At 28.8% G+C, this 144,179-nt stretch overlaps 2 protein-coding genes across 2 annotated transcripts; one reads left to right on the forward strand and one right to left on the reverse strand.

Moving 5' to 3' along the window:
- Positions 1 to 25,219: 25,219 nt before the first annotated feature.
- Positions 25,220 to 107,170, forward strand: LOC135961139 (uncharacterized). Its single transcript, XM_065512635.1, has 12 exons — positions 25,220 to 25,654; positions 76,119 to 76,460; positions 91,589 to 91,750; positions 99,509 to 99,679; positions 99,825 to 99,986; positions 100,133 to 100,294; positions 100,654 to 100,815; positions 100,966 to 101,136; positions 101,251 to 101,415; positions 106,334 to 106,504; positions 106,664 to 106,822; positions 106,962 to 107,170. The coding sequence occupies exons 1-12, from the start codon at positions 25,579 to 25,581 to the stop codon at positions 107,168 to 107,170; spliced, it is 2,112 nt and encodes a 703-aa protein (XP_065368707.1). The 5' UTR covers positions 25,220 to 25,578.
- On the reverse strand, positions 92,849 to 95,299 carry LOC135959689 (piggyBac transposable element-derived protein 3-like). The gene is made up of 4 exons (XM_065510697.1): positions 95,070 to 95,299; positions 94,524 to 94,783; positions 93,213 to 94,462; positions 92,849 to 92,914 (listed from the first exon to the last, which is right to left on the reverse strand). Exons 1-4 carry the CDS (start codon positions 95,078 to 95,080, stop codon positions 92,849 to 92,851), a joined length of 1,587 nt encoding a protein of 528 aa, XP_065366769.1. The 5' UTR covers positions 95,081 to 95,299.
- Positions 107,171 to 144,179: the final 37,009 nt, after the last annotated feature.

Genomic DNA, 144,179 nt, shown 5'->3' on the forward strand with positions numbered 1-144,179 from the left:
GTGTTTCACTGTTCTACCGATTCTACAATGGAATATTCTCTTTAGAAATTAGGGAACTTGTTCCCGAAATTCGTAGTTTTTTAATGAGAGGTGCCACGCTCACTAATCCAATACCACTCATTTCAGCCAAACTATGTAAAATGATAAGGCTGCTATTCGGACAAAGTTTGAATTTACTTTGTATCAATTTACAGTGATAAAAAATTGATTCGTATCACAATTAAAGTTCTGCAGATATTCGAAAATAACTATTTCTTTGTGACACCACCCACCGCGCGTATTTATACAATCCCGATCATTTTCCGGCAAGCAGCTCACAATGGTACTGGATAGTTCGTTCACCAGCTTTGCCAAAATAACTATTTGAGGAGCCGCAGAACAAAAGGTATTTTTTGGAAAATTTAAAAATTTTGGGAAATTGATTTTCTCTAGAAGATTTCAACACAAATATTATAAAAATACCAAAAAATCAACACAGAAAAAACAAAAATTCAAATCCAATCACAAAATTCATAAAGTCAATTGAATATTTTATTGAAATGGGACCTATCACAAAAATCACAAAATCAAACAACAAAATTTGTAAATATTTTATTGAAAAAAAAATTTTTTTTTTCTTATTAAAATATTTTAACTATCAATGAAACATTTATATGAAATTCCACATAAAATCAAACAATATTTTTAATAAAACCATAGAAACAAATAATTGGTTTTGACTAGATATTCAAACAATATTTTTTATTAAATCAATTAAAATATTAATAACATTTAAATTCAAAATCAATAAATATTTTAATTATATATTATAATATAATATTATAAACAATATTTTCTATATAAACTACTGATATACACAATATTTTCTAAAGAAAATACTGTTTTACACAATAGTTTCTAAAGAAAATACTGTTATACACAATATTTTCTATAGAAAAACACTGTTATACACAATAGTTTATAAAGAAAATACTTTATACACAATAGTTTATAAAGAAAATACTTTATACACAATATTTTCTAAAGAAAATACTATTATACACAATATTTTCTATATAAAATACTGCTATAGACAATATTTTCTATATAAAAATACTGTTATACACAATATTTTCTAAAGAAAATACTGTTATATACAATATTTTCTAAAGAAAATACTGTTATATATAATAGTTTCTAAAGAAAATACTGTTATACACAATATTTTCTATAGAAAATACTGTCATATAAAATATGAACTAGTTTCTCCCACTTACGGACTATCCAGCAAACGGGAATCCAAGTTATATGGATATTGTTCACCTGTGGGAAGATAAACCAGTTTTCACATTCATCTTAATGAAAATCAATCGTCTTACCAATTATGTCGTATTCTCCCAAATTTCTGTCATAGGAAGCTAACAACGTCTGCAATTATACCGGAATATTTAACAATGATATAATAAAGAATTTTAAGTTCATACATACTTACCAATCTTGAAACGTGAGGAGTTATTGAGCCCTTGAACTCCTAGTCTGTTTCATGACGACCAAAACTTAAAAATTGTGTACATATGTAAATATTTTTTTTCAAAATATATGTATAATTTATTTTTATTTTACAGCTGTTTGTCAAAATTCACTATAAATTTGTTTTTGTTTCAAAGTAAACAAACATTTTTTCAATAATTTAAAAAATTGTTTGAGTTTATAAAAAAATTCAAACAAAATTTTAATAAAGAAAATATTTTGTTATGTACAAGTGTTGTCTATTATTTTGAATATTATAAAAATGTATCACAAAATGAAAACGTACTTGATTTTAAGTACATTATGTTAAAATATTTACAAAACAAATAGACGTTTCTCATTATTAAAAAAAGTTGTTAGCATTGTTAACCATCAAATTTAAAACCAACTAAAATATTTATGAAACCAAATAAAATAAATAATAAAATACAAATCTGATTTCAAACATGCATTTGTTTGAAAATATTTTTGTCATAATTTTTTCTGTGAATTTGTAAAAAAAAATCGAAAAAGTACCTTTTGTTTTGCGGCTCCTCATTTATTTTGTATGAGAGGTGACACGCCCAGTTGTAATTTTAAAGTAAAAATAATACGCGAGGAGATCAAGTACTCCAGTATTAACTAAAAACTAAAACTATTGAATCATCCAAATACTCTTGTAATGGAGCTTTTATCTTTTTAGAAGAAGAGTGGAAACTTTGGACCTAGCTAGATGATGATACTCGTGAACTAATAGGATTGGATATTGCAGTGGCAATAACAACATTTATTATATTTTAGGTTCAAATTTCAATTCTTATTAAATAGAATCAGTGATTATTTGGCAATAAATTAGGTTATCCCAACCAAAACTATTTACTCTGTGTGAAAAAACTAGAAAAATATTAATTTAATTCAAGAAAATTATATTTTTTAGAAGGTCGATCTCATAAAGGAATTATTAAGTTGCTTAACATTAAAACTTTTAAGGATATTAATATTTAGTAAAAACAAGTAAGAGAGCAATATTCGGCTGTGCCGAATTTTGTATACCCTTCATTAAATTATACTTCAAAATACAAATTTTAAATATTTTTAGGTAAACAAAAATTTTTTTTCCAAAGTTCTTTTTTTCATTTTAATTTTTTTTTAAATTTTAATTTCAATTTTATTTTTTAAATATAAATTTTTATTTTTTTGAATTTAAATATAAAAAAATTTAGTTTTTTTATTTTTAAAATTTTTTTTTGTTTTTAATTTTTTAAAATTTTTTTTTTTAATATTAATTTTTTTTTTAAATATAAATTTTTATTTTTAATTTTAAATTCTTTTGTTTTTTATTTTTTTTTTGGTGAAAAAAAAAATTCGGATTTTTTCCGATTTTGGCCCATTGCAGGTCCAACTTACTTTGGTCTTATATACGTCGTTGCAAAGGTCTTTGAAATAGCTATCATTAGATATCCATATTGCCTATATTAATGACTTAGTAATCCAGATATACAGTGGTTGACAAAACAATGGAAACTTTTCCAAATAATCCATAGCCAGCCCAAAATTTAAAATATTTTTTTAATATAAATTAACTGAAAAACAAACAACATAATTAATTATATTCTGAAAAAAAAGGAACAAAATTAAAAATATTCACTATTTCGCTACTGACAAAACAATGGAAACTTTAAAACTTCTGCAAGAAAGAAGTGTAAAACGAAAATAATATTTAAAAGAACCATGTAAAAAGCATCCTGTTTACAGTTACTCAACATTTAGGTGGAAGACCTCGTAAGACTACTTCTGGACAAGATAATATAATAGCGAGAGAGTTCAAGAAATTCCCAAAAATAACTCCTCGAGATGTTGTTAATAGCCTAAAATTAGAAATAAGTACCCGAACAGTTAGTCACAGGGCAAATGAGGCTGGTCTTGGTTGCTATCGTCCTGTGAAAAAACCACTCATTTCTAGAAAGAACCGTTCTGCTCGCCTACAATTTCCCTGGGATCATTTAAACTGGTCGATACAGAAATGGAATACTGTCATCTTTTCCGACGAATCCAAATACAATTTAAGAGGCAGTGATGGGAGAACATTTGTAAGACGACCAAAGGGAAAAAGATTAGATCCAAAGTACACAAATAAGACTGTAAAGTTTGGAGGTGGCAATATTATGGTATGGGGATGTTTTTCAGGGCAAGGTATGGGACCAATTCATATTGTTACGAAATTGTACTTGAATTCAAATATAACGATTTTAAGGGCTGATTTAAAAGTAGCTTAATGCTTTCAAATAACAGTGCTGTAATAGCAAACTGTAACATATCTGTGGGCATTATTAAATAAAAGCTTTCAGTTGATTTGATCGTAAGTTGGCAACGCTGTATTCGAATTCGAATATTCAGTTAAAGAACATTGTAGAAAGTACACCACAGATGGCGTATGTATTAGTAAGATCTAGAATATTCGAATTTTGACAGTTAAAGAACAATCTAGAGTGCAGATGGCAGTGTTATAAATAGTGGCAGAGGTTGCAGTCGTGAGTCAGTTTATCAGAGACGCTTTTCGAATAAACATCAACTGAGTGCCTTAAAGTGTGTTGTGTTTTTCAAGTAAATTCGTGTACATTATAAATTGTGCCTGTATTTCTGAGAATTTACAAAGGTGTATAAAAAACATTGAGTGACTATTTAATTCTGTTTTTGTTGTACATTTGAATAAATAAAGAGTTGTTACCATTTTCAAACTACTAAACGGCTTTTATTTGCAATCAAAAGTATCCGGTTTATTTAAAGGAAATAAACTAACGTTTTGAAAAGTTTAAAACGTAACAATATTATAAAAGATACCATGACAGGTATAGGATACAGAACCATATTAAACGATGTTATGTATCCATACGCTGAGGAAAATATGCCCCTAATTTGGAGATTCCAACATGACAACGACCCGAAACACACCTCTAGGCTTGTAACCGAGTGGTTACAATCCAACGAGGTACGTGTTTTGAAGTGGCCTGCCCAATCGCCAGATCTCAATCCCATAGAAAATCTATGGGAAATTGTAGATCGTAAAATAAGGACCCAAAATTACACCAGGAAGGAAGATTTATCGGAGGCGGTTATAAGGGAATGGCAAAATATTTCAAAGCAGACCATTGACTCTTTAATTGGTTCAATGCATCGTCGATGTGTAGCAGTTATAAAAAATGAGGGATACCCAACAAAATATTGAGTTATTGCAAAGTTTAGACCATATTTGTTAAAATAATACCTAAGTTTCCATTGTTTTGTCAATGCCGTAATAAAGAAATCTTTTAATTTTGTTTTCTCATTTTTAGAATTTAATTAATTATGTCCTTTGTTTTTTGTTAAATTAAGTTAATAAAACTATACAAATAAAATACTACAAAATTGTTAAAATTTTTTAAAAAATTATTTCAGATTTTAGGCCACTAATGAAATATTTGGAAAACTTTTCATTATTTTGTTAACTTCTCACGAAGGTGAAGGGTATAATAATTACAATAATATTTGTTTAAATTTGTTGTTTACCTTCTGAATTAAAAAAGTTATCTTTTTCTAAAAGAATTGCGCATTGGTATTTCCAGATTTAACTTATTCACAACTGATTTTTAATAAAAGTATATTAATTATTAAATTATGACCGATTATTTGAACAAATTTATAATATTTTTTATCCAAAGATTCCCGGGAGTGCACTGATTTCTTTTAATATGTACCGGCAATGGAAATTAGGAACTGTAGATGTCACATATTTTCCCAGTTTATTCTAGGCATTTTTAATACAAAAACATTTTTAATTTATTCATAACAAACACTTTCACTATTTTACAAATTCCCTTTTGAAAAAATTACTAAAGTTCATGCTCTAACAAATAAATTCTAACTGCTTAATAATTCCAATATGTTTTAAATTCCTTATTTCTCCAGCAACAGGTGTTTTCTTGCCTGCTATTAAATTTAAATCCTCTCCCCTCACCAACTAAAATGAGCATAAACAAAACAAAACTCATACTAAATTACCGTAATCAAAACAAAACACTCAACAATAACCAAAATATCCCAAATTTCCCCTGCCAGTCTAACAACAACCACACACAGGGTAATTTTAGGTCTGCTAAAGATTTAATGCGACGCTAGTAAACAGTCATCGTTTAGACGTTGTGCGGTACGTTTGCTTTTTATTGGAAGCTCATTCACGTCACTAGTGTAAGCGTTAAGCAAAAGTGTGTAAAAATTATATTTGCCATAGTTAAACCAAAGAAAACCGGTCGGTTAAACGTGGGTGCTAAAAAAAAATTCATCAACAAAAAAAACAAAACAAGTGTTTTAATTAATTCATCTAATCGTGAATTAAAAAATATAAAACTAAAGCTGCAGTTAAGCAGGCTTTAGTACAAATTAAAAAAAAGTATTTATAAAAAGGTGATATATTTATTAAAAGCAAAAAATAAAAAAGAAGCCAAGAAATTTTGCAAAATCATTATAGAAAATTTTAGCCACCCCCCAGGATTAGTGGCTGGTTTTCTTAATAATATTTTGCAAAATTTAAAGTGTTTACACAGTGTGTGTGTTTTAATTTATGTTTTTTTTAAAAGAAAATTATAAATTTATTAAAGTTTTGCTGCTGCTTGTTAAATTAAAAGAGAAAAAAAGGTAAGCCAGACAGTTTAAAATTCATCATCTTTTGTTGTAATTTGTTGGATTTTTTTCTCATTCCTTGCTTCGTCTTTTTCTTCTTCTTCCAACATCATTGCTTTTTGCTACTGCTGTTGTTGTTAGTGTTGGTGGTTGTGTTGTTGTTGTTGTGCTTTTGTGTAACTTAACTTCATTTAAGGGTGGCAGGGATGAATTATTGTGGATTTAGTAACATTTGTGCCAAAAAAAAGTACTTTTATGTAGTAAAAGAGATTTTACTGGGGATTTATGCAAGGAATAGGTATTTATATTAAATTAAATGTGTATTTTAAGTAAAAATAAAGGATTATTATTAATTTATATTTTAAATGTGTTATTTCTAATAATATATACTAGTTTACAAGGTTTTTGATCATGATGTGAAATATATTTATATGGTTTTGTTATTTTGGGCCGTCTAGTTTTGGGAAAATAAATGAAAAAAATCCAGGACGTAAAACTTTTGAAATATTTATTAAGAAAGAAAATAGTTACTAAAATTCACATTAAAATTGGAACAAATTATTAAAAATTTATAGTTTTTTTTTATAAATATTTTCATTAATACTAAATTAAGCCAAAAACCAGTATTTTTTTAAATAAACATCTAAAATTCAATAATGTATGTATATTAGTGTCCCTTAGAATTAAATTTTTTGAAATGTTGAAACGGTACCCGCTGAAAACATTCGTAATGATCTAAAATACCTCCAAAAAAATTTAGCTTGTTCTAAGAAGGGCAACCCGTGCCGATTTTCGATTTAGTTTTGAGGTGCATTTACAAATGCATTTTTTTGAGTTTTTTTTTTAAATTTTTGCCATTAAATAATTACTTTTGCAATTTAATTTAAAATAATCAAAATGTGCACGTAATTGTCGTCCTAATAAGATATAAAACACAAAAATTGGTAAACAAATGTTAAAGTTATTAAAAAATCGCCAGGCCACTAGAACAAGAAATATAGGAACCATATCCATATTTACTTGTATATGAGTTCTTATATTCATAGGATACAGTTAACCTATTCGAAGGTATAAACAAAAAAAAAAATATTTTTTTAACGGCAGTTTCAAAACTCCAATTTCAAATTTTTAAAAATGTTGTTAAACAAATTTCAGAATTTTTTGATCATCACATGGGGATTTATTTACAACATAATAAGGAATATAAATGTGAAAAAGTATGTTAATACCTCCTATAGTTTTTCCGTACCTGCGATATAAATTTTGTGATTTTCGAGAAAAACAATTTTTTTGGTCATATTTTGGCGAATGAACCCAATTTCCTTACTGTTATTAATTTTAAGTAAAATCTGTTCAGAATATTATAGTCCAGGTAATTTTAAATATAGTCTGAAAGTTTTCCTAAAATCGGAATACGTTAACCCTTAAATCGTGAAGGTCAAAGGTCAAATTTTTCAATATTTGGAATTTCTAATGGAAAGATAGCGAAATATTATATATTTTTGGGCCGATTTTGATGAAACTTAAGAAAAATATAAAATGACGTCTAGTTTTTACAATAACAGCACAAAAATGGAAATTAACCCTTAAGAGCACTTGGGGTCCAAATGACCCTGAACTTTTAAAATCACGAAAAACCTAAAATTTTGACCCCAATTGCTCTTAAAAAAATAAAACTTTTTCAACGATTTAAAGCCTTGGCCCTCAAGGGGCTAAGTCGACTTACTAGAAATGTTAGACCCATTTCACACTAGGCAATTTAGTTGCGCAAGTCTCTTGTGTTTGTAGATGCCAGAGGTAAGTCGGGATTTTGTCACATAGAGAAAATAGTTTTAGTTGTGATAACCGAATTTATTGCTAATCGAATAATTCAGCCTAAATAACCGAATTTTTCTGTTGTGGCTGAAAAATTTGAATTGGTGTGACAAAAATTAGGTTATTTAAATCGTAATTCTTATACAGTTAATATCGAAAAAATCAATGGATATAAACGAATGATTTAATTGACAATAAATTACAACAAATCTGTTTTATCGTAGTGAAATATTATTTTAACTTTAAAAAGAAAACTTATAAAAAATTTTGCGAAATTTCCCGACAATTTTCTAAGAAATATTCTGGGGAAATTTTTCCCGATTAGGAACCCTATTCACGACACTCCAATAGCATATGCTGACCGTAAAAACCTTGATAATTCCATTTAAATCCGGAGCAGTGGGCAGAAATGTTATAATAAATCTGTCTATTCTAAACTACTGGTCCTATTGCAAAATGATGTGCAAACAAATCGTACAGAAGGACTAAGATATGAGACAATTAAATTTGTGGCCACCTTATTAGAACACATCTTGAAATACAGGGTGTCAAAGTGGAGCTCCTTTAGTGTGAAAAGTTACTTGTACTAATACGGACTGATATATTAATGAATTTTCATTATAAAGCAATTATGATAATAAAAAAATACTGTTTATTTCACTAATTTATCTCAAATAAAAGGGTGGATCAATAAGTCCATGACTATTCTAATGAAACGCAGGAAAAAAATCCCCTTTAAGCTCTATCTTCTTCGTGCAACGGTTATCCTATTTAGTTATCCCTTCCAAAAAAAAATATTTGTCGAGGTCATTAAAAATAGGTATTTGAGATAATTTCATCGTTGAAGTCAAATCTCTTTTCGCCATGCCATTTCTTCAGCTTTGGAAACAAGAAATATTCACTCGATACTAAATCCGGAGAATAGGTTTAATGAGGGATCAATTTGTAGCCTAATTCATTAATTTTTGCCATTGAAAATGCACACTAAACTGTGCAGCCTAGCATTGTCCTGGTGAAAAAGAACCTTTTTCTTGGCCAAATGGGTATTTTTTTCAAATGCTTATTAAATAGAGCCAATAATTTGGCATAATATTCGCCATTGATTGTTTTAGGTTGTATCCCAAAATCCTCCTTGGCCTTCTTTGGCGCCGATTCACCCCGATAAACCGACTGGTTTTACAGCTGTCTGGTCTGTGGTGTGTTGTGGTGGATACACGATTACGAAACCTCCCTATAACTGTTGAACAAAGGCAAACACTCATGCGAAGTTGTCACACGATTCCGTTTGTGGTCGATTATGAACAGCCATCTTGGGGAAATCTTTCTCATACCCAAGTGCGCATTCAAAATTGAAACCACAATCTCTCGCACTTTCAATCTCCGATTGACCAACACCATATCGTAATTTTTTTCAATTGTTTCGTTTGTACAGACCTCAACTGAGCATCCAGAACGTTCGGCATCTTCTCTGCTTGTAAGGCCTCAACGAAATGCAGTAAACCACTTTTTTACCATTGAAATTAATGGTGCAGGGTTCCCATAGTCTTTATCAAGCTTAGCCTTGGTTTGATTTGATTTGAACTTTACTTTTTCCAATTTATCCTTAAATCACTAACTATTCTGCTATTAATGGCTGTCAAACACAAATTAAACAAGTAAGATAGCTATATTCGGCTGTGCCGAATCTTATATACCCTTCACAAAATTATATTTTAAAAAATTTTGTTTAAATATTTTTAGGTAAACAAAATTTAATTATTTTTTTAATTTGTTTTTCAATTTTTTTTCCAAATTGTTTTTAAAAAGTTTTTTCGAATTTTTTTTTTAAAAAAGTTTTTTTCCAAATTTTTAAAATTATTTTTAATTTAAAATTTTTTTTTTTTTTGAAAAAGAATGTATGACAAAAAAAAAATTTTTTTTATGAAAAAAAAATCGGTTTAAAAAATATTTTTCCCGATTTTGACCCATTGTAGGTCCAATTTACTATAACCTTATATACATCGTTGCAATGGACTTTGAAATATCTATCATTAGATATCTATATTGACTTAGTAATCCAGATATAGATAAAAAAATAGAGCAAACATCGAGGTTGTTCTGGTTTTTTCCTTATATCTCAGTGGGCCGATTTTGTCGATTTTAAATAGCAATCGAGCAGGAAGAATTCCCGATATATTGATATATGAATCATGTATGCAGGTAAGTTATTTGGGGGTTACCGAAAGTTGATTTAAACATACAGACGGACACGGGTATATCGACTTCGCTATCTATAACGATCCAGAATATATATTGTTACGAAATTGTGCTTGAATTCAAATATAACGATTTTAAGGGCTGATTTGTAATGCTTTCAAATAACAGTGCTGTACTGGCAGACATATCTGTGGGCATTATTAAATAAAAGCTTTCAGTTGACCATTGATCGTAAGTTGGCAACGCTGTTTGAATTCGAATATTCAGTTAAAGAACATTGTAGAAAGTACAGCACAGATGGCGTATGATCAGAATATTCGAACTTTGACAGTTAAAGAGCAATCTAGAGTGCAGATGGCAGTGTTATAAATAGTGGCAGCGGTTGCAGTCGTCAGTGAGTTTATCCGAGACGCTTTTCGAATAAACATGAACTAAGTGCCTTAAAGTGCGTTGTGTTTTTCAAGTAAATTCGTGTACATTATAAATTGTGTCTGTATTTCTGAGAATTTATAAACGTGTATAAAAAAACATTGAGTGGCTATTTAATTCTGTTGTTGTTGTGCATTTTAAAGAAATAAAGAGTTGTTACAATTTTCAAACTACTAAACGGCTTTTATTTGCAATCAAAAGTATACTGTTTATTTAAAGGAAATAAACCAGTGTTTTGAAAAGGTTAAAACGTAACAATATATTTTGTGGGGTCGCAAATGAAAAATGTTTATGGCAAAGGGTATAAAAAAGAGCCGTTATATATAGCAGAGTCGATGATTCCATGTCCGGCTGTTGAAATCAACTTTCAGAAGACTCAATTTAACTTTCATACTTGATTGATACGTCAATATATTCAATTTAGTTTCACTTAAGTTGCTATTTAAAATCGAGAAAATCGACTGAGATATAAGCACAAAACCGCGACTACCTCTTCACCTATTTTCACCAAATTTTTTTTTCTACCAAAAGTTTTTTTTACCAATAATTTCTGTTCTGTTTTTAAATATTTATCTTTAAGTATACTTTGATAAAGGGTATATAAGATTCAATACAGTCGAATATAGCACTCTTACTTGTCCTACGAATTTTTTCCAGATTAATTGTAAAGGAGAGAGATTCTCCTTTACAATTAATCTCAAAAGGTTTTCTTAATTTCTTTAGCCATAATTGGCCTTATTTGTCCTTTCTTCTAAGAACTAGAATGTAATTTTTTTTATTTAAAATCCTTATTTTCCTTTAAAATTATTATATTTCCTTAAAATTATAATAATTAAATATTATAAATATTATAAATAATTTTATCCTCTTAAATTCTGTTTTCCCCATAAAATCTTTAACAAAAAGTACCATTTCTACTCCCTTTTTTTGTTTGGCTCTCACAAAATTGTATGCATAAAAATTTCATTCAACAACAACTCATTTTTAGGGTGGTGTTTTTCCGTTAGTTTTTGTTTCTCTATTAAACTATTACATATTTTTGTTGTTGTTCATTACTTTGTATTGTTTTTTTGTAACAATTGTATTTTATAGATGCTGTCTATGTGTTGGTAAATAGATTTGCATTTCCTTTTTTCTTTAATTATCCTTTAATTTTTGTTATTTTTTAATAAAAATACAACTTAAATTTAATTAAAATTTAATTTCCCTTACAATAAAGCCACATTTTCCTTAAAATCTTGTTATTTTTATTGATTTTTCTTATATTTTTCATACTTTTCTCTGGTGTTTTTTTTTTATTTTGTTGTTTTTGCTTCTTCTCTATATAAATTTGCGTTTGGGTTTGTTTAAATGCGTGTTTGGGAGAGTGTGTTTGTGTGCAAACCCACCCCCCTGTGCAAAAGGGTGTGTACAGGGTGAATTTGTTCTTGTTTTTTTGTTGTTGTTCGTAAAGTGCGCGAGAGCCAACCGTATTCACTACTACACGTTGTTGTTTTGATGTAGTTAGTTGTTGTTGTATACATTTGTTACACTCGTTTTATCGAAACAAGGAAACTGTAAAATTTATTTTTGTATGATTCATGTCCATGTGGCTGGCTGGCTCACTGACAGAGACTGACTGTGAGGAGCAGCACATTTGGGTGAATTGAAATTAGGCATTAGAGACTTCAAAGGGAAACTACATTTATCAGCTAAACACTGTAAGATGAGTATTTGAACTGGAAAACACCTCGTTTGTCGTTGGATCTATCGAATGACTTCAATAAAGTATGTCAGACCTGCCTCTTCTTTGAAGCTGCTGAAAATTATTGATAACTCTCTTCTGTTCTAGTTCTGTTCTAGTTCTGTTCTGTTCTAGTTCTGTTCTAGTTCTGTTCTAGTTCTGTTCTAGTTCTGTTCTAGTTCTGTTCTAGTTCTGTTCTAGTTCTGTTCTAGTTCTGTTCTAGTTCTGTTCTAGTTCTATTCTAGTTCTGTTCTAGTTCTGTTCTAGTTCTGTTCTGTTCTAGTTCTAGTTCTAGTTCTGTTCTGTTCTAGTTCTGTTCTAGTTCTGTTCTAGTTCTGTTCTAGTTCTGTTCTAGTTCTGTTCTAGTTCTGTTCTAGTTCTGTTCTAGTTCTGTTCTAGTTCTGTTCTAGTTCTGTTCTAGTTCTGTTCTAGTTCTGTTCTAGTTCTGTTCTAGTTCTGTTCTAGTTCTGTTCTAGTTCTGTTCTAGTTCTGTTCTAGTTCTGTTCTAGTTCTGTTCTAGTTCTGTTCTAGTTCTGTTCTAGTTCTGTTCTAGTTCTGTTCTAGTTCTGTTCTAGTTCTGTTCTAGTTCTGTTCTAGTTCTGTTCTAGTTCTGTTCTAGTTCTGTTCTAGTTCTGTTCTAGTTCTGTTCTAGTTCTGTTCTAGTTCTGTTCTAGTTCTGTTCTAGTTCTGTTCTAGTTCTGTTCTAGTTCTGTTCTAGTTCTGTTCTAGTTCTGTTCTAGTTCTGTTCTAGTTCTGTTCTAGTTCTGTTCTAGTTCTGTTCTAGTTCTGTTCTAGTTCTGTTCTAGTTCTGTTCTAGTTCTGTTCTAGTTCTGTTCTAGTTCTGTTCTAGTTCTGTTCTAGTTCTGTTCTAGTTCTGTTCTAGTTCTGTTCTAGTTCTGTTCTAGTTCTGTTCTAGTTCTGTTCTAGTTCTGTTCTAGTTCTGTTCTAGTTCTGTTCTAGTTCTGTTCTAGTTCTGTTCTAGTTCTGTTCTAGTTCTGTTCTAGTTCTGTTCTAGTTCTGTTCTAGTTCTGTTCTAGTTCTGTTCTAGTTCTGTTCTAGTTCTGTTCTAGTTCTGTTCTAGTTCTGTTCTAGTTCTGTTCTAGTTCTGTTCTAGTTCTGTTCTAGTTCTGTTCTAGTTCTGTTCTAGTTCTGTTCTAGTTCTGTTCTAGTTCTGTTCTAGTTCTGTTCTAGTTCTGTTCTAGTTCTGTTCTAGTTCTGTTCTAGTTCTGTTCTAGTTCTGTTCTAGTTCTGTTCTAGTTCTGTTCTAGTTCTGTTCTAGTTCTGTTCTAGTTCTGTTCTAGTTCTGTTCTAGTTCTGTTCTAGTTCTGTTCTAGTTCTGTTCTAGTTCTGTTCTAGTTCTGTTCTAGTTCTGTTCTAGTTCTGTTCTGTTCTAGTTCTGTTCTAGTTCTGTTCTAGTTCTGTTCTAGTTCTGTTCTAGTTCTGTTCTAGTTCTGTTCTAGTTCTGTTCTAGTTCTGTTCTAGTTCTGTTCTAGTTCTGTTCTAGTTCTGTTCTAGTTCTGTTCTAGTTCTGTTCTGTTCTAGTTCTGTTCTAGTTCTGTTCTAGTTCTGTTCTAGTTCTGTTCTAGTTCTGTTCTAGTTCTGTTCTAGTTCTGTTCTAGTTCTGTTGTAGTTCTGTTCTAGTTCTGTTCTAGTTCTGTTCTAGTTCTGTTCTAGTTCTGTTCTAGTTCTGTTCTAGTTCTGTTCTAGTTCTGTTCTAGTTCTGTTCTAGTTCTGTTCTAGTTCTGTTCTAGTTCTGTTCTAGTTCTGTTCTGTTCTAGTTCTGTTCTAGTTCTGTTCTAGTTCTAGTTCTGTTCTAGTTCTAGTTCTGTTCTAGTTCTGTTCTAGTTCTGTTCTAGTTCTGTTCTAGTTCTGTTCTAGTTCTGTTCTAGTTCTGTTCTAGTTCTGTTCTAGTTCTGTTCTAGTTCTGTTCTAGTTCTGTTCTAGTTCTGTTCTAGTTCTGTTCTAGTTCTGTTCTAGTTCTGTTCTAGTTCTGTTCTAGTTCTGTTCTAGTTCTGTTCTAGTTCTGTTCTAGTTCTGTTCTAGTTCTGTTCTAGTTCTGTTCTAGTTCTGTTCTAGTTCTGTTCTAGTTCTGTTCTAGTTCTGTTCTAGTTCTGTTCTAGTTCTGTTCTAGTTCTGTTCTAGTTCTGTTCTAGTTCTGTTCTAGTTCTGTTCTAGTTCTGTTCTAGTTCTGTTCTAGTTCTGTTCTAGTTCTGTTCTAGTTCTGTTCTAGTTCTGTTCTAGTTCTGTTCTAGTTCTGTTCTAGTTCTGTTCTAGTTCTGTTCTAGTTCTGTTCTAGTTCTGTTCTAGTTCTGTTCTAGTTCTGTTCTAGTTCTGTTCTAGTTCTGTTCTAGTTCTGTTCTAGTTCTGTTCTAGTTCTGTTCTAGTTCTGTTCTAGTTCTATTCTAGTTTAACATTTCATTTAACTCACCAATATTGCCGTTCTTAGAATTGTATCTCCTCGTTTAAATACACAAAAGAAAAGTTCTTCTTTAAACAATAATGGGTAGTGGTCATTGCTCTTTACATGAGAAAACTAAAACTATTTGCATAAAAGACAAAACTTTTAAAAGTATTGACAAATTTTAAACAAACCTCTGCAAATTAAATAAGATTTCTTTAAATTCTAGGCAACAATTTTAATATTCCACATCCTTATTAAAGGAATTTCTTTTCAATTCTTTTATTTTTTTTGTGTACGAATACATATTTCTAGTTGTTGTTGTTTGTTTTTCATCTTCCTTTTTTTGAATGTATCAATTATTTAATGCGCATGTCACTGAACTGTCAAATGTTATTGTAACAACTGTCAAACTGAGAAGAACATGATGATTGTGGTAACGAAGAAGCAGAAGCAGCAGTAGCTGAGGTAGAAATAATAATAATGTGTTATTTTCTAATGCTTTAGTTGTCCTTCTTTATTACATTTCAAATTACCACTCACTTTTCATTGAGCCAGCAGCATACACTATATTGCTAAACATATCTTAGTTACACACACTTCGTGTAACTAGTAGTTGAAAGATTCTAGGAATTTTTAAAGGATCAAATTAAAGGCTCATAAATAGTGCTCTAGCATTGTGATGAGTTTTTAAGTAGGTTCCATGTTTTACTGAACAGTTTATTAAAATTCTTAAGAATGTTCATGGAGCATTTGTGATGAACGTGTCCTGTTGATTACTTTTTTTTTAAACATGTGGGTTTTGTTTCGTTCGTATCTGTTACTTCCTTCTTTTCTTTTTTTTTGCTTTTTATCTGTAACAGCATCCTTATTAAGTTGTATTCCTTTGGGGTGTTTCGACATCATCGTATCTTATTTTAATGGGTTTTTTTTTCATGTTTAAACATGTTTGCTGTATTGTTTGTCGTTAGCGTTGTTGTTGTTGATTTTCTTGTTCTATTTTACAAAACTCAGGACATTGCAGGCTGTGTATTTATTGTTGTTTCTCTTATTATCTTTCGTTCTTGCTCTCCCTCCCTCTATCTCTCTTCTTGAATATTATGTATTTTATATTAGGATATTAACCTCTCGCTATAATATGTATTTTCTATATAAAAATTACTATTTGCTTGTTGTTGTTATAGTTTTTAGTTTAGTTGTTGCTATTTTTTAAGGTTGTTGGTTTTGTTGCTACAGATGTTTATCATGCTCATCATGTGTTGATATTAAATTCTTTTTTAGAGTAATGTTTCCTTTAGAATGCTGTAGGAATACAGTTGAGGACTAAACTATGTTTATATAGGAATAGTTTTTTTTAGATTTATTCCCTAATGTCAGGTTTTATTCCCCAAATTCCCAAATGACTTCTCAACAACATAAAAAATTTGTACTAAACATTAAAACATGTGAAGAGAACTAGAACAGAACTAGAACAGAACTAGAACAGAACTAGAACAGAACTAGAACAGAACTAGAACAGAACTAGAACAGAACTAGAACAGAACTAGAACAGAACTAGAACAGAACTAGAACAGAACTAGAACAGAACTAGAACAGAACTAGAACAGAACTAGAACAGAACTAGAACAGAACTAGAACAGAACTAGAACAGAACTAGAACAGAACTAGAACAGAACTAGAACAGAACTAGAACAGAACTAGAACAGAACTAGAACAGAACTAGAACAGAACTAGAACAGAACTAGAACAGAACTAGAACAGAACTAGAACAGAACTAGAACAGAACTAGAACAGAACTAGAACAGAACTAGAACAGAACTAGAACAGAACTAGAACAGAACTAGAACAGAACTAGAACAGAACTAGAACAGAACTAGAACAGAACTAGAACAGAACTAGAACAGAACTAGAACAGAACTAGAACAGAACTAGAACAGAACTAGAACAGAACTAGAACAGAACTAGAACAGAACTAGAACAGAACTAGAACAGAACTAGAACAGAACTAGAACAGAACTAGAACAGAACTAGAACAGAACTAGAACAGAACTAGAACAGAACTAGAACAGAACTAGAACAGAACTAGAACAGAACTAGAACAGAACTAGAACAGAACTAGAACCGAACTAGAACCGAACTAGAACAGAACTAGAACAGAACTAGAACAGAACTAGAACAGAACTAGAACTAGAACAGAACTAGAACAGAACTAGAACAGAACTAGAACAGAACTAGAACAGAACTAGAACAGAACTAGAACAGAACTAGAACAGAACTAGAACAGAACTAGAACAGAACTAGAACAGAACTAGAACAGAACTAGAACAGAACTAGAACAGAACTAGAACAGAACTAGAACAGAACTAGAACAGAACTAGAACAGAACTAGAACAGAACTAGAACAGAACTAGAACAGAACTAGAACTAGAACAGAACTAGAACAGAACTAGAACAGAACTAGAACAGAACTAGAACAGAACTAGAACAGAACTAGAACAGAACTAGAACAGAACTAGAACAGAACTAGAACAGAACTAGAACAGAACTAGAACAGAACTAGAACAGAACTAGAACAGAACTAGAACAGAACTAGAACAGAACTAGAACAGAACTAGAACAGAACTAGAACAGAACTAGAACAGAACTAGAACAGAACTAGAACAGAACTAGAACAGAACTAGAACAGAACTAGAACAGAACTAGAACAGAACTAGAACAGAACTAGAACAGAACTAGAACAGAACTAGAACCGAACTAGAACCGAACTAGAACAGAACTAGAACAGAACTAGAACAGAACTAGAACAGAACTAGAACAGAACTAGAACAGAACTAGAACAGAACTAGAACAGAACTAGAACAGAACTAGAACAGAACTAGAACAGAACTAGAACAGAACTAGAACAGAACTAGAACAGAACTAGAACAGAACTAGAACAGAACTAGAACAGAACTGGAACAGAACTAGAACTAGAACAGAACTAGAACAGAACTAGAACAGAACTAGAACAGAACTAGAACAGAACTAGAACAGAACTAGAACTAGAACAGAACTAGAACAGAACTAGAACAGAACTAGAACAGAACTAGAACAGAACTAGAACAGAACTAGAACAGAACTAGAACAGAACTAGAACAGAACTAGAACAGAACTAGAACAGAACTAGAACAGAACTAGAACAGAACTAGAACAGAACTAGAACAGAACTAGAACAGAACTAGAACAGAACTAGAACAGAACTAGAACAGAACTAGAACAGAACTAGAACAGAACTAGAACAGAACTAGAACAGAACTAGAACAGAACTAGAACAGAACTAGAACAGAACTAGAACAGAACTAGAACAGAACTAGAACAGAACTAGAACAGAACTAGAACAGAACTAGAACAGAACTAGAACAGAACTAGAACAGAACTAGAACAGAACTAGAACAGAACTAGAACAGAACTAGAACAGAACTAGAACAGAACTAGAACAGAACTAGAACAGAACTAGAACAGAACTAGAACAGAACTAGAACAGAACTAGAACAGAACTAGAACAGAACTAGAACAGAACTAGAACAGAACTAGAACAGAACTAGAACAGAACTAGAACAGAACTAGAACAGAACTAGAACAGAACTAGAACAGAACTAGAACAGAACTAGAACAGAACTAGAACAGAACTAGAACAGAACTAGAACAGAACTAGAACAGAACTAGAACAGAACTAGAACAGAACTAGAACAGAACTAGAACAGAACTAGAACAGAACTAGAACAGAACTAGAACAGAACTAGAACAGAACTAGAACAGAACTAGAACAGAACTAGAACAGAACTAGAACAGAACTAGAACAGAACTAGAACAGAACTAGAACAGAACTAGAACATAACTAGAACAGAACTAGAACAGAACTAGAACAGAACTAGAACAGAACTAGAACAGAACTAGAACAGAACTAGAACAGAACTAGAACAGAACTAGAACAGAACTAGAACAGAACTAGAACAGAACTAGAACAGAACTAGAACAGAACTAGAACATAACTAGAACAGAACTAGAACAGAACTAGAACAGAACTAGAACAGAACTAGAATAGAACTAGAACAGAACTAGAACAGAACTAGAACAGAACTAGAACAGAACTAGAACAGAACTAGAACAGAACTAGAACAGAACTAGAACAGAACTAGAACAGAACTAGAACAGAACTAGAACAGAACTAGAACAGAACTAGAACAGAACTAGAACAGAACTAGAACAGAACTAGAACAGAACTAGAACAGAACTAGAACAGAACTAGAACAGAACTAGAACAGAACTAGAACAGAACTAGAACTAGAACAGAACTAGAACAGAACTAGAACAGAACTAGAACAGAACTAGAACAGAACTAGAACAGAACTAGAACAGAACTAGAACAGAACTAGAACAGAACTAGAACAGAACTAGAACAGAACTAGAACAGAACTATATTTGAATTCGAACAGAACTAGATTTGAATTAGAACCACAATTGAACTGGCTTTTCTATTTAAAGAATTGCGTTACTTATAAGTCGTTTTGCTCCTTACTGTACACATTTAAGATTTATTATTTAGTTTTTTTTTTGAGAGGATGTATTTTTTTATTCTGTTTTTTGAGAGGATGTACTTTTTTTTTGTTGATTCCCATTTCCAAGCACATTGTTGTTGACATTCATGACATATCCAAATGTATTGAAACTAAAAAAAACTTTTTTTCTTTTCATTTGTTGCCAAGTGCAAAATTGTTTTTGGGGTTAAACGAAAATAAATCGATACTTTTAAATTAAACATAGTTTTGCTCAAATGTGCAAACAATTTAGTAGATATTACTAAAAATGCAAAAAAAAAAATTCAATAGAAAGAAATTTAAATGAATTATCAATAAAAAATTAAACTTTTGAAATGCTTCCCAAAAATACCCAGCCCAAATAGCTGTAGCCATTTTAACGGTCAATCATCACTTGATACATTTTTTTGCCTGTTTCTTTTTATTTTATTTAAATTTTTGTGTAAAAATTTAATAAAAAGGGGGAGAATGCAGACACTGAGGAACAACAAATAATGTTGCTGAATAAATTCAAAAGAATTTTTATGCCACCAAAAATAATGAATAAATAAAATGTGTGTGAAATATGTTTAAAGCACCACTTTTAGAAAATCGAATATAAACTGTATATTTTAAGGAATTTTGTAAATTATCTTTATCAATTCCATTAAAAAAACTGCATAAATTTAGGGTTTAAGTTTCTCACCAAATAAAGTGCATAAATTTAAGGGTAAAAATTGTGTCCTTGGGAGAGTTTAGGGGTCAAATTTTCTTTAGGAAATGTGTCTCAATTTGAGAGAAATTTTCTAGAGAAAATCTGTGTCAATTTTGAGAGAAATTTTCTAGAGAAAATCTGTCTCAGTTTGAGAGAAATTTTCTAGAGAAAATCTGTGTCAATTTTGAGAGAAATTTTCTAGAGAAAATCTGTGTCAATTTTGAGAGAAATTTTCTAGAGAAAATCTCTGTCAATTTTGAGAGAAATTTTCTAGAGAAAATCTGTGTAAATTTTGAGAAAAATTTTCTAGAGAAAATTAGTCTCTATTTGGGAGAAATTTTCTATAGAAATTGTGTCTCACAGTGAGAGAAATTTTCTAGAGAAAATCTGTCTCACTGTGAGAGAAATTTTCTAGAGAAAATCTGTCTCACTGTGAGAGAAATTTTCTAGAGAAAATCTGTCTCACTCTGAGAGAAATTTTCTAGAGAAAATCTGTCTCAATTTGAGAGTAATTTTCTATAGAAAATCTGTCTCAATTTTGAGAGAAATTTTCTATAGAAAATCTGTGTCAATTTTGAGAGAAATTTTCTAGAGAAAATGTGTGTCAATTTTGAGAGAAATTTTCTAGAGAAAATGTGTCTCAATTTGAGAGAAATTTTCTAGAGAAAATGTGTCTCAATTTGAGAGAAATTTTCTATAGAAAATGTGTCTCAATTTGAGAGAAATTTTCTAGAGAAAATGTGTCTCAATTTGAGAGAAATTTTCTATAGAAAATGTGTCTCAATTTGAGAGAAATTTTCTAGAGAAAATCTGTGTCAATTTTGAGAGAAATTTTCTAGAGAAAATCTGTGTCAATTTTGAGAGAAATTTTCTAGAGAAAATCTGTGTCAATTTTGAGAGAAATTTTCTAGAGAAAATCTGTGTCAATTTTGAGAGAAATTTTCTAGAGAAAATCTGTCTCAATTTTGAGAGAAATTTTCTAGAGAAAATCTGTCTCAATTTTGAGAGAAATTTTCTAGAGAAAATCTGTCTCAATTTGAGAGAAATTTTCTAGAGAAAATCTGTCTCAATTTGAGAGAAATTTTCTAGAGAAAATCTGTCTCAATTTGAGAGAAATTTTCTAGAGAAAATCTGTCTCAATTTGAGAGAAATTTTCTAGAGAAAATCTGTCTCAATTTGAGAGAAATTTTCTAGAGAAAATCTGTCTCAATTTGAGAGAAATTTTCTAGAGAAAATCTGTCTCAATTTGAGAGAAATTTTCTAGAGAAAATCTGTCTCAATTTCAGAGAAATTTTCTAGAGAAAATCTGTCTCAATTTGAGAGAAATTTTCTAGAGAAAATCTGTCTCAATTTGAGAGAAATTTTCTAGAGAAAATCTGTCTCAGTTTGAGAGAAATTTTCTAGATTTTTTTTTTCTAGAAATTTTCTGGAGAAAATGTGTCTCAATTTGAGAGAAATTTTCTAGAGAAAATCTGTCTCAATTGAGAGAAATTTTCTAGAGAAAATCTGTCTCAGTTTGAGAGAAATTTTCTACTAGGACCATCTCTTTCCGTAGCGGTTAACTGGAAATGTTTTCAATGAACATAATTGGACTGTCAAATACTTTTCTACTAATTGTTTTTAACAAGAATTCATTTCAATTAGAATTTTCTCTAGATACCTTTAAATACACACAGCTTTAAAAGATCATTAATACCCACCCTGGTCACGTGCAAATGTCATCTCATGTCAACAACAACCCTCAAAATGTTAAAATTAAAATTTAACTTTAATTAGAAACCTTAACGCGTTTCAAACTCTACAAATTATAACGTCTTTTTTTTAAACACACATTTTAAAAGGGGTGTTTTCTTTTTGTTTTAAAGATCATTGATCTTTTTTATTTCTCCAATTTTATACTCCCACTGGTGTTCCCATACGATCAATTAAAATGTTTGAATAAACATTTATTATTTATTTGTAGATTCCCCCTTCTCTCTAATATATTTTGACATTCTTTTTGATAATTTGGCGTGACTTCTTAAGAAACCAACGAAAGCAATTTAACAGCTCTATAAATTGTGGGGAAAATGGAACATTAAAAATCTGATTTTGTAAAATAAATGCATTTCCATCATAGAAATTCATTCTTACACAATTTTGTAAAACTGTGGGCGCATGAGAAACAAATTTTTATGGGCCACCAAAAATAGATTGGAGAAAAAATATCAAATAACCATAAATTATTAAGAACAACAAGGGGAATGAATGGCAATGGCTGTGAGTGAGTGTTATGATGGAGGAGAGACCACCAAATTGACGGGTGTTAAATAAACGTTAATGGTTTTGGTTACCAAAATAAATGCTTTAAAAAATATACATAAATATTGGTTTCTTTAACCCCTTCCTCCCCTAAAATTTATAATCATAATCCCTTTAAAGAATTTACCATTTATTCATAAGTCTTCTAAATTTCAAATATCACATTACTTATTGTGCATTCCTATAATATGTATTTACCTCTCAGCCAGTCGTCGTTTATTTATTCATTCATTTATTTATTGTTCATTTCTTTTCTTTAAATGCCCCTTAATTTTCCACTTTATTGGAGTTTCGAATATCCTTAACATCCTCAACATCATGCCGTTTTAAACATAAGTTTTATTCTTACCATCGTGCTTTCTTGCTCAATATTATTCTATTGTTTTAAGCAAAAGGAAGCCGAAGCAAATTTAGCATAGATTTATTTGAGTTTAAGTGACAACACAATCTTCAGTTGACAGACCGAACGAAAACAACAACGACTGTAGAAAATAAAATAAATAAACCCTTTTGTTGGTTGTTTTTTTTTAAACGAAGTTGTTAAGGGTGGAAGTTTGGTTTTTATTTCTACAAATTAAGAGGATTTTTTTTTCTGTTAAATGTGGTTGAAGTTTATAAATGTTTTTGTTCAAACAAATATTAGCTCTAGGGAAAAGAACAGAAGTAATATTTCTATGTCTAGCCCATGTCTTGGTCTATGTCTTGGTCTATGTGTTGGTCTATGTCTTGGTCTATGTCTTGGTATATGTCTAGGTCTATGTCTTATTCTATGTCCTGGTCTATATCTTGGTCTATGTCTTGATTTGTGCCTTGGTTTATGTCTTGGTCAGTGTTTTGGTCTATGTCTAGGTCGATATCTTGGTTTATGTCTAGGTCTATGTCTTGGTCTATGTCATCGTCTATGTCTTGGTTTATGTCTTGGTCTATGTCTTCGTCTATGTCTTCGTCTATGTCTTGGTTTATGCCTTGGTCTATGTCTTGGTGTATGTCTAGGTCTATGTCTTGGTCTATGTCTAGGTCTATATCTTGGTCTATGTCTTGGTTTATATCTTGGTCTATGTCTTGGTTTATGTCTTGGTCTATGTCTTCGTCTATGTCTTGGTTTATGCCTTGGTCTATGTCTTGGTCTATGTCTTGGTTTATGTCTTTGTCTCTGTCTTGGTCTATGTCTCATTCTATATCTTGGTCTATGTCTTGGTCTATGTCTTGGTCTATGTCTTGATTTGTGCCTTGGTTTATGTCTTGGTCAGTGTTTTGGTTTATGTCTTGGTGTATGTCTAGGTCGATATCTTGGTTTATGTCTAGGTCTTGGTCTATGTCTTGATCTATGTCTTGGTTTATGTCTTCGTCTAGGTCTTGGTCTATGTCTTGGTTTATGTCTTGGACTATGTCTTGGTCTATGTCTTGGTCTATGTCTTGGTCTATGTTTTGGTTTATGTCTTGGTCTATGTCTAGGTCTATGTCTTGGTTTATGTCTTGGTCTATGTCTTGGTTTATGCCTAGGTCTATGTCTTGGTCTATGTCTTAGTCTTAGTCTTAGTCTTAGTCTTAGTCTTAGTCTTAGTCTTAGTCTTAGTCTTAGTCTTAGTCTTAGTCTTAGTCTTAGTCTTAGTCTTAGTCTTAGTCTTAGTCTTAGTCTTAGTCTTAGTCTTAGTCTTAGTCTTAGTCTTAGTCTTAGTCTTAGTCTTAGTCTTAGTCTTAGTCTTAGTCTTAGTCTTAGTCTTAGTCTTAGTCTTAGTCTTAGTCTTAGTCTTAGTCTTAGTCTTAGTCTTAGTCTTAGTCTTAGTCTTAGTCTTAGTCTTAGTCTTAGTCTTAGTCTTAGTCTTAGTCTTAGTCTTAGTCTTAGTCTTAGTCTTAGTCTTAGTCTTAGTCTTAGTCTTAGTCTTAGTCTTAGTCTTAGTCTTAGTCTTAGTCTTAGTCTTAGTCTTAGTCTTAGTCTTAGTCTTAGTCTTAGTCTTAGTCTTAGTCTTAGTCTTAGTCTTAGTCTTAGTCTTAGTCTTAGTCTTAGTCTTAGTCTTAGTCTTAGTCTTAGTCTTAGTCTTAGTCTTAGTCTTAGTCTTAGTCTTAGTCTTAGTCTTAGTCTTAGTCTTAGTCTTAGTCTTAGTCTTAGTCTTAGTCTTAGTCTTAGTCTTAGTCTTAGTCTTAGTCTTAGTCTTAGTCTTAGTCTTAGTCTTAGTCTTAGTCTTAGTCTTAGTCTTAGTCTTGATATTGATCTTGATCTATATCTTGGTATATGTCTAGGTCTATTTCTTGATCTAAGTCTTGCTCTGTGTCTTGATCTATGTCTTGGTCTATGTCTTGGTCTATGTCTAGTTTATGTCTAGTATATGCCTTAGTTTATGTCTAGGAAACTACTTATGACATATTAAAATGCTACATTTATTGTTTTGGTAGGACAATATGTAGAATATATTGTTTGAATTAGGAAACAAATGTTTTATGGCTGGGTTTAAGTGCTTAAAACTATGAATGACTGAATCCATTTTATGTAATTTTTCATATTTGGGGTTGCTGTAGTATAATTTGTCTAAAATAAAAGCTGCATGCATGCATACAGCCATCATCTTTGTTTATTCAGTTATGAAAAATGTGAATATTTTTCTTTTAAAGAGGGTGTATTAAAGTTTTTGTTTACCATTCCATTGATAGAGGGGAATATGTCGGTATGTTAACATAAATTATGAAACAATACAATGTTATTCTAATGTTTATGACATATAAAAACGGAAATATTTCCGGTTTTTAGAAATTTCCATTTAACTTTTTTTTGTAGTAAAACAAAGGACCTTTATAATGGCATTTCGTTGAATTGAAACTAATTTACATTTTATTTTTAATTAATTACTAAACAAACAAAAAAACAAATTGAATTTATTATAATTATTGTATTTTTCTCTTCTCTTTTTAGCACTCCACTGGTGTCGCTTTTTTCTCTATTCTATTCTATTTTATAAAAGTGCTATTCTAACGCGTTTGGACAACATTAAAATTTTTGCTTAACGCATTTCATTCTTTAATTTTTAGGGTGGTTTTTTGTGTAAACTAAACAAAATACATAAGTTTTGTGTCTGAAGCGAAAAATAACGATCGATATTATTGTGTAAAACGTGTTAAATATTTAAATTAACGTGCAATTCATTCAAATCAAATTAAACTACAAATTCTGTCGTAAACAGAATACAAAAAAAAACAAACACCAACGAATAGAAAAATCTCCACAACCTTCGTGCCATTCACAAGTGTGGTTTTCAAATTGAAAATTTTGAATTTGTTCTCCTCAATCGCCGAAAACAAACAGCGCATGATACAAGCCAAGATGGGACTATTTACAAATATAATCAAATGGCTGACATTGTTGGCTGTGGTAACAGATTTTTGTAAGTACCTATTTACTATTTAAATATTTATATTACATGTTGTTTTTTATAATAGAGTATTTTATAATATTTTATTAAATAATTAACAAATGTTCTTAGATAACTAAGTGATTTTATTTGAGTGTTGCTAAATGATATTGAATGATATGATTTTAATAGTCAATGTCATTGTCAAGTTTGAATTGTGTAATCAAAGTTGATTAAATGTCAGGGCAAAAGGTTTGGTTGGTGATCTTTTACATACATATCTAGATGAAGAGTATGATGATATAGAAGAGGAGACCAAGAGAACAAGACATAGACCAAGACATTGACCAAGACATAGAACAAGACATAAACCAAAACATAAACCAAGACATAGAAGAAGACATAGACCAAGACATAAACCAAAACATAAACCAAAACATAGACAAGACCAAGAAATAAACCAAGACATAAACCAAGACATAGACCAAGACATAGAACAAGACATAGACCAAGACATAAATCAAAGCATAAACCAAGACATAGAACAAGACATTGACCAAGACATTGACCAAGACAAAGACCAAGACATAGACCAAGACATAAACCAAGACATAAACCAACACATAGAACAAGATATAGACTAAGACATAAATCAAAGCATAAACCAAGACATAGACCAAGACATAGAACAAGACATAGAACAAGACATAGAACAAGACATAAACCCAGACATAGAACAAGACATAGACCAAGACCTAGACCAAGACATAGACCAAGACATAGAACAAGACATAGACCAAGACATAAACCAAGACATAAATCAAAGCATAAACCAAGACATAGACCAAGACATAGAACAAGACATAAACCCAGACATAGAACAAGACATAGACCAAGACATAAATCAAAGCATAAACCAAGACATAGAACAAGACATAGAACAAGACATAGACCAAGACATAAACCAAGACATAAACCAAGACATAGAACAAGACATAGACCAAGACATAAATCAAAGCATAAACCAAGACATAGAACAAGACATAGACCAAGACATAGACCAAGACATAAACCAAGACATAAACCAAGACATAAACCAAGACATAAACCAAGACATAAACCAAGACATAAACCAAGACATAAACCAAAACATAGAACAAGACATAGAACAAGACATAGACCAAGACATAAATCAAAGCATAAACCAAGACATAGAACAATACATAGAACAAGACATAGACCAAGACATAGACCAATACCAAGACATAGACCAAGACCAAGACATAGACCAAGACCAAGGCATAGACCAAGACATAGAACAAGACATAGACCAAGACATAAACCAAGACATAGAACAAGACATAGACCAAGACATAAACCAAGACATAGAACAAGACATAGACCAAGACATAAATCAAAGCATAAACCAAGACATAGAACAAGACATAGACCAAGACATAGACCAAAACATAGACCAAGACCAAGACATAGACCAAAACCAAGACATAGACCAAGACATAGAACAAAACATAGACCAAGACATAAATCAAAGCATAAACCAAGACATAGAACAAGACATAGAACAAGACATAGACATAAACTAAGACATAAACCGAGACATAGACCAAGACATAGACCAAGACATAAATCAAAGAATAAACCAAGACATAGAACAAGACATAGACATAAACTAAGACATAAACCAAGACATAGACCAAGACATAAACTAAGACATAAACCGAGACATAGACCAAGACATAGACCAAGACATAAATCAAAGCATAAACCAAGACATAGAACAAGACATAGACCAAGACATAGACAAAGACATAAACCAAGACATAGAATAACACATGGACCAAGACATAGAACAACACATAGACCAACACATAGAACAAGACATAGACCAAGACATAGAACAAGACATAAATCAAGACATAGAACAAGACATAGAACAAGACATAGAACAAGACATAGACCAAGACATAAACCAAGACATAAACCAAGACATAGACCAAGACATACAACAAAACATAACACATGGACCAAGACATAGAACATGACATAAATCAAGACATAAACCAAGACATAGAACAAGACATAGACCAAGACATAGAACAAGACATAGACCAAGACATAGAACAAGACATAGACCAAGACATAGAACAAGACATAAATCATGACATAGAACAAGACATAGACCAAGACATAAACCAAGACATAGACCAAGACATAGAACAAGACATAAATCAAGACATAGAACAAGACATAGAACAAGACATAGACCAAGACATAAACCAAAACACAAAAAAAGACATAGAACAAGACATAGACCAAGACATAGAACGAGATTTAGACAAATATTAAGACAGAGATATGGACCATGCCACAGACGAAGACAAAGATTAAGATAGATACATAAACATCGACCAAGAAATATATGAGTTATTGAAGAAGACATAGACCAATACCAAGATTAAGGCATAGTTTAAGACAGAGATCAAGCCACAGACCAAGACGGAGACACAGATACCAGGATATAGACCCAGAAATACACCAAGACATTTAATAATCTGTTAATTTAGATTATTTTTATACCCTTCAGCTTCGTGAGAAGGGTATATATAAGTTTGTCATTCCGTTTGTAATTTCTACATTTTTCATTTCCGACCCTATAAAGTATATATATTCTGGATCCTTATAGATAGCGGAGTCGATTAAGCCATGTCCGTCTGTCTGTCTGTCTGTCTGTCTGTCTGTCTGTCTGTCTGTCTGTCTGTCTGTCTGTCTGTCCGTCTGTCTGTCTGTCTGTTGAAATCAGTTTTCTGAAGACCCCAGATATCTTCGGGATCCAAATCTTCAATAATTCGGTCAGACATGCTTTCGAGAATTTTGCTATTTAAAATCAGCAAAATCGGTCCACAAATGGCTGAGATATGAGGAAAAAACCAAGACAACCTCTATTTTTGACCTATTTTTTACCTATATCTGGATTACTAAGACATTAATATAGACAATATGGATATCTAATGATAGATATTTCAAAGACATTTGCTACGACGTATATAAGAATATAGTAAGTTGGACCTACAATGGGTCAAAATCGGGAAAAAAAATTTTGAACCCGAATTTTTTTTTTTTTAAAAAAAAAAATTGAAAAAACAAAAAAAAAAATTTTTAAATTTTAAAAAAAAAAATTTTTAAATTTAAAAAAAAAAAATTTTAAAATTTAAAAAAAAAATTTTAAATTTAAAAAAAAAAATTTTAAATTTAAAAAAAAAAAATAATTAAATTTAAAATAACAATCGAAATTTTTTTTTTTTCAAATAATTCAAAAAACAACTGGAAAAAAAATTAAATTTTGTTTACCTAAAAATATTTAAAATTTTGAAGTATAATTTGGTGAAGGGTATATAAGATTCGGCACAGCCGAATATAGCACTCTTACTTGTTCTCTTTCAGTTTCTTTTTAAAAAAGTAACGTTTACATTTATTCAATAGAAATTCTAAAAATACTTTCCAAAAATATTTTAGCAATATTTAAAAGAATATTTGTTTAATAATGTTGTTTTTGTGTTATCATTTATTGAGTGGGGTCATCATTCAATTAAAATTGATTAAATGAATAAATGATTTGGAGCGTATAATTTACTACTGTGTATTTATATCCACTATGTAGTTGTAGTAAATTATTATGATTTATAGTCAGTCAGTTATACAGATCTCTATGTACGTACAGGCGAACTATATGTTTTGATGGCAAGCCGACATCGCAAATTAAATTGACAATGACCATATTTTATATGGAATATTTGAGATTATTTAAGTTGTTTAAGAGAAAAAACAAAACACTTTAAATAGGAAAATTGTTTAAAAAAAATGTATGAATATTTTCCCAGATTATCAAAATCCCGCCTTAACAAAATTTATTATCTTTTAGGAAAATGTTTTCATTTTCTGTTTGAAGTAAAGCAAACAAAATAGAAAATGTTTTATTTGAAAAAAGGTTTTTATTTAACAAGTGCATACAATTTAAATGTCAACACATTTTGATATTTTTTGTAGATATTGTGGTTTAGTTTTCTTTAAACCAACTAAATTATATGTTTGAAATGTGTGTGAAAATGCTCTAGTTATTATTTTTATAAGTAAAGAAAATATTGTGTTTTTAACTCAGGTGAAAATGGAAAGGGGGCGTGTCTCTTTACACCCATAATGTTTTTCATTTAATTTCGTTTTGGGAAAATAATTTTAAATTGTTTTAGGTTTTAGGAAATTTGTATTGAAACTTAATTATGACATTAGCTTGCTCGCTTGCTGTCATTAAACTCTTTTCAATACCCACTTATTAGCTTTTTATATGGTCAACAGTCCTTGTCCCCCCCCCCCTTTTTACAAATAAAGATCCCCATGCCATTTTAAAACTACTTCCTCCTTGTCTTTAAATTAACCATTTATAGTTAGACCATTTTGTAATTAAAATTCTTTTCATAACTATTATTTGTTAAGAGCTTAAGAAAAAAGTTAAAACCATAGAAAAATATGTGTAAACTGTTTTTTTCAACAACCAATTTTGTGTTCTTTTTAACGATAATAGTGAAGACATTAACAGAATTTTAATTGAAAACAATTCCAAGCAAATACAGAAACCTAACACGTTTTTGATTTCTATATTAATTGTTTATGAAACCAAAATAGATTAATGACTTTAGCTAAATTTTATTAACAAAGTAGTATAGTAAATAGTAGTAGAATAGTACTATTTTGTATTTTAGTATTTAAATAAATTCAAGTGTTTTTTTTTTCTTCTCTCTAAGTTCAAGTTTGCAAAGAATTCTCAAACAAATTTACAAATTTCTTAGGATTTTTACAATTGGTTTTTATCTTGTTATTTTTTGTATTCGTACATACATATGTGCAATTATTTTTGAAAAAAATAAATTACACTTGAATGGAATGAATGTTTTATTTCAGCTGTGAGTCATACCAGGGTAACTTGCTCAAACACTGAGAGAAATTATGGTTAATAATAATAAAAAAAGAAAGAAATGTTTAACATTATAAAACGATACGACTTAGACTACGGCTAAGACTATGACTAACACTAAGACTAATTTTACAAAAGAGATTTGGTGAAAATTAAGTAAAATAACGAAAAAGTACCTTTTTGGTACTTTTATTAAAAAGAGTAAAATTTGGTACTTTAACTAAAAAATGCTTAAAAAGTAAAATTTTCGTATTTAAAAACAATATTTGATGGAAATTAAGCAAAGTAACAAAAAAGTACTTTTTTGGTACTTTCATTAAAATGGAAAAAATTTGGTACTTTAACTAAAAAGGTAAAATTTTCTGATTTTTAAACACTATTTGGTAAAAATTAAGCAAAGTAACAAAAAAGTACTTTTTTGGTACTTTTATTAAAAAGGGTAAAATTTGGTACTTTAACTAAAAAATACTTAAAAATCATAAATTTCCTATTTCATAATACAATTTGGTGAAAATTAAGCAAAATAACAAATAAGTACCTCTTTGGTACTTTTATTTCAAAGGGTAAAATTTGGTACTTTAACTAAAAAATGCTTAAAAGGTAAACTTTTCGTATTTAAAAACAAAATTTGATGAAAATTAAGCAAAGTAACAAAATAGTACTTTTTTGGTACTTTCATTAAAATGGAAAAAATTTGGTACTTTAACTTAAAAGGTAAAATTTTCTGATTTTTAAACACTATTTGGTGAAAATTAAGCAAAGTAACAAAAAAGTACTTTTTTGGTACTTTCATTAAAATGGAAAAAATTTGGTACTTTAACTAAAAAATGCTTAAAAGGTAAAATTTTCGTATTTAAAATCAAAATTTGATGAAAATTAAGCAAAGTAACAAAAAAGTACTTTTTTGGTACTTTCATTAAATGGAAAAAATTTGGTACTTTAACTAAAAATGTAAAATTTTCTGATTTTTAAACACAATTTGGTGAAAATTAAGCAAAGTAAAAAAAAAGTACTTTTTTGGTACTTTTATTAAAAAGGTTAAAATTTGGTACTTTAGCTTGGTAACTGTTCGTCATTGCCCCTTTTTGGTCCTAAAGTGGCCCGCTTTAATGTAGATGGGATGATGTTCAGTGCTGTCGTTGTGCTTGATTGGACTGATCTCCACAAAGGAAAAGCAAACCTGGCTGGTGGTGTAAAGTTAGCTTGGTCGATGATTTTTCAATTTTATTTTGTATATAAAATTAGCTTGCCAAAGTAACTACAGATTAAAATTGTTTAATTTGTATATTATATTCTACTTTTTAAGCCAAATGTCGAGGTCGTTTTGGTTTTAGTTGTTACATTGTTTTATTTATTCACCAAATAAATCAATACAAACTGTCATTGACTAAAGTAATGTTGGCTAATTTTACATGCAAGTTAAATTATTTTGTAGGTTATTTTTAGATTTTTCAAGAAAATAAAAATACATAGGTTTAATTTTGTGATAAAATTCAAACAAAATCTGTGTCATAAGATAAAATATGATAATGGCCATTGGTTGAAATATAATATGGGGGTGGTTTGTTATACCTGTGAGGATCGTGACAGTATTTTCCGGATAATATTTATATAGTTTTTTGCTTAATTTTCACTAAATTTAATTTTTTGGTTAAAATACCAAATTTTACCCTCTTCTGTAAAAGTACCAAAAAAGTACTTTTTCGTTATAGTGCATAATTTACACAAAATAGTAATTTAAAATAGATAATATCTCTTTTTTGAGTATTTTTTACCCTTTTTTATAAAAGTACCAAAAAAGTACTTTCTAATTATTTTGCATAAAATAAATTTGTTAAGTATTTCTTAAAGCTTTTCAATAAAAATACCCTAAAGTACTTTTTCATTATACAATTTCCTTAATTTTAAAGTATTTTTTTTAGTTAGTTTCTCAAATTTAATCTTTTTTTAAAAAAAAGTACCAAACAAGTACTTTTTCATTATTTTGCTTAATTTTCCTATTTATAAGAAAATTTTACCTTTTAAGCTTTTTTTAGTTAAAGTACCAAATTTTACTTTTTCTTTATTTTGCTTAATGATCATTAAATTGTTTTATAAATTAGGAAAATTTTATTTTTTAAGTATTTTTTGGTTAAAATAGCAAATTTTTATCTTTTTTGTAAAAGTACCAAAAAAGTACTTTTTCGTTATATTGCATAATTTACACAAAATAATAATTTAAAATAGGAAATTTCTATTTTGAGGTATTTTTTAGTTTAATTACCAATTTTTCCACTTTTTTATAAAAGTACCAAAAACGTACTTTCTCATTATTTCTCATATTACCCGTTGCAATAAAAGTACCAAAAAATACTTTTTCATTATTTTGCTTAATTTTCACCAAATTTTATTTATAATAGATAAATTTTATTTTTTAAAAATTTTTTAGTTAAAGTACCAAATTTTCCCCGTTTTAATGAAAGTACCAAAAAAGTACTTTTTCATCATTTTGCTAAATTTTCACTAAATAGTGTTTTAAAATAAAAAAATTTTACTTCTTAAGCATTTTTTAGTTAAAGTACCAAATTTTAACCTTTTTAATAAAAGTACTTTTTCGTTATTTTGCTGAATTTTCACAAACATTTTTTTTATAAAAAAGAATAAATTTGATTTTTAATTTTTTTGTAAAAGTACCAAAAAAAAGTACTTTTTGTTATATTGCACAATTTACACAAAATAGTAATTTAAAATAGATGAATTCTATTTTGTTAGTAATTTTTAGTTAAAGTACCAAATTTTAGTCATTTTAATGAAAGTACCAAAAAAGTACTTTTTAAATTTTTGGCCTAAGATACGTTTTTGAATAAAATATAAGTACCGTAATACCATTTTTTAGTTAAAGTACCAAATTTTACCCTTTTAAATAATAGTACCAAAAAAGTACTTTTTCGTTAATTTGCTGGATTTTCACAGAATAGTATTTTAAAATTGGAAAACTAACTTTTTCAGTAGTTACCCTTTTTAATGAATGTACCAAAAAAGTACTTTTACGTTATTTTGCTTAATTTTCACCAAATTGTGTTTTAAATAGAAAAGTTTTACCTCTTAAGAATTTTTTAGTTAAAGTACACTTTTAATAAAAGTACCAGAAAAGTACTTTTTCGTTATTTTGCTTAATTTTCAATTTTAACATGGTTTAAAATAGGAAAACTTTACCTTTTAAACTTTTTTAAGTACCAAATTTTAATAAAACTACCAAAAAAGTACTTTTTTTTGTTATTTTGCTTAGTTTTCACCGTGTTTTAAAATATGAAAATTTTACCTTTTAAGCATTTTTAAGTTAAAGTACCAAATTTTACCCTTTTAAATAAAAGTACCAAAATTAACTCTTTCTTTATTTTGCTTAATTTTCATTAAATTTTATTATAAAATTGGATACATTTTATTTTTTAAGTATTTTTTAGTTAAAGTACCAAATTTTACCCTTTTCAATAAAAGTACCAAAAAATACTTTTTCATTATTTTTCTTAATTTTCACCAAATAGTGTTTTAAAATAGAAAAGTTTTACTTCTTAAGAATTTTTTAATTAAAGTACCAAATTTTACCCTTTTTAATAAAAGTACTTTTTCGTTATTTTTCTGAATTTGCAATTTTAATGTGTTTTCAATAGGAAAAATTTATCATTTAAACTTTTTTTAGTTAAAGTACCAAATTTTACCCTTTTAACAAATGTACCAAAAAAGTACTTTTGCGTTATTTTGCTTAATTTTCACCAAATAGTGTTTTAAAATAGAAAAGTTTTACCACTTAAGAATTTTTTAGTTAATGTACACTTTTAATAAAAGTACCAGAAAAGTACTTTTTCGTTATTTTGCTTAATTTTCAATATTAATGTGTTTTAAAATAGGAAAAATTTATCTTTTAAACTTTTTTAAGTACCAAATTTTAATAAAACTACCAAAAAGGTAATTTTTCATTATTTTGCTTAATTTTCACCAAATTTTATTATAAAATAGGATAAATTTTATTTTTGAAGTATATTTTAGTTAAAGTACCAAATTTTACCTACCCTCCTATTGAAAGACCAAAAATAGTACTTTTTTTGTTATTTTGCTTAGTTTTCACCGTGTTTTAAAATAGGAAAATTTTATCTTTTAAGCGTTTTTGAGTTAAAGTACCAAATTTTACCCTTTTAAATAAGAGTACCAAAATTAACTTTTTCGTTATTTTGCTTGATTTTCACCAAATTTTATTATAAAATAGGATAAATTTTATTTTTTAAGTTAAAGTACCAAATTTTTCCCGTTTTATTAAAAGTACCAAAAAAGTACTTTTTCTTTATTTTGCTTAATTTTCACCAAACAGTGTTTTAAAATAGGAAAATTTTACCTTTTAAGCGTTTTTATGTTAAAGTACCAAATTTTTTCCGTTAATAAAAGTACCAAAAAAGTACTTTTTCTTTATTTTGCTTAAATTCCACAGATGCCTTATTTTGCTGCAAGACAATACTATTCTTAGATCATTTTGTTTAGTTTCTACCTTTTCTTTTGTACTGACAGCTGATATGTGACATTTGTCATTATGTTATTTGAATGAATCTTCCTCTATTTCTATAGAGATCTATTCATGGAGCCAAATTTATAACTAAAAATTTAAAATTTTAAACTATTAATATCTTTCAAGGAATATCTCTGTCATATATCATGTTTAGACATTACACATGTCTAAGATTTATGTTTTTGTAAAGGGGTTAGACAATTAAATCTTTCTCTTTTAGGCTACATTTGTTAATATCATTTAATTTTTCATATTCCATCAACAGTTTTGAGGATTACGAAAATGAAACAGACTACATACATATGTACATATGTATGTTGCCAGTAAAAATTTGTTCTTTGAACAAATTATTTTCAGTTTTCCCAGTGCTGATGTGTGTTTTGAAAGTGAGGAAAAAAACACATTTAGTCATTAGAAGTTTTTAATGCACTCTAAATAATGACAGTTTTGTTCTTTGTTCCAAAGCTCTTTAGACTCTAAACAGAAACTAAAATTTATTGAATTGTTTTTAGAGTGACATTTTCGTGTCTTGTTGTAAATAACATTGCATGAAGTATAATAATAAATTACTAAAGCAGAAATAAAACGGAAATATTAGAATAAAATAATCTGTATAACAAATCCTCCTCTCAGCTCCCCCTCCCCCTTAACTTCCTGCCTTCAGCTACAGTTTACAAATATGTATGTTTCAGTATATTTAAATTTTTCAACATACTGACACTCTTCTCATACGGTCGAAAGTGCGTGACATGCGTGCTTGTGATACAAACAAAAAAAGAAAAACAGAAGCATTAATGAGCTTCAGTTCTAGACACATAGATAGACTGGCAGTCAGTCATACTGTGTAAAAATATTTATTACACAGCATTCGCTTATATACGATTACAGACAAAAGTTCAAACGAAATGTGTTACAGCTGGAAATAGGAATATTTATCTTTCAATACTTGTATTGTATTGGATATCCACTGTGTGTGTTTCAATTTAAAATGAGTTTAAATTTAAATACACTCGCTCGATTTAATCTTTTTAACATACTTTTTACATACATATATGTATTTTTTATTATTATTTTAATTTAACTGAAACTAAACTTTGTGTCATATAATTTGAATTTAAATATTTTGAAAACTAGTTGGGGCATCACAAATTTCACTTGACATATTTAAGCTTTAGCTTCATTCACATTAAAATTTAAAATATGTTTTTAATAAATAATATTAAGCTATAAAAATATGACATTTTTTATGATGGAAATAAAATGAGACCACATATGTTATGCCATAATAAGTCTTAACATTTTTATGTCTTGCACATGACATGTTTTAAATTTATAACTTTTCAAGTTTTTTCCGAGATATTGAAAATAAAACAGCTGTCATTTTTAACAATTCCCTGTAAATAAAAGTACAAAAGATACTAAATTTTACCCTTTTTAATAAAAGTACCAAAATAGTACTTTTTCATTATTCTGCTTAATTTTCTTAAAATGCGACAGTTGGTAGAAGTTTTTCATTATTTTGCTTAATTTTCACAAAAGGTACTAAATTTTACCCTTTTTAATAAAAGTACCAAAATAGTACTATTTCATTATTCTGCTTAATTTTCTAAAAATGGTATTCTAAGATCGGAAAATACAATTTTGAAGTATTTTTTAGTTAATGTACAAAATTTCAACCCTTTAAATAAAAGTACCAAAGAAGTACTTTTTAAATATGCTACTATTTTTCTCTAAATTATTTAAAAAACCAGTTGGTAGTAGTTTTTAATTATTTTGCTTAATTTTCACAAAAGGTACTAAATTGTACCCTTTTTAATAAAAGTACCAAAATAGTACTTTTTCATTATTCTGCTTAATATTCTTAAAATGCCATTCTAAGATCGGAAAATGCAATTTTCAAGTATTTTTTAATTAATTTCATTCCTTTAAATAAAAGTACCAAAAAAGTACTTTTTAAATATTCTGCAAATGTTCACAAAATTATTTAATAAAACCGGAAATACGACATTTGGTACTTTTTATCAAAAGTACCAAAACGTACTTTTTAATTATTTTGATTAATTTTCACAAAAGGTACTTAATTTATCCACTTTTTAATAACAGTACCAAAATAGTACTTTTTCATTATTCTGCTTAATTTTCACAGAATGATATTCTAAGATCGGAAAATGAATTTTTAATGTATTTCTTAGTTAATTTCTCCCCTTTAAATAAAAGTACCAAAAACAGTACTTTTTCCGACATTTGGTACTTTAAGTACCGAAACTTACTTTTTCATTATTTTGCTTAATTTTCACAAATTAATTTTAACCATTTTAATAAAAGTACCAAAATAGTACTTTTTCATTATTCTTCTTAATTATCTAAAAATGGTATTCTAAGATCGAAAAATACAATTTTGAAGTATTTTTTAATTAATGTACAAAATTTCAACCCTTTAAATGAAAGTACCAAAAAAGTACTTTTTAAATATGCTACTAATTTTCTCTAAATTATTTAAAAAACCAGTTGGTAGTAGTTTTTCATTATTTTGCATAATTTTCACAAAAGGTACTAAATTGTACTCTTTTTAATAAAAGTACCAAAATAGTACTTTTTCATTATTCTGCTTAATATTCTTAAAATGTCATTCTAAGATCGGAAAATGCTATTTTCAAGTATTTTTTAATAAATTTAATCCCTTTAAATAAAAGTACCAAAATAGTACTTTTTAAATAGTCTGCTAATTTTCACAAAATTATTAAAAAAAAACAGAAAATACGACATTTGGCACTTTTTAACAAAAGTACCGAAACGTACTTTTTTAATATTTTGTTTAATTTTAACAAAAGGTACTAAATTTTACCCTTTTTAATAAAAGTACCAAAATAGCACTTTTTCATTATTCTGCTTAATATTCTTAAAATGCCATTCCAAAGATCGAAAAATACAATTTTGAAGTATTTTTTTGCAAATGTTCAAAATTTTACCCTTTTTAATAGAAGTACCAAAAAAGTACTTTTTAAATATTGTGCTAATTTTCACAAAATTATTTAAAAAACCGGAAAATACTATTAAAAGTACTAAATTTTACCCGTTTTAAAAAAAGTACCAAATTTAGTCAAATTACCAAATTTTAACCTTCTTTAAAAATGTACCAAAAGTACTTTTTAATTATTTTGCTTAAATTTCACAAAATAATATTTAAAAAACCGGAAAATAAAACATTTAAGTATTTTTTAGTTAATGTACCAAATTTTGCCCTTTTTATAAAAGTACCAAAAAGTAACTTTTCTTTATTTTGCTTAATTTTCACAAAATATTATTTGAAAACTCGGATAATACAACATTTTACGTATTTTTTAGTTAAAGTACTAAATTTTACCCTTTTTAATAAAAGTACCAAAAAATTACTTTTCATTATTTGGCTTAATTTTCATAAAATATAAAAATTTGGAAAATAAAACACTTTTTTAGTAAATGTAACAAATTTTACCCCTTTTAATTAAAGTACCAAAAAAGTACTTTTTTTTATTTTGCTTAATTTTCTCCAAATAGTATTCTTAAATCGAAAAATACAACATTTTAAGTATTTTTTTAGATAAACTACCAAATTTTACCCAAAATAGTATTATTTCCCTACTAATTTTCCCTCCTTTGTAACTTTTGTTTTCTCTTATTTCCAAATATAACATTTAAACTTTCATCAAAATTTCAGAATTTAATTGAACTAAATGTGCAGACATTTGCTGTATATTAAACACACATATCTAAACAACAAAAACTACAATATGTACAACAAAAAAAAAAAAACAAAACGTCCGATGCATCATTACAAAATTACTGCACAATCATTTACAATCTATGTCGGTCTGTTCTTTCTGTCTGCCACAGTTTCAGTTTATCTCTCCAGACCCGCGAATAAAAGGGGAGGTGTACGAAAAAAATTACATTTAATCGGAAGAGGGGTCATGTACAAAAAAACAATGTGTGGTACTTTGGTAGTGATCGGCAGCAGTAGCAATACTGCTGCTACATAAAGACAAAAATATTCATTCAAATATATATATATTAGAGAGACAGACACACAGTGGCAAAGTCTGTCTATGTTTAAATGTTTGAGTTGTTAACTTGCCACCACATACCAAATCATTTTGTACTAAACAGGAAATAAACAATTTAAATGCGTGCGAATAAGTATATGAAGAATGAAATAATAAAATAATCGTTCAAAGACAAAGAAGAATTAAATGAAAATTCATGTTTAAACTCAATAATGAATTTGTTTGGAAAATTGTAAATTATTTATGTGTAAAACTACACTTGAAATTCCTTTTAAATATTTTTATTAAATATTGCTTTTAAAACCACTTTCCGGGGAATATGTTGGCGTATGAAGTTTTCGTTTATTAGTCATATTAATTTGGCTAATTAATTTATTTTTTGCCAGGAATTTTGCTTGCGGAAATGGGTGTTAGATGGGAGAACATTAGTATTCGTTGAAAGGCTTTTAAAATTGTTTAAATATTAGGTGAAATCGTATTTAGTGCAGTTCTATTCTAGTTCTGTTCTAGTTCTAGTTCTGTTCTAGTTCTGTTCTAGTTCTGTTCTAGTTCTGTTCTAGTTCTGTTCTAGTTCTGTTCTAGTTCTGTTCTAGTTCTGTTCTAGTTCTGTTCTAGTTCTGTTCTAGTTCTGTTCTAGTTCTGTTCTAGTTCTGTTCTAGTTCTGTTCTAGTTCTGTTCTAGTTCTGTTCTAGTTCTGTTCTAGTTCTGTTCTAGTTCTGTTCTAGTTCTGTTCTAGTTCTGTTCTAGTTCTGTTCTAGTTCTGTTCTAGTTCTGTTCTAGTTCTGTTCTAGTTCTGTTCTAGTTCTGTTCTAGTTCTGTTCTAGTTCTGTTCTAGTTCTGTTCTAGTTCTGTTCTGTTCTAGTTCTGTTCTAGTTCTGTTCTAGTTCTGTTCTAGTTCTGTTCTAGTTCTGTTCTAGTTCTGTTCTAGTAGAGTTCAAAGGTCAAATTCATAATTCTGTGGCCAGGTTTTAAATATTTAAGTTCCTGGTAATTGGGATTCATAAACTTTTCTCTTTTGTGACTTCAAATTTTCGATATTCAAAAAAATATTTTTCTCAAATAATTTTTAAAAGGGAAATTTACCCTTTTCTTAAATTATTGGTTCATAAAAACATATCTTTCGATTCCAAGTACCGTTAGTTATTTTTAATTTATGATGACAACTTAATCAATACCCTGTCATAAAGTGTCTCTATGATAATCTAGGCTTTACAAAGAATTTTTAATTAGAAATTCTCAAAAATTTCTTATTGCTTTATATTTGTACAATATATAAATGTAGCTTTGTTTCCAGGAATTACCATTTATGATTTGTCTTACAAATTACCTGCATTTTAAACTAAAATAAACCTCTGACTTTATATAATATTTATGCACCTTATCACACATAATCTCACTCCCTCTCCCCTACCTGGCTACACTGTAACTAAAAATAAATCCATTTTAATAAAATATGACAACAAATCTCTCACCCACACTGAATGAATAAATGAAAGACTGAGTGACTGACTGACTGAATGACAATCAGAATAAACGTAAAAAACGAAACAGCAAACAAACAACATTAACAATACACACTTACAAAATGACAGCAAGACTGTCAACAACACCAACATGTCACACATGTAGTTAAAGCTAAAGAAACAATCTTCGAGTTGACAAACAGACAGACAGACATAAACATTGAGAAGAAGAAGAGGGAATTACCAGAAAAGGAGAGTGTGTAAAGAGAGAATCCACAAAAACCTCATAAACTAACAACAAACAATGTTCAAATTACAAGAAAAACAAATAAAAAATATGTATGTAATGTTATAGCAACAACAACTAGCTAGTGAAGGCAAAGAAGAAGAAGAATAAAAAAGTAAACATGAATAAAAAGAAAAAAAAAGAATAAGAAGAGGAATAAGTAGAAGTTTGATGTAATGCTCTTATGGCCAAAGATAACAAACATACAACTGCTAACATATTCAAATACAAATTTGTGGTTTGTAAAAGGTATTCCTTTTTACAATAACAACAACAATTCCATCTAAATACAACAAACAAATTTAAAGAGGTGTCTTACCGTATTTGTAAATAAACTTTAACCAATTTGTTCTTTCCCCTACTTAGTTATACAATATAAAGTGCAAAGTGATTGCAGGCTTGGTAAATGAACTCTCTTTCTGTCTGTGGTTCTTGCGCGCTGCGTCTGTCTATGCCGATGTAGGTGACACTGTTAAGAATTTAAATTAGATAAATAAACAAACAAACACACAAAATTGATGAAAGAACAACATTCTAATGGCAAATGTTTAATAGTCAGCTGCGACGACATGATGTCCTACAGACATTCTGGCTGTGACTTGCATTATCAAGTGTGTTTTACATTCTGATTAGAGGGAATTTTGAGTTGAAATGGGAAAATTTAAAGTGTTTGGATTAAAGTCTAGTTGGTATTTGTGATCACGTGAGTTTTGAGTTTTATGGAATGGGAAATGAATACTTAGGAATAATTCAGAAGAATGCAGAATGAAGTTTTGGAATCAGTGATCAATCTATTATTGAAATGCTTCCAATGACTATTCATTGGCGCTATTCACTAGGCTACAACTACTGAGGAATTAATTCAAACAATGTAAAGAGTCCTTCAATAAAGACTTCCGAACTTTGCATGTTGACAGTGGTTATATTGTTGAAGATACATCTGTTGAATTGGCTGCCATTTATTCAGTTTGTTCTGTTCGGGCAATATTCCCATTTTGCAGTGAGTCCCATTTCTGAATGAATTCGAACGTCAATAAAACAAAATTTTCGAATTTGGGACGATACCAATCCACATGAGATCAAAGAGCGTCCAATGCATCCCTACAAAATCACTGTTTGGTGTGGATGTAGCTCTGTCGGCGTCATGGGTCCATATTTCTTTGAGAACGACGGCAATCGCTATAGGTCTATGATTACCAATTTTTTTTTGACGAGAATCGGATGATATGGATCCAAATGGTTTCAACAGAACGGCGATACGTGCCACACAACTCATGACACATTGGAGATTCTGCACTAGCGATATGAGGGCATGGTCATATCACGTGAAGTTGATGCGAACTGGCTATCAAGATCGTGTGATTTCATCTCGTTAGATTTTTTCATCTGTGGGGTTTTCTTAAGGCGCTTGTTCAATTCTGTTGTATGGGGCTGCTGTTGAAGAATAAGCTATAATGATTATGGTAACGGGATCTCTTGGAAAGACCCCATCCAAGTCAAGAATATTAAACATCCTGACATTTAAACTGAATGCCAATGGAAAATTAAACACTTGAATATTAGGCAGGGATATTCTCATCTTTACTGATTAAATACCTAGATAATGTATATATCACTTCAGGGACATTATCGGGGTTGTCATAGAATCCAATCTTTGTCGGAATCGGTTTGGAAAACGACAAAGCAACGTTGCCAAATTTCATGTTCTAAAAAAAAGCTCATACTTATATTAGTACTTAAAGAAAATTTAGTGGGGATAGTAGATAGAAGCAATTTGATGAAAATTGTGTCAATTTTATAAAAAAAGCAACGTTGCCAAATTTCATATTCATAGAAAAACTTGTATGCCTGCATTAACAGTGTGTTTGTATAGATTCCCATGCAATTTTAAGTGAATGGCGAAAATCTTTTAAAAAAGCAACGTTGCCAAATTTAATATCCTTAAAAAAAGCTTAAAAATGCTTAAAAATACTTAAAAATAATTATGTTTTTGTAGTTTCCTATGCAATTCAAAAATAATTCAAGAAATTGTGCATAAAAAGCTATGTTTCCAAATTTCATATTTTTAGTAAAAACATTTATACCTAAAAGAACTTGCATTAAATAATGGTTATAAAGTAAAGTCCCTGATGCAGTTTAAAGGAAATTCTGAAAATTTTCTAAAAAAAACAATGTTGCCAAATTTCATATTTTTAGAAAAAAAAACTATGCAAAAGCAAATAATGTTTGTATAGTTTCCTATGCAATTTAAAGTGAATTCTGGAAATTTTCTTAAAAATTGCAACGTTGCCAAATTTCATATTCTTAGAAAAAGCTTTTATATTCAAAAATAATTTACAATAATTATGTTTTTGTAGTTTCCTATGGAATTCAAAGAGAATTCTGGAAATTTTCTAAAAAAGCAATGTTGCCAAATTTCATATTTTTTAGGAAAAGCATTTATACCTAAATGAACTTGAAGTTAATAATGGTTATAAAGTGTCTAAAGCAAATTTAAAGTAAATTCTGGAAATTTTCTAAAAAAGCTATGTTGCCAAATTTCATATTTTAAGGAAAACAACTTTTATAAATTAAATTTAGTACTTAAAGGAAATAATGTTTGTATAGCAAAATTTGTATGCAATTTAAAGCGAATTGTTAAAATTTTCTTTAAAAAAATGCAACGTTGTCAAATTTCATATTCTTAGGATAAGCAGTTATACCTAAAAGTACTTAAGGGAAATAGTGGCTGTATAGTGTCTAATGCAATTTAAAGTAAATTCTGAAATTTTTATAAAAAAGCAATGTTGCCAAATTTCATATTTTTAACAAAGATTTTAAGTAAATTCTGTAAATGTTTATGTTTCTGATGTCATTCTGTTGATTTTATAAAATAAGCAATGTTGCCAAATTTCATGTATTTACAAAAAAATTTTACTGAAAGGAAATAATGTTTGTATGGGTAATGAAATACGAGTTTGTAGGGCTTCAAATGCAATTTTAAATAATTTTTGGCAATTTTATAATTAAATTGTAACGTTGCCAAATTGCACATCTTTAGCAAATGCTTATATAGCTAAACGTTTTAAAAGAAAATCATATTTGTATAGTTTACATTGCAATTTTAAGTAAATTCTGGCAATTTTTAAGTTTCTAATGCAATTTTAAGTGAATTCTTAGAAAAAACAACTTTGCCAAATTTCATATCTTTACGAAAAGCATTTACTTAAAGGAAATTATGTTTGTATAGTTAATGAAATACGAGTTTGTAAAGTTTCAAATGTAATTTTAACTAGATTTTGGCAATTTTATAAACAAAATGCAACGTTGCCAAATTGCATATCTTTAGCAAAGGCTTATATATCTAAAAGTTTTTAAAGAAAATCATATTTGTATAGTTCACAATGCAATTTTAAGTAAATTATAATGTAATTTTAAGTGATTTCAGTCGATTTTATAAAAATTGCAACGTTGACAAATTTCATTTCTTTACGAAAAACATTTATACTTAACCATAGGTAAAAAAAATTAAATTTCTATAGTTTCTTATGAAATTACAAGTGAATTCTGTAAATTTTTTAAAACAAGCAACGTTGACAAATTTCATTTATTTACGAAATGCTTTTATACTTAACCATACTTAAAGGAAATTAATTAATTATAGTTTCCTAGTCAATTTAAAGTAAATTTTATAAAAAATGCAATGTTGCCAAATTTCATATTTTTTTTAAAAAATCTTTTGGATACTTTAGCAATTTATTTTTTATGCTTTTAAAGCGACGTTTTAATACATATTAAATGTTTTAAAATTTCCTTTGCAATTTAAAGAAAATTTTATAAAAAATGCGATGTTGCCAAATTTCATTTCTTTTTAAAAAGCTCTTGACTACTTTAGCAATTAAGTTTTTTTACTTTTCAAACGAGTTTTTAATATGTAATAAATTATGTTTTTAAATTTCATGATTTTTTTAATATTAAGAGTAATTATTTTTTTTATATTAAATTTTTTTTTATTAAATTAGCGTGTTGTAAAATTATAAATTACCTTTTTATATTTTCCTGACATATATATGACTATGAAATTTTTGTTTATTTTTTAGTAATGATATTCCTTATATGCATATCTTAGATTTTAAAGTAACAGCGGCAACGACATCAACATTTAATAATGCTTTATGTAAATATATAATCGTGTTTGTTTTATTTAATTAAGTCTTGCTCATAAAACAGAAAAAAAGGTTGTTCTTTTTCGGCTTTAAAATAAAATTTACTTAAAGACCAAACTGTTTTGTTTTATTATTATTTTCTTAAAACAAATAACAAAGACAGACTACTTCTTATGACAGTTTTTTTTTATAATTTATTTACAAAAGAATTCCTTTTTTAAATAACTTTAAAACAAAATTCAAGAAATTTTATAAATTCCAACCAAAAAGTGGTTAAACGTTGAAATATTTGTTAAGGCTGGAATATATTAAATAAGTGGCACCAGTGAGTCATGAGAAACACCTTAATTTTAATTTTTTTTTTATTTAATAAAAACATAAATTGTTTGAAATCTTTTATTAAATCTAGGATTTCTTGTAATTACTTCGTTTTGGGAAATGTGACAACAGTGTGCAGGTTTTCGCATTTAACACATGACTTAAATTTACTCTCGCAATTCCTTTTTTTTTCCTTTGCTCGCTCATATTTTATTACAGCATCAAACAAAACCTTGTTTTGATGCACTACAAGAAAAATGTACAGGCGAAAAAAAAGCAAAAAATGTAGGAAAATGTTACTCTATGAGGAAAAGTACCATAGCTACCACCCTTTTTGTGTGTGTTTTATTTAAAATATTTTATTATTCTTTTTATTGTACAACACATAGACATTAGTTACACATACATACAGCCTGACCTGTTATATCCCAGCAATTCTGGGTGACTCTTCCGAACTAGTATTGACCCAACATAGATTACAAGTAGATAGTCTAGTAAATAGAGTCAGTTACTTTAACTAAGTGGTTACTTGATAAGTTAAGGACATGTTGAAACCACTAATCACGTAGCTACATATTTATGTAACTAGTGGTCTCCCGAAATGATAGCTAAAATCATTAATTCGAAACAGTTACTCAGAACTGCTGGGAAATTTTCTTACACACACACATATATATACTTTTCTTTATAACTGAAACTCTCTAACAAAATATATATTTTTTATAATCTCCCCCTGTCTCGGTTTTATAGAAATGGTTACAGAAATATCCCTTGTTTGGCTGAAAGAAAATCTATGTGTTTTCTCTAATGTATTGTGTTTTTTGTTACCCTTAATAATTAAATACAACTACTATTACACACACACACATATTGTTACTTACACACATACATACATATCCATACTATTAATACAAGTACCCACTTCCTTTTATTGTTTAGAAATCATTTTTAAAGCATACTTTTATTTTGATAATCCTTCAAACGTGGTTATCCTTGCTTTTCAAAGATGTTTGCTGGCACTTGGATTTATAAAAATAATAAATGATACAGTTTATTTGTTTAAAAAAAAAGAAATCAACAAAGTAAACAAAGATTTAAAGGACATTTTTATATTAAAATTAAATAAATTTAAAGAATTTTTAAAAAAAGCCAGTTTGACAAATTTCATATTTTTAAGAAAATTTTATAATATGAAAAAAATTACAAGTGTCTTTTATGTGTTAAGCGATTTTAAATTAAATTCTTTAGTTTTTGTAAAAAAACATTGTTGCCAAATTTCATAATTTTTCAAAAAAAATAAAAATTTAATAAAAAAATGTTTTTATTAAATTTTGTTGAGCATTTTTAAACAAATCGAAATAATTGAACATAAAACCTACATTTTTATTAATTTCTGTGGCAACTTTTTAATAAATTGTAGATTTTTTGTAAAAAGCAACGTTGTCAAATTTCATATCCCTAAGAAAATCACTGATAAAGATTAGTAATTATAAAACATTACGGTTTAATAGTTTCTAAAGGAATTTTGACAAAAATACTGGAATTTTTTTATAAAGCAATGTTGCCAAAATTCATATTTTTAGTTAAACCTCATATACCTAAAAGTTCTTAAAAGAGATAATGTCTAAATAGTTTTCAATGCAATTAAAAGTGAATTCTTTAAGTTTTCTATAAAACAGTAACGTTGCCAAATTTCATATTCTTGAGAAAACCTTATAGCTCCATAAAGTTCTTAAAGGAAATTATATTTGAATAGTTTTCAATTTATTTTAAATTGAATTCTGGTGATTTTCTATAAAAAAGTAATTTAAAGTGAATTACGTATTTTTTTTATAAAAAATCAATGTTGCCAAATTTCATATCCTTAGAAAAACTCATATTCCTAATAGTACTTAAAGGAAATGATGTTTGTTTAGTTTCAAATTCAAATTAAAGTGAATTCTGGAAAAATTTTCTATAAAAAAGCAATGTTGCCAAATTTCATATTCCTAAAAAAATCTCTGATACTTCTAAGTATATTACAAAATTATCTTTATAGGTTTTTAATTAAATTTTAGGTAAATACTGACATTTTTCAAAAAAAAGCAACGTTGCCAAATTTCATATCCTTTGAAAAAGCTAATCTGCTTAAAGATACTTAAATAAAATTGTATTTATATAGTTTCCAATGCAATTTAAACTGAATTCTGAAAATTTTCTAAAAGAAAGCGACATTGCCAAATTTCATTTCCCTATGAAAATCTCTGATACACTTCAGAAAATTATATTTTAAGAATTTTTAATGAAATTTTAGGTATATACTGGCATTTTTGAAAAACAGCTACGTTGACAAATTTCATATCCTTGGAAAAAGCTAATATGTTTAAAGATACTTAAAAAAAATTATATTTGTACAGTTTTCAATGCAATTTAAAGTGAATTCTGGAAATTTTCTATGAAAAAGCAACGTTGCCAAATTTCATATCATTAAGAAAACCTCATATACCTAAAAGTTCTTAAAAAAATTACAGTTGTATAGTTTTCAATGCAATTTAAAGTGAATTCTGTAAATTTTCTATAAAAAGGCAACGTTGCCAAATTTCATATCATTAGCAAAACCTAATTTAGCTACTATCACTTAACGGAAATTATGTTTGTTTAGTTTCCAATGCAATTTTAAGTGATTTGTATAATTTTTTATAAAAAAGCAGCGTTGAAAAAATTTCATATTTTTAGGAAAACCTCATATAGCTAAAAGTTCTTAAAGAAAGTTATTGTTTTATAGTTTTCAATGCAATTGAAAGTGAATTCCGGAGATTTTCTATAAAAAAGCAACGTTGCCAAATTTAATTTTCGTAAGAAAAGCTGTGATACACCTAAGTACTTTAGAAAATTTAGTTTTAAAGGTTTATAATGCAATTTTAGGTAAATTCTGGCATTTTGAAAAAATAGCAACGTTGCCAAATTTCATATCCTTGGGACAAACTAATATGCTTAAGGGAACTTTAAGAAAATTATATTTAAATAGTTTCCAAAGCAATTTAAAGTGAATTATGTAAATTTTCTATAAAAAAGCAATATTGCCAAATTTCAAATCCTTAGGATAAGTTTATATAAAAGTACTTAAAGTAAACGATGTTTGTTTAGTTTCTAATGCAATTTAAAGTGAATTCTGGAACTTTTCTTTAAAAAAAAGCAACGTTGTCAAATTGCATATTCCTAAAAAAGGCATTAGGTCTTATAAAAAATAAGGTTTTTATAGTTTCTAAAGTAAGTTTAAGTAAATAAAGCTACTTTGCCACTGTTTTCTGGATTCTAATGTTATGTCAATTTAAAGAAAATTCTGCATTGAACTATTGTTCAATATATAGAACTACGATTGAGACTAAATTGAAGCTAGAATTATTCAATATATATAACTACTTTTGAAGCTAGAATTGTTTATTATATAGAACATCGTTTGAAATTAGAATGGAGCTACTAGTGTTCAATTAAAATAACTATGATTGAGGCTACATTGAAGCTAGAATTGTAAAATAAATAGAAATACGATTGAGGGTACACTGAAGCTAGAATTGTTCATTATATAGAACTACGATTGAGATTACATTTAAGCTAGAATTGTTCATTATATAGAACTACGTTTGAAGCTAGATTAAAGCTACTAGTGTTCAATAAATTGAACTACGACCGCGGCTATATTGAAGCTAGAATTGTTCATTATACAAAACAACGATTCAAACATGAATTATTTAATAAACAAAACTACAATTGAGAATATATTGAAAAAGCGATGTTGCCAAATTTCACATTCATTAGAAAATCTGATATATATTTAATGATATTGAAGCTTTAATGCTTTCGAATATATTTTGAAGTAGATTCTAGTGATTTTTTAAAAAAAATAGTTTGGCAAATTTGATATTTTTAATTTCAAGTTGCCAAATTTCGTATTTCTTATAAAACTTCAATATGTTTAAAGAAACTTAAGTTTTAATTGTTTCAAAGTTTATTTTAAATAAATATTGTTTCAAAAAACAAACAAAAACTGTAAATAAGTAAAAATAATCGATTTTTTGTAAAAAGCAATGTTGCCAAATTTCATATTTTTTAGAAATGTTTATTATAATTAGAGAAAAATATCATGTACTGGTGGTTAAAGACATCTTCTAGGTAAATTTGCTAGAATTTACTTAAAATTATATGTGCAACTATAAAAATGTAATTTGGAATAAGATATTCTAAAGAATTGAAATTTGGCAATGCTACTTTTTCAAAAATATAGCTAGATTTACTTAAATATACATTGGTAAATATAAAAATGTTTATTCCTTTAATATATCAAGCATTTCTAAGTTAATTGAAATTTGGCAACACAGCAAATTCATAAAATAATGAGAAAATTTTACAAGAAATTTACAGAATTTACTTACAATTGCCTGAGAAACTATAAAAACCTAATTTAATTTTAATATTTATGAGATTTTCCAATGAATATGAAATTTGGCAACATTGCTTTTCCTAAAAAATTGTTGAAATTTACTTAAATTTACATTGGGATATGTAAAAATTGCAATTCTTTTAAATATAACAAACTTTTCTAAGGAAAATGAAGTTTGGCAACATTGTAGCTTTATAAAATAACCAGAAATTGCTTAAATAATATGCATGTGAAATTTGGCAACATTGATTTTATATAAAATCGTTTGCATTGCCTTAAAATTGCATTGGAATTTATAAAAAGGTAATTTGATTTAAATATTACAAATAAAAATCCAAATACCCTGTTGCCATATTTCATTATTTTTTCCTAGTAATAAAATTAATTAGAATTTGATTTCAATATGGTGGGAAATTTATTAAATAATAAATTAATTCTAAACAAAATATCAAAGATTTTAAGTTTATTATATTCCAATTAAAATTTTTTAATTAATTCATTAGATGTTGAAACAACTATTAATTATTTATTTTACCAAATTATTTAACTTTCTAATGAGTTTATTTTTTTGTTTGTTAAAATTCTAATTAAAACACCCTGGTAATTAAATATCAATGACATGTTCGTTTTCTTTGAAAGTTTTATAAAAACCAACACCTTTTTTACGGTGCGTTTTAACCAACACCCACCCCTTTAGTTACCCCAAGGGTAACTAACTAATCATCAGCATACATCCATGACCAATAAACTATTGCCCTAGAATTGACCACAATACAGCAATTAATTACAAATTATATATTTATAGGTTTTTAAACAAATACAAATATAAACAAACAACTTAATTCTTAACAAACTTTTGTAGTTTTCTTGGCTTGCGTGTTTGAATTTATTTATTATGATGAGTTGGGTGCTGATGTTCATACGACACGTGATGCTTTCTAAAATATTTTGTCAATAAATAAAATTACTGGCTTTTCTAACACCTTCTCTAAAGCCTGAACAAGGTGTTGGAGCGCAAACTACTTATAATTCCCTTTAGACAGGAAATCTATAACTTTATTTTAATAACTTCCGTTAAGGCCTTAACAGTTTTTATTTTAAGCCCTTAAGTTTTTTAAGAATTTGTTCATTATTAAAACCAATTTCGTTTTCAATTTTAACATTAAGAATTTGTTTAAAACAAAAAACCATAATATTATTAAACATTTTGAAGAAACAAAAACAAAACAAAACATGAATGACCGGTTTATGGCATCTGCTTTTTAACCATGAAGTCATTGAAGTCGAACATGACATACAACCAGCCAGTAGACGCTGAAAATAATAAAAACAAATATAAATAAATTAATACTAAATCAGACGAAACATTGTAGTTTTCAAAGTAATAACAATTTAGAGGTTTTTTTCCAGTTTTGTAGTTGTTAATAAATTAATAATAATAAAAAAACATTTCAATAAAAGAAATTATTTAAGCTTTAATGCTCAAAAAAGAAGAAATTAAACTTTATAGCATTATTTTGAATATTTCGAATTTAAATTCGAATTTTCGATTATATTTTAAAAAGCTTATATTCTGAAACTATATTTAAAATACTTAAAAATGCATGAAATATTGAAATTATATTTTCAAAATTTTTAATTTCGAAATTCGAAAATATATGAAATCGTCCAGAAATGACTCTGAAATAATTTTTTTAAGAATCCTCATGATTAGGAGTTTATTTTAAATGTTTTAAATTATTATCGAACATAAGTTCGAAATTTTTTAATTTTATTTTGAATTTTCAAACATCAGGTTTAAGTAGGATCTAGAGATTATTTTATTATTAAAATTTTTTCGAATATAAATTCGAATTTTCGAAAATATTAGAAATCGGCCTCAAATGAAACTGAATTATTTTCGAATATAAGTTCGAAATTTTCAAATTTTATTTTGAATTTTCGAACATCTGGTTCAAGTAGGATCTAGAGATTATTTTATTTTATTACATTTTTTTCGAATATAAATTCGAATTTTCGAAAATATAAGAATCTGGCCTCAAATGATTAAGAGTATATTTTAAAAGTCCTAAATTATTTTCGAACATAAGTTCGAATTTTCCAATTTTATTTCGAATTTTCGAACAAAATATTGAATTGTCATCTGGTTTATTTATGCAGGATCTAGAAATTATTTTAACAGTTTTTAAATTTTTTCGAACATATGTTCGAATTTTCGAAAATATAAGAAATCGGTCTCAAATGAAACTGAAATTATTTGTTTAAGAATCCTCATGTTTAAGAGTTTATTTTAAAAGTCCTAAATTATTTTCGAACATAAGTTCGAATTTTCCAATTTTATTTCGAATTTTCGAACAAAATATTGAATTGTCATCTGGTTTATTTATGCAGGATCTAGAAATTATTTTAACAGTTTTAAAATTTTTTCGAACATAAGTTCGAATTTTCGAAAATACAAGAAATCGGTCTCAAATGAAACTGAAATTATTTTTTTTAAGAATTCTCATGATTAAGAGATTATATTAAAAGATTTAAATTATTTTCGAACATAAGTTCGAATTTTCGAAAAAAAATATTGAATTGTCAACAATTCAATATTTTTTATTGAATTATTGACAATTATTTTAACAATTTTTCGAACATAAATTCGAATTTTCGAAAATATAAGAAACTGGCCTCAAATGAAATTGAATTGATTTTTTTAAGAATCCTCATGGTTGAAAGATTATTTTAAAGGTTTTAAATTATATTCGAACATAAGTTCGAATTTTCAAATTTTATTTCGAATTTTCGAACAAAATATTGAATTGTCATCTGGTTTATTTATGCAGGATCTAGAAATTATTTTAACAGTTTTAAAAATGTTTCGAACTTAAGTTCGAATTTTTGAAAATATAAGAAACTGGCCTCAAATGAAATTGAATTGATTTTTTAAGAATCCTCATGATTAAGAGATTATTTTAAAAGTTTTAAATTGTTTTCGAACATAAGTTCGAATTTTCGAAAAAAAAAGATTGAATTTTCGAAAAAAAAGATTGAATTTTCAACAGATAGCTGGATGTAGAGCTTATTTTAAAAATTATTCGAACATAATTTCCAATTTTCGAAAATATATGAAATAGGCCTCAAATGAAACTGAAATATTTGTTTAATAATCCTCATGATTAAGAGTTTATTTTAAAAGTTTTAAATTATTTTCGAACATAAGTTCGAAATATTCAAATTTTATTTCGAATTTTCGAACAAAATATTAAATTGTCATCTGGTTTTTTTATGCAGGATCTAGAAATAATTTTAACAGTTTTAAAATTTTTTCGAACTTAAGTTCGAATTTTCGAAAATATAAGAAATCGGTCTCAAATGAAAATTTTCGGAAAAAATATTGAATTTTCAACAGTTATGCACGATGTAGAGGTTATTTCAAGAGTTTTAAAATTTTTTCGAAGATAAGTTCGAATTTTCGAAACTATAAGAAAGCATCCTCAAATGAAACTGAATTTATTTTTTTTTTATTAAAAGTTTTAAATTATTTTCGAACATATGTAAGTTCGAATTTTCAAATTTTATTTCGAATAAAATATTGAATTGTCATTAGGTTTATGTAGGATCTAGAGATTATTTTAAGAATGTTCAAATTTTTCGAACATAATATAATTTTTGGAGAAAAAAAATGTAGGAGAAAAAATTTGTTGGTGAAAAAAAAAATTTGGTAAAACAAAATTTTGATGAACAAAAATGGTAAACAAATTTTTATAAATTATTAGGATTTTTTTTCAAATTTTTAGCTTTTATTTTGAAACATTTGTACAATATAAATTTATTGAAAGTACATATTGGCCATTGTTAGTGACCTTGGAAATAATGAAGGAATCAAGCCAATTTCGGATACTCTGTTCCGAAGTGAAGCGGATCCCAAATGTAGTCGGCCACGGTCTGTACTATAAGTCCGGTGAGGCACAACTCCCCTTGTTATTATTGTATTTGTTTGTTTCTTCAAATTTCTACTTTTGTTCACTAATTATAACTTGTTTTATTTTAATATACAATAGTTAGCATCACTGCTTGCTTTGTTTATGTTTTAATTTTCGTGTATAATTGTTTTTGTTTTTCTGGTTTTGTTTGTTTGTTTTGTTTTAGTTTAATTCATTCACTGTGCTTCTTCATCTTTCCAATATTCAATACAATTACATGCATACAAACATACAAACTACACCAGAGATAATGACGCAAATGTGCTCTTTGTGTAAATGAGCTAGAGAGCAAAAGCGTTTATTCGCCATTTTCCATTGCTAAAAATGTAAACAAATCAGTTATTTGTGAGGAAAGAACAGCTCAGTTTTTAAGACGTTTTAAACAAATTATGTATAACATTTTAATTGCAAAATATTTATTAATTGAGTTAATGAATTACTAGCCTACATAATCATCATGCAATTCAATCAAAGAAAATTTGGTTTGAATTCGCTGACAATTAAAGAAATTCGCCACTAAGTGATATTGTCGCCATTATAGTCTTACACGATTTTTTCGATAGTTGTATGAAAAATTCGATGACAATTTCAACTGACTGTCCCTTTTTAATATCGTCTATATAGTAGTTGATTTGACTATATTTTCACCCATATATGAATATTGAAAATAAACTTCTGTATGGGAGAAACTATAGCTATTGTTGTCCTCTAAAATTTTTACGACATTTGTTTGAAATTGTAAATAATATTTTCCACTTGCCTTCCTGTTTTCTACTGTCGCTTAAATAATTGTTGGGGACATGGTCGCTCTTGTTGTCGCTCCTTAATATTGTCGCCAATATAATAGTTGCATTGACGACGATTTTCTCGATATTTGCTTGAAATTGTCGAAAGACATTTTCCACTGTATGTCCTCCTTGATATTGTTGCTTATAGAATCGTTGGCGACAAAAGAGGAAGCAGATAATCTGTTACGTAATATTTGGTCTAAAAACAGATCCATGATTAATGACGGTACCACGATTGGAGTTAACGTTGGTCTTCTAAAAGATTGACGATTGGTCCTTTAAAAGGTTTTCAATTGGAGTTAAAGTTAGTCCTCTAAAAGATCCACGATTGGAGTTAAATTTTGTTCTCTAAAACATCCACGATTGATGTTAAAGTTGTTCTCAACGATTTACAATTTTAGTACAATTTTTTTCTCTAAACGATTAAAGTTGTCCTCCAAAGATCCACGATTGATGTTAAAGTTGTTCTCAACGATTTACAATTTTAGCAACATTTTTTCCTCTAAACGATTAAAGTTGTCCTCTAAAGATTCACGATTGAAGTTAAATTTTGTCCTCTAAAAGATCCACGATTTGAGTTAAATTTTGTCCTCTAAAAGATTCAAGATTGGTCCTCTAAGAGATCCACGATTCGTGTTAATGTTGGTCCTCTAAAAGATCCACAATTGATCCTCTAAAAGATCCACGATTGATCCTCTACAAGATCCACGATTCGAGTTAAAGTTGGTCCTCTAAAAGATCCACGATTGATCCTCTACAAGATCCACGATTCGAGTTAAAGTTGGTCCTCTAAAAGATCCACGATTGATCCTCTACAAGATCCACGATTCGAGTTAAAGTTGGTCCTCTAAAAGATCCACGATTGATCCTCTACAAGATCCACGATTCGAGTTAAAGTTGGTCCTCTAAAAGATCCACGATTGATCCTCTACAAGATCCACGATTCGAGTTAAAGTTGGTCCTCTAAAAGATCCACGATTGATCCTCTACAAGATCCACGATTCGAGTTAAAGTTGGTCCTCTAAAAGATCCACGATTGATCCTCTAAAAGATCCACGATTGATCCCCTTAAAGATCCACGATTGATCATCTACGAGATCCACGATTGATCCTCTAAAAGATCCACGATTGATCCCCTTAAAGATCCACGATTGATCATCTACGAGATCCACGATTCGACTTAAAGTTGGTCCTCTAAAAGATCCACGATTGATCCTTTAAAAGATCCACGATTGATCCCCTTAAAGATCCACGATTGATCATCTACGAGATCCACGATTCGACTTAAAGTTGGTTCTCTAAAAGATCCATGATTGATCCTCTAAAAGATCCACGATTGAACCTCTAAAAGATCCACGATTGATCCTCTAAAAGATCCACGATTGATCCTCTAAAAGATCCACGATTGATCCTCTAAAAGATCCACGATTGATCCTCTAAAAGATTCACGATTGATCCTCTAAAAGATCCACGATTGATCCCCTTAAAGATCCACGATTGATCCTTTACGAGATCCACGATTCGACTTAAAGTTGGTCCTCTAAAAGATCCACGATTGAACCTCTAAAAGATCCACGATTGATCCTCTAAAATATCCACGATTGATCCTCTAAAAGATCCGCGATTGGTCGTCTAAAAGATCCACGATTGATCCTCTAAAAGATCCACGATTGATCCTCTAAAAGATCCGCGATTGGTCGTCTAAAAGATCCACGATTGATCCTCTAAAAGATCCACGATTGATCGTCTAAAAGATCCACGATTGATCCTCTAAAAGATCCGCGATTGGTCCTCTAAGAGATCCACGATTGGTCCTCTAAAAGATCCACGATTGATCCTCTAAAAGATCCACGATTGGTGCTCTAAAAGATTCACAATTGATCCTCTAAAAGATCCACTATTGGTCGTCTGAAAGATCCACGATTGATCCTCTAAAAGATCCACGATTGATCGTCTAAAAGATCCACTATTGATCCTCTAAAAGATCCGCGATTGGTCCTCTAAGAGATCCACGATTGGTCCTCTAAAAGATCCACGATTGATCCTCTAAAAGATCCACGATTGGTGCTCTAAAAGATTCACGATTGACCCTCTATAAGATCCACGATTGGTCTTCTAAAAGATCCACGATTGGTCGTCTAAAAGATCCACGATTGATCCTCTAAAAGATTTCTCCTCTAAATTGGAGCTGAAGTTGGTCCTCTAAATTATCCACGATTGACGTTGAACTTGCTCAACTAAATGATCCAGAGTTCTTATTTTCCTACAAAATAGGTCCTTCGAAGAAAATCTCTAAAATTCTAAGAATAAGTCGCTTTAAAAGAATGCATATCGCAGTTTTAAATTGTTTAGTTGTTTATTAATTTTATCATTCTCTATACTATATAAATAATTGTACATAATCTTTCAGCATGATCACATTACGGACACCAGACCTCAAAATACACACTATACTTTTCTTCAATCAAATTGTTGTCTAAAGAAGAACACACTTATATATGTTTTGTATGGCCAGTAAAAAATTAATTTGTAACTAACTACATTTGTGAGCATGAATTTATGAATATTATTTTCAATTTATTTAAATTAATATAAATGAAATCATAACATAGTGTGTTAGTTATTTATTAAAACATATTTTGTATGATTTTACATAACTTGCAGCTTGTGAGAATATTTATAAGACAATTTTTTTTTCTATTAAATTGGGTGATAAGGTCACAAGTAAATGAATAATTTTGCTTTACAAATTGCAAAAAGCAATAATATTTTGCAGTTTTAATAAAAAAAAAATTAGCTTATCTTGGAAATGTTACTAAATTTGTGTAGAGATTAGTTAAATAACTAGGAAATAAGTGATCATAGTTTTGCAATGTTGTCAATTTTCGCGGGGGAAAAATGAAATTAAAATTAATTATAGCAATCCACAGTTTAATTAATAATAAAGTAGTAGTTTCACCCCTCCTAACCTCCTGATGTACGACTACCACCACTTTAGTTTTTACTACAAAAGTAAGCAGCCGCGCCAAAAATTCAAATTTGACATCTGACAGTCGGATAGACAGTTAGGCGAGAGTATAAATAGAAGAAGAATGAATACATTCTTTGCATAAACATCTGGTTGGTTGGAGAACAAAGCGTAAGCAGAGTGCGTGTTTGTTCTCAGTGGAACGTGCTTCGGCATTAATACTCCTCTTTTTTTTTGCACAATTTTCTTCATCATTTTATTTGTTTATTTATTATTTGCCTATGTTTTTCTATGGTATTTTATGTTTATTTGAGCAGTTTTGTTTATTTTTATGCTGTAAATGTGCGTTTCTGTTTTATTAGGGCAAAGTACACTAGTATGTAGTGCATGTTTGTGTTGTAATATTCATTACAATAATCAAGAAAAAGTGAAAACTTTTCTTGATAATTTTCTTTTTATTTATAAAAAATAGAATATTGCACAAATGATTAGAATAGATGAAAGTTGTGGTAAAGAAAAAAAGAAAGAGGAGGGTTGGGAACAAAGTGAGAGGAAATTGTGATGTTTAAAATCTAGGACTTTTGTCTTTTAACATCTTATGTTTTTATTTGGGTAAAAAAGTGTCTACACGTTGCCAAATTTCAGAAAATGTGCCGCACACAGTGAGTGCTATAAAGGTATGCTGATCGCATTCTAGTGTTAAAAAGTGATCCGTGATTGATGGCTGCTCAACGTAGCTCTAATATCAGGCTGGAAAATGTCTGTTCATTTTCATTCCATGTAAGTGTCTTCGAAACGCCAACAGAATTCTTGAATTTGACAGATGTGACTGCTGTTTAAAAAAGGAGTCATTTGATGTCGAATGCCTGTTCTATTCGGAATGATACATCACCTGTTGTTAGTCAGAAGTTTTTAGAGCAATAAGGTATAGAATCTTCAAATAGTGAAGAGTTGTGTTGAAATGACCAATAGTCACTATTTGAAGATTCTATTTCCTTATTGCTCCAAAGTCTTCTGACTAACAAAAGCTATATTGATGATTTACTGAAGCAGTCACTAAATGATACACTATTGGAGTAAAATATCCAAGATTTTTGTTATACTGGCCCATAAAAATAACTATGATTTAAGTTAAAATAGGTCTACAGAAAGAACTACATTTGGTGTGGATTATTGTACTAAAAAAAATCTGCGATTGGTCTACTAAAAGATCTATGCTTGAAATTGAAATTCATCTAATACAAGATCCACGATTGGGCTACTAAAAGATTCACGATTGAAGTTGAAATTCATCTAATACAAGATCCACGATTGGGTTACTAAAAGACTCACGATTGAAGTTGAAATTCATCTAATACAAGATCCACGATTGAAGTTGAAATTCATCTAATACAAGATCCACGATTGAAGTTGAAATTCATCTAATACAAGATCCACGATTGAAGTTGAAATTCATCTAATAGAAGATCCACGATTGGGTTACTAAAAGACTCACGATTGAAGTTGAAATTCATCTAATGCAAGATCCACGATTGAAGTTGAAATTCATCTAATACAAGATCCACGATTGGGTTACTAAAAGATCCACGATTGAAGTTGAAATTCATCTAATACAAGATCCACGATTGGGCTACTAAAAGATCCACGATTGTTCTGATAAATCATCCACGATTGTGCTACTAAAAGATCCACGATTGAAGTTGAAATTCATCTAATACAAGATCCACGATTGGGCTACTAAAAGATCCACGATTGGGCTACTAAAAGATCCACGATTGAAGTTGAAATTCATCTAATACAATATCCACGATTGGGCTACTAAAAGATCCACGATTGTTCTGATAAATCATCCACGATTGTGCTACTAAAAGATCCACGATTGAAGTTGAAATTCATCTAATACAAGATCCACGATTGGGCTACTAAAAGATCCACGATTGGGCTACTAAAAGATCCACGATTGAAGTTGAAATTCATCTAATACAAGATCCACGATTGGGCTACTAAAAGATCCACGATTGTTCTGATAAAACATCCACGATTGGGCTACTAAAATATCCACGATTGGTCTAATAAAACATCCACGATTGGGCTACTAAAAGATTCACGATTGGGCTACTAAAAGATTCACGTCTGGTCTAATAAAACATCCACGATTGGTCTAATAAAACATCCACGATTGGGCTACTAAAAGATCCACGATATTTCTACTGAGCGATCCACGATTGGTCTAATAAAACATCCACGATTGGTCTACTAAATAATCCACGATTGACCTAATAAAACATCCACGATTGGGCTACTAAAAGATTCACGATTGGGGTACTAAAAGATCAACTATTGGGCAACTAAAAGATTCACGATATTTCTACTGAGAGATCCACGATATTTCTACTGAGAGATCCACGATTAATCTACTAAAAGATCCACGATATTTCTACTGAGAGATCCACGGTTGGTCTACTAAAAGATCCACGATTGGGCTACTAAAACAACCACGAATGGGCTACTAACAGATCCACGATTGAAAAAGACAAACGATTGGTCCACTAAAAGATCCACGATTGCTCTACTAAAATATACACGATTGTTCTCCTAAAGGATTCACGATTGGTCTACTAAAAGATCCCCGATTGGTCTACTGAAAGATCCACGATTGGTCTACTGAAAGATTCATGATTGGTCTACTAAAAGATCCATGATTGGTCTACCGAAAGATCTATGATTGAAGTTGGAATTCATTTAATAAAATCGGGAAAAAAAAATTTTAACCAGAATTTTTTTTTTCATCAAAAAAATTTTTTTTCATACATTTTTTTTCACTAATAAATTTAAAAATAACTTGGAAAATAAATTAAAAACCTATTTCGAAAATTATTTCTGAAAGATTTTGAAATTTTTTTTTTAAAAATTTGGAATTTTTTTTTTTTTAAATTTGGAAAATAAATTAAAAACCAATTTCGAAAATTATTTCTAAAAAATTTTGAAATTTTTTTTTTTGTTAAAAATTTGGATTTTTTTTTTCAAATTTGAAAAAATGCCTAAAAATATTTAATGTATAATATAGTGAAGGGTATATAAGATTCGGCACAGCCGAATATTGCTCTCTTACTTGTTTTTCTTAATATAAAATTTTGGGGCTTTACTTCATTATCGATTTTGAGGACTTAGTTCGTAGCGGCGTCATAGATATTAAGTATTTACCTTGTCATATGATTCAATAACGGTATTTGTGACTTTTAGGTTATAAAGTGAAGTTGGCTGCAGTTTATTTTCAATATATTAACTGAATTGTTATTTGTCCCCCCTTTTAAACATGAAACAAAGAAAACCATTGTTAGATTTTTGTAAAAATAAAACTAAAGCATAATACGAGTACAACAATATACTATTTATTGTTTTATATTTCAAAATAAATAAATACACAAATACACCATTAATTATATTGTGTGTACTCCACTTACAAACATATTTATCATAAAATGTCATATTTATCTATAACAGCAACAAATAATAATAATAAACAAAAAGAAGTCATTTAAAATCACTTAATACAGTTTCGGGTGATTAGTCAGAAAAGGCGCGCATTTCATAATAAACATCAGTAGCTTGCTACTGTTTTCATTTTATTTTATTTACTACTTAAATAAAGAATTGCTTATTTTTTTTTTAAATAAAAATAAAAAATTAAACTGATAAAATGCTAGTGTCAACAATTTAATTTCAACATTTCAAATACAAATAGTAGTTTTACAAATTCCTCCCGCATATTGTACAATAATAAAAAAAATTGTCTCTCATTTTAAGCTGAAACTAATTAAAACCAATTTTTTATATCCATCTAAACTAGATCAAAGACCGGCCTTCTCTCATATTTTTTTTTGCGTTCACATATAGATAATTGACTGTTTCAATTCAATTCATGTAGAATATTAAATACATACAATACGTTTATAATAGAAATACAAATAAGCCAACAAAATATGACTTAATACATGATTTCAACATGTTGTTCTCAAAAAAAAAATAGAAGCAATTAAGCAGCTGTATAAAAATAGAAATAAAATGAAAGCAAATTAACGAACTTTCAAAACCCCTACTTAAGCCTTCGAATCATTATTTTATAGATTTAAATAGATCGCATGCTTTGTTAAACAGTTGCTCAACTTTAGTGCCAAATTAAAATCAACTATCCCTCTCAAATCCCCAAGATCTATTTGAGGGAAACCTACTTGTAGCTGTTCTTCAATTTGCAGATGGCTAGCAACTGGTGAGATGGGCTCAGCTCTTCCCAGAAACTCTTAATAATCGTATAGGACTTTTGCCTGCAGATTCGATACAATTTGCGTAACTCCACCCAACCAGAATTTCCCGCCTCATAACTGAAAGGGCAATACTGCTCCTATCATCATTCATCTGTCAGTTGACTCTTGTCAAAATTTGAATAAGCTGCGTTATTTAGTTTATGTTTGACAGCCATTGATAAGAGACTACCTCGTTACTTGAGGAGAATTTGGAAAAAAGTGAATTTCGTCTGCTCATTAAGCATTAGATTTTGTTGAAAAACCCATCACCCAAATAAATGCTAAGCTTGATAAATACTATGGGTGCTCTGCACCATCAATTTCAATAGTAAACAAGTAAGAGTGCTATATTCGGCTGTGCCGAATCTTATATACCCTTCACCAAATTATACTTCAAAATTTTAATTATTTTTAGGTAAACAAAATTTAATTTTTTTTTTAATTTTTGTGAAAAATTTTTTTTTTCCGATTTTGACCCATTGTAGGTCCAACTTACTATGGTCTTATATACGTCGTTACAAATGTCTTTGAAATATCTATCATTAGATATCCATATTGTCTATACTAATGTCTTAGTAATCCAGATATAGGTCAAAAATCGAGGTTGTCCTGGTTTTTTCCTCATATCTCAGCCATTTGTGGACCGAATTTGCTGATTTTAAATAGCAAAATTCTCGAAAGCATGTCTGACATAATTATTGAAGATTTGGATCCCGAAGATATCTGGGGTCTTCAGAAAATTGATTTCAACAGACAGACGGACAGACAGACAGACGGACATGGCTTAATCGACTCCGCTATCTATAACGATCCAGAATATATATACTTTATAGGGTCGAAAATGAAAAATGTAGAAATTACAAACGGAATGACAAACTTATATATACCCTTCTCACGAAGGTGAAGGGTATAAAAAGTGATTTACTGAATTTCGTTGTGGCCGGAGCACCTAGGATCCCGAACGTTCTGGACGAACAGTTGAGGTCTCTACACCCGAAACAATTGAACAAAATCATCAGCCAACACCGATCGGAGTTTGAAAGTGCGAGAGATTGTGGAAGACATAGTCATCTCACATGGTTCAGTGGTTTCAATTTTGAATGATCACTTGGGTATGAGAAAGCTTTCCGCAAGATGGCAGCAGCGTTTGCTCACAATCAGATGCAGTAAAAGGTACAGTTTCCATGGCTGAAAAATTCTCGATGCGTCTACTAAAAGATCTATGATTGAAGTTGGAATTCGTCTAATAAAAGACCCACGATTGGTCTACTAAAAGATCCACGATTGGTCTACAGAAATATCCTGGATTGATCTACTAAAAGATCCACGATTGGTCTACAGAAATATCCTGGATTGATCTAATTAAAGATCCACGATTGGTCTACAGAAATATCCTGGATTGATCTACTAAAAGATCCACGATTGGTCTACAGAAATATCCTGGATTGATCTACTAAAAGATCCACGATTGGTCTACAGAAATATCCTGGATTGATCTACTAAAAGAACCACGATGGTTTTACTAAAATATCCACGATTGTTCTACTAAAAGATCCACGATTGGTCTATAGAAATATATTGATCTACTAAAAGATCCACGATTGGTCTTCAGAAATATCCAGGATTGATCTACAGAAATATCCAGGATTGATCTACTAGAAGATCCTCGATTGGTCTACAGAAATATCCAGGATTGATCTACTAAAAGTTCCACGATTGGTATAATAAAAAATCCTCGATTTGTCTACTAAAAAATACTCGATTGACAACTGAAAGATCCTCGATTGGGCAACTAAATGATCCTCGATTGAACAATTAAAAGTTCCAAGATTGGTCTACTAAAAAATCCACGATTGGACCACTGAAACATCCACGATTGGTCTACTAAAATATCATCGAGTGGGCTTCTAAAACATCCACGATTGGTCTACTAAAAGATCCACAGTTTCCATGGCAAAAATTCATGAATTAGGCTTCGAAATGCTTTCTCTTCCGCCCTGTTCTACGGATTTAGCCATGAGTGATTATTTCTTGTTTCCTAACCTGAGGGAATAACTCGGCGGAAAGAGATTTGACTTCAACGATGAAATCATCTCACAAATATATCTATTTTGATGACCTCGAAGAATCTTATTTTATAGAAGGAATAAAAAAAAAAAAATTGGCGAAACGTTGGACAAAGTGCTTAGAGCTCAAAGGAAAAATTAAAATAATTTTGTATCCAAAAACTTGTGGACATTTGACCCACCCTAGTATCATAGGCATATGGCCCAGTCTATTATCAACGCAGACCTTTGGACTCGAACTAATCAAAAGCCAGCAGATATAGAAATCAAAGGTCATATATTTCGAAGACCTTGACAAAATATAGCTCGACAAGCATTAAGGTTGGAAGCGACAAGGTATTCAGCGACCTGGTGCTTCCGCTAATACCTGAAGGAGAATCATTGACGATGAGTTGAATTCTGGAAATAATAATTGGAGTGACATCGCCCGAGAATCCAATAATAGAGTGAAATACATAAGAATAGTAGAGGTCCTATGATCTAGTGGGAGAGAAGGATGACAGAAGAAGAAGAATGCCTCTTTTATACAGCTTTATTGAATTCGGATCATCCGTCTAGATATTTCATATTTATTTCCATTTTTCTTAAAATCGTTTAAAATCGAATTTTTATGGCATAAATTAAAATATTCATGTCAGAGCTTTTAATATCTGCACATTTAATGTCCATGGCATATAAATAAATTTAGACAAATTTAAAATTTCAATTGGACCACGCCCACACCCTTTGCCCACTAAATGGGAAGGTATACAAACTGAACTATTTTTTTATATGTAAAAGAAAATTAAAAACATTTTGTTTTATTTAATTTTTTTTTCGTTAATATTCAGATTTTTATTGATTTTTTGAAGAACCCACTCTATTATTTTTATACCCTTCACCTTTGTGAGAAGGGTATATATAAGTTTATCATTCCATTTGTAATTTCTACATTTTTCATTTCCGACCCTATAAAGTATATATATTCTGGATCCTTATAGATAGCGGAGTCGATTAAGCCATGTCCGTCTGTCTGTCTGTTGAAATAAATTTTCTGAAGACCCCAGATATCTTCGGGATCCAAATCTTCAATAATTCTGTCAGACATGCTTTCGAAAATCGGTCCATAAATAACGGAGCTATGAGCAAAAAACCGCGACAACCTCGATTTTTGACCTATTTTTTATCTATATCTGGATTACTAAGTCATTAATATAGACAATATGGATATCTAATGATAGATATTTCAAAGTCCATTGCAACGATGTAGATAAGGCTATATTAAGTTGGACCTACAATGGGTCAAAATCAGGAAAAATATTTTTTAACCCAAATTTTTTTTTCATCAAAAAATTTTTTTTGTCATAAATTTTTTTTTAAAAAAAAAAATTTTTAAAAAAATTTGGAAAAAACTTTTTTAAAAAAAAAATATTGAAAAAAAAATTTTGAAAAAAAATTAAATTTTGTTTACCTAAAAATATTTAAAAAAAATTTATTTTAAAGTATAATTTGGTGAAGGATATATAAGATTCGACACAGCCGAATAGAGCTCTATTACTGTTTTTTTTTTTTTTTTAATTTTTGCCAAAAAAATCGATTTTGAATCATTGGTCGGCATAAGGAGATTGTGGAAAATGGATTTTAATAAAGTGTTGTGGACTCTCTTTTTCCTTGATGTAATCTAACCTGTGATTTTTGTTTCTTATTTCATAATGAACTTCCTAGATATAAGACGAAGTTCGCTACTTTTTATCTTAGAGAGCCGACCTCTGGTTTAAATTAAACACTAAATTTGCTAAGATTTCTTTCTAGTCAACAAAACGTAAGTTTTGTTAAACCATTTATAGAAACCTTAAAGTTTATCTGTCTTAATAAATCTTACAAAAAAACCTGATTTCTTTCGCAACAAAGTTGCCCCTGTAAACATTTACTGACTCACTCACAATGACATAGTTGCCATATTTAGTGAAACGCATAATTTCATTTATTTATTGTTATTAATCACTTGTCTCATAATTACTTTCGCATTCATAGAATAGAATATTGTATAACAAAAATATTTAGAACATTTCCGTTGATCACAAATAAATGCACACATGTCCATAAATATGTAATTGAAAAGAATTATTAATTTGTACACTTGTTTATTTAACAATTGATATGTATGACAAAAATATTTCTTTATGCCCGCCTATGGGTTTACACGTTTGATGCATTTTCTATGTAAAATGCTGATCGTGTTTGATTGAAAGGCTTTAAAATTTACATTGTTAACAATTAGTTTTAATTTAAATTATAAAAGACAACACAATGAGCTACTTGCTAAAACATGAAATGTTAAATAATATTTCAGAGAGACAGACAGATTGTTTTGTATTTAAATTTCCACAAATATAACAAACAGTAGTTGCTGATTGAATTGAAAGACAATACATAATGTTAAGTATATTTAGTTTTTGTTTATGATGTCAGTTTTTATATATTTTTGTTGCTGACTGTGTAATTCAATATAACAGTGAGTAATTGAACTTTTTTCAATGGAAGGGGTTAATGAGGTTTCAAGGGGGTTTATAATTTATAATAAAGAGGTTTATAAACAAATCATTAAGAGAGATTATACGTCATCCGAATTGGTCGAACAGCTTTTAAGGAGATAGCGAGATATTCCATACTTGAACTCGAAGATAAAGAGTTGGCTTCTGAGATGTGAAATTGGAAATAGAACTTTCGAATTCTATCCGCTAGATTATTCGTGAGACTTCTAGTAGAATAAAAAAATATCATCATGATGACTTCTGTAGAAGTTGTCGGAAAAGGAAAGAGGGGGGAGATAGCCATGCATCTTCATTGTTTCTATTCGAACTTAGACTATAGGAGTTTCGATTGAATCTTTAAGCACGACCTAGCGGATATATGGGAGATGAAATTGAAAAGTATAAATGACTTTGTTGGTGCAACTAAATGCTTTGGATAAGCAAGTATTACGTGCGAACGGGATACCGATTTAGTATTCCTTCACGATCCTTTCCTGCCAGGTATCACAATGAGTATTTTTTTGATAAATCGTATAAATATTCGATGCGACAGTAACTTTGGTTGGTAAAACTGTAAGATTTATCTCAATTTGACTGTTAGAAATGAGAATTTTGGGTAGTTAAAAGAATCTTCAGTAAAATGGACTAAATACAACATATTTAATAAATTGTTAATTATTTGTGTATTGGTCATTACGTGGTAACGGGAGCCATATGAAATAACCACAGTTCAATGGAGACATGTCAGTAGACCTACAGTTACAGTTGTATATAAATGCCATTTGAAGCAACATTTTCTTAAAGACAATCGATCGACGAACGATGCATCAAGGGCGTCATTCCATCGCGATGACATCACATTAGCGTCGAAAGTCTATCTATGTGTCGGTTAATTGGATTCTGCATCAAAATCTGATGGTTGGGGAACTGTCTGGCCAACAACACATAATGCTGCCTGACCGATAGGAACCAGCTTGGCTCTCACTATCCGATATCGCCGGCGGATGTTCGTTCAGGACTCTGTTGCCTCTATAGTCTTTAATGGATTCGAAAAACGCTATTTGATGCAACGTTTTCTAAGCAAGTTCCTTAAGACAATCAATGAACGTAGGATAGGTTAGCTCAGGATGTGTTGAATCTCCTGGTTTGGGTTGACAAGCCAACAGGAACTGTCTGGCCAACAACACATACTGTTGTCTGACCCGATCTCATGAAGATGATCCATTCGATCATCTTTATATAGCCGGTTGCGATACGCTGAGTCGCTGAGGAGTGTGATCCATATTGGCGCAGCTTAATTAATAAAGAGAGCGAGCAATTGTCTTTTACATCGCTACTTTTATCGTCTCATTGTTTAAGCCCCAATCGGTGACAGCTTTTTGCACTTTATTTCGGTTTATCACCATTTGGTTGATGACCGACAGCATCCTGGTCTCCTCATAAAAATAATTCACATTCGCCTTCTTGCAGGATCAGATTTTGTCTTCTTATCAGAATCCTTTCAGATTCGTCTTCTTGTCAGAAACCATTTGGGAGGAATGAAGTTCATATTGGGGCAGCATTATTGAGAATAGAACAACCAATTGTCTTTTATGTTGCTACTATAGTCTCCTTGTTCATGCCGCAATAGGAGCCGGCTTTCAGGGCCTTATTTCGGTTTCTCACCATTTCGTTGATGACTGACAGCATATCCTCCTCATAAAGATGATCCACATTCGTGTTCTTGTCAGGATACGATTGCGACATGGACTGCACCAAGTAGGTTGCAGTTTTGGGACTTTATTTTGGTTTCTCACCATTTCATCCTGGTCATAAAGATTCTCCATAGTCGTCGGTTACGATTACTGGGCGATTTGAAAAAATCTCCATTGGGAGGAATGTTTTTCTTTTTTCACTTTTTTGGTTGCTATGTCAAAGCCATTGGGAGTCGCATAATTAGTCATTCTCATTACGTTCTCCGACGTTAGCGTCGGAAGTTCATCCGTATGTGTTGGGTAATTGTATTCCGCATCAGAATCTGATAGTTTTGGGTGACAAGCCTGAAAACCGTGAACTTTTAGAAACTTATTTCGTGTGAGGAGAATTCAACATTTGAAGAATTCAAGATTTGTTTAATAGTGTCCTTACTTGCTTGGTGCAATAGTTGAAAACGGACACTGTGGATTTCGAAGTTGATAAAACGTTCCTGCGGAATGTTGGAGATATCTTGGAGAGTTGCAGGATGCCTTGCATGATATCTATACATTGCAGAGCGTTGGTGAAGATATTCTTCCTTATGGCAGTCAATTTTTAGATTTCTGTCGTCTGAACTCAACAACATAGATATTTGGCGATAGTTTAACGTTTTAAATCTACAATTACCTAGTTAGAAGTAACTTAGAGCTACAGTCAGAACCAACTAGATTTTGAGGTTGAAGGTTTTGGTTGGAGATATCTCAGAATCATGGGAAATATCCTCTAAAAACCTGTTGAATTGTGTTGAGCAGTAACTTGAGGACCAAGAGTTTTTTAGGGTTTTGAGTTGGAGTAAATGTTCTCAACTTCAAGGAGAGTGATGGAGTAGTGCTCGGAATCACGAAGAAGATAACACTTTTGGTCGAGCTCTGCAGAATTGTGTTGCGCATTACATAGCATCTGTATGTTCCATTAACTTCCGGACCAAGAGTTTTTGAGTTGGAGTAAATGTTCCCAACTTCACGCAGAGTGAAGGAGTAGTGCTTAAAATTGTTTCGTACTTCAGAACTTTTGTTTGGGCTCTGCAGGACCTGCAGAATTGTATTGCTCATTACCTAGCATCTGTAGCAATATCTTACATCTCTTTTTTAATTCATATCATTAATATTTTACTTAAATTCTCACGTGTACAACTGATTTATCAGACATGTTTTTTTATATTTTGTATAAAAACATGAAATTTATTCAACAATCGCTTCCAACTTCTTCATGAAACGCTTTTTACAATACAAATCCACATTTTGAAAACAAGAAATATCATTTTATCTACCTGTATTTCATTCATAATAACAATAACACCAACCAAACATATAATACGGCTAAAAAATACACCTGCCACTTAATTATACCACAAAACTAAAACCCATTAAAGATTTTTTTGAAAACAAGAATGAAAAAAAAAACATAAAAGAGAGAAAAAAAGATAAAGGATTTAAACAGACATTTTTAAATAAACCACAACAAAGTATAAAGGTTTGTTTTTGGGGGAATAAAGGTCAAATTTGTTTGAGGAAAACCAGTATTTCTTTAAATGCAAAATAATTCATTTGAATTTGATGTCAAAAAAAACTTAAATGTTAAAAATGTGGTGGTGATTTGCTATAACTGAATTACTTACTTTTCAAGGACTGCTACATACCGTCTGCATTACTTAGAACAAGTTTAATAATGACTCATTTATTAGCTGATTACAAGTACTTACATTTACAAGAATAAATAACTAATATAATTCTCATTCAGTTTAAACTATTTTAAGCTATAAGTAGTTCTGATTTTGCCTAACTCCTAGAAGAGATTAAAATCAGTCATCTCATGATTCGTTAGCGTATCGTAACGTATTAACTAAACTGGTATTCACATTGTACTGTACTTTTTCGTGTAACTAAAAGGTGTTCCAAAATGCACGCAAGATTTCGTTATAAAATTTAATATAAAATTTTACAATTTTCATTATTGAGTTGCCTTGCTTCCCCTTTAATATAGCGTCTATTTCTGTTTCCAAAAGCTACTTCAGCAGCAGCAGATGTTCAACAGCTGCAAAATAAATTTATGTTCATTTCTCCCTCCTCTCAGTAGTTTTCAGAGTTTTATGCAGCAGCAATACTTTTTTCTTCTTACTGTTCAACCATTGAATATTTGATTTGATCTTGTTGGGTTTTAGAAGACAACAAAACCAACAACAACGACAGCAGTATTTGGCAAACACAAAATTCGCGCTGTATTCTTTGGTTTTGAAAAACAGATGAAATGGAAACCACAACTTTTTTGAAAAAAAAAACAAAATAATGAAATAAAAGAGATCGATTTAGAGCGAACCAAAAATGCCCTGCAAAGATAAATTTTAAAATTAAAGTAACAAAAAGGGTCCTAAATTATTAAAAGTGAAAAATATCTAAATTTTATTAATTCCCAAAAACTTTTTGAAAATCCCAAATTCCGGGGAAACATTAAAACATGCGGAAATAAATATGAAAACAATAAAACTTAAAATAAACCATTTTACTATAAAAATTTGGTAATTTAATAGATTCCCAAAAACTTTTTAAAAATCCCAGCTTCCGGGGAAACTAGAAAATCAACGTAAATAAATTTTGAAACTAATAAAAGTAAAAAATATCAGAAATAAAATATACTACTATAAAAAAATCGTGGTTTTAAAAATTCCCAAAAACTTTTTGAAAATCCCAAATTCCGGGGAAACATTAAAACATGCGGAAATAAATATGAAAACAATTGAAAGTAAACAAAACTTAAAAGAAACCATTTTACTATAAAAATTTGGTAATTTAATAGATTCCCAAAAACTTTTTAAAAATCCCAGCTTCTGGGGAAACTAGAAAATTCACGTAAATAAATTTTGAAACTAATAAAAGTAAAAAATATCAGAAATAAAATGTTCTACTATAAAAAAATCATGGTTTTAAAAATTCCTAAAAACTTTTTGAAAATCCCAAATTCCGGGGAAACATTAAAACATGCGGAAATAAATATGAAAACAATTGAAAGTAAATAAAACTTAAAATAAACCATTTTACTTCAAAAATTTGGTAATTTAATAAATTCACAAAAAATTTTTGAAAATCCCAAATTCCGGGGAAACATTAAAACATACACAAATAAGTATAAAAACAATTGAAAGTCAATAAAACTTAAAATAAACAATTATACTATAAAAAATTCGTAATTTAATAAATTCCCAAAAACTTTTTAAAAATCCCAGCTTCCGGGGAAACTAGAAAATCAACGTAAATAAATTTTGAAACTATTAAATTTTTATATAAACCGAATTAAATCATTCTACTATAAAAAAAACGTAATTTAATAAATTCCCAAAAAGTTTTTTTAAAATCCCATTCCCGGGGAAACTAAAAAAACTACACAAATAAGTTTCAAAACATTAACAAAGGAAGAAATTCGTTAATAAACCATTTTACTATAAAAAATCGTAATTTAATAAATTCCCAAAAACTTTTTTAAAAATCCCAATTCCCGGGGAAACTAGAAAAACTACAAAAATAAGTTTCAAAACATTTACAAAAGAAGAAATTCAACAATAAACCATTTTACTATAAAAAAAATCGTTATTTTATAAATTCCCGAAAACTTTTTTAAAAATCCCCATTTCCGGGGAAACTAGGAAAACTGCACAAATAAGCAGCAAAACATTTACAAAAGAAGATAAACGACAATAAACCTTTTTACTAAAAAAAATCTTAATTTCATAAATTCCCAAACAAAAATTTAAAAATTCCCCTTCCCGGGGAAACTAGAAAAACTACACAAATCAAATTCAAAACATTTAAAAAAGAAGAAATTAGAAAATAAACAATTTTACTATAAAAAATCTTTATTTTATAAATTCCCAAAAACTTTATAAAAATCCCCATTGCCGGGGAATCTAGGAAAACTACATAAATAACATTCAAAACATTTAAATACAATAAGAAATTCGTTAATAAATACTTTAACTATGAAAAACTCGTAATTTATTAAATTCCCAAAAAAAATTGCAAAATCCCCATTCCCGGGGAAACTGGGAAAACTACACAAATAAGTATCAAAACATGGTAAAACGAAGAAATTCGAAAATAAACCATTTTACTACAAACAAATTGTAATTTTATAAATTCCCAAACAAAATTTAAAAATCCCAATTTCCTGGGAAACTGGGAAAACTACAGAAATAAGTTTAAAAACATTTACAAAAGAAGAAATTCGATAATACACCATTTTACTATAACAAAATCGTAATTTATTAAATTCCCAAAAACTTTTTAAAAATTTCCATTTCCGGGGAAACTAGGAAAACTACACAAATAAAATTTAAAACTATTTAAACCAAATTAAATCATTTTACTATAAAAAAATCGTAATTTATTAAATTCCTAAAAACTTTTTAAAATTCCCGGGGAAACCTGAAAAGTTACACAATTTAATATTAAAACATGAAAATGGACGAAAGTTGTTTATTTAAAGATTTTACTATTAGGAAATCGTAATTTTTTAAATTCCCCTACACTTCCCGCTGCGTATAAATCGTTTTCTTTTCTGGTAACACTTACTTCCCCGGCTAATTAATGTCTTTGTTTAATTTACATTTTCACACCCTTAAACCAATTAAAAATTGCCTCTCTAACAATCTTTAACATTTAAAAATCTTCATAACATTATTAAATTCTTCTTCCCAAGGCTTAGACAACTGTCATCAGTTCTCCCTTCTCCCTTATTTACACAGCGACCTCCTTTATTTTTCATCTTTTAAATTCAGTTTTCTTCATGGCGTTATTGTTTTTCTTTTTGAAGAGTATTTTTACCCTGAGGTCGTCTCATGATGCGAATTCTATTCATAAAGCAAAATAAAATCTAAGCAAACGTGTTCCTAGCTGTAGGTGACATCACTGTAATAACTTCTTTATAGGCAGGAGGAGTTGTTGTAAGATTGCTTGTGGATGAAGGAGCGTAGTGCAGTTTCAAAGGGAAAGTGTTAAGAAACATGTATGAAACGATGCGTTAAAATGACAAAAATATAAAGAAAAAATAAAAAACCAAACAAAGCAAGAATGTAATGAGAAATGACAAAAATGGTCTTATGTAGGGCACACTTCCTTGAAAATTTTCGGTCATGTGGATTTTTATAAGAGGTTTGTAATGGGATAATCTTTTCGTTATTGTACCTATAAGTGATTCCGTTGAATATCATCAATTCACGGTTGGTGGTGGACTTGTTGGCATAGAGCTTTGACTTCAAGATTCTGGTCTATTAGATTTTGGTTTATTAGACTCTGGGCTCTTAGATTCTGGTCTATTAGACTCTGGTATATTAGACTTTAGTTTCTTAGACTTTGGTTTCTTAGACTCTGGTTTCTTTAAGACTGTGGTCTAGTAGACCCTGCTCTCGTAGACTCTGGTATATTAGATTCTGTTCTATTAGAATCTGGTCTCTTAGACTCTGGTATATTAGACTTTGGTCTCTTAGATTCTGGTCTATTAGGCTCTGGTTTCTTAGACTCTGGTTTCTTAGGCTCTGGTCTATTGGGCTCTTGTCTCTTAGACTTTGGTCTCTTAGACTCTTGTCTCTTAGACTCTGAGCTCTTAGACTCTGGTCTCTTTGACTCTGGTCTCTTAGACTCTGGGTTCTTAGACTCTCGACTCTGGTCTATTAGACTCTTGTCTCTAAGACTCTGGTTTGTTAGACCCTGATCTATTAGGCTCTGGTCTATTAGGTTCTGGTCTCTTAGGTTATGGTCTCTTAGACTCTGGCCTATTAGACTCTGGACTCTAGTCTATTAGTCTTGGATATATTTGACTCTGGTCTAGTAGACTCTGGTCTATTAGACTCTGGTCTCTTAGACTCTGGTCTATTAGGCTCTGGTCTATTAGACTCTGGTCTATTAGACTCTGTTCTATTAGACTCTGGTCTATTAGACTCTGATCTATTAGACTCTGGTCTATTAGACTCTGGTCTATTAGACTCTGGTCTATTAGACTCTGGTCTATTAGACTCTGGTCTATTAGACTCTGGTCTATTAGACTCTGGTCTATTAGACTCTGGTCTATTAGACTCTGGTCTATTAGACTCTGGTCTATTAGACTCTGGTCTATTAGACTCTGGTCTATTAGACTCTGGTCTATTAGACTCTGGTCTATTAGACTCTGGTCTATTAGACTCTGGTCTATTAGACTCTGGTCTATTAGACTCTGGTCTATTAGACTCTGGTCTATTAGACTCTGGTCTATTAGACTCTGGTCTATTAGACTCTGGTCTATTAGACTCTGGTCTATTAGACTCTGGTCTATTAGACTCTGGTCTATTAGACTCTGGTCTATTAGACTCTGGTCTATTAGACTCTGGTCTTTTAGACTCTGGTCTATTAGACTTTGGTCTCTTTGACTCTGGTCTCTTAGACTCTGGTCTCTTAGACTGTGGTCTCTTAGACTCTGGTCTCTTAGACTCTGGGCTCTTAGACTCTGGTCTATTAGACTCTGGTCTATTTGACTCTAGTTTATTAGACTCTAATCTATCAGACTCTGGTCTATTAGACTCTGGTCTATTTGACTCTAGTTTATTAGACTCTGGTTTGTTAGACTCTGGTTTATTAGGCTCTCGTCTCTTAGACTCTAGTCTCTTAGACTCTGCTCTATTAGACTCTGGTCTATTAGACTTTGGTCTCTTAGACTTTGGTTTGTTAGACTCTGGTCTATTAAGCTCTGGTCTCTTAGACTCTGGACTCTTGGACTCTAGTCTATTAGACTCTGATCTCTTAGACTCTTGTCTATTAGGTTCTGGTCTCTTAGACTCTGGAAGCTTAGACTCTGGTCTCTTAGACTCTGGTTTGTTAGACTCTGGTCTATTAGGCTCTGGTCTCTTAGACTCTGGATCCTTAGACTCAGGTCTCTTCGACTCTGATCTCTTCGACTCTGGTCTCTTCGACTCTGGTCTCTTCGACTCTGGTCTCTTAGACTCTGGCCAATTACACTTTGGTCCATTGTGAAGAGTACTCTCTGGATGTTTTGATTGGATCGTTGGTCGGCCAAAAACAAATTTAATATTTCAAATATCACTATTCCTCCTCAAAATACTCTTGCCTGATGTAGAGTAACCAATGACTTTGGTAGATATGTATAAAGACACACTGTTAAGTGTCATCGACACCTTTTCGTCATTGTTTTTTTTCTAGCCATGCTGGTGTAGTTGTTGTTGCTATTCCTATTTTTCCACTATTCCTCCGTTTTTGTCCCTTTGCCTTGCTCTAAAACAGGGTGTTTTAAAAGCGCAGGAGTTGTAGTTTCTACATGTAGTTTTTACATGTTTAAACCAAACAAAAAAAGGAGGAGGAGGAGACAGGGAGTTGTAACAACAAAACTAAAAGTCTTTGTCTCTTTATTTCAGTTGTTATTTTTTTTTTTTTTGACAAATATTGAAGGTATAGAAACAAAAACAACTAAATGTATGACAAATGCATTTAAAGTCACTGATCCATGGCAGTCGTACTCGTATAATGAAAAATGTCTGTGTGATGGCATGGTCTGGCATGGCCTGGTTGGGCGTCTATTTAGGGAGTATAAATGGCATGGTATTGGATTGTATTGACATGAATTTGAGTAGAATTGTTTTGAGGGAATAACAAATGAAATAAACCATAAATAAAATACATTTTTAGTGTGCCTGTGTAGAGAGTAGTCTTATTGTCTCCGTGTGTTTAAGCATGATAAACCATAAAAACCAATGACGACATTATATCATCATATGGATTTGTATTCCTTTGTGTTTGGGGTAAAACAAAAACGAAAATTTATAAATTGCTGGTTTTTATAATGGAAACACAAGTATGCAACATCCGTTTTTGGTGTTATGATGAAAACAAAACAAAAACATTAACAAAGTTCTTTTAAACAAAGCGTATAAATACTTCAAAGTATATAACTATTGTATTTTTCTGTTTCCTCTTTTCAGCCTCTGTAGCAGCCTTAGCTGCCAATCCCCCCGATGCCGACCAGAAAGGACCCGTTTTCCTCAAGGAACCCACCAATCGCATTGACTTCTCCAACTCCACCGGTGCCGAAATTGAATGCAAAGCCAGCGGTAATCCCATGCCTGAAATTATTTGGATTCGTAGCGATGGCACTGCTGTGGGTGATGTTCCCGGTTTACGTCAAATCTCTTCCGATGGCAAACTAGTGTTCCCTCCCTTCCGTGCCGAAGATTATCGCCAAGAAGTTCATGCTCAAGTTTATGCCTGTTTGGCTCGCAATCAATTTGGTTCGATTATATCGCGTGATGTTCATGTTAGAGCCGGTAAGTTGTCAATGTTTCCATTTAAAATTATAATTACTTTTTATGAAAAAAAACGAGAGAGTAAGGGAAGTATGAAAGAGTAACAGAAAAGAGGAGACTTGATTTTGAATAAACTTTAAAAAGCCCTTTAAAGACTCTCCAAAATAAACTTGAATTTCAATGGTTTGTTTCCTAAAGAATGAGGAATACAAATAGTCAAAGTACAATAGAATTTCGAACAATATTATGACAAGCTTCCATGTAATATTGTAAAGAATGTTGGAATAACTTTCCAGAATCTACTGGAATAAAGAAATTGTGAAGAAACTAATGACATTGGCAGTCTACCAAATTCAATTTCATTTACACTTAATTTTGACAAAAATTCGGAACTACTCTAAGTAGAAGAGAGTGATTTCTATATGTGCTTCAGTGCAACTTTCTAAATAATGTTGGAGTAGCTTTCCTGGATCTAATGGGATAAATGGGTTATGAATAAAATTATGACACAGTCTGTCTGGCCAATTCAGTACCAATTAAGCTTCAGTTGGGGAAGCTTTCCTGATTCTATTGGAACAACCAAACAAGAATCTTATCTGTTAGCTTCTGATATGTTGCCTATGGTCTGGTCTATTAGACTCTGGTTTATTAGAATCTTGTCTATTAGACTCTTGTCTATTAGACTCTTTTCTATTAGACTCTTGTCTATTAGACTCTGGCCTATTAGACTCTGGTCTATTAGACTCTGGTCTATTAGACTCTGGTATATTAGACTCTGGTATATTAGACTCTGGTCTATTAGACTCTTGTCTATTAGACTCTTGTCTATTAGACTCTTGTCTATGAGACTCTTGTCTATGAGACTCTTGTCTATGAGACTCTTGTCTATGAGACTCTTGTCTATTAGACTTTTGTCTATTAGACTCTTGTCTATTAGACTCTTGTCTATTAGACTTTTGTCTATTAGACTCTTGTCTATTAGACTCTGGTCTATTAGACTCTTGTCTATTAGACTCTGGTCTATTAGACTCTTGTCTATTAGACTCTTGTCTATTAGACTCTTGTCTATTAGACTCTTGTCTATTAGACTCTTGTCTATTAGACTCTTGTCTATTAGACTCTTGTCTATTAGACTCTTGTCTATTAGACTCTTGTCTATTAGACTCTTGTCTATTAGACTCTTGTCTATTAGACTCTGGTCTATTAGACTCTGGTCTATTAGACTCTGGTCTATTAGACTCTGGTCTATTAGACTCTTGTCTATTAGACTCTTGTCTATTAGACTCTTGTCTATTAGACTCTTATCTATTAGACTCTTGTCTATTAGACACTTGTCTATTAGACTCTTGTCTATTAGACTCTTGTCTATCAGACTCTTGTCTATCAGACTCTAGTCTATTAGACTCTACTCTATTAGACTCTTGTCTATTAGACTCTAGTCTATTAGACTCTAGTCTATTAGACTCTAGTCTATTATACTCTTGTCTATTAGACTCTTGTCTATTAGGCTCTTGTCTATTAGACTCTTGTCTATTAGACTCTTGTCTATTAGGCTCTTGTCTATTAGATTCTTGTCTATTAGGCTCTTGTCTATTAGACTCTTCTCTATTAGACTCTTGTCTATTAGACTCTTGTCTATTAGACTCTTGTCTATTAGACTCTTGTCTATTAGACTCTTGTCTATTAGACTCTTGTCTATTAGACTCTGGTCTATTAGACTCTGGTCTATTAAACTCTGGTCTATTAGACTCTGGTCTATTAGACTCTGGTCTTTTAGACTCTGGTCTATTAGACTCTGGTCTATTAGACTCTGGTCTTTTAGACTCTGGTCTATTAGACTATGGTCTATTAGACTCTGGTCTATTGGACTCTGGTTTATTGGACTCTGGTCTATTAGACTCTGGTCTATTAGACTCTGGTCTATTAGACTCTTGTCTATTAGACTCTTGTCTATTAGACTCTTGTCTATTAGACTCTTGACTATTAGACTATGGTCTATTAGACTCTGGTCTATTAGACTCTTGTCTATTAGACTCTTGTCTATTAGACTCTTGTCTATTAGACTCTTGTCTATTAGACTCTTGTCTATTAGACTCTTGTCTATTAGACTCTTGTCTATTAGACTCTTGTCTATTAGACTCTTGTCTATTAGACTCTTGTCTATTAGACTCTTGTCTATTAGACTCTTGTCTATTAGACTCTTGTCTATTAGACTCTTGTCTATTAGACTCTTGTCTATTAGACTCTTGTCTATTAGACTCTTGTCTATTAGACTCTTGTCTATTAGACTCTTGTCTATTAGACTCTTGTCTATTAGACTCTTGTCTATTAGACTCTTGTCTATTAGACTCTTGTCTATTAGACTCTTGTCTATTAGACTCTTGTTTATTAGACTCTTGTCTATTAGACTCTTGTCTATTAGACTCTTGTCTATTAGACTCTTGTCTATTAGACTCTTGTCTATTAGACTCTTGTCTATTAGACTCTTGTCTATTAGGCTCTAGTCTATAAGACTCTGGTCTATAAGACTCTGGTCTATTAGACTCTGGTCTATTAGACTCTGGTCTATTAGACTCTGGTCTATTAGACTCTGGTCTATTAGACTCTGGTCTATTAGACTCTGGTCTATTAGACTCTGGTCTATTAGACTCTGGTTTATTAGAATCTGGTCTATTAGACTCTGGTCTATTAGACTCTGGTCTATTAGACACTGGTATATCCGTCCGTTCGTTCAACCTTCCCTATACGTACTCTCTCGTTTCTTTTTAACATTTTACCTAAAATTTTCAGCTAAAAACATTTGCATCGTTGGTTTTAATTTCGCTCCACAACGTTGCATTCCACTCTCTCAATAACTCAGCGCTAAACGGCCTAGATTTCAACGTCTTAAATAGGGAAACTTTTAGTTTTTTTACACACACAATTCTACTTGAATTATAATTATAAAAAAAAAACAAACCAACAAATATGTATGACAATGCAGGCAGGCAGGCAAAATATTGTAATTCGCGTCAAAAAGCCTAGACACATCGAGAGCTGATGCCACCACCAACACTTGTGATGCAACTTGATTTTAATGGCATTTTAATTAAATTTTCTTAGCAACAGCCTGGAGTAGATGGAAAATTGCAATTGTTAATTACTTACATAAAAACAAAATGTTGTAAGTAAGTAATTAAACAAAGCAAAAAATAAATCAAGAGAATACAATTTTCTAAAACAAAAAACTTTATTACAAAAGAAACTACTTACACTCTTACGTTAATTTATGATAACTTACATATTTTAATTTTAAGACATTTTTATGAATGAACTGTGAAAATAAAGCATGTTAAAGAAGAGGTTAAGTTTTGAAAAAAAAACTTTGTCAACAATTGTGATGAAGCTGACAATAAAATGAAACTTAAACAAAAGTTTAATTGAAAACAAGTTTTTGTTATGGCTATAATATGGAATGGAAACAAATTTTTTGCGAGGTTAAAGTTTAAGTTAAAGAGGTCAAAAAGGTTAAACATTTTTATTATTCTTTACATATTTCAAGTTAATGGGGTTATAAAATAAAAGAAACGCCATGGAATTGAAACATTTTTTATCAAGACTGGTTTTTGCAATAATTTTGGTTAAAAATTTGGTTTTTTAATTTAGAGAAATGAAATGGAATTGAAACAATTTTTAGAAAATTTAAAAAATATATAATTTTTTAGGTTATTTCTATTAAAATAAAGTAAATAACAAAAATTTTAGTTCCTTTTTGCTTAAATTTTTGTTAAAATAAATTTCGTTAACTGAAAAACTATTGATTTTTAATAAAAATCCTGACTCTATGTATTTAAATCAGAAAATAAAGCCCCTTGGGGGTTTCTAGGCCACTTTCAATTCTCCATTTTCTATTAGTGTCAAAGTTGGGGTATCAAAACTTAAATTCCTTGGCTTTTTTAACAAGGAAATTGAATCATATAGGCCTTTTATTATTAGATTATTTAAATTACTTAATGCCTCTCCAGGGGCTTTTAATTCCCCCGGGATTTATAAATAAAAACAATTATCATATTAAAGCAAATTTTAACAGCTTTTATAGTTAAAAGGTGAGGTAATTAATGCGTCATATTTTTATATAGCGTCTCTAAATTGTTAGAATCTAAAGTAATCATAATTAATTAACCTAATTTATGTTAAAATATAGTTCAACAGACAGTCAAACCCTTAAACTAAGAAATTAAATAACAAAAGAACAAAGAAAAATCTAATTAAATTTAACAATTAGCATTAGAGTTTTTGTGTGTTTTGTGAATGCTTTAAGCTAAAAGTAATTTAAAAGAATATTTTATAAGGTTCTTCAAGTTTTTCAATTAATTAGTGTAGAAATATTAAGCAAATGAAAAAGAAGTGTGTAAGAAGTTTGTGAAAACGGAAGACTAGAAATTACTTAAGAGTACTACAGTGGTTAAAAACAGGAAATGTTGAAAGCAAATAATAATAAATTTGGTTTAATTTAGCATAAAAGTACAAAAAATATCCTTTTCATACAAAAGAAACGAAATGGAATTGAAACATTTTTTTCTAAAAATAAATATTTCACATTAATTTTTGTTGTCTCAAATCGTTTTAAGCAAGAGAAACGAAATGGAATTGAAATAAAAGTTTGTGAACTTAAAAAATCATATTTTTTGTATTTATTCTTTTAAATTTGCTTAATTTTTGTAACAAATTTTGAAAAATACCTGTTTTTTTTAAAAGAAACGAAATGGAATTGAAACATTTTTTAAGAAAAACAAGTATAAGGCATTAATTTTTGTTTTGTAAAATATTTGATTGATAAAAGTTGTTTTTTTAAGCAAGAGGAACGAAATGGAATTGAAACACAAGTCTGTGATGCTAAAAGTACATATTTTTGTATGTGAATTCCATCAAATAAAGTTTTTAATAATAAATTTGATTAATTTTAATAACAAATTTTGAAAAATAGCTGGTTTATTACAAAAGAAACGAAATGGAATTGAAACATTTTTATTCTAACAACTAATATTTGACATTAATTTTTGTTGGGTAAAATAATTGACTAAGAAAAATTGGTTTTTAAAGTAAGAGGAATGAAATGGAATTGGAACAAAACATATTTTATTATGTGAATTAAATCAAATAAAGTTTTGAATAATAAATTTGATTAATTTAAGCAATAAATTTTGAAAAATCGCTGGTTTATTGCAAAAGAAACGAAATGGAATTGAAACATTTTTTAAGAAAAACTAATATTTAGCATTAATTTTTGTTGTGTAAAATAATTGACTTAGAAAATTGGTTTTTGAAGCAAGAGGAATGAAATTGAATTGGAACAAAACATATTTAATTATGTGAATTCCATCAAATTTATTTTAAATAATAAATTTGATTAATTTTTGCAATAAATTTTGAAAAATCGCTGGTTTATTGCAAATGAAACGAAATGGAATTGAAACAGTTTTGAAGAAAAACAAATATTTGGCATTGATTTTAGTTATGTAAAATATTTGATGAATAAAAATTGGTTTTTGAAGCAAGAGGAATGAAATGGAATTGAAATACATGTCAGTGAACTGAAGAGTCCATATTTTTGTATGTGAATTGCATCAAATAAAATTTTGAATAATAAATTTGATTAATTTTAGCAATAAATTTTGAAAAACAGCTGGTTTTTTACAAAAGAAACAAAATGGAATTGAAACATTTTTTTCTAAAACATATATTTGGCATTAATTTTTGTTGTGTAACATAATTGACTAATAAAAATGGGTTCTTGAAGCAAGAGGAATGAAATGGAATTGAAACACAGTTCACAGACCTAAAACGTACACATTTTCGTATATGAATTCCACAAAATAAAGTTTTTTATAATCAATTTGATTAATTTTGGTAACAAATTTTGAAAAATATCTGGTTTATTACAAAAGAAACGAAATGGAATTGAAACATTTTTTCTAAAAACATATATTTGGCATTTATTTTTGTTATCTTAAATCGTTGGCTAATAAATATTGGGTTTTTTAATTGAGAGAAACGAAATGGAATTGAAACAAATAAACATAGAAACAAATGTTTCAATTCCATTTCGTTTCTTTTACGATTTTATAATAAACTCTATCAAATTTATAATTTCTGTACTGCTGTTTGATAGAAATGACCTAAAACTGAATTAATTTGCGAAGTTTAATAAATAGTGTTTCATTCCATTTCGTTCCTCTTGCTGAAAACAACAATAATTGTTAAGCTAAACTAATTTATAACAAAAATTATAGCAAAATTTTGAAGTTTTCTAAATTCCATTTCGTTTCTTTTGATATACATATGTACTAACTTCATTTTATATCTTGTTTATTACAAAAGAAACAAAATGGAATTGAACAATTTTTTAAGAAAAATAAATATTTGGCATTCATTTTTGTTATCTCAAATCGTTGGCTAATAAATATTGGGGTTTTTAAATTAAAAGGAACGAAATGGAATTGAAACAAAAAAATAATCACCCTTCAAATTGTATGCTAATTAACTTAACTAACCCTAAAAGCAAGGAACTAATTTCCATTTATGTCACTTTATTTGCCAAAACAATACGGATGTAAAACCCTACCCACTGTACAGCTACACGGTTAGACATTTAAGGTGTAACCCTTCACAAAAACCAAAATTAATCATAAAAAACACAAAAAATATTATAATAATAACAAGCCTATTTAACTTGTCTTCAAACTCATGCTTCTCTCCATTTAACTACAACTTCCTTAATAATAATTTCAAGCAAAAAATTGGCATAAAATAACGAAATGTGACATTTCAAGACAAAATTAACCAAAAAAAAAAAAAAATCATAAAAAACCAACGTGTTGCTTCTTTAGCGTTGTCATAAAAAACGTCAACATTGTTCTGGTCTGTCTTCGTAGTTTAGGGAACAATATAATCGAAACTCTTAACAGAGAAAATGATGAAAAAGTTAAACAACCTACCAACCAACCAACCCGTATAAAGCTAATAGTGTCATGTCACGTCATCGTCACCATCGTCATCATCATCAGCAGCAGCATAATATTAAAAGAATAAACCTGCAAACGTTTAAGAATGTTTTGGTATATGACTAAGCTTTTATGACATATGACACTTCTAAAGATAGCTAGGAAAAGGTACTTTAACTTTGGTCTAAAAGCAACAGCAGCAAACTTATCATCAACAACAACTACATGCCAAAAGTACCAACCACCGAAAGTGAAATATTTTTTAATGTTAAGTGAAGAGGGGGTAGGAGAGCACCAGGAAATGTCTGCAGACATTTCTTTAGATAACAAATTAAAACTACAGGGGGCAAATTCATAAATAGACTCAAAGCATTTTGAAGACAAGAGGAAATACAACAAGCGTTTCTGTTTGTCATTTAATTAGATAAAATTGAAGTTAAGTTTCTAGCAATTTAATGCTTATTTCAACTAAAGCGGAAGTTTATCTTATTAAAAAATGTTTTCTATTAACAAATTGTAAGTTATTAATTGAAAAATTCTTATATAATTAAACAAAGTGAATTAAGAAATTTAATGCCTGAAGACTTGTCAATTAAGAAGTGTAATAGCTGAAGTTTCTTCAATTTAATTAAAAATTTAATCCGTTTGATTTAATACACATCAGAAGTGGCCTCAACTCAAACATTATGCTTCTTTTACTGCTTCCTGAGAATTGGTTCCGTAATACCACTTAACAAATGCTTTAAAATGACAACATATACCGTTTGGACCGGTAATACTAATTTGGCTTATTACGGTAACGGTTCATTTTTAGAAATAACGGTAATTCGGGTTACTTCGGAAACGATTTCATTTCAGTCTGACTTAAATTATTATTGTTTAACATGTTTCACCTTAATTTCTGTTAATACATTGCTTTGATTAACACATCTTACATTTTTAATTAACAGGAATGAAATGGAATTGGCACATTAATCAACGAATTTAAAAAAAAGATCTAAATCTTTTTTATCAAGTGGAATTAAATTAATAATAAATTGAATTTATTTTAGCAAAAACACTTTTAAAAAAGAAACGAAATGGAATTGAAACATTTTCTTAAAAAATTTATTTGACATAAATTTGTATTATCTCAAATCTGGGTTAATAAATAACGGTTGTTTAGGCAAAATAAATGAAATGGAAATGAAACATAATTCAATTTTATCTTAATTATTGTTATGAATTAGTCTTGCTTAAAAATTATTGTTGTTTTCAGCAAAAGGAACGAAATGGAATGAAACACTATTTATTAAATAGTGACCTTCTGTCAAGCAGAGCTAGGGAAATTATAAATTTTAGAGAATTCACAGTAAAATGTTAAAAGAAACGTTATGGAATTGAAACATTTATTTCTATATTTATTTGTTTCAATTCCATTTCTTTTCTCTCAATTAAAAACTGCAATATTTATTAGTCAAAGATTTTAGATAACAAAAATAAATGCAAAATGTTTGTTTTTCATAAAAAATTTTCAATTCCATTTCATTTCTTTTGGTTTTTGTTTGCTAAAATTAATCAAATTTATTATTCAAAACTACTTCATATAAAAATATGTTAAGTTCACAGACTTGTGTTACAATTCCATTTCATTCCTCTTGCTTCAAAACACAATTTTTATTAGTCAAATATTTACAAAAAAAAAAATGAATGCCAAATATTTTTTCTTTTAGAAAAAATTTTTCAATTCCATTTCGTTTCTTTTATAATTAACCAGCTACTTTTCAAAATTTTTTGCTAAAATTAATCAAATTTATTATTCAAAATAATTTTGATGATATAATTATTAAAGAAGTTCGTGTTTTTAAGTAAACAGACTTGTGTTTCAATTCCATTTCGTTCGTCTTGCTTCAAAAAACAATTTTTATTAGTCAAATATTTACAAAATAAAAATGAATGCCAAATATTTGTTTTTAGAATAAAACTGTTTCAATTCCATTCCATTTCGTTTCTTTTATAATAAACCAGCTATTTTTCAAAATTTGTTGCAAAAATAAATCAAATTTATTATTCAAAACTTCATTTGATGGATGGAATTCATATACAAAAATATGTTAAGTTCACAGACTTGTGTTTCAATTCGATTTCGTTTCTCTTGCTGAAAAAGAACTATTAAATAATTTGCTAATATTTTTCATATTTTATTTCACAAATTCTTTATTTAATTCAATTCTATTAAGTTATTTTAAAAAATCGTTTCAATTCTATTTCGTTTCCTTGTAATTTATAAAATTTTCAATACTTTTTTCTTAAATGTTTTATGTTTCAATTCCATTAGAGTTCTTTTTCCAAAATTGTTTCAATTTCATTTCGTTTCTTTGTATACAAAAATGTTGGAAAATAATATTAAAGCCTTTTTAAAATTTTATTTTGCGAATACTTTGTATAATTCAATTCCATTAAGTTTTTTTTTTAAAGAACCGTTTCAATTCCATTTCGTTCCTTTATATGCAAAAATGTTTGAAAATCACTATACAACATTTTGCATATTTTATTTAAAATTTTTTTAATATAATTCAATTCCATTATGTTTTTTAAAAAAATCGTTTCAATTCCATTTCGTTTCTTTGTATACAGAAATGTTGGAAAATAATTTAGTAACATTTTCAATATATTTTTTTCTTAAATTTTTTATGTTTCAATTCCATTAGGCTGTTTTTCCAAAATTGTTTCAATTCTATTTCGTTTCTTTGTATACAGATATGTTGAAAAATAATTCACTAACTTTTTATAATATTTTCAATTAACAAATTCTTTCAATTATTCAATTCCTTAAAATTTTTTAAAAAATGTTTCAATTCCATTTCGTTTCTTTGTATACTAAAATGTTAGAAAATAATTCAGTAACATTTTCAATATTTTTTTTTCTTAAATTTTTTATGTTTCAATTCCATTAGGCTTTTTTTTTCAAAACTGTTTCAATTCCATTTCGTTTCTTCATATACAAAAGTGTTAGAAAATAATTCAGTAACATTTTCAATATTTTTTTTTCTTAAATTTTTTATGTTTCAATTCCATTAGGCTGTTTTTCCAAAATTGTTTCAATTCCATTTCGTTTCTTTGTATACAGAAATGTTGGAAAATAATTCACTTACTTTTTATAATATTTCATTTCACAAATTCTTTCAATAATTCAATTCCTTAAAATTTTTTAAAAAATGTTTCAATTCCATTTCGTTTCTTTGTATACAAAAATGTTGGCAAATAATTTAGTAATATTTTGAATATATTGTTTGTTATATTCTTTATATGTTTCAATTCCATTAGACTATATTTCGAAAATTGTTTCAATTCCATTTCGTTTCTTTCTATAGATATGTTTAGGAAATTTATGTAATAACATTTTTACAATTTTATTTCATAATTACATAGTGTGTTTCAATTCCATTAAGTTTTATTTTTAAATCGTTTCAATTCCATTTCGTTTCTTTGTCTACAAAAGCCTTTGTTAAGCCCTTGTCATACATATTTGGTAATTTAGTGAAAGTTTCCTGCAATTTTTTTTTATTATTTGATATCTTTTTGGCCATTTTTTCCCCTTTTCACTGATTTTGTTTTATTTGAACCCATTCTCCAGTGGTTGCCCAGTACTATGAAGCCGATGTTAATAAAGAACATGTTATACGCGGCAATGCGGCGGTTATCAAGTGTTTAATACCCTCGTTTGTAGCCGATTTTGTTGAAGTTGTATCCTGGCACACAGATAATGAGGAAAATTTCTATCCAGGAACAGAATATGGTGCGATCTAAGTCTCCTAAGAAATGTCTTTTTGTGTAGTGATTAATTAATACTAAAAGCACGAACAACTTAGGTTTAATTAGAACACAAAATTCACCCATTGTTTTTTTATCCCTTTCGATATCTTTAGCTCATCTTCTATAATTATTTCATGATCATCATAACTCCTGTTTTAATTTTTATTGGTTGTTATCATTTCTAACTTTTCTTTATATTTTTGTTTATTCCACATTCTTGAATATTTATGAAATAAATAAATCCAGTTGTTTCCCAACATTATGAAGAGGATATTCATAAAGCTTTTGTTATACGCGGCAATTCGGCCATTTTGAAATGTGATATACCCTCATTTGTGGCCGATTTTGTTAGTGTTATATCGTGGCACACCGATCAGGAAGAAAACTTTTTCCCCGGCACTGAATATGGTGTGTTTTAAAACAAAATACTCAGTGTACTCGTATTTATTACTTATTAGTATTGTTAACTCGTATTTAAAAAAAGTTTTATTGTTTTGTTTTGTGAAATCCTTAATCCCTTTAATAACACTTGAAAACAAACATTCAATACAATACACTTTATAACACTTTAAAAAAACACAAATTTCTGTGAATTATAACACTGCTAAAACACTTTCTAATTAAGTGTGTGTTTTATTTTAACCAATTTGACAATTATAAATGTCCAGTTTAATATTTGTATATATAACAAATTATTTAATCTTTTATATATATCTACTTATTTATATATAACTATAACCAATATAACAGTTTGTTAAGACACTGACTTATTAAAATATTTAAAAACGAACTGTATATATCACAATTTAAAAACCGTATAACAGTTTAATATTCAAAACAAAATATTAAAAAAACTTATATTATATTTAACACTTTAACCAATTGATATTCACTTTGTATAACAGTTTAATACTAACTGTTATACATACAATTACCTAACATATAAAAGCACTGTATAGAACAGTTTATTTATAACTGTTATACTATATTTTTTTAACATAAAACCAACCAATAAACACTATATTTACAATAACTGTTATACAATTTTGTTAATCTAAAAACACTTTATAACAGTTTAACAATAACTGTTATACTAAATTTTTTGATATAAAATTACTGTTTATAACACCTTGACAGTAACTGTTATACTATTTTCTAATTATAGAAACACTTGTAACGGTTTAACAATAACTGTTATACTAAATTTGTTTATTATAAAAATACTATGGCAAGAAATGTTATACCATATTTTTAAACACAAAATCTATGTTTTGAACTATTTACAACAATTTTGAAAATATAAAACCACTTTATAACTGTTTAATAATAACTGTTATACTATTTTCTAAATATAGAAACACTTGTAACGGTTTAATAATAACTGTTATACTAAATTTAATTAATCTAAAAATATTATGTCAAGAACTGTTAAACCATATTTGCTTATACAAAATCTCTATTTAGGACTCATTGACAATAACTGTTATACTGAATTTATTTAACCTAAATACTAGGCTAATAACAGTTTAACAATAACTATTATACTAAATGTGATTAATAAGAAAACCCAGTTTATAATACTTTGACAATAACTGTTATACTCGGTTTTGTAACATAAAAAAACGTATATAACTAGCTTTGTTAATAACTGTTATACTAAACAATTGAATTGAATTTCATCGCATAAAAACTCAGTATATAACAGTTTAACCTTAACTGTTATACTAAATTTGTAAAAAACTCAGTATATAACAGTTTAACCTTAACTGTTATACTAAATTTGTTTAATATAAAATTAATATTTATAACACATTGATAATAACTGTTATACTCGATTTGTTTTAATATACAAACACTGGTTTAACATAAAAACCTTAAATTCCATTAAAATTTCTGATATTATAACAGTTTAGATGTCATTGTGACCGCCTGTATGTTGAAATCAACTTTCCGTAGCCCCCAAAATAACTTACATACATGATTCATACATCATTATACGGGGAATTCTTACGGCTCGGTTGCTATTTAAAATCGAGACACTCGGTCTACAAACGGCTGAGATATAAGGAAAACAAGTAAGAGAACTATATTCGGCTGTGCCGAATCTTATATACCCTTCACCAAATTATACTTTAAAATAAATTTTTTAAAATATTTTTAGGTAAACAAAATTGAATTTTTTTTTAATTGTTTTTCAAAAATTTTTTTTTCCTATTGTTTTCTAATTTTTTTTAAATTTTTTTTTTTGGAAAAAAAAATTTATGACAAAAAAAATTCGGCTCAAAAAATATTTTTCCCGATTTTGACCCATTGAAGGTCCAACTTACTATAGCCTTATCTACATCGTTGCAATGGACTTTGAAATATCTATCATTAGATATCCATATTGTCTATATTAATGACTTAGTAATCCAGATATAAATCAAAAATAGGTCAAAAATCGAGGTTGTCCCGGTTTTTTGCTCATATCTCCGTTATTTATGGACGGCTTTTGCTGATTTTAAATAGCAAACTTCTCGAAAGAATGTCTGACAGAATTATTGAAGATGTGGATCCCGAAGATATCTAGGGTCTTCAGAAAATTGATTTCAACTAACAGACTGACAGACAGACGGACATGGCTTAATCGACTCCGCTATCTATAAGGATCTAGAATATATATACTTTATAGGGTCGGAAATGAAAAATGTAGAAATTACAAACGGAATGACAAACTTATATATACCCTTCTCACGAAGGTGAAGGGTATAAAAACAGGACTACCTCTAAGATTAGACTTTTGCAAAGGCTTATATAAATAAGGACCTACATGGCTCAAAATCGGGAACAAAATTTTACACCGAATTTTTTTTTTCACTAAAAAAAATTATTAAAAAACATTTTGGAAAAAAATTTAAAAAATAAAATTTTGAAAAATTTGTTTACTAATAAATTAAAAAAAAAATATTTGAAATTTTTTGCCATAAAAAAATTTAAAAAATAAAATTTTGAAAAAAATTTTCGCTACTAAATTTAAAATAATTATTTTTTTATATTATAATTTAAAAATATTTTGGAAAATTAAAAAATAAAATTTTGAAAAAAATTGTTTACTAATAAATTTAAAAAATTTATTTTATAAATTAAAAAAATTATTTTTTTAAATAAAAAAAAAATATTAGAAATATTTTTGCCATAAAAATATCTAAAAAATAAAATTTTAAAAAATTTTTTTACTAATAAATTTAAAATAATTATTTTAGAAATTAAAAAAAATTTTTTTTTGCCATAAAATTTTTTAAAAAAAATTCATTTTTTTTAAATTTTATTTGTTTAAAATTTTTAATTGAAAGTCTAATTTGATGAATTTTTTTACTAATAAATTTAAAAGAATTATTCTTTAAAATTAAAAAAAAAATATTAGAAATTTTTTTGTCATAAAAAAATTTGAAAACATTTAAATTTAAAACAATTATTTTTTTTTAATTAAAAAAAAAATGTTAAAAATTTGTTTGCCATAAATTTTTTACAAAAAATTTTTTTTGTCTAAAAATATTTAAAATTTTTAACTTAAAGTCTAATTTGGTTAAGGGCTCGGCATATCCCTATATAGCTCTCATACTTGTTTAATATCAAAATACTAGTTGAAGTTGGTCAATAACTGTTATAATATCTGGATTTTAAACTGAATACCTAATTATAACAGTTTCGAAGCGTTCAGATATCCTACAGACCCACATGTTCAATAAATATATCTGTTATAGTCTGTAAATGGCTGAAACATAAAAGCTGATAGCTTCTATATAATAAATAGAACTGAAAAAAGAAAAATCTCTTAGAAATACTTTCTCTAATAAAGTCTATAGTTGACGCCTTCTTTGTAGTGGGCGTGGCTTTGCAAATACTTTTGCCCATATCTCGGATACTAAGTTCATGATGTAGACAATATATATATCAAATGAAAAGTATTTTAAAGGACTTTCCAATGAAGTAAATCACAACTTATAAATAAGAATTGGCACTCAGCCAATTTCCTATATAAGTAAATATTTAAACAAAATCGATGTATAAACAAAACAGTTAGTTGTTTTCTCATAAACCATGAATTCACTAGTTTAATTACTAAATCTAATGTCAATAACATTTACTACACTTTTACTACAGTTTACTATTTTACACTATACATAAAAACACAACACAGCAAATTTAATTTACACCTGCTTAGTTGTATTTTTTATGTCCCAAATTCTACTACCTTTTTGTTTTCTTTTGATTAATTATTTTATTTTGATTTTAGGAAACTCCAGGGAAGTCTTTTTCTTACTCTCCTTTAATTAAAGTAAACTCCTTTAAATATTCTTTATTTATTTAGTAAACTTTTGTTTAATTTAGTGGTCGCCCAATATTATGATACCGATGTTAATAAGGCCTATGTTATACGCGGTAATGCAGCCGTTTTAAAATGTGAAATTCCCTCATTTGTGGCCGACTTTGTTAGTGTGGTCTCGTGGCATACCGATCAGAATGAAGATTTTATGCCTGGCACAGAATATGGTTTGTGTGGCAGAGAATTTTTTTTTAACATTTCAGTAGTTGTGTTTTAAAAATGAAAATGATTTATAATAAATCCCTGAAAAATCCTGATTTTTTTTTTTGCTATTTTACTAAAGTTTTTTGTTATTTTTTTTATAATTTTGTTAAATTTCTTAATTTAGATGAATATTTGTTATTTGCAATCAAGTTTAGAAATTTTTTCCGAAATAAATCATAAATAAGTCTTGCCCTCAAATACTTTTTGTTACAGATCTTCTTCGTTTTCCTTTAAACTCCTCTTTGTACTGCTAAAAATGCAACCCTGTTATTGATTTTCCGTTGGTTTGTTTACATTACTTTTTAATACAACCCTGCAGTGATGCTTTAAAAAGGCATTAATAAAAGCAACCTTAATTAAACAAAATTTTATTTTAGATTTTACTGTCATTTTGTGTAATTAGAGTCTCTAAAACTTGAATAAGGCTTCCAATTTCTATAAATTAAACTTTACAGCCTGCTTAATTATTATTCCAATTAATTTTTTAAAGCAATAGTTTAACAAAGTTATCTTTCAAAGCATAAGATTAAGACAATTTAAAACTTAATTAAGATCCAGAGTAAACATTATCCCCTTTTTAAGCTAAAAGGAATGCTTAACATTCCTTATAATAACTAAAGTTTATTTGAAAGAACCCCTCTGGTTACAACTCAATTAATTTCAGAATATTTCCACACTTTTCCTTAACCCGGTATTGCCCAGAACTTTTTTTGTTTTGTATTTTGATCAAAAGATGTATACTCATGTATTTTGCCCTTCTGAGCACGAAAATGAGGTCGATTTTTCAATAAATTGTTTAGTTTTTCCGGAAAACGTGAAAAACTAGCGTTGCCATATGGTAATCCTGGGTCGCCTAGGGTACAGGTTTTTTTCGAAAAAAAAAATATTATTTTTGGATATGCTTAAAAAAAAACGATGTTTCAAACATGTTTATTGAAATTAAAAATAAAGAAAATAATTCATTTTTGTGAAAAGAAGGAAAAAAAAATTTTGAACTTATGTAAATCATGGTTTGGTATGGTAACTTGCAAAACACTTTACGCAAAGCCCAACGTTGCATTTTACACATGCTGTTCTTCCGTTAACTTTGCATCGATCACCAGCACAGTGTCTACGATTTGATGGTACTACAAAATGTCCAATTTGATCATAACGGAGAGTGTGTTCAACTCGACCCGGCTGTTGTGCATATCTGTGGGAGGTCATAGGACCAGATGTTTTGGCTTTTGTACCATAATGTTTGCAGTAGTATACTGCAAGTTGTTTTCGAAACTCAAGCTGAGTCATTGTCGGTTGGTCTTTTCGATAAAGCTGCCAAGCATTTTGAATACAAGCATCTATGAGCCAGGTAAAAATACTAGACCACCACTTCTTTCCTCTATATGCGATTCGATATTGAGCCAAATTTTGGTCCAATCGATCTACTCCGCACATATATTTGTTGTATTCCGTGATTGCAAGAGGACGGGGTACATTTATTTTAGCTCCCCTTTCCTTAGAATAACGTTGTGCCATGGACTTCGGATTTTCGCCAAAGCAAGTAGATAACATGCAGACAACACTATTATCTTTCCACTTCACCAAACGAATACCTGTGCTTTTCATCTCAATCGATTCGGAATAACCTCTTTCCATCGACTTGAAAGTTTTTTTATGTGCTAGTGGACAGCTTGCTGGAATGCGATTTTCACGTATTGTTCCCGTAGCATTATATCCGCATGATTTCAAATAAGCCAACAAAGGATAGCTGGTAAATAAATTATCAAAATAAAATGAAAATGGTAGCAATTTCATTTCATCGGAGAAATCATCAATCATGTTTACTAATGGAGCCGCGCATTTTCCAAATTTAGCTTCATATTCAGAATTGGACCGAGGATTCTTTCCCTGGTAAATTTCGAAGTTCACCAGATACCCCGATGGAGTGCAAAGAGACCAAACTTTATATCCAAACCGTAATAGCTTGCCTTTAATGAACTGCTTGCAACCATGTCTACCAAAATAGGCTATCATACTTTCATCGAAGGATAGGTTTTGTTCAGTATGAAAATGCTCTATCATTTTTGCTTTTAGGTGGTCTATAAGAGGACGCAATTTCCACATTTTATCGAAATTTGCGCCCTCTTTCGAAGGGGCCTTGGAATTATCTTCGAAGTGAAGACACTGCAAAATCTCTTGAAAACGATTCCGACGCATGGTGCTACTTACAAGATTGTTGCGAATGACTTCATCCTGACTCCACAAATTCCTAAAATTGGAGTGATAATTGAAGCCCGTTACTATCAGTATGCCGATAAATGCGCGCAGTTCACCGACTGTTATATTTGGATTCGGTCTATTATGTTCTGTTGCATATATTGCACTTTGTTCACAAATGTGTGTCAATATTGCATCATCAAAAAACTTTTCGAATTGTTGATGTGGTAGTAAGTCACGACAATCCTCATAATTTGCAGCTGGAAAAAGTGGAACAAGATATGATGAATTATTCTTTATCCACTGGAATATCGTTTCCTTGTTTCCTGGCGGTAATGCAACATTAGAAGGTTTTGGTTGTACTTTACGTAACCGCTTTCTATCCGGCGATGCTGTACGCTTTGATGTTGTTGGTTGATCCCCCATATCTTGAGATATGTCTTCTACAATAATAGAGTGTAACTCTTCCTCATTTGGGGCTAACGAATTCAAGATTAAAAAAATTAAACCAATTATAAACTAAAATTTTTTCAAACATGCCTCCAAGTTCATCTTCTTCATCAATGTTTTGTAAATGGCGTCCACTAGCCATTACAAGTTCACAGCCACCTTTTAGCTGACCCGGGCAAACATTATCTGGAACTCCATCACATTCTTCTTCAGAATCATCTTCGCCAGATATGTTTCCATCTATAGGAGGTTCGATGTAAATGGCAGTTGGTAAATCGGTAAGCTCATTATCATCTTCAGCTTCATCAAGCTCTTGAATATAATCGAGCATTTGTTGTAATGACAAACCCCTAAGACCGCAAAATTTATGAAATGACAACAAAATATTAATAACTATACAAGAAATGTGCAAAACATCTCAGAAATTCATATGAAACGCGAATAATTAAACCTGTACCCTAGGCGACCCACGATTACCATATGGTAACACCTTGAAAACAATATAAAAAAATAGTACAAGGAAATAAATTTTCTTAATAAATTAAATCACGTTTCATAGTTTATTTCTTTAGCTACTAACGGATATAGTTTTTATTAAAATTCGTTAAAAAATTATTACTTAAAATGAGTACTTACCGACGTGCCATGTCTTAAAACGGAAAATTTATTTTTTTTTTTTGTGACCACAATTGAAGATGCTATAACTTCGGTAACTTAACTCAGAATAAAAAAAAATACACTTGTTTGGCAAACAACAAATGTTTTACATTAATCTGAATGTCTTTCTTTTACTTCTGTTATTTCTTTTTAGATTAATTCGTGAAAATATAACGGCATATTTTGCGTTACCATATGGTAACCGTGGGTTATTTCGGGTTAAACTCACAAAACCTAAAAAGTCAATGAACCTTTATATTCTTATTAAAACCTAGCAAATTTTATTAATTATACAATTATACTTAACTATTTACTGTAAAGTGCAAACTCAAGTGAAATATGTATCTTTTTTTTATAAAAATAAATTCATAAATTCCATTGCGTGTCAAGCTTAAACACAAAGTTAAATAATTACTTTCATGTGAGTGGGATCTTTTTGCTCCTGGCTTTGTCTTCTCTTATTTTCCACTTTTGCTCTTAGAATTATTTTCAAAAGAAATTATCTAGTGAAATTAACATTTTCCCATCACTACGATTGCAAAAAATAGAAAAACTACACCAAAAAGGTGAGAAAAATTTGTAAGCACGATTAAACAATGCTAGAAATTATTATTTAAATGCAATGTAATTATGAAAAAAAAAACATGAAAGAAATTGATTGCCTTCCTAGAAGTAAATGCAACGATAGTTGTAATGATTATAAGTTGCTTACTTGGGTTTTGTGTGAAACACTTAATACTTAGTGTAAAGCAATGGTCGCCACTCGTAGTCACCAGGGGCTGCACATGATGTGTTATTTAGCTGTAAACAATACGAAGTTTATATATAGTCCCGTCTCTATTTAAAGTCCCTGTTATATATATTCTCGTCTCTATATTGTCTGGTCTCTATAAACTCACGTCTCTGTATAGTCTCGTCTCTGTATATTATCGTCTCCGTATAGTCTCGTCTCTATATAATCTCGTCTCTCTACAGTCTCGTGTCTATATAGTCTCGTATCTATATAGTCTATGCTATATATAGACTCGTCTCTATATTGTCTGGTCTCTATAAACTCACGTCTCTGTATATTCTTGTCCCTATATAATTTCGTCTATCTATTGCCTCGTCTCTCCATAGGCTCTTCTCTGTATACTCTCGTCTCTGTATAGTCTCGTCACTTTATAATCTGCTCTCTGTATAGCCTCGTCTCTGTATAGTCTCGTATCTATATAGTCTCGTCACTATATAATCTCATCTCTATATAGTCTCGTCTCTGTATAGTCTCGTCTCTTTATAATCTGATCTCTGTATAGTTTCGTCTCTATATAGTCTCGTCTCTGTATAGTCTCGTCTCTGTATAGTGTCGTCTCTGTATAGTATCGCTTCTATATGATATCGTCACATTATAGGCTCGTCTCTGTATAGTCTCGTCTCTATACATTCTCGTCTCTATATAGTCTCGTATTTATATAGTCTCGTCTCTGTATAGTTTCGTCTCTATATAGTCAGGTAATGTATAGTCTCGTCTCTATATATTCTCGTCTCTATACATTCTCGTCTCTATATAGTCTCGTATTTATATAGTCTCGTCTCTGTATAGACTCGTCTATATATAGTCTGGTAATGTATAGTATCGTCTATATATAGCCTCGTCTCTATATAGTCTCGCCTCTGTATAGTCTCGTCCCTGTATAGTCTCGTCTCTATATAGTCTGGTAATGTATAGTCTCGTCTTTATATAGCCTCGTCTCTATATAGTCTCGTCTCTATATAGTCTCGTCTCTATATAGTCTCGTCTCTATATAGTCTCGTCTCTATATAGTCTCGTCTCTATATAGTATCGTCTCTGTATAGTCTCGTCTGTATAGTATCGCCTCTATATGATATCGTCTCATTATAGGCTCGTCTCTGTATAGTCTCGTCTCTCTATAGTCTGGTAATGTATAGTCTCGTCTATATATAGCCTCGTCTCTATATAGTCTCGTCTCTGTATAGTCTCGTCCCTGTATAGTCTCGTCTCTATATAGTCTGGTAATGTATAGTCTCGTCTCTATATAGTCTCGTCTCTGTATAGTATCGCCTCTATATAGTCTCGTCTCTGTATAGTCTCGTCTCTGTATAGTCTCGTCTCTATATGATATCGTCTCATTATAGTCTCGTCTCTATACATTCTCGTCTCTATATAGTCTCGTCTCTATATAGTCTCGTCTCTATATAGTCTCGTCTCTGTATAGTCTCGTCTCTGTATAGTATCGCCTCTATATGATATCGACTCATTATAGGCTCGTCTCTATACATTCTCGTCTCTATATAGTCTCGTCTCTATATAGTCTCGTCTCTGTATAGTCTCGTCCCTGTATAGTCTCGTCTCTATATAGTCTGGTAATGTATAGTCTCGTCTCTATATAGTCTCGTCTCTGTATAGTATCGCCTCTATATAGTCTCGTCTCTGTATAGTCTCGTCTCTGTATAGTCTCGTCTCTGTATAGTGTCGTCTCTGTATAGTCTCGTCTCTATATGATATCGTCTCATTATAGTCTCGTCTCTATACATTCTCGTCTCTATACATTCTCGTCTCTATATAGTCTCGTCTATATATAGTCTCGTCTCTATATAGTCTCGTCTCTATATAGTCTCGTCTCTGTATAGTCTCGTCTCTGTATAGTATCGCCTCTATATGATATCGTCTCATTATAGACTCGTCTCTATACATTCTCGTCTCTATATAGTCTCGTCTCTATATAGTCTCGTCTCTGTATAGTCTCGTCCCTGTATAGTCTCGTCTCTATATAGTCTGGTAATGTATAGTCTCGTCTCTATATAGTCTCGTCTCTGTATAGTATCGCCTCTATATAGTCTCGTCTCTGTATAGTCTCGTCTCTGTATAGTCTCGTCTCTGTATAGTCTCGTCTCTGTATAGTATCGCCTCTATATGATATCGTCTCATTATAGACTCGTCTCTATACATTCTCGTCTCTATATAGTCTCGTCTCTATATAGTCTCGTCTCTGTATAGTCTCGTCCCTGTATAGTCTCGTCTCTATATAGTCTGGTAATGTATAGTCTCGTCTCTATATAGTCTCGTCTCTGTATAGTATCGCCTCTATATAGTCTCGTCTCTGTATAGTCTCGTCTCTGTATAGTCTCGTCTCTGTATAGTCTCGTCTCTGTATAGTCTCGTCTCATTATAGTCTCGTCTCTATACATTCTCGTCTCTATATAGTCTCGTCTATATATAGTCTCGTCTCTATATAGTCTCGTCTCTATATAGTCTCGTCTCTGTATAGTCTCGTATCTGTATAGTATCGCCTCTATATGATATCGTCTCATTATAGGCTCGTCTCTATACATTCTCGTCTCTATATAGTCTCGTCTCTATATAGTCTCGTCTCTATATAGTCTCGTCTCTATATAGTCTCGTCTCTGTATAGTATCGCCTCTATATGATATCGTCTCTATATATTCTCGTCTCTATATAGTCTCGTATCTATATAGTCTCGTCTCTGTATAGTCTCGTCCCTGTATAGTCTCGTCTCTGTATAGTTTCGTCTCTATATAGTCTGGTAATATATAGTCTCATCTATATATAGCCTCTTCTCAATATAGTCTCGTCTCTGCATATATACTGTATTCAACAATTTTAACTTTTATTATACCCTTCACCTTCGTGAGAAGGGTATATATAAGTTTGTCATTCCGTTTGTAATTGCCACAATACAATTTACCGATCATATAAAGTATATATATTCTGGATCCTTATAGATAGCGGAGTCGATTAAAAACAAAAAAAAAATTTCAAATTTATAAAATTAAAAAAAAATTATAAAATTTAAAAAAAAAAAAATTTAAAAATTTTTTCCAAAAAATAAAAAAACTACTTTGGAAAAAAATAAATTTTGTTTACCTAAAAATATTTATAATTTGTATTTTGAAGTATAATTTGGTCAAGGGTATATAAGATTCGGCATAGCCGAATATAGCGCTCTTACTTGTTTTTTTTTCTCTCTCTGTCTCCCAAAATTATTATTTTGTTCCAGTTGTCCTAAAAATATGGCTTTATATATAAATATCAGGATATTTTAGTTCATTACATATAAAAGTCCTGGTTCTTTAAAATGATTTACGATGTTCTCTAGAACTTACTTTTTGTTTTAAACGTTGGTAATTATCTTTTGATTTTCTAGCTAAATTAGCAACCCTGTTTTAGTTTTACCTCTCAGGGTTGTTTACTTCACTTTGTAATACATCCCTGCATTAACTGCAGTGATGCTTTAAATAGGCATTAAACATATTAAGTGCATTTGGTACAAGCAACAATATTAATTAACCTAAATTTTCTATTGATTTTACTGTCATTTTTTCATTTTCTTCATCAAGTCTCACATGTTTTGTTTTTTCTCTGCCCTTCCTACCAACGTTTTTAATTTTGCTTACAGTTGTTCAACAATTTTATGAATCCGAGGTAAATAATGAATATGTTATTAGAGGCAATGCAGCGGTGTTAAAGTGTTCCATACCCTCATTTGTGGCTGATTTTGTGCAAGTGATATCGTGGCAGGATGAAAGTGGCGAATTGTATGCCACATTAGATGAGCAAAAGACAACGGGTAGATGGATAGTTAAATACTCGTACCTATAGAAAATAATAAAGAAAACCTTAATCCTGTTTATCCTAAAGTCCTTTTGTTTGTCCTTTTTTTGTAACCTAATTTAAATAGACTCATCATATTTTTGTTATTTTTGTTTTTTTAGTGGTTAATCAGTATTATGAAGCTGAAGTGGTATCAGAGTATGTTATCAAGGGTAATACGGCCGTTTTGAAATGTACCATACCCTCGTTTGTGGCCGATTTTGTTAAAGTTGAGGCCTGGTTAGCTAGTGAGGGTACCGAATACTTACCCACCGATGATTTTGGTTAGCCAAGAATAAAATTTATTTTTGTTTCTTTTACAGCTTCTTTAAAATTGATTGTAAATATCCTTGATCCATTTTTAATCCTTTTTAAGTGTATGTTTAAACAAAAAATGTATTTATTTCTTTAATTTGGTTTCTTTATTTAGTTGTTAATCAGTATTATGGTGCTGATATTTTAATGGAGTATGTTATCAAGGGCAATGCGGCCGTTTTAAAGTGTGCTATACCATCGTTTGTGGCCGATTTTGTTAAAGTTGAAAGTTGGATAGATGAAGAGGGCACTGAGTTGAGACCCTCCGATAATTATGGTGGGATTTCAGATGAATTTTTTCGTTGGTTTTTAATAAAGAAGGGGATTTTTTCCTTTTAAATTCAAATTTATTGTAAAATTTTTTCCCTTGAACCTTTTTTTCTTTATTTCTTTTATTATTTCAAGTTTTTTTTTAATTTAAATTGATAGCTTAAGTCCAAAGTTAAGAAAGTACTTTTAGACGGCCAACATTTTACCCGTTTTGTACCAGAAGCACATTATTTTGCTTCAATACTTTTCGAAATTATTGAATATTTTATCTCAAAACTTTTACTTTCGAAATTCTTTCCCAAATTAGTTGTTTTCTCAATTCTTGTAAAATATTCTAAATTCTCGCCTTATTAAACCTTGTTTTAGTGGTAAATCAATTCTATGAAGCTGAAATTATGACCGAATATGTTATAAAAGGCAATGCGGCCGTTTTGAAATGTTCCATACCCTCGTTTGTGGCCGATTTTGTGCGCGTTGAGTCCTGGATCGATGAAGAGGGCAATGTTTTGACCTTTTCCGATAATTACGGTTCGCTGGCTTAAAACTTACACTCTTAAATATCTTAGTTTTTAAATTGTATAGTAAAATTATCCTTACCAAACCTTAATTTAAACCCAAAATCCCTTATTATTTCATAAATTTCTCATTTTTTTATTTAATTTTTCAATTCATTCATAGTCGTTTCACAATTCTATATAACCGAGGCCGAAAACGAATATGTAATCAAAGGCAATGCCGCGGTTTTAAAGTGTAAAATACCCTCGTTTGTGGCCGATTTTGTACAAATCGAGGCCTGGATCGATGAGGAGGGTGTAGAATTGTGGCGTGATAATTCTACACAGGCTTATGGTACAATTGTTAATAAAATTTCAATGTTCAAAACTTTTTAAAATCCTTGAAATCCTACAACCTTTTGATTCCCATTTAATTTGTTTTGTTAATAAATTTGTTTCATTGATTTAGTGGTGATCCAATCTTATGAATCGGAGGCCGATAATGAATATGTTATACGCGGCAATTCGGTGGTTATGAAATGTGAAATTCCCTCGTATGTGGCCGATTTTGTTTTCGTTGATTTATGGATGGATTCGGAGGGTCAGAATTATTATCCTCATAGTCCAGAGATTGGTTAGAATGTTTGCCTAATGTTTCTAATAAATGGTTTTTCTCTAAAGTAGTTAAATTTTGTTCTTGTTGGTTTTTAAAAAAGTCGGGTTAAAGAAAAAAATTTAAATTTTACAAAATAATAAGAAAAAGTATCAGATTTTTGTAATGTAAATTTAAATATCAAGGGCTTATATATTCAAAATGGTCTATTAATGCAACATTTTAGACCTTATATTATATAAAGTCACGATATATAGATAAAAGTACCATGAAAATTAATACAATTTTAGAAACTCTTTAAAAGAAATGAAAAAAGTACCTTTTACTAAAATTTATTACAAAATTCATGACTTATTTTGTATATAGTAGCAGTTTTAGAAACAAAGCCCTCGATAGATAGACAAAAATGCCTTGAAAATTAATAAAATTTTAGAAAATGTTTAAAAGAATAGGAAAAAAGTACCTTTTTACAAAAAGTATTAAAATATAAAAAAAATTTATGACTAGTGCCTTAAAAAAGTACTTTTTTATAAAAAAAAACTTCGCATTAATTAATTTTCTTTTAAAATAGATTAGATTTTTAAATTTAGCTACTTTTTTGCAAAAGGTACTTTTGTAAAGACAGTTTCAAAAAGTACTTTTTTATAAAAAATGTTCGCATTAATTAATTTTATTTTAAAATAGATTCGCTTTTAAACTTTTACTACTTTTTCGCAAAAAGTACTTTTTTTAAGGCTGTTTCAAAAAGTACTTTTATTAAAAAAATACTTTTTTGTAAAAAAACTTCACATTAATTAATTTTATTTTAAAATAGATTCTCTTTTTAAATGTTGCTACATTTTAAAAAAAAGTACTTTTGGAAAGACAGTTTCAAAAAGTACTTTTTTATAAAAAAAACTTCGCATTAATTAATTTTCTTTTAAAATAGATTAGATTTTCAAATTTTGCTACTTTTTTGAAAAAAGTACTGACAGTTTAAAAAAGTACTTTTATTAAAAAAGTACTTTACTTACTAAAACCTCGCATTAATTAATTTTCTTTTAAAATAGATTAAATTTATAAATTTTGTTAAAGTACTTTTTTAAGGTTGTTTCAAAATGTACTTTTATTAAAAAAAGTACTTTTTTATAAAAAAAAACTTCGCATTAATTAATTTTCTTTTAAAACAGATTCGCTTTTTAACTTTTGCTACTTTTTTGCTAAAAGTACTTTTGTAAAGACTGTTTCAAAAAGTACTTTTATTTAAAAAAAGTACTTTTTTATAAAAAATGTTCGCATTAATTAATTTTATTTTAAAATAGATTCGCTTTTAAACTTTTACTACTTTTTCGCAAAAAGTACTTTTTTTAAGGCTGTTTCAAAAAGTACTTTTATTAAAAAAATACTTTTTTGTAAAAAAACTTCACATTAATTAATTTTATTTTAAAATAGATTCTCTTTTTAAATGTTGCTACATTTTAAAAAAAAGTACTTTTGGAAAGACAGTTTCAAAAAGTACTTTTTTATAAAAAAAACTTCGCATTAATTAATTTTCTTTTAAAATAGATTAGATTTTCAAATTTTGCTACTTTTTTGAAAAAAGTACTGACAGTTTAAAAAAGTACTTTTATTAAAAAAGTACTTTACTTACTAAAACCTCGCATTAATTAATTTTCTTTTAAAATAGATTAAATTTATAAATTTTGTTAAAGTACTTTTTTAAGGTTGTTTCAAAATGTACTTTTATTAAAAAAAGTACTTTTTTATAAAAAAAAACTTCGCATTAATTAATTTTCTTTTAAAACAGATTCGCTTTTTAACTTTTGCTACTTTTTTGCTAAAAGTACTTTTGTAAAGACTGTTTCAAAAAGTACTTTTATTTAAAAAAAGTACTTTTTTATAAAAAATGTTCGCATTAATTAATTTTATTTTAAAATAGATTCGATTTTTAAATATTGCTACTTTTTTGCAAAAAGTACTTTTTTAAGGCTGTTTAAAAAAGTACTTTTTTATAAAAAAAAACTTTACATTAATATATTTTCTTTTAAAATAGATTGGCTTTTTAAACTTTTGCTACTTTTTTGTAAAAAGTACTTTTGTAAAAAAGTACTATTTTATAAAAAAAAAACTTGGCATTAATTAATTTTCTTTAAAAATAGATTCGATTTTTAAATTTTGCTTCTTTTTTTCCAAAATTACTTTTGTAAAGACAGTTTCAAAAATTACTTTTATTAAAAAAAACTTCGCATTAATTAATTTTCTTTTAAAATAGATTCGCTTTTAAACTTTTACTACTTTTTTGCAAAAAGTACTTTTGTAAACCAGTTTCAAAAAGTACTTTTTTATAAAAAATTCGCATTAATTTTCTTTTAAAATAGATTCGCTTTTTAACTTTTGCTACATTTTCAAAAAAAGTACTTTTGTAAAGACAGTTTCAAAAAGTACTTTTTTATTAAAAAAAAAACTTCGCATTAATTAATTTTCTTTTAAAATAGATTCGATTTTTAAATTTTGCTACTTTTTTGGAAAAAGTACTTTTATAAAGACATTTTCAAAAGTACTTTTATTGAAAAAAGTACTTTTTTTAAAAAAAAAACTTTATATTAATTAATTTTCTTTTAAACTATATTCGCTTTTTAACTTTTCCTATTTTTTTTCAAAAAGTACTTTTTTAAAGGCTGTTTTAAAAAGTACTTTTATTAAGCAAGTATTTTTTTTATAAAAAAAAACTTTAATTAATTACAACTATACTGTTTTGTTTTGTTGTTTGCCATTAAAATTAATACAATTTTAGAAACTCTTTAAAAGAAGTGAAAAAAGAAAATAGTACCATAAAAAATTAAAAATATCAACAAAAAGTACCTTTTTATAATAAAGCATTGTACAAAATTAAGAATTGATATTGATAAGATAGTTAAATATAGTTTGTTAAATAAACAATTTTTAGAGATACTTCAATGAAAAACTTAACATTTTTACAAAAAAAAATTGCATAAAAGCTCCAGTTTATTAAGGAAGTGGGACAAAATTGTCATGAAATAAAAATAGTACCTAATTTTTTTTAATAAATTCAATGATTATAAAGTGATTTCAATAGAGAACATTTTAAAAGGCTACAATAATCTCTATAAAGTTCTAAAATAAAAACATTTTTTAACGTACTATTGGGATTTTAAACACTGGTACTTTTTTTCAATATTAAGTACTTTTTTCAAAAGTCTTATTTTTATAAAATTTACTAAATAAATACAATTTACAACAAAATTTTAATAAAAATACAACTTTAAAAACATTTAGTACTTTTTTGAAAAAAGTACTTTTTATTTAAAACCCTTTAAATTGGAATTTTCAAGAATTTAAAACCGATTTTAACAGCACAAATGGTCTTTTAAACAAAAATTCTTATAAAGTTTCTAAAATAAAAACATTTTTTAATGTACTATGGGGTTTTTAATCACAAATTTGTACATATTTTTGAGCTTCTATTCGGCCAGCTACTTTTTTCAATATTAAGCACTTTATGCAAAAGTCTTTTTTTTATAAAAATTTCTTAAAAAATCAGAGTTTCACTATGAAATTACAATGAAAATACAACTTTAAAAGTATTTAGTACTTTTTCAAAAAAAGTACTTTTTTGTTTAAAATCACTAAAATTTATATTTTTAAAGTATTTTGGAAGAGCTATTAGTGCCTTTAGACACAAATACCTATAAAACTACTTTTTTAAATTGTTTTAAAACGCGATTATATTTTAAAAGAAAAACTGACTTTTGAGAAAAATTATGAAACAATTCAATAAAGTACCAATATTAAAAAAAGGTTTGTTTAGTTTTTATTTGGCCAGGTACTTTTATATGTGTTTTTGAGCTTCTATTTGGCCAGGTACATTTTTCAGTACTTTATACAAAAGTCGTTTTTATATAATTTTCGTAAAAACTGTAAGTTTTACTACGAAATTATAATAAAAATACAACTTTAAAAGCATTAGGTACTTTTTTTTTCAAAAAAGTACCTTTTATTTAAAACATGTTAAATTGGTATTATTACAAATTTACAAGAATTTAAAACCGATTTTAAGAAAGAATCCTTATAAAGTTGTAAAATATTCAACTTTTTTTTAAAGAAAGTACTGTTTTGGTGCTATTAAACACTAATTTCAACCAATTTTTGAGCTTTTATTTGGCCAGGTGCTTTTTAAAGGCATTAAGTACTTAATAAAAATGTTATTTCTTAATATTTTTTAAAAATAAAATTTTAAAAGCTGTTGTACAAATAGGTACTTTTTTTTCGCTAAAATTAAGATTTTAAAGGTTTCATTTTATTTTTGGTACTTTAGTTGATATTTTTTTCAAAATAAGTCTCTTAAATTCTGTGTTACTTTTAAAATAATTTTTCAATTTAAATTTTGTACTGTTGGTACTTTTTGCAAAAAGTACTTTTTATAAAGAAAGTACTTTTTAACCAAAAAATATACAGTAAATAAAACCTTAAGTGTTTTCAAATATATTTCAAATTATTTATATATATTTAAGCTTCTTTCAGAGTTTTATAAATTGGTATAAAATATTAGGTTCCTTTGGATTAGGTACTTTTTTAGTACTGGTACTTTACAAAATATACAATGTAAAAACTTAAATAACAATTGATTTTATTAAGCCGTATCAAACTTTCTTTGGTATCCTTTTTTACAATTTAAACTTTAACCCGACAGCTTTTAAACAACATTTTTGAAAAGTTCATTTTCCCCCTTTGCTAACCAAAATGTCCTTTTTTCAAACTCAACAAAATCTTTAGTTCTCTTTAATTAATTGATTTATTTTCGTTAAATATTTGTTCAGTTCTGTTGTTGACGAATTCATTTTAAGGCTCAGTTAGGTCCATAATGCCTCTCTTTTTAAAAACTCTTTAGTCTTCAGTTCTCTTTTAATTTATTGTTACTTATTTTTTTCCCCCAATTCAGTTGTTCATCAGTTCTATCAAACTCGCGTTATCGATGAATTCGTTTTAAGAGGCAATTCGGCCACTTTAAAATGTTTAGTGCCCTCATTTGTGGCCGATTTTATAATGATTGAGTCATGGGTGGATGAAGAGGGCCAGGAAATATTTAGGTCACAAACAAATGAGGAAATGGGTAAAGGAAATAATTAAATTGAACATTAAATTTTATTGTAAGAGTTTGAAAAATCCTTATAAATCCTTAATCTAAAACAATCCTAAACAAGTTAACAGGGTCATTAAGTTTTAAAGTATTTATTTCATACAAGTTTCTTATCTTTTGTTTCTCTTCTAGTTGTTAAACAATTTTTCGAATCCCAGGTCTATGACGAATATGTTATTAAGGGCAATGCAGCCATATTTAAATGTCAAACTCCCTCCTTTGTGGCCGATCATTTAGAAATAACCGATTGGTTAGATACCGAGGGTGGTGTTTATACCAAAAATGAAACGGGTATTTGGCCTAAAATTTCTTTTTATAGTTCTCTAAATTAAGTAGTGTAAATGAAGGGGTTTTATCATATTTTATTTTTAAATCCTTATTTCCTATGTTTTGTTTTTATAATTTAATTTTGTTATTCTCAAAATTCCAGTTGTACCCCAATCGTACTCTGTTAATGTTATGGATGAGGCGGTTTTGCGTGGCAATAGTGCCATCTTAAAATGTCATATACCTTCATTTGTGGCCGATTTTATACAAGTTGCCTCCTGGTTAGAAGATGAAGAAAGAGAAATTTTTGCTACCGCCTCAACGGACCTACAAAGTGGTAAAATATTGTGTATTTCTACCATCTATCCCTAACTTAAGTTCCCTTTTTTAAAACACTTTAATCCAATAATGATTTTCTTATAAGTTTTCCTTTTAAAAATTCTAAAATCCAAAAATTGAGGTCGTTTTTTTATAATTGTTGGCTTATTAGGGTTTGTTTTAGCTTTGTTTAGGGTTTTAGGTTTTTAAATAATTTTTTTATGTTTTAATTTTTATTATTCCTTTCCTTTTATCCTTTGCTCCCAAAATATCCATAAGCCATTCCCGGCTTTCCTTAATCCTTAATAAATCCCCCTTCATTTTTAAGTAGTCTGTAGTGTAGAGTTGTTTTATTAAACTTTTTGTCAAATATTATTTTCCAAATTTTTTAGAAATTTAAAGAAATTTTCTTTAAATTTAAAAAAAATTGGAAATTAATATTTGCGAAAGGTTTATTTTGTATATAAACTTTGTAAAAATAAATTAACTTTATTAAAAATGCTTTAATATTAATTAAAAATTAAATATTAATGAACGCCTGCTATTACTATTAAATACAACTCTGCTTTAAGCTAGACAAAATATCAACTCTGTATTTTAAACATGTCTGTTTTAACTGTATGTCTATAACTGATACATTTTTGTCATGATAAACGTCAAAATGGTTGTCAACATAAAGAATTGCAAGTATAGTCTTCATTTGTTGGTATTATTGCTTCTTTATGACAAAATTGTTAATGGTTTTGCGCACAAAACTTTGTGTTGACGATAAACATTTTTGTTATGATAAATATTTGTCAAGTATAGACAGGTGGTGAAATTATATGCCAGTTTTCCGGTTGCTATATCTCCGATATCTATACATTATGTACATAAACAATTATATATCAAATGAAAGGTATTTGAAATGCCTTTCCAACGATATATTAAGCAACTTTGAAATTTGTGTTGACAATTTCTGGAAAAATTTTTTATTCAAAATCTTATATCTGTAATTTCAGTATATAGATAATTTAAAGCCATGATATTAGCCCCTAATTTAATGTTTAATAAGTGTCAGCATGAGATCTTAGCCAGATATTATTCCGATATAAAATCGGTTTAAAAAAGTAGGATTTCCTAAAAAAATATTTATGTTTACAAGTTTTTTCTATTAAGGTTTATGTTATATAAGCTAAACATATCACTATGACTTGATTTTATCAAAAAAATCATGCTGTTTTCCCCTTATGGGGTTTTTGTGGGGAAAAAAATGTTGCCCTTTTTCTGCCCTTTTTTAATTAAAACGTATTTGTAGAACAAATTTGGTATCAAATTAAAGCTATTTAAAATATCTCTCCAATTTAGATACTATTTGACAGATATTTGAAAGTGCATTAATAATTCCTGAGATTTATAAAAATTGCAATATTAATTAAATTTTTGTAGAAATTTTTAAATTTTACGATGTTTTCCTTTATTTATTGGGCTAGATAGCTCTTATTTATTAGATCTTGGATATATCTCTAATTTTATAATTTAGAAGGCCTCGGTTTAGCATTTCTTTCTTTACATATAAGCGTTTAACGCAAAAGAGGTCAGAAAAAGTGCAACATTTGTTTTACGTAATAGAAAATAATGTGTGAATAGAAAATAATGCTACAATTTTTAATAGTTATGATCAATTTATACTTTAAATATGCCGGTTTAAATAACATATCTTTACTTACAAACTTTTTTCTATTAAACAGGGCAGAAAAAATGCAAAATTGAATGATAAAACTAAAAAATTTAAAATATTCAGATTTCTTCCACCAGATCTTTACTTACAAACTTTTTTCTTATAAACAGGGCAGAAAAAATGCAACATTTAATAATAAAACTAAAAAAATTCATAATTTTTTTATAAAAAATTTAAAATATTTAGGTTTTTTCAGTAAATATAATACAACTCTTTAAAATTTGTTTAAGTTTCTAAAGTTATAGGTTCCTACATGCGATTTAAACATTTTAAGGGCCATTATTACAACATGCCGTTATAGTTAAAGTTACCTTCAAGGGTACTTTTTTCTATTGCTTAAAGTTACCTTTAACTATAACGGCAAGTTGTAATAATGGCCCTAAATGAGTTATTTTTAATGTTTGTAATATTTAGTTTTAAATTAGAAGTTTCTGCTTTCAAATAAAACCTCAAATTAGTGTTTTATTGAAAAATCTTGCAAAGAGTTTAAAAAAATCAATTTTAATTTAAGAAATGTTCACAATTTGATTATATTATAGAAAGATTAGTTCCTAAATAATGATTTTTACGTTTTAAACAATTATTTTATAATTATAAATAAGAAATCATTTCCTTTTTAATTAAATAACATCAAATTACAGCTTTTATTGATTTAGGCCAGATAAAAATCGCTAAAATACCGTTAAATCTGGCCTAACTAGTTTTCTCGTATGTCAGTGTGTGAGTGTGTGTGTGCTTACTTGTTGTTTTGTTTACATTTGATGCTTTTTGAGCAACCCTGTAAAAACAAACAGTCGTAAAGCAGAGTTGTATTTAAATGGCGTAATTTAAGTAATGAAATGTATAAATTAAAAAATAGAGAATAAATATAAAATTTTAATGAATATTAAAGCATTTTAAAGATAAATTTATTGCTTGCTTTTTATTATTGTAAATATAAACACTATTTTAAGGATTTTATTGAAAACAAGTTACACCAAAACTTTTGTAAATAAATTGGGATTGATAAATAATAAATCCTTAAAATAATTAAATGAAAATCTATTAAAATCATCGAAATTCACAATAAGCTAATATTTAAATATTTAATTAAAAAAAATAATTTGAAATATTTTTTAAAAAATTAAATTAAGTTCTTACTCATAATGTCAAAATTTGTTTTACAAGATATTGATTAAATATTTTTTTTTTTGGATTTATAAGAATTTAAATTGCTAAAGATTTTTTGAAGTATAAAAAAATTTAGTTTTTATTTGGAATTTTTTTAATTTTTTTTTAAAATTTCTTTCAATTTTGAATTTAAGACAGATTTTAATAGATTTTCATTTACTGTAAATATGTATTATTAACCCTTGCATGCTTGTTATGAGTATTTACTAATATTTAACAAAAAACACTATTAAATTATAAAAATGCAAAGAAATTAAAACAAAATTTAACTAAATTGTATATAAATTTAAAACAAAATAATAAAAAACTTGTATATTATAAAATAAAACTTGTAAATTAAAACAAATTTTGGAACTTGTTTCGAAAATTTTAGTGTTTTTTGTTAAAACTTTAAAAATTAAAATAAAGAAAATGAAGGAAAATCTTAAAATGTTCTGGAATGTTCTGAAATCTAATTTTAAATATTGTAAAACAAATTCCTTTATTTTCTTTATTGCTAGTAGAAATTTTTGTTCTGTGTTCATTATATTATTAGAAATCTAAACAATATTTACTAATTTAAATTTTTCTTTTTCCCTCTTTAATTATTTCTTTGTTCTTTTGAAATGGAAAATAAAGATGGCAAATATTTGGTATTACCTTCGGGAGAATTACACATACGCGAAGTTGGACCCGAAGATGGTTACAAATCGTATCAGTGCCGTACCAAACATAGATTAACCGGTGAAACTAGATTAAGTGCTACTAAGGGACGTTTGGTTATTACAGGTAAGTTGAATTTGTCCTTAATACAAAAATTACTTTTAAAAACAATAGAGAAAAAAGTATAATCAAATAAGAAAACTGTTAAAAAAAAAAATTTAAATAAAATATTTAATTTGAAAAAAAAAGTATTAAAAATATTTTGTTTTAATGATTTTCATACAAATTTGTTCGATTAAATTTTTTTACAAAACAGAGATGATTTAAATCTTTATTAAAACAGTTGTCTTATTGAATATTTTTTTTCTTCTAAAAATCATTAAAAACCTAACCATATTTTAACCTCGGACCAAAATTAATAAACGTAAGACAAATTGTTATTTTTATTAGTTACCCAAATGGAAATTTCGGTTAAATTTTGATTAAAATTTACTAATGGGACAAAATCAGTGACATGTCAATAGTACTGTAAGGTAGTTAAATGACAATGTAATTGAATTTTCAATACATACTATTGACAACCAGCTGATTTTGTTCGGCAGTGAAGAATATCACTACTGACTTAAAATCTTTATTTTGAATACCTAAAATTTCTAATTCTATGGTTCTATAACGGAAATAACACATAAAAAACAAAAAACCATTTAATCATCAAATCTGTCATGGCTTCTCTAGTCTCACGCACAAAGAAAACTTATTTATTATGACATCCGAATATGTTTCTAACCGATTTTTGCTAAAGATTAAATTGTATAGATCGATTTGTAAGGTTATATCAACAGAATTTATCTCCATAAAGATGAATTATGATTGAAATAACCAAAAATTAAGGTCTCTCCATTTATACTTTTTAAGAAATTTGGAAAAATTCATACATTTTCGTACTTTTAAGATAAAAACAATCCAACCTTTGTACTTTAAGCTAAAGTTGGCTGTATTGATTGGACAATTATGTATAGAAATACATGTATTTAACTGCATGTGCTTAAACCTTGAATTATTCAATTAGCGCCAGCTTCGGTTGTCACTGCATAACGGTTTTCTCTTTGTGCTTGTGTGTTGGTGTGAGTATCCATGTTGGTTTGTTTACATTTGATGGTTTGTTTATTAAGTACAATAATATACAACCCTGTACATAGATGGCTGCCTAAAGCAGGGTTGTATTTAAATTGTGTTAAATAAGTAATAAAACGAAAATACTTTAGAAAATTAATTATTTTTAAAGTTTTAATGAATATTAAAACATTTTTATGATAAATTTATTAATTAGTTTTTGTATTTGAAATAAAAACTCTAAAACTTGAACAAATTAAGAGGGTTTGAAATAAAAAGTTCTTAAAAGAATTTTATAAAATAAAATTTGAATAAAGAGTTAATAATTTAAAGGATAAAATTAAATAAGAAAATAAGGAAATTTATAATTAAAAATCACGGTGACCGAAATGCTTAAACAAATATTCAATATGGTTGGTTTTTAATGATTTACAGTTTAAAAAAGAAGACAAATATTTCAAACGTATAAATAATAAAGAAAATAAATTGAAAACTATTTAAATTTCCAAAATAATTAATATTTACTTAATAGGTAATTATTCTAGCCTCCACTATTTTAATCACAGCTCAATAAATTTGTTCTATAAAATCGGAAATGAAATTAATGAAATAAAAATATTTTAACATATTTGATTAAAAAAAATTTCCAAAAAATTTTGAAAATTAAACTTTTGAAATATTTTTCTTCTTTTCTTCAAGAAAAGTGTTTAAATTTTGTTTAAAATTTTTATTCATTTCCATTAATCATTCATTAAAAGAAACATTGCATTAAAATAAAATAAACACTTTTCTTTTTAGTTAATAAGTTATATGAAATACCATAAAAGCAACAATATTTTGATACAATTAAAATAAGAAACAATCAAAAAGATTTTAAAATAAAAAATCTTTTTCTTTGACGCAAATTACCAGTAAAATATAATAAAAAATTAAAAAAAACTGGACTTTTTACAATAGTTTTGTTAAATGAAAGTTTAATAAAACTTTGGTTTAGCTAAACATACATTAAAATGGCCAGTTTTAACACTAATTTTGAATTTGAGTAAAATATAATAAAAAATAACAAAAAAACTGGTCTGTTTACAATAGTTTTGTTCAATGAAAGTTTAATTAAACTTTGGTTTAGCTAAACACACATTAAAATGCCCAGTTTTAACACTAATTTTGAATCCTAAATATTAAAAGGAATTTCTCATGGTTGGTTTAATAAAAGATTTAGTTTTATATTAAAATTTAAGCTCAAAATCGTTAACAATTTCAAAATCTTTCAATTTATTTATTAAATCTTTTATTATACCCCATCCGATATCTGTATTATTTATTTTCAAATATCACGCGCTCATCAAAAAATTGTTGCTTATTTAGCCTTTTATTTGTTTATTGAAAACTGCCTGAATGTTGGGATAGGGTAACCTAAATGTGCGCACTAAATTCAATATTAAATATCAAAATAAATTTCAAATATTGTGGAATTTTTTTTAAAAAAAATAAATTAATTCAAATATTGTATTAAAATCTTCTATTTTAATAAATTAATTTAAAGACAAAAAAAATGCTTGACTTGAGCTTGAGTAAATGGTGCGCTTTTGAAAATGTTTCTTAAATTTTAAAAATTTTTCTTAAAACATTAAAGTAAATTTACATACATAAATAAAAACCCCTAATCCTTGAGAAGGTAAGTTTTACAATTTTTAAAGATTTTTCTTTCAGACAAATTCAATTAACTTAATATTTAATTTTAAAAATATTTTTTCAAAAATTTTGCCTTAATTTGATATAAAATTTACAGAACCAGTTGGTAGGGTTTCACCCAAATTTCCCTCCCAACAAACTAGCAGTAGTTTTACGGCAGCCGCCACCCAAGGCTTGACATTATTATGTCAGGCACAGGCTTATCCAGCTCCTTTGTTTAGGTGGGTTTAAAGGAAAAGATTTAATTGTCCAAACAATTGTTAAAGAAACTTTTGATTAAAAAAAAAATTAGATCAAGTTTTGAAATCTAAATATTTAAAATGTTAAAAAAATCATTTAATTAAAGAAATGTGTTAAATCATAGCAATTTAAATATTAAAATTGTTTAGAAATCGAGAATTTTAAAGTTTTTATATTTTTTTTTCACCCAAATTTGTTTTTTTTTACCGCGACTATTTTTATATTTATCACCCAATTTTATTACACACGATTTTTTTCACAAATTTTTTTTTCATCCGAATTTTTGTTTTCCAAAAATAGTTTGCCCTTCTTTAATCTCATCTGAGTATTTATTTTCCATGATAATTTGACCCTTGTAATTATCACACCATTTGCAACACTGTTGCGTTTGCATTACTGTCTCTTTTTATCAATATGGCGTAATTGAAGAGAGAGAGGGAGAGATAGAGTGAATCAAAGGAGAAACAAACAAAAAAATTAAGATGTTGCCATATTTTAGTTGTTTTTTTCTTGGCAAACATTGTTTCAAACATTAAAAAGAAATAAATGACAAACAATTGCATTTGTAGGGTCCCCAATCGAATCCATTCTGTAAATACAATAAAATAATAAACTTCTAATTGTATAACAATTTCACTATAGTAAATGATGTATAAATTGCATTAATTTTCTAAAATGTTTAACCAGACTCAATAATCAGGCAGTTTTCCTTAGTTTATATAAAAAAAATTTATAAAACCTGAAACAATTTGAGTTCAATCTTCCATAATATCTCTTGTTTGAGCCCTCTTTTATAAAGTGTTAAACCTTGTGCTACTTTTTAGAACCTGTGGGCAGTGTAGGCCCCCGACTTTTAACCGGCAATGATATAAAAGTTATAGATATAGCTGCCAACTTAACCATAACATTGTTATGTCCAGCTCAAGCTTATCCGGTGCCATATTTTAGGTAAATTTTGGAAAAAAAAACTATCCCAACATTTTGATAAATTCAGAAACACAACTGGAAAAGAAATTTCAACATTTTTAAATGAAAAACATTTAAAAATTATTCTGGTCGTATTTCTGAATCAGGCCCTAACTTTTATTTTTAGTGATTGTTTTATTATATTAATGAAGTGAATTTTTTACACATATAGAACCGGTTGCTAGTGTAGCTCCCAAATTAACCTCTGGCGATGAATCACGTATAGTTAAAGTTTATTTAAACAAAAAAGCCACTCTCTTGTGTCCAGCCCAAGCCTATCCGGTGCCATTTTTTAGGTAACCTTATAAAAACAACATTCAAACAGTTTTCTGTTCTTTAATTATATTGAAAACCAAAAAAATCTTAACATTTTAGAACCCTTGGGCTCGGTTAGACCCAAAATAACGGGCGGTGATGATAATATTAAAACTCCTAAAGTTAAATTACAACAAAAAGCTACTTTATTGTGTCCAGCTCAAGCTTATCCAATGCCATATTTTAGGTAAACTTCTTATTAAAACCCACGAAATTGGAACCATGATTTTAGGCAGTTTTCTTTTTCTTAAATATTTTTCTTTAAAATGTCTCTTTTTCTTTAGAACCCATTACTAGTGTAGCTCCTCGTTTAACATCGGGCGATGATTCTCGCTCTGTTAAAGTGTATCGAAATAAGAGCGTAACTTTGTTGTGCCCTTTTCAAGCTTATCCGGTTTTAGTATTTAGGTAATTTTTATCCTTTTATAAAGGCAAGTTTCAAAATGTACTTTTGATGAATAATTTTATTATTGAAATGATTTGTTTTGTGTTCAAGAACCCATGGGCAGTGTTAGTCCTAAAGTTTCTACGGGCGAAGATGTTAAACATACTAAGGTTAAAGAGAGTGAGAGTTTAAGTTTGATATGTCCAGCCCAGGCCTATCCAACGCCATATTTTAGGTAAGGCTAAGGAGTTTTAATGTAAATTCTTATTAGAGCCTTCAAATAATAACTGAAGGCCTTGAAATTCTTATTTATAATACTAGTCGCTATACAAATCCTAATGATAAACGATTTTTTAATTTAGATCCAGAAGGGGTAGTTTCCCTGGTACCGTCCAGCTTAAAACTACAAATTGAATCTTTATTTCTTTGTGTCTATTCCTAAAGTGTTTGATTTTAAAAGATCGCTTAATTTAGTTGTAAATTTGAACCCATTAATTTCCCTTATCCTAATTTAGGCAGTTTTTAATCGTTACTAGAATTATTTTTTTCATATTTATATTTATTTTTTTGAATTTTCTAGAACCCATGGGCAGCGTCAGTCCAAAAGTCACAACTGGTGAAGATTTTAAACATATCAAAAGTAAATCTAATCAAAGTTTAAGTTTATTGTGTCCGGCTCAGGCTTATCCCACTCCATTTTTTAGGTAAACTTCAAACAAATCATTTGAAAATAAAAATTTTTGTTATAATTTTCCCACTACTAAAGAAATTTTCTAATTTTCAAGATAAATGAGCTTTTTTGACATAAACTACAGCTATTAAGTATTTTTCTAAATTTAGTAATCATTAGGCGTTTGAAAAAACGCTAATTGGCTGCACTGCTTTACTTCAAATGTTGTTTTTATATATTAAGCGTTTGAAAAAACGCTAATTGGCTGCACTGCTTTATGTCAAACGTTGTTTTTATACAAAATGGTGGATAGTGGTGTCACAAAATCAACCATTAACTGTATTTTAAAAATGACAAGTTACAATTTTGCGCAAATTTACTGCATTTCATACATTTTAAGTTGAAATGTTAAAAAAATAATAAATTTTCTTTCTAATTACTTTATAGCCTGAAGATTATTTCATCATAAAGTTCGACAAAAATCCAAAAACATTAAATTATTTTCTTATTTTAGCCAGCCCAACATTTAGGTTGCAATCTTAGCTCTACACATTTTTCTTATTATTTCTAAAAATATTTACTTTTTTTAGAGCCTCTGGGCAGTGTTAGACCCAAGGTCAATGTCCAAGATAAACATCAATTTATTGATGTGGACTTACATCAGCATTATGCCTTACTTTGCTTGGCTCAGTCATATCCTATGCCAGCATTTAGGTAATTTTTTTTTCATAGTCGTATTACCAAAACATTCAGGCAGTTGTTTTCTTTTAAACCCTATTGTTATTAAAGAAATTATATTAAATTACCTTTCTCTAGAACCCTTGGGCAGTGTTAAACCGAAAATAAATGTACAAGATAAATTGCAGACTAGAGAAATTTCGCAAAATATAGATTTTGCTTTGCTATGTCCAGCTCAGTCGTATCCTATGCCGGCTTTTAGGTAAATGTTAAAAAAATATGTTATTAAAGTTAATTAGTTAAAATTCCCAACATTAAGGCAGTCTTTAATAAAGAAACTGTTTGAATATTTAAAGAATTATCGTTATTTTCTTACCTTTAAAATACAACTGTGTGTTTATGTTGTGTATAAAGGAGCAGAGTTGTATTTTTGTGTCCACGTAGCAATGTTTGTTGTAGCAATTGACAATTTCGATTGCGTCCATAAAATTTGCGATGTGTAGACCGCAAATTGTGATATGTAGCAATCCATTGCTCTACTCATTCAGTTCAGTTGTCATTAATGGCAAATTTCTTCTAAAAAATAAAATAACAGCTCCTATTCTCTGTAATAAAAAGTGAAAACTTCCATTTTAGCACTTTATAGTCGTTTAATACAGAGATAGTGAGGCTCTTCTTTACTTTAAACTTCTTAAGTTTGAATATTATTTTTACCAACAGAATTTTTTTTCGAAAACTTACGGAGCAGCTCTTTAATACAATTTTCGTCCGAAATTGTCTCCTATGGTAAAAAAAAACTTAAAGCGCTATTTTGAAATTTGTTTAAAAAAAAATCAATTTCAAATTACAGCATTAAAATGTCAAACATTTTCTATTGAAACAATTTATTTTATTTCCCTTTTGTACATTTGTATGAAATTCTCATTTTATTTAATACTTTTGACACTGAACATGCCCTACAAATGCAACCCTGCAATGACAACATATGCCACAGAGTTGCATTTTGAAGTTTAGAGTTTGTTTGTTTAAACATTTTGTAAAACCTTTCAGAACCCATTGGCAGTGTACCGCCCAAAGTTAGCATAGACGACGAGATAGCCAATGCTAGAGCTAATTTGGCACAAAGCTTAAGTCTTAAATGTCCAGCTCAGTCGTATCCCATACCGGTTTATAGGTAAATAGATATGTTAGAATCAAGCCCAACATTCAGGTTTATTACTAAGATTTACCGTCTGTTTATGGATTCTAAAAGAAAATCACACATAGTAAGTGTTTTTCTATTATCGTTTGGAATCCCTAAACAAACCTATATTTTCTGCCATTTCCAGAACCCATTGGTAGCGTACCGCCCAAAGTTAGCATAGATGATGAATTTAAAAATGCCCGCGTTCATTTGGCTGACAGTTTAAGTCTGAAATGTCCCGGTCAAGCATATCCCATACCAGTTTATAGGTAAATGGCAATAAAATTTAAATGCATTTCTCTACATTAACCCTTTGACGTACACGGGGATACTAAAAAACATAATGGGTTCTATTTTAATATTTAATGAGTTCATAAACGTGTCTCTTATTAATGTGTTTCGATTAAAACAAGTTCGGTTACAGCATTTATTTTTTATTGTATTTGAAAATCTACAGTTTTATTGTTACATTGTCCAAGAATTGTTCATAAATTAGTCTTATGGCCGTGAAAGGGTTAACAACATTCAGACAGTTTGTTTTTATAGGTTATTTCTGATTGGTTTTACTTTATTTTTTTAGAACCTTTGGGTAGTGTACCGCCCAAAATGAATTTACTTGAAAGAGTTCGCACCATGCAAGTTCCGCATGGTGAAGAATATGCCATGCAGTGTCCAGGCCAAGCTTTCCCTGTGCCCAGAGTGAGGTACAAGCAATACATTTTTATTTTCTTTATACAATTAGAATTGAATCTATATTAAATTTAAAGAGCAGTCAATACGGAATAAACGCTTAAAGTAACTACATTATAGGTTACTTAGAGACACTTAAGTGACAATTGACTTCATGCTAGATTACCTGGGATGTATGAAGGAACCAATTGACTTATCTATTCACTACAAAGAGCACATGCGTGTCAAATGACCCAAACTATACAAATTGGAGTCAGCCAAGTGATCAGATATTAGTGACAATTAATGTCTATAAGGGATACCTTGTCAACTTGCTTTTGTGCTGGGATGTTGCTATAAAACTGCATTTTTAAATGTAACCTAATATATTTTGTTTTAAAATTTATAAAAATAGAGTAGTTTTGTTTAAAAAATATCAAGTCCTCTTGACAAACATTCAGGCAGTTTCCTATTGCTTTAGTACTCTATTAATTCTACTTTTGTATAAATAAATATGTTTAGAACCTTTGGGATCCGTGGCCCCTAAAATACCCAATTTGAATGATAAATCACAGATAATGATTGTTGCACAATATGCTCAATATGCCATGCAGTGTCCCGGTCAAGCCTATCCGGTGCCGGTAGTAAGGTAAATCTTCAGCCAAAATTATTAAGAAATTGAAATTTAGAACCCATCCCATCATTCAGACAGTTAAATATATTATAGGACTCTAGAAATGTAAGCTTTATTAATTCATGTTTTATAAACTTTTCAAGAACCTTTGGGCTCGGTGGCCCCCAAAATACCCAATCTCAATGACAAGCTGCAAAAGACAGTGGTCTCGCAAGGCCTAGAATTTGCCATGCAATGTCCGGGCCAGGCTTATCCAGTGCCTGTTGTAAGGTAATTTATGTTTAAAACAAAACCCTAAAACCAACAATCAGGCAAAAGTTTTTATGTCATTAGTAGCAACATTTTAATTATAAATTAAATTTTTCTTTTAAAAGAACCTCTGGGCTCTGTTCCCCCTAAAATCACCAGTCTGCATGATAAGTTTCAAGTATTACAAGTTAAACTAAATGAAAGTTATGCCATGAAATGTCCCGGCCAGGCCTATCCAGTGCCGATAGTAAGGTAAGAGTTTAAAACAATGAGAACCAAACACAGCCTCGGGGCACGAATAGCAATCGGCTTTCTTTTCGTTTTATGAAAATGTTAGACCCATAAAATTCTCATTTCTCTTTTTGGTTGATTTTGTTTTAAAGTGTAAATTATGAAATATTTGAAGTAAGAAGTGTAACCACTAATTTTGGCAAAGGTTACTTAAGTCCTTCTAGGAACCAACCCATATTTAGAGCAGTTTTCATTTTAAATATATCTGGGTTTACTTCTAGTTAATAATTAAATTTTGTTAATCTAGAACCTTTGGGCGCTGTTCCCCCCAAAATCACCAGTTTCCATGATAAATTCCAATCTTTACAAGTTAGTCTGGGCGAAGATTATGCCATGAAATGTCCCGGCCAGGCCTTTCCAGTGCCTGTAGTAAGGTAAATTTAAAATATAATAGTTTTATTCCCAAACCCAACATTCTGGTAGTAAAGTTTTCATCCATTCACTTTTTATAGAGTTTTAAATAAAATAAGTTTTATATTTTCTTAACTTTAGAACCTTTGGGCTCTGTACCCCCCAAAATCACCAACTTTAATGATAAATTCCAAGCTTTACAAGTTAAATTGGGTGAAGATTATAACATGAAATGTCCAGGACAGGCATTTCCAGTGCCTATAGTTAGGTGGGTATTGAAGTAAAAGTCAAGTCAAGAAATCTTTTTGAAATCCCTTTCCCCCTGTCTACACTTGACAATTACTTATCATGATAATGACGTTTGTTGTCAAGACAAAGTTGTCTAAGCAAAAGCACTAACAATTCTAACAAAGAAATTCTATTAAAATCACTTTCCCTCTGTCTACACTTGACATAAATTTATCATGACAATGACGTTTGTTGTTAAGCCAAAGATGTCTGAGCAAAAGCACTAACAAAATGGAGACAAATACCTGATCATTTTTTTTATCTTGACATCCATTTTGACGTTTATCTTGACATAAATGTATCAGGTTAAGATCTTCTAGGATCTTTAGAGATTTTTATCTATAAACTGTCTTTGTTTAAACGGCCTTATTGTGTTTCTTAATTTAGTTTTAATTAACTTCAACAATATTCAAGCAGTTTTTAAAATACCTTTGTTATGTTGGAATTACTTGCTTTAATTAACTAAATTTTGCAGAACCCATGGGCAGTGTTGCTCCCAAAGTTGATACACGTGATGAGTTCACTTATGCCCGGGTACGCCTACATCAAGATAAAGCTCTGATATGTCCGGCTCAATCTTATCCGGTGCCTAATTTTAGGTAAGATGAAAAAAGAGAGAGATAGAAAAACGTCCTAAGATTTTATATTGATTTGATAGGATTGAAAATCAAGGTGAATTCATTATAAGGTGGCAGCGACAGAGAGAGAAAGAGATACAAAAATGTCTCAAGATTGTAAATTATTTTGAAAAGATTGAAAATCAAGGCGAATTCATTATAAGGTGACAGTGATTCTACAACGAGAACAACATGCAAATTGTTTTTGCTTATATTGGCCTGTTGTTTTTGTTGGTTATTCGCAACAACAACAAGTGCTATCGACATCATCTTATATAAATTCGCCTTGATGGAAAATTGTTCAGATTTTTGCAGTAAAAGAGTGCCTCAAAGCGAATTTATATACAAGGTGGTGTCCAGGGCACACTTAAAAAGGTGACTGCACCACTACAACAAATACAACAATACAAAAACAACAGGAACTTTGTTTTTCTTAAAAGGTAGGTGAACTGTCAAAGTTGCCTGTTGTTGTTTTTGCTTTTGGGTTTTGTTGTATTTTTCGCCACAACAAACTGAATAAAAAAAATAATCAGCTGTTTCATCGCAGTCACCTTTCTAAGTGTGCCCTGGTGGTGTCGGTGGCGAATTTAGGCAAATTCAGGCAAATACAAGCGAATTCATTAATTTTTTATATATGGAGTTTGACATTCCAAACAATGTTTCACCTTAGAGTGCCTATTTTTAGCTAAGATTATGAAGAGAGAGAACGCGATTCATCAAACTTAAGATTTGATAAAGCTGACAATTTCTCAAATCTGTCCATAATTATAAGATAGAAAATATGGTTCTGATTCTTGGGTTAAAATATAATATTGAGATGACTTAAAGGCAGCTTTTTATATATTTTTTAATCATCTTTATTAAAACTTACTGGAAGCTTTTTATTTGAAATTTAAATACACATCTCTAGATCTGGTGTCGAATTACCTTCTTTGAATGCGGGTTAAATTGCTCGAAATTTCATATTAGACTTTTGATATACATCTTAAAAAGTAAATTTTATTACAATTTCATTATGAAAATTCTTTTTATATTCGAAAACTCATTCGTTAACTTTTGCGTTAATTCGTCTTCAGTGTTCATTTAATGTTTTGTGCTTTAGATGTAGAGAACCTTATGCCACATTCAGGTCGAATTTCTTTCAAAATATTCAAATATATTTTATTATTTATTACAAAAAATTAAACTAATTATTTCAAATCCTTTCAAATATCAAGAACCCATGGGCTCTGTGGCTCCTAAAGTCAATATTAAAGATGAAATAACTAATGCTCGGGCTGATGTACAGCAAAGTATGGCTTTACAGTGTCCGGTACAAGCTTTCCCTGTGCCATTTTATAGGTAAATAGATGAATCTTAATCTTAGACCAACATTCAGTAACAGTTTTGCAAAATTTTTAAAAGGGATATGTAACATAGTTTGGCTGTTTTTATAATTTCTAATTTTTTGTAGAACCCATGGGCAGTGTGGCCCCAAGAGTTGATGTTAAAGATCGCATAACTTGGTTGGATAAACCCAAGGCGGAGGATTTAAATTTATTATGTCCAGCACAGTCCTATCCCATGCCATTTTATAGGTAAATTATTTAATACAAATACGAGTATAAATTGGAACATTTAAGAAAACATTCAGGCAGTTTTTAAAACAAGATTTACCATGTTCGTGAAATTTAAATTTGGAAGGGTTCATGTTCCCCTTTAAATGTGTATTGCTTATAAGTTAATATTTTTGTATGTAGAACCCATGGGCAGTGGGTTCGCATCGATGAGAAAGATCGTATTAATTGGACCAATAAGCCTCAAGGTCAAGATTTTAATTTATTATGTCCGGCTCAATCGTATCCTATGCCATTTTATAGGTAATTTAAATATGAAAGTTAAAACAAATATAAATATCATATGAAAACCCTTTGTATCTTAAACAACATTCGGGCAGTTTTGAATAGAGACTTTTTTTAAGAGAAAAACAAATCATAAACCAGCAAAGAAATAATGTTTTTAAAGATTATTGGACTGATTTCATTCAAGCGACTTAAAATGCACAAATATATTTAATTAAAAACGATTACTTACTTACTTTTTATTTTATTAAAAGATTTGAAAATGTGCTTAAAAATATATTGTTAAGCCTTACAAGACTTTAATTATATTTATGCTAAAATAAAATTAAGTGATACTTGAAATTAAGTAATTTCCTATTTTTCTTAAAACCATTTCGTCCATTTCACAATGGCCAGCTCTGGTTTAGTGCAATAACTCCGATTTATTACAACTCTGCACATTACAGTTGCAAATGTAAGAAGTAAACAAAACAAACTTTTTTACACATTCTCTTCTCTCAAATTGCCGACGCCATTTTGTTACTCAAATGTTTTGTTATTGTAAACAAAACAAATGTGAATTAATCACAATAAAAGGATAATGATTTAATTTAATAAAAAATGCATATTTTAAATATAAAATTATGTTTTTTTAAGTGAAAAACGTAAATTAAACCCTTTAATTGTAGATAAATAGTTCATTGATTTAAAAAAGAAACATAGAGCTCTTACTAACTGACAGTGAACAGGGGGGTTACTGCGTAACTCAAACCGAAATGTTCGAAATTATGTGCTAAATACATTGCAATTCGAAACGATTTCCTTTCGAATCGAATTAGGGAGTAAACCCCCCCAATTGATAAATTTTCTTAACACTGTCACTGACTACACACAATTATAATTTGGACTTAAGGCGGAATCGTTTCTATATTGGACTGTTATGGACTTTTTCTTCAAATAAAATTTATAGCTGGTTTATTATTTTAAAACTTAATGATTTATGTAAGCAAATTTCTACCTAGATTTCATTATAATTCTTCTATTTTTCATTCAAAGAACCTTTGGGCTCTGTAGCTCCCAAAATTGATATAGACGACAAGCTGAAATTTAATTCCCGCAAATCCAATACCTCATTAAGCATCACTTGTCCCGGCCAGGCCTATCCCAAGCCTATATTTAGGTAAATTTTTTTTTATATAAAAAAAAATAAAGGCAGTTTTCTATAACAAATTTAAGGACATTTGCATTATTATTATTAAAAAATCTGTTTATTCTTTATGACACAGAACCTTTGGGCTCTGTTGGTCCCAAAGTCGATTTAGCAGACAAAGTGAAAATTTAGGTTAATATTAAGGGTTCATCATTGAGTTTGGTTTGTCCAGCACAAGGATTTCCCATGCCGGCTTTTAGGTAATTTAAATTAAGAAGATTTTTAAAAAAATAAACATGGTCGAAGAACAAATATAAGAAACAATGCAGACAGATATTTAATTTAATTACATTTCGGCAGTTTTCTTTAAAATTTACATAGATCGAAAACTCTTTTGTCAAAAACCTAACTCAGTTGTCAAAAACTTAAGTGGTGAGAATGTATTAGTATAAAAAATTGATTTTATTGAGTAATTTTTTGTTTGAGTTTAATTCAATTTTCCGCTCTATGTGTATTTCTCTATAATATAACCATTTGGCATAGAGAAATACATACATATATAGAGCGGAAACTAGAGAAAACTAAAAAAAAAATACTGAAAATATTCACAAATACGAGCGTTGTTTTTGTTTTAACATAGTTTTTTTTACTAATACTTTCCCTCCACATATGGTTTTGACAATTGAGTTAGGTTTTTGACAGGTGAGATTCCTCTCTATGTATATTTTTCTGTGACAGAACCTCTCTTAAAAATTTCAACAAATTTTTATTTATAGAACCTTTGGGCTCTGTGGCTCCCAAGGTGGATTTGAATGATAAGCTTAAAATGTCTACTAATGAACTGGGTTCGGCTTTAAGTTTAATTTGTCCTACTCAAGGTTATCCAATGCCGGCATTTAGGTAATTTAATTTAAGAAATGTGAAAGACTGGTAAAAAAAAGCAAGTCTCTTCATTTCTCTCTCAAAATTCCCCGTTTGTTTACACACAGCAAGTCTGTGTTAAATTGTTTATGTCAAAATCTAATATGACACCATAATGAGAATGAAATAACAAAAGAGAATTGCAGTAAATTTTTGCAGTCTTTCCACTCTCTCCTATAAATTCTGACTTGCTTAAAGAAAAATTGCTGAGTGACTTAGGAATTAACACAATCTTTATGCAGTTTCATAAAATTTTAAATTGAATTTTTTAATAGAACTCTTTCTTTATGGATTGTATTGAATGAATAAGCTTTATACGACTAAATATAAATTTATTCAACAATTTTATCGCGTTTTAACTATAAAATTAAGGGAAATTTCTTTTCCACTTCAGGCAGTTTTGAATTGGTTTGCTTTTCTTGTATATATCTTGTTTAATTTAAATATTTTTAGAACCTGTGGCCTCGGTGGGTCCCAAAGTTGAAATCAAAGATAAAGTGGGCATATTTTGGGCTGATTCAAATAACTCATTGGCCCTATTATGTCCAGCTCAATCGTATCCGGTGCCAGCTTTTAGGTAATAGTTGAAAAACAAGATTTAATATTAAAATCTAGATAAAAAAATTGTGTGTATTTTGAAATTAAAATCTAAATTGAATCTAAATTAGTCCCCTATATAATGCGTTTCATGGCTCTTGCTCTCAATTTTCTTACTCTCACATATTTATCAAAAACATTCAGTTTCTCTTAAGTTTGCATATTATGAAGTTCATTTCGTGCAAGCCTATTCTTGATCTAAATCAGTGGTGGGCACAGAGAGTGCATTTGTGTGTTTGAATAGAAGGAGTGTTTTTAGTACTATAACCTAACTTTCAGGCAGTTTGTTATTTCATTTTTTTTATAAATTTTTAAGTGTTTCTTATTTTTAAATTAAATAAATCTAGAACCTATGGGCTCGGTGGCACCTAAAGTGGAAGTGAAAGATAAATTGGGTATATTTTTAGCAAAATCCAATACTACATTTGCTTTACTATGTCCAGCTCAATCTTATCCAATGCCATTTTTTAGGTAATTTTTAAAATGAAAAGGATTATTCTCTATTTTAGTTAAAAATACTCGTACTTTCTATAACTATACAAACTAAAATTATACTTGTTACACTTTTAGTTATAAAATTCTCTATAAAATTCCAAATAAACACTTGTTTACTTTAAATCAGTGGTCGGCTCTGATAGCTACCAGGGGTAAAATGCAGTCGACTATTCTGATATATACAACACGAATGTAAGCGAAACTCTTTAAAGAGAAACAAATTGGAGATTATGCATCAAAAACACAATTAGAAAATTAATGTTTTCGACAACCCCTGATTTAAACCTAACCCAACTTTCTGGCAGTTTTTGTTAATTCTTCTAACTTTAATAAATTACATTTTCGTTCTATTTACAAAACTTAGAACCCATTGGTAGTGTGGCTCCTCGAGTCAGTCGTAAAGATGAATTTAATCATGATAAAATTAAACAAAATGGCACCATTGCCATACAATGTCCAGCTCAAGCTTATCCAGTGCCTCATTATAGGTAATTTTAAATGGGAACACTAAAAAAATAGAAACCTTCAGGCAGTTTTCATTTTGTTTAAATAAAATTCATTAAAGATTATTATAATTTTATTGTTTAGAGCCCATTGCTAGTGTGTCACCTCGGGTGAATCATAAAGATGAATTTAGTCATGAAAAAGTTAAAGTTAAAGGCACCATGAGTCTCCAGTGTCCAGTACAAGCATATCCAGTGCCACATTATAGGTAATTATGGCTAAAACCTTAACAACAGCAAGGCAGTTTTAATAAAAATACATATTTTTATCAGATTTATAAATAATTAACGCTTAACTTGAAGTTAGCTGTAATCACAGGTCTTAATATGGAAAAATTTTGATACAAAAATTTCTCATAACTTTAGCCAGCATTAACTTGTAGTTAAATTTAATAACGAAATTTATTTTTGTTAAATTTTAAAAATTAAGACCTGTAGTTAAAGCTAACTTCAAAATTAATTTCCATTAGGGGTTAATTTTTAAATGTTTGAAAAGTTTTAACTAAGACAGTAACTGCCCAATTTACAATGCAAGTTGTCAGTGGCAGTTTTCATAAACAGCAGTGCCAGTTAGCAGTGACAGTGGCAGTATTACTTGTTGGCAGTGAACAGCTGATTATTTGCACTGACACTGACTACGCAGTTGTAATTTTTGGTAGTAGTCTGTCTCTAAGTTATTACTTTTTGAAGTTCTTATATAATTCTTTTGTTTTTCCAGAACCTATGGGCAGTGTGGGACCTAGAGTTAATAAAAAAGATAGTTTTGACTTTGACACAATAGCCGTGGGTAAAAGTATAGCTGTTCTATGTCCAGCCCAGGCTTATCCTGTTCCCATATTTAGGTAATTTTTTTTCTGACTTTATTTGTCGTAAAAAAGAAATTATTTTATCCCAACATTCAGTTGTTAGTTGAACAATAGTTAAACATATCTTTACAAAATCTTATTTGTTTACATTTTTTAGAACCTGTGGGTAGTGTAGGTCCTCGAGTCAATAAAAATGATAATTTAAATTCTGATACTATTTACCAAGGCAAAGAAGTAACACTTCTATGTCCAGCTCAAGCATATCCGGTGCCATTTTACAGGTAATTAGAATTATTAAAAGGGGGTGAGAAAATTCGGTATTTTGGGACTATTTTTGGTACTTTTGATATGAGAAAATTATGAGCAATAAATTAGTTTTCATGATAAAAAAAACCTGTTACAAAAACACTGCTTAAAACTATAGTTAAAGGAATCAATTAGGAAACTAATTAAAAATGGTCAAATTATTATTAAATTTTAAAGCGTAAGTCCAATTTTTGTACTATGGTACTTTTCTTGGTACTTTTGACATCAGAAAATTCTCAACAACTTTTACAAATGAAATACTTTTAATATTAAAAACATGTTAAAGACAATGCTGAAAACTGTAGTTAAAGCTATAAATTTTAGACCAGAATTGTCTTAATTATAAAATTGTGTAATCAAATAGATTTTCGCTCCGGAACGACCCGAATATCACTCGGCCAAATGTTGTTTTTCCACGAAAGATCTTTCAACGAAAACAGAGCTGCAACGACAACAACAATAAAAGTTCCATGTTCTCTTTATGCCGACCACTTTTCACTTTCAATCCCAGTTTCAGCTATTAAAGATTGATCTTTGAAATTCATTTTCATTATTCTAAATTTTTAAGATTTTATTCATGATAAATCTTTAAATTTGTAATAAATTAGTTCTATAAACTTTCGATAAATCAAAAAATTTATTATAAATAAGACCTATAAAGTTTAATTTAAAATTGAATTAATGTCCTTATTCCAACATTCAGTCACAAATTCAAATAACCTTTAACAAATCTCCGCAGTTACACAATTCCTATTTATAACTCATTTTAGAACCGATGGGCAGTGTAGGACCTCGTGTTAATAAAAAAGAGAGCTTAATATCTGACACCGTTTATCAGGGTAAAGAAATTACCCTGCTTTGTCCAGCTCAAGCATATCCGGTGCCGTTTTATAGGTAAAATTCAATATGAAAACTTTCTCTGTGAAAAATGTTTTGTAATTTTCCATCCAAACTAAATTTAACCTTAAAATCCCAACATTCAGCCGTTTTTTCTTTTATAGAAACTTGACAATTGCATTTATTTTGTTACTTTGTTGCTTTTATTTAGAACCTCTGGGCAGTGTGGGTCCTAAAGTTAGTCTTGCTGAGCAGTTGCAAAAATCGGCGGTAAATTTAAAAGCCACGGTGGCCTTATTTTGCCCGGCTCAATCGTTTCCAGTGCCTGGATACAGGTGTGTTTTAATAATTTGGCTCAAGTTCCTAATCAATGAACTTTACTCTGTTATAATTTAAAGAATAACATTGTAAAGTAATTTAGAATGCATTTTCTACCTTGCAAAGAGAGCAACTTTTGGAATTTAAAACAAAATTTTGAAAAATTGTACCAAATTTAATGGTTTTTTTATAGAAATTGTTTTTAAATGCTACTAACATTGTGGTCAAAATGTCTGATTTCGTAATTAGTTGTAGACAACACTGTATTGTATCTGTGCAACTGTGTATTGTGTCTTCGCTTAATTGTGTCTTAGCTAAATAACACTTGTCATTGTATATTCTACAATTTTAATCACTAGAAGCTATGTTAGCACCATTTTAAACATAATTATCCTTAAAATGAATCAAATTTTTAAATATTTCTTATTATTTTTTAGCTTATTTCTTCCCCCAATTAATTTTACATAGAATTTTCCATGCAATTATTTCTATTATTCTTCCCTTTTACCCTTTATTCTCATCTCTTTGTCGGTCATAACCATTTACTCATTATAATCCTGTTATAAGCATAATGTTTTGTTGTGTAAACAAACAATAACAACTTAAAGACCCCTAATAACTATAACAACCAACATCAAAAGGCTGAAAAGTTTTCTATAAATCTAAAAACTATAGTTTTACCGTTACTTAAGTATGAAACTTTTTTTCTCTCTTGAGTCACATGCTAGACTCATACTCTTTTGTTTTCCTTTCATCATTGTTTTTGTGTGTTTGTTTTAGAGCCGATGGGTAGTGTGCCACCCAAAATTAGTGTGGGCGAGAGGCGTAAAGATGCTGAAGCTGGCATAAATTCAGCGCTGAGTATATTTTGTCCGGCACAATCGTATCCGGTGCCGGTTTTTAGGTAGGAAAAGTTTAATTTTAAAAGATTTTTGTTTAAAGTTTTTAGAAAAAATTTGGTATCTTCGTTTAGGCTTATCTATTAAGAAATATTTTACAACATTCATAAGTTCCCAGCCAACATTCACAGCTAGTTTATTAACAATTAAAGTCTTTGAACTGTTTTATAATTATTTTATTTCATTTAATTCAACTTAATAGAACCCATGGGCAGTGTGGCACCCAAAATCAATTTGTCTAATCGTCGTAATGATGCTGAAACCTTAATCAATGGCACTGTTAGTATTTTCTGTCCGGCACAATCGTATCCGGTGCCCAGATTTAGGTAAACATATTGAAACTTTTTTATCAAGTAACATTTTGGATTAGATGAATAGAAAAATTAAACATTTTAATTTGAAAAATTAAATGATTCCCCACATTCATGCAGTTTTTTATAAAATTTAAATTAAAAATTACTCTTAAACTCTGCCCATAAGCATTTTTGCTGGATTTCAAGTTGAAATCAAGTTTAATTCCAGCCTTGAGTCTAATAACAAGCAATTGAATTATAGTTGTATTAAACTTTATATCAATAGCATTTTTCAGTAAAAAGCAAACCTAATTTCAAGCCACTAGATTTTTGTTTGAAAATTATTTAAGTTTTCCACATTTAAAACACTTGAATTAAAGACAAATTCCAATAAAATATTCAAGTACTGGAATTTTAAGGACTTCAATGTTTATTATCTGATTCATAATGATATTTTTATTGTTTTGTTAAAATAAGCACCAAAGCCCAAAAATTCAAGCACTTGAACATTTTATTGGAATTTGAATTGAAAAATTAAATATTTTTTTAACAAAATACATATGACTTGAATTTAGGTTTGCTTTTTACTGGAAAATTCTATTGAAATAAAGTGTAATACAACTATAATTCAATTGCTTGTTATTAGACTCAAGGCTGGAATTGCACTTGCTTTTAACTTGAATTCCAGTAAAAATGCTTATTGGTTCATTATGATTAATGGGGATAATTATTCTTAATTTTTTAGAACCCATGGGACATGTTGCCCCTAAAATTAGTGTAGGTGAACGTTTAAGGGATGCAGGAGCCAAAGAAAATGCCACATTTACCATGTTTTGTCCGGCACAAGCGTATCCAATGCCCGGTTACAGGTATTACTAAGAAAAAATAAAAATAATTTCCTCCAATTCAGGCAGGTTTTTTTAAATAACTAAAATTTTTAATAAAATCAGTTACTTATTGTATTTATAAAACTTTTTAGAACCTTTGGGCAGTGTGGCTCCCAAAATATCGGTAGAAAATCGTTTGAAAAATGCCGAAGCTGGCTTGGGTAAAACTAGCACGCTTTTTTGCCCGGGACAGTCATATCCAGTGCCATTTTTCAGGTAATAGTAATGAAAATTGCACAAACTATTATTAAAATAAAAGCGTAATTTGATTCAGTTCGAAAACGATAATATTTCAGTTTAATCAAACGATTCTTTGGACTCGTATTGGAGAGTATAAAGTTGTAAAGCAAGTGCCTAAAATTAACTACTCAATACAGTTTTGTGTTGTCGATGTTATTCAATACTGTTAAACTTTTATTTTATAGCCCATTCAAAATATAATCAATTAATTTTAATCCAATTTTCAGTTTTGTTTAAAACAAAACTGGTTCGGTTAGGTTAATTGAGTGACTATTCACAGATTTTATTTATCATAGAGAACATAGAGCGGAAACTAGAAAAAAACTCGAACAAAAAAATTACTCAAAATAATTACACATACGAGTGTTGTTTTTGTTTTCACATAGTTTTTTCTACTAATACATTCTCACCACTTAGGTTTTTGACAACTGAGTTAGGTCTTTGACAGGCGAGTTTCCGCTCTATGTCTATTCTCTATGGTATTTATAAGGTGCCCTCTAATGCCAAAGTGTTTCAAAGATATGGAGCCAAAACCGGTCTGTATCCAAAAAGATCCAATTATAGGACTTGTTTTGATTTCTTTCCCTCTGGGGTTATAAAAAATGGCAACTCTGTTGGTTAAATGCACTTTTTATACACCTACCTATAAGCAACCCTGTATCATACTAAATTATCAACTGTGTGTGCGAAATGAAGTCACCAGTGTGGTCAATTTAGCTTCTTTGCTATTAAATTTAGATTTTTAAGGTTAGAAATTTGAAGGGAAAAAGTGTTTAATAAACCATGGCGAGATTTTAAAAGTCTGTTTGATCTGAGTTTATATAAAAATAATAAAATTTTTAGAAGTATTTGTCGCATTTCTTCAATCTTTTGTTTTTTTATCGTGACGATATACTGGCAGTTTTCATACAAAAATTGTATTAATTGGAAGTATATCGTTAAGAAAAACGATAACCAGAGACTATAAAAATGGGTCTTTAACTTCTGAGGCCGTTTATGTAAAATTAATATAATTTTTAGAACACTTTAATTTTGAAATACTTTATCACCAACATTCAGGCTCAGAATTTCAAGGTTTTCTTTAACAATTCAATATAATAATGATTATTTAGAAGAATTTTTAGAAATGTTTGTATTAATTCATTAATAAACGACATTTTTAGAACCCATGGGCAGTGTGGGTCCCAAAATAAACGCCCATGATGAATTGACTATGGTACGTTCTAAGCAAAATCGGGATATTACTTTACTATGTCCAGCCCAGTCATTTCCAGTGCCATATTTTAGGTAAGATTCTCAAGGAATTATTAAAAGAATTTAAAAACAAGTAAGAGAGCTTACATATATAACCTTCACCAAATTATACTTTAAAACAAACTCTGAAAACGATTTGTATTAGTGAAAAAAAAATAGTATGGTAAAAAACTCGGGTAAATAGTTTTCCCGGTTTTGGGCCGTTCTTGATCCGAATTATTATGGCGTTATATACGTTGTTGGAAAGGTCTTTGAAATATCTATATTGTCTATATTAATGACTTAGTAATCCAGATATATATAAACAAGTAAGAGAGCTATATTCGGCTGTGCCGAATCTTATATACCCTTCACCAAATTATATTTCAAAATACAAATTTTAAATATTTTTATATTTTTTTTTCCAAAGTTGTTTTTTACATTTTTTGGAAATTTTTTTTTTTCGAATTTTAAAATTTTTTAAATTAAAAAAATTGTTTTTTTTAAAATTTAAAAAAAATTTTTGTTTTTTATTTGTTTGTTCTTTTTGGTGAAAAAAAATTCGGTTTCAAAAATTGTTTTTCCGATTTTGGCCCATTGTAGGTCTTATATACATCGTTGCAAAGGTCTTTGAAATATCTAAGTATATTGTCTATATTAATGACTTAGTAATCCAGATATAGGTCAAAAATCGAGGTTGTCCTGGTTTTTTCCTCATATCTCAGCCATTTGTGTACGGATTTTGCTAATTTTAAATAGGAAACTTCTCGAAAGCATGTCTGACAGAATTATTGAAGATTTGGATTCCGAAGCTATCTGGGGTCTTCAGAAAATTGATTTCAACAGACAGACGGACATTGGCTTAATCGACTCCGCTATCTATAAGGATCCAGAATATATATATTTAATAAGTTCAGACAATTATATTGTTGAAATTACAAAACGGAATGACAAACTTATATATACCCTTCTCACGAAGGTGAAGGGTATAAAAATATGTAAAATAACTGCATCGTGATTTTTCACTTATATCTCAGCGATTTGTGTGTCGATTTTCTCGATATAAAGTAGCAAACGAAACGGGACTATAGCGGATATATTGATGTATAAATCATGTATAAATGTTATTTGGGGGTTACGGAAAGTTGATTTCAACATACAGATGGACATGTCTATATTGGCTCCACTATCTATAACGATCTTGAAAATATATACATTATGGGTGAAGATTATAAAAATAGACTCCTTAAAATGATTTTAAATAAAGTAACAACAACATTCAGGCAGTTTTATTAAGAATTTAAATTATGTTTATATGAAACAATATGATTTCCCACATTTTTCAGAACCCGTTGGCTCAGTTAGTCCCAGACTAACTTCCGGGGATAAGACCCGTAATATTGATATTTACTATAATAAAAGCGTTACCCTACTATGTCCAGCTCAAGCTTATCCAGTGCCATTCTTTAGGTAAATAAAGAGAACTAATCGACTTCTTAATCTCATAAAATTATATAAAAGAGAGTTTAAAAGTTATCAAGGAAATTTCTATCTCTACGAGAAATTTATGTCAATTGATTTAAACGCTCTATTTACATAATGGGTGAAAAGGGGATTAAATTAAAAATCTATTAATTAATTTTACTAATTTATAAAACAATATATTGAATTTTAATCCTAATTTGTAGATTCTATATTAAAACCAAAACGGAACCAGTTTGTTTAGGTTAAGTGTCAAAAATGTGTCAATGCTTCACTTCTGTGATTGATTTGACAGGTTATTTTCATAAAACCTGTTAGAATTGTAACCGGTCAATAATCTCGAATCTCATGACACAATTATGAGATTATTTCAGGGCCAATTCCCTATACATCAGGCAGTTTTCTTTATCTATCAATTAGTATATCGAATAATGTTTAATTTAAAAATGTTTCTAATAAAATTACTTCTAGAACCCATAAGTGGTGCTGCTCCTCGTGTAGCTTCGATGCAAAAAACCGGTTTAGAATTTGTTTTACTCAATAATTCAGTGGCAATAATGTGTCCCGCCCAGGGATATCCGGTACCAAATTTTCGGTAAATATTAAGTGAAATAAATAAAATCCTATTAGAAAACCTGCCATTGGCTTCATAATTCTGGAAATTTACAATTGTTAGCAAGACTTAAGTTTAAATTTAAGAAAATTGCAGTAAAATGCAAATTATAGAACTTTAATTCAATAGAATTCAATTCTTTATAGAATTAATTCCTTATTGAATCATTAAAATTTTCTTTACTTCAAATCCACTACAAAACAGCTTTAAAAATTTATTGAATGATTAAATTTGTCTTCCATTCAAATCTATTTCAAAAAGGCTTGAGCCAATTTATTAAATTCATTTTGTAAATGGCAAAAATCAAATCAGGAACAAAACTGAATGAAGAAAAAGCATTTTAATTGAATCCGTATTAGACTTGAAAAATTTAATCATTCAAAGGTTGAATGAATTTTATTATAAATTAGTTCCATGAGCAATGAATTCTATTTAAATAACAGCCTTTGAATGAAGCTAAGGAATTAGATGTTGGGAATGGATTATAAATGGCTAACATTTTTAAATTCCGAATTCCGATTTTAGGGAATTAAGCTCAAATTTAATTAATTAAATTTTCCACTAAAGTTTTTACAAATTGATTTTTTAATTTTTTTTAAAATCTTACACCTACATTTAAATGTAATGTATAGAACAATTATTTTTATTAAACATTATAACCACAAGTCTTAGCTTTTAAACAGCTTTTAAAATTTTTAAAACCCACCACAATTTTTTGAGTTATGCTTAAATTTGTAATATATCCTCTTAATTAATATTAATCATACGTCTAGTATAACTAATTTAACTTTAAAGCTGATTTTAAAGGTTTTGTTTAATTTTAAAGGAATTTGTTAAATAAAACATACACAGAAGTGTAAGGCTTATCTTTGAGATAAAAAATCTCCCAACATTTGTAGTTAATTAATTCGTAGTAGAGAAAAATAGAAACATGAGTTTTAAATTTATTAACAAAAAAATATTTTTTTTAGAAATTGTAAATTTTTTCTCTTAAATAAAAATAATTATTTAATCATTGTTTTTACTTTAGTTAACTTAAAGTATTGCCTTTCAAAAACCATTTCAAATTTGAAAATCCTACAACTATTGCTCGAGTTATAGCAATATTTGTTATAGCATCTCTCAATTAATATTAATCATACGTCTAGTATGATTGCAAAATCATTAACAAGAATTAAATCTGCTTCGGCAAATTGTAGATGCATTTCTATAAATGTCTTTTAATCTAAATAAATTATATTTAATTCTGGCAGTTTTCTTTAAGCTAATTATTTTAATTTAATTGTAATTTATTAGTATTTATTGTTAAACATTTCCTTTAGAACCCATTAGTGGCGCTGCTCCCCGTGTAGCATTGATACAAAAAAATGCCTTAGAATTTGTTTTAATTAATGGAACTGTGTCCATAATGTGTCCAGCTCAGGGTTATCCAGTGCCAAATTTTAGGTAATTAATTAAAAGTTTGATATTTTTTGAACACTAAAGCTTTGTTAAAAGTTAATCACACCTATAGCTAATCAATATTTCACATGAAATATGTTCCCTTTCCCATTTTTCGTTCATCAACTTTGTTCACGTGAAATAAAATTCCCCAACATGGGAAATTTTTAGATGGAATTTTGTAAACAATAAACAGCTGTTACGAACAAAATCAACTATTGTGAATGAAAAGTTCATGAGAATATCACGATAGTAATTTTGCCTTCAAGGAAAATGGATATTTCAAGGGAACATAAGTTGCACATGTTATTGCCGATAAGGGTGATTATGTTTCAAAATTCTCCTTAATATGTCGAAATTTTATACATTTTCTATATTTCGCATCCCTAGAGAATTTTTCTACGGCGCGTATTTATATAAAAAAAAACCTGATCATACTCCCAAGCGAAACAAAATCGGCTGATTGTCTATAGTAATGAAGTGTCGTTGTAAAGACAATATTTATTTATTGAAAATGTGCTGGTGTAATCCTGCTGATATTTGACAGCTTAAAGGCGTTCTCATAATGTCATGAAGTTTCTTTACCCCCTGTCTATACCTGACAAATTTTTATCATAAATCGGCTGATTGTCTATAGTAATGAAGTGTCGTTGTAAAGACACTTTTCAGTATTATTTATTGAAAATGTGCTGATATTTGACAGCTTAAAGGCGTTTTCATAATGTCATGAAGTTTCTTTACCCCCTGTCTATACCTGACAAATTTTTATCATGATAAACTTCAAAATGGTTGTCAAGATAAAAAATTATTACGTATAGTCTCCATTTATTAGTATTATTGCTTCGTTATGACAAAATTGTTAGTGCTTTTGCTTAGACAACTTTGTCTTGACAACAAACGTCATTAATTGTTATGATACATATTTGTGAAGTATAGACAGGGGGTTATAAAACCTCACTATTTTTATAGAAAATAAATACTTTTGATCAATTTGTATATCTCTAAAATGCAAATGATTTGAAATCTTTACAAAATAATTAATTTATCACAACTTTCTCATACTTCAAAAGAAACTAAAGAAAGAGTTTATTTTTCATGTTTTTAAATTGAAAATTTCTTTAACTATTTAAACATTCTGGCAGTTTTCATTAGGTTAAACTAAACATTAGCATAATTCCCTTATTTTCTATAACATTTTCAGAACCTATAAGCAGTACAATTCCCAAAGTTATTTCATCCGCTAAATTCGATATGAAATCTTTTCCTTTGAACTCAACATTTGCTATACTTTGTCCAGCTCAAGGATATCCAGTGCCTTTATTTAGGTAATATTTATAATTTAAAAGTTAAAATAAACATTTATAGCAGCTTAGAACTATTGTTAATCATTTCAAAATATTCACAATAGCTTACAGCTATTGATAATTCACAATAGTGGTAAAAGAAAGTTTATAAAGAGAACCGGGTTTTGGTTTAACTAATGTTTAAAACTGTCAATGTTTTAAATAGAAATAGTCCAGCTAAATAAGGGATTTACTGCGAATAATCGACTCAGAAAGTGATCCCCACTATGGTGGTGTAGGGTATGAAAAACAAACTTGGAAATTGGTTTAATATCAAATAAATATTTTTATTAAAACTTAATCTTGTTAATAAACAAGTGATAATTATTGTTTTTAATTAAAAATGCCACCAAAAATAGTTTATAATTACAAATTTACCACATTCAGACAGTTTTGTTCTATTTTCTAATGTTTTTAAAGCAATTAACTACTTCATAACTTCTCTTAGAACCCGTTTCTAGCACTGCTCCCAAAGTGCCACCCGTTAGCGCTAGACCCTTAAGTATTAAGCAAAACACCACTGTTTCCATATTATGTCCAGCTCAAGGCTATCCGGCACCCAATTTTCGGTAAGCTTTAAGAATATATCGGGCAGTTTTCAAAATATTTTTTATATAAAAATTGTATATTTAAATTTATTTTCTAAAATCTATAAAATTTAGAACCCATTTCAAGTAGTCCACCCAAAATAAATGCCTTAACCTACAAGCCCAATGTGGTGGAGTTGCATGATAGCTCGGCGATATTATGTCCAGCCCAGGGTTATCCGGCGCCAAGTTTTAGGTAGACATGGCTTTGAGTTATAACTTTTTCATACATTTGGGCAGTTTTCATTAACTATATTAATATAAAATTTATAAATAAATATTTTAAAATTAAATTTGTAAAAATACCAGCTAAAATTCATGATACAATTGGTCAAATGTTAGCTGAACAGAAATGCCGTAACTTCGATTTTCCATACTATTTATTTCTTGCTGATATTTGATCTATTGTGTGAATAAAGTTGGATATATCAGGCTTATATTTCACAAAATATTCTTTATTTAGAGCCCGTTTCTAGCACTGCTCCTCGCATACCCTCTATAATGAGTAAACCTTTTGAACTGAAACAAAATTCGGATGTTTCGCTATTATGTCCAGCTCAAGGTTATCCCGCTCCTGTTTTTAGGTAAACAAATATTAAATATTAGAGGCCTTATTCATAAACAATTTTTAAATTTTTCCAAGGTTTTTAAAATCAAATTTTTTATAGAAACTTTGTTTTAGAAACCTTTGAAAATTTCCCAATACTTCTGTGAACACAGATTTTAACAAGAGATTCAATTTTAAACCGGTTTTTAGCAATTTCTAGAGCGTTTGGTAATAATTCACCATTTAAGGCGGTTTTTGGTCATAAATAGTTGACATCACTGTTAAGAAAATGTACAGTTGTAGTTTTAGCAGAGTTGTATTTTTTAGTATTTAAGGTTGTGAAATTACAACTGTGATTCACTGTTTTGTTGTTTAGAGAGGGAGAGAAGTGGATTTTGGCTCCTTTCTTTCATTATAAATTAAATTTAATATTTTTGCATTACTGTAAAGCTCTACTAACTGGTTTTAGTTTAAAATTATAGAAAACTATTTCAACATTCAGCAGTTTTCAATTCGTTACAAAAGTCTATAAGGAAAAACTTAACTTCTCTTTTTATATAGAACCCATTTCCAGCAGTCCCCCTAAAACTCCTGCACTGCAACAAAAACCTTTAGAACTCAAGCAAAATAATGACTTGTCATTATTATGTCCGGCTCAGGGTTATCCAGCTCCCTTATTTAGGTAAGGATTGAACAAATTTCCACAATTCAAGCAGTTTTCTAATAGCAAATTATTGATTACCAATCAATTCAAAACGAACGAAAAACTATTTTAAAAATAATGTATGAAAATCTTTAAAAACTGACTGATTTTCATAAAAAAATTTAAAATAAAATTTATATTCTTGTAACTGAATTAGGCCCTTAACATTTCCCTAACATTTAGAACCCGTTGGCGGTAAAGCACCCACATTACTATCGCATGACATTAAACGTTCATGGATTGAACGCCAGCAATCTCATGATTTGTCACTATTTTGTCCAGCTCAAGCATATCCAGTGCCAACATTCAGGTTGTTATAAATTTTAGTTGTAAAACAAAAACAATTTAAGTTTGTACATTTTAACATTACATAAAAAGTTTTAGTTAAACACTTATTTGTATTTTATATTGTATTTCAAAGAACCTGTTAGCTCTAAAGCTCCCACATTGTCTGGTGACGTGAAATGGTCCGGTATTGAACGTAAATGGGGCGTTAGTTTTGCCATACTCTGTCCAGCTCAGGCATATCCAGTGCCAGTGTATAGGTAGTTAAGCAATCTTATTCATTTTCTTACTAGATATGTGTATATTTCTAATGGCTTAGCATTCACCAAGTCAAATGCAATTGTCCATTAAACTGCCGAATCAAAACAAATGAGAATAAGTAATAAAACAAAAGGCAAGAAGTTAGGTAGATAAAAATAATGCCCTATAATTTAATTGAAAATAATATGACAATGATATTCGAATCAATTTACAACGGTTTTGAAAATTTCACAATATTTTTTTAACAAAAGTTTGAATAAATTTTCACCTTGAAAAAGGGTCTTTGAAATATTTATTCGAATATGTAGTAAGCGATTAATTATTCGAATATCTTGACACTGCAGTTTTAAATTTTTTATATTTTTTTTATTGTTGCTCGAATAAAAATAAAAATTTCGTATTAAAATACAATAATATTAAACAGATTGAAATTTTATTCGAATAATTGGTTGATTATTCGAATAAATTTTAAAAATTTTTATATGTATAAAAAAATAAAAATTTATTAAATATAATAGTTTGACTTAAAATGACTATTTAAACATTTTATTCGAATAACCGGTTAATTAATCTGATGAAGGATTTATTATTCGAATCAAGTTTTGAATTTTTAATATTTGTTTAACATTAGTTTGAAAAAACTTTCGATTTTAAAGGAATATTTAAAAGAATTAATCGAATAACCCAATAATAAATCGAATATCCGAATAACCGATTAATTAATCGAATAACTTGACACAACAGTTATTAAATTTTTAATATTTTGTTTATTATTGCTCAAATAAAAATAAGATTTTTTGATTAAAATACATATTTAAGAGATTTATTCGAATAATCGATAAATAATCAAATCACTGTTTTTTTTTTACTTTTTAATATTTTTGTGATTTCCAAAGTTTTTGATTTGAAAAAAATTATAAAAAATTATTCGAATAACCGGTTAATAAATCGAATGAAAAAATAACCGATTAATTATTCGACTTATTTTTTTGCTATTACTTCGAATAAAGGAATTTCGAAAATAAAAATACATATTTAAGAGATTTATTCGAATAACTTGAAACAACAGTTTTTAAATTTTTTATTTTTTTTTTATTATTGCTCAAATAAAAATAAGAATTTCTGATTAAAATAAATATTTAAGATGTTAATTCGAATAATCGATAAATTATTCGAATCACTTCCGATTTGATAAAAAAAATTTTAAAAAATTATTCATATAACCGATTAATAAATCGAATATCAGAATAACCGATTAATTATTCGAATAACTTGACACAAAAGTTTTTAAATTTTTAATGTTTGTTTTATTATTGTTCAAATATAAATAAGAATTTCTTATTAAAATAAATATTTAAGAGGTTTATTCGAATAATCGATAAATTACTCGAATCAATTGACATCACTGTTTTTAATATTTTTAATAGTTTTGTTAAATATGACTTAAAAAGTTTTCGATTTGAAAAAAATATTTCAAAAATTATTCGAATAACCGATTAATAAATCAAATATCAGAATAACCGATTAATTATTCGAATAACTTGACACAAAAGTTTTTAAATTTTTAATGTTTGTTTTATTATTGTTTAAATATAAATAAAAATTTCTTATTAAAATAAATATTTAAGAGGTTTATTCGAATAATCGATAAATTACTCGAATCAATTGACACCACTGTTTTTAATAGTTTTGTTAAATATGAATTAAAAAGTTTTCGATTTAAAAAAAATTATTTCAAAAATTATTCGAATAACCGATTAATAAATCGAATATCAGAATAACCGATTAATTATTCGAATAACTTGACACAACTGTTTTTAAATTTTTAATATTTTTTTTATTATTGTTCAGATAAAAATAAGAATTTCTTATTAAAATAAATATTTAAGAGGTTTATTCGAATGATCGAGAAATTATTCGAATCATTTGTCACCACTGTTTTTATATTTTTATTATTTTTGTTAAATAGAGGTTAAACATTTTTCGATTTGAAAGAAATATTTAAAAAATTATTCGAATAACCGATTAATAAATCGAATATCAGAATAACCGATTAATTATTCGAATAACTTTACACAACAGTTTTAAAATTTTTAATATTTGTTTTATTATTGTTCAAATAGAAATAAGAATTTCTAATTAAAATATTATAGAGATTTATTCGAATGATCGAGAAATTATTCGAATAACTTGACATCAGTTTTTAAATTTTTAATATTTGTTTTATTATTGTTCAAATAAAAATAATAATTTCTTATTAATATAAATATTTAAGAGCTTTATTCGAATAATCGTTAAATTATTCGAATCAATTTTTATTTTTAATAGTTTTGTTAAAAATGATTTAAAAAGTTTTCGATTTGAAAAAAAATATTTAAAAAATTATTCGAATAACCGAATAATAAATCGAATATCAGAATAACCGATTAATTATTCGAATAACATGAAACAACAGTTTTAAAATTGTTGATATTTATATTATTATTGCTCAAATAAAAATAAGAATTTCTAATTAAAATATAGAGATTTATTCGAATGATCGAGAATTTATTCGAATCAATTGCCACCACTGTTTTTATATTTTTATTATTTTTGTTAAATGGAGGTTAAATATTTTTCGATTTGAAAAAAAAAAATTAAAAAATTATTCGAATAACCGATTAATAAATCGAATATAAAAATAAACGAATTATTTGGGCAAATTTTTTGCTATTTCTTCGAATAAAGCTGTTTAAAAAATTAAAATACATATTTAAGAGATTTATTCGAATAACTGATTAATTATTCGAATCTATTTTCACTATAAATGTTGAATATGGTTTAATATTAATATTGTGACTTAACATTGGCATTTAAAAAGCTTACACGAATAACCAAATAATTATTCGAATCAAAATTTTATATTTTTGTTAAATTTTATTTAAAAATTGTTCGACCAGAAATAGATCATCAAAAGATTTGTTCTAATAAACAATTAATTTATCGAATAATAGATTAATTATTCGAATCAATATTTTGTATATTATTATTTTTTTATTAATAAGAAATTAAAAATCCGCATTAAAACAAATATTTAACATACATATGTATGTGTTCGAATAATATTTTCAATTTCTTTATATTTCTGTGATTATATTTGAAAAAAAAAATATGATATTTATTCAATTAACCGATTAATTATCGATTATTAATTATCCGCATATCACGGTTTTTAAATTCTTAAAATTTGTTTATTATTGTTCGAAAAAAATTATTTCTTTTGAAAATAAGTATTAAAAACATTTATTCGAAAAAGCGATTAATTATTGGAATTATACTTATAAAACTTCTAGAAACATCTTTGACATTTGTTTAAATATAGGGGGTCTTAACAAGAATCAGAATTTCATAAAATTATTGGTATTAATTTCAATTTCTTTCAATCAATTGCGCTAACAGGTTTTTAATTGCAAATATTTTTTATTCATTGTTGAAATATTTTTCAAATATTTAAAAGATTTATTTTTATAATCTTTATTTCAACTGATTTGTTATCCAAATGTAACGATTAATCGCCTATTCAATTACCTAAACCTATTTTTATATTATTTTTTGAAAGCAAATATTAGTTACAAATAAATCCATTCACTCAACGCCCAAATATTGAAAACTGTTTATTTAAAACTATAAAAACCTCCACTAATGTCTTTCTATTGTAGATTTTATGGTCAATATATCATTAATCGAACATGTTTTAATTTTTCTAGTAAATTTTTTTTTGTTTATAGATATTATTTACACTCGATTTCAGACGATATTCATTCATTCATACATTTTGTATTTTCAATTCCTACGCAAACTCTACAACTCAATAGTAAAATACACATGAAATATAAAATAAAAAAATAAAGAAAAACGTTGAAAAAAATCGAGGCTGTCTCTTGAACAAACAAATAGTACACATTAAAAGTACGACAAACACTTAAACAAACTAAACAAACAATTTATAAAAATCACGTTTTATGACAGCTCACTCCATCTTGTGGTCTAGACCGGCAAAATTATGAAAGAGAAATAACACTCCTACATGCAAACATAAATGTATAACAAGTTTATTTCTGGCATATTGTTGTTGGAAAAGAAACAAAGTAAAATAAATCAAAAGCAACAACAACCACATGAATAAAATGCAAACAAAGCCAAACAAATAAATTGTTTACACTGAGTATTCCCCCCATTTTGTGTATGTGTTTGCGCAAAGCCCCCATCAACAACTCTAACCAGTTCAGTTACCCGGTATTGTTTTTGTTGTGCCAATTTATGAAGTAAACAATACAAAAAGGAAACCAAAAAATAGCGGTTCTACTTTTAACAGCTGTTTTCAGTTTGCTAGCTATCTCTTTCTTTCAACTTGTAGCCATTTCATTTACTCTTTGTAGTAAGGCGCAGGTCTCAAGAGAGAGAAATTTCCCATAACAAATACCCCTTAAAATAAGAGACCACTACTTGTTGTTATTATTTCTGTTTACACTTTTTAGTGGGTATTTTCGTATAACTGTTTGTTTAGAATAGAGCGAGCAAAACAAATGCGTACAACAATAAATGGAAATTCTCTTTTTCTCTGTTTTAGCCAAGAGAGTTTAAA

Source organism: Calliphora vicina, chromosome 5 (genome assembly GCF_958450345.1).
Source record: "Calliphora vicina chromosome 5, idCalVici1.1, whole genome shotgun sequence".
Classification (NCBI taxonomy): domain Eukaryota; kingdom Metazoa; phylum Arthropoda; class Insecta; order Diptera; family Calliphoridae; genus Calliphora; species Calliphora vicina.

Bases quoted from the DNA above. Each gene is read 5' to 3' on its own strand.
- LOC135959689 (XM_065510697.1), bottom strand. The intron at 94,463-94,523 runs GCATGTTTGAAA...TGAATTCGTTAG, and splicing joins TGAAGAAGATGAACTTGGAG to CCCCAAATGAGGAAGAGTTA. The intron at 92,915-93,212 runs GTAGATCGATTG...GACATTTTGTAG, and splicing joins ACAACAAATATATGTGCGGA to TACCATCAAATCGTAGACAC.
- LOC135961139 (XM_065512635.1), top strand. From the start codon at position 25,579: ATGATACAAGCCAAGATGGGACTATTTACAAATATAATCAAATGGCTG. The intron at 25,655-76,118 runs GTAAGTACCTAT...TCCTCTTTTCAG, and splicing joins GGCTGTGGTAACAGATTTTT to CCTCTGTAGCAGCCTTAGCT. The intron at 99,680-99,824 runs GTAGATGGATAG...TTGTTTTTTTAG, and splicing joins AGATGAGCAAAAGACAACGG to TGGTTAATCAGTATTATGAA.